The sequence below is a fragment of the Phalacrocorax aristotelis genome, chromosome 1, assembly GCF_949628215.1.
Source record: "Phalacrocorax aristotelis chromosome 1, bGulAri2.1, whole genome shotgun sequence".
NCBI lineage: Eukaryota > Metazoa > Chordata > Aves > Suliformes > Phalacrocoracidae > Phalacrocorax > Phalacrocorax aristotelis.
The window spans coordinates 203,322,826-203,467,004 of NC_134276.1; the positions used below are offsets into that span (position 1 = coordinate 203,322,826).

Genomic DNA, 144,179 nt, shown 5'->3' on the forward strand with positions numbered 1-144,179 from the left:
TGGCCTGTCCGATATTTCTAAGTTTTGGGCACCTTAAAGGATGGTGCCTATTAAGAGACCTGGCTCTGAGAATGAGACAAGTCTTTTTTCACAGTTTATATTGACTAACATGAGCAATCAGCTAAGGCATGCTAGGATCTCTGAGCTCAAATGGGTCTGTGCAGACAGCACAGCTTCCAAAGTCTGTGTGGATCTGCATGCTTCTCAGAATCATATCCCCTCCTTCTCCTGAGCACGTGTGTTTGAAAGATTCAAATCTTTCTTCTTGCCCTCTTTCTTGCCCTTTCAACACAGATGCAGAGAGAAGGGAGTACCATAACAGACCAAGAGGAAGGGCTGACTCCTTGCAGACCTTTTATCCACCTGCAGCTGTGTGTGTTGTTATGTATCTGGTGCAGGCAGCACTGTTCCCTGCTCAACATTGGTCCAGCTGGATGGCAAGACAGGAGGAAAGGAATGTGGAGGGAAGGCAGACCAGGTCAGGGAGACAGCAGTGTACTGGCTCTCCTGGGACTAAAAGGCATTGTATCCTGGCAGGGGCCATCCTGGAGAAATGCAACTAATCATGTCCTGGGCTCTAATGTGCCCAGTTGCCAAGTAGGTTTGGGTTTCTTAGCAACTGAGATTTTCAGTGTTTGATCACTGAAGTAAAAGCAGTGAACTTTGGGCAGTGGAGATGCTCTCAATGAAAGCCAGCAAGCAAGGGGAGTGCAGCATTGCAGGCTTCTGCCTCCCCTGGCAGCTCTCCCTTTGTGAGGGGAAGCTTTGGTACAGAGCTGGGCACATTCCTTTCTGCCATAAAATGGCACAACACCCCTAAATGATGGAGGGCAGTGTGGACCCAGTATTGACTGTATTGTAGTAAAACCAATCTGCATTCACAGAAAACAGTGGGCTTTGATTATGGCTACATTTTACAAGCAGTGAAAATCTTTCATGTCCTGTCAGTGTTTCAGTGCATCATGTGCAGAATTGATACAGAGCTCACTGAAGTTGCTTGAAAGCTGCTGCCCACTACAGAAGATGTTGGGGTCAGGTCCTACCGGATTCATACTATATTCTCCTGTGAAATGGTAACTTAATTAGAAGTGAAAAAGCAATAAGAACAATGTATCATAGCCTTTAAAGTACAGACTAAAATCACAAAATCACAGAGCAGCTGAGGCTGGCAGGGAGACCTCTGGAGGTTGTCTAAATTATGTATTTCAGGTCTGCCTGTTGCCTCTTGCCCTGTCACTGGCATTGCTGAACAGCCTGGCACCATCTCCAGGCTGAGCAGTCCCAGCTCTCTCAGCCCCTCCTTGTATGCCAGATGCCTCAAGCCCTTAATCAATGGTAGTGGCCCTAGGCTGGCCTCACTGTGGTATCACCATGTCTGTCTTGTACTGGGGAGCCCCACTACAAGTACTGGAGATCCTCCGTCCTGTCAGGTCCTGCTGAATGGCAGCACAGCCATCTAGTGTATCAACCACCTCTCCCAGTGCTGTATTTTCTGCAAACTTGCCGAGGGTGCACTCTGTCCCACCATCCAGGTCATTCACATAGATGCACCCTAGTACAGGGTGACCGCTGGGGTACATCAGTAGTCACTGGCCTCCATATTTTCATTATAGATAAGTACAGATTAACCCAGGCTGTTTTAAGGAGCAGGTAAGGATTTTGCCCCTGGAAGAGTTTAATTTCTGTTTGTAAATATATGGAAATGTAAGAAGCGTTCAAAATGCTTATGGAAGCACATATTTTACTGGAGACAGACTAATAAGTACTAGAATTTATTTTGAAATATCTATACTATAATATCTACTATTTTAAAATTACTACTCTTAGTAAAGCATTAAACAATATTTCATTTTAAACACAAGCAGCACTTCAGATTTTAACTTTTAAAATATGTAGATATTTTTAAATTACTCCGTTGTGTAAACAAATCCTTGCCTAAAAGTACAGTGTCTTGAAAAAATTCAACATAATTTAATTGATGGCTTTTATTTTCTCTTTTTGTCTCAGCTATTGGCATTCCTCAGTTTAGATGTCAACATTTCTATGCCTGGAAGCCGGAGAATAAAAATAGCTACACTCTTAAAAGGGTCAGTGCTGAGGGTGAAAGGTCCTGATCTTGCAAGTTCTTGCTCAAATGGAAACTCAATGGGACTGCTTGGGTGAGGAGGAATTACTCACCCAGCAGAAATCACAAAAGGAGGCTGAGCTCCTCTACTAAAATGGTAATAACTCAAACATGGAAAAGATTATTCACTCTCTGATGAAACAGGACAAGCAGGAGTCTGTGATTTTTATCTGAGGTTTAATAATCTGATATTTAAAAATCTGTGATTTTTTAAAGAGGTGACCACAGCTGAAACCCACTGGAAATCCATTTTGAAAACAGATGAGAACCTCCTGCTAAGTGGTTAGACTGCAGTGATGTCTTCACAATTGGTTTTTTTTTTAAAGTTTTTATATTTAATATAGATGAGCCACAGTGATTGCAGGCTGGTTTGGAAGCCAAGTATGTATTCATGTCAATATTAACAATGCCTTGGGCTAGAGAGAAAGCTTGACAAGATGTACTAATATAAATAAAAATCAGTGCATTTTTGGACTTACTTCATTCTGTGGCCTTAAAAAGAGTTTCCCTGGCACAGTAAGATGACCTTACCCTTGAAAAACAGTATTATATGGCAGAAAAATCTTTATTTCCTGACACAGTAGGACAGAAACCCACTTTCATTCCAAGCAATCCAGCTTGTACCTATGGAACCTAAAGAGAATGAACACATCATGACACCATAATACTGACTGTCTGATTCTTGAGATAAGGGTGAGTGCCTAATAGCTGTTTTCCAGACAAAGAGCACTCAGCTAAGAACCAGGGTATGTGTCAAGTAGGTTTTAAAGGGGAACATTACTCACAGCTCAACAGTGATTAAAGAATATTGAAATAGGCTGCAGAACTGAATCTCTTCTTTCACTATTTCAAGTGAAGAGGGAAAAAAATCTCCCAAACCCATAAATCTTCTCTTCTCTGGCCCTTTTCTACCTGGAGCACCACCTTCTTTGGTTCTGAGCAGCTCTATGCTGATCTTCAACTTAAGTTTGCTAGAAGAGGCAGCACTCCACTTCCAGGATTCAAGGACAGTCCAGTTGGTGTGATCAGATCCTGCATGAGAACTCTGCCACACCTGGCCCATTTCAAAACCTTCTGTAGCAAAAGACATTTACCACAGAGGAAGGTCCATAATTCTGAACCCTTGAACACATCACAGCTAATAAATGCAGTAAATGCAACTAGTAGTTCTCAGCCTGCAAAAGGGCATCTAAACTTTTGAATTGCTGGTCCCATTGCCCTTTGTTCCTTATATGACATTTCTGATTTTCCCTCTGAAAGATGATGAACCCATGAATAATTAACTAACTTGCTGACTCACTTCTTATCTGTTGTTCGTGGCAGATACTCCCTAGCTGTAGGTTGGAAATGAAAAAAAATTCTCCAGTGCAAAGCTTTTTGCTTAGCACATCTTAGTGGTTCCCTCATGGAGAAGTTAATGCGCAATACAAAAATCCTCTCCAGTATTTCAGTGCACTTGATTCTCCTTCTCCTCAATCTTTTCAACTGGAAAAAATAGTTCTTTGGATGTTTCTAGTATAGGTCCTTAGGAAATTCTATAGAGCCTTCCTGTTAGGTATGTAGAGACCTATTTTAGTCAATGACGATTCCCTTCCTTCTGGTTCTCTGAACATATTTGTCGTATTTGGAATAACAGAGCAACTACCTTCTCCAGCTCTCAGTGGTTTCCTCTGTTGTTCTAGGTCATGATCTTGTGAGTAGATGTGTGCTTATGGACCTTTGTGCCTGAACAGCGGTCACTGTTGGATGAAAGTCTGACATTTGATTTCTCAGAGGTGTTTTCAATGTAAGTCTACAACTGATTAGTTTTCTTGGGGGAAAGATCAGGGGTCCTGAAAAAATGGAAGTGTCATGTGTTTGTGTTAAAGTTTGTTCTTGGACCTTGCTGATGACTAAGTGTCATGGTTTAACCCCAGATAGCAAGTAAGCTCCACACAGCCACTCGCTCACTCCCCCCATGGTGGGATGGAGGAGAGAATCAGAAGGGTAAAGGTGAGAGAACTTGTGGGCTGAGACAAACACAGTTTAATAGGTAAACCAAAAGCTGTGCATGCAAGTAAAGCAAAACAAGGAATTCATTCACTCCTTCCCGTGGGCAGGCAGGTGTTCAGCCATCTCCAGGAAAGCAGGGCTCCATCATACATAACAGTTGCTTGGGAAATGCCATCACTCTGAACATGCCCCCTTTCCCTCTTCTTCCCTCAGCTTTATATGGCGAGCATGAAGTCATATGGTGTGGGATATCCCTTGGGTCAGTTGGGGTCAGCTGTCCCAGCCGCGTCCCCTCCCAGCCCCTTTTGCCTCCCCAGCCCACTCGCTGGTGGGGTGGGGTGAGAAGCAGAAAAGGCCTCAACTCTGTGTAAGCCCCGCTCAGCAGTAACAAAAACATCCCTGTGTTATCAACAGTTTCCAGCACAAATCCAAAACACAGCCCTATACTAGCTACTATGAAGAAAATTAACTCTACCCCAGCCAAAGCCAGCACACTAAGCTACTAAAAACTGGACCAGTCTGTCTAAGTTTATGAGGTCATAATCCATGAGAAGAGATTCCTAAAGAAGTTGTTTGGTTTTTTCCCCAGGAATAGCTCATTTTCTGAGCAAAGTAAACCCATGTATTACATTAAATAGGTTTTCCACAGTTCATTGTTTATTTGCAGGCCTGTTCTTTAAATGATAAGCCAATTCCCTCTCAAATACAGCTCCTTTCTCTGTGACCCACTCTGACAGCTGTGACAATCTGTTTGTCACAGAGCTTAGTACATACCAATTTATATATTAAAAGTAGCTGGAGGTGGAGCAGTCTCATTTGTGGGTTTAGGACCTTAAAACACAGGATGAAGATTCACCAGATTACTCCCTGTTTTTTGAAATTATTACATTACTTTTTAACTTTGCACTTCAGTGAGATCTCTTACAAGAGTGACTCTTACCTGGAAAAAAAATACTGCCCTGAAATGTCCTAATTATCCTCCATACAAGTATGTTACAAGTATGGTAACATGGCAGTGTGGGAGTACCTCAGGCTAAGGCCAGTAGTGGGCGGTTTGCCATCACAGGGCGAATTGTTTCTCGCTCGGTACCATATGCCTGATGGTGGCATGTGTCTTATCAGGAAGGACAAATTGCTATCCTTCATGTTTGGCAAGTTCCTGCTGGCATGCCAAAGGGGACTATATTTATTGGTACCATTTAGCCAACAACCTGGGAAAATTGTCGTGATGATGCGACTAGAGATTTACCAAGGCTGTTTTCCAAAAGCCGAAGAAGGTATAATTGAAGTGGGCTTTGAATTTCCAGCTCTGACTCTGGTTATTCCTATTTTCTCTGGGAACAGTACATCCTGCTCCCAAGCCCAGGCCTGTGGGGTTGCAGCTTGAACTACAGCTCATTTACTGTGATTTGGCATTGATAGGATTCCTACAAAGCTGGCTATTTTGACATACAACTTGGTACCCAAAATTTTGCTCTCCTTGTTCTGTTGAACCCTGGTTGCAGTTGCCTCCTTTCCTGCTACCCTGGTGACATGTGCTGACCTGGCTACCTAAGCATATATCCTCCCAGATGTGCTGAGAGCAGAGATCCAGAGAGCAGCAACTGTTCTTATCAAAACCCTCTTTGCCTGTCATCTGCAATGGGCACATGGCCTACATACAATTCAAAAAGCTCCAGAGATCATAGGCAATATGACCCTGACACTCACCCTGGGAATTTCACCTCCTCTGTTCTTTCCCCTTGTGAAACAGCAACATCAGAAACCTCCCAGAGAAGTGGAGCAATACCATGGGGTTATGTTATTTCTTATTTATCTTATTTCCACCCCAGACTGGGCACAGGGACATCCACTGTTCAACAAGAGCATCCGAGGTTACTTCTCCCAGAAGGCCATACCTACGGGAATGTCGGTCTTGGGTTATCGACTATTTGTATTTAAGGTACATTTTCAATTTATACTTAAGCTTTGCATATATAGCAGCGTTCGCAAGTGTGTGAAAGAAATTACCTCTTGGGGGAAAGAAAGGCAAATATCCCAATGTAAACATGATTTTATTGCCTTTATTTAGGCTGTGTGAAGGAATGGAAATCCATATGGGATGAGCTAAAACAGGCTTTTTGTTAACAAAACTTCTCAAACACACGCTCTGCTCAGAACAACTCCGCTCAAGGCACATGAAAAAAAGATTAAGGAGGACTCTATAATTTCCTTGTCCTCGCTTAAAAAATCCGTACGCCTATTTGCTTGTGTCTTGCCACACATTCTCATAAGCAAAGGAATTTTGGAAGTATTCTTTAAAACATTGTCAAAATGTACCATAATCCTTCACTTGGGCATTTAAATCTTCTCTTCCACCTGAGGTAAGTGTTGCTTTTGGTTCTTGTAGCTACAGCCAAAACATGAAAAATTGCTTGTGCTTGGATTGGCTGTATTGGAGTTTTCTATATTCTAAGCAGGAGGTACCCAGGACTTGCTCATATTGCATGCATTTTCTCTTCATTTGCTGTTTCAGTATTGCTGGCAGCATATTGCACAACTACGAGCAAGGATTTTCCTTTTCCCCTGTAAGTCCCTTCTGTGTGCATAAAAATTAGGTTGTTCTGCTGATTTAATTACTCTGAGGACAGATCATCTTACTAGGCTTCTTGTCGCAATACTGACATTTCTTGTGGAAGTTTTAATAGATTTGACACTTTTTATTATAGTACAATTTCTAGCTTGTCTTCCAGTGAACAAACGTTGATTAATAACTCTTGGCATTAGAAACAACTCACAGCTTTTGCTTATTTTCAGTAGTTCAGTAAACTGAGGGAAGGTCTTGACAACCTTAATTTGCTTTGATTAGTAGCTGATCGACTATTCTTGTATCTTTATCAGCTTCCTGCCCATTGGGCCAAGAATAATATGGAAAGCGGGTTGTGCATGTCTGAAACATCCATCCTGTACAGATCTGTTAAATCCCTCAGATGTTTGTTGTTGACTATTACTTGAATAAATTCACTGCAGATCCCTTAACTAGCAAACACTGCCACAGGGTGACTCATGGGTATAAACATTCTCCAAGTCATAAACCATCTCTAGTCCACTCATCTGCTAGGAAGGTATTTGCTTGCATCTTCCAGCAGAGCCCTTTTTCCATGAATAAAGTAGCATTAAGAAAAGTGCAAGCCACAAACCAGTTGTTGGAGGGTAGGCACTCAAGAGTAAGCTAATGCACACTCCTACTTTTACAGGAACAGTTCTGATGTTTTCCTTACAGATGACTTGGTCAACATTAAGGAAAAGATGCTTTTATTTGGGCAAAAGTCAAGAAACTAAGGTACAGCAAGGGTTTTTCAGCCCAGCTCTCAGCTTTCAGGGCCTTGCTGTCATTTGGACTGAAAGAAGACTCTAGCAAGAACTTGTCCTGTTGCATCTCGACTGCCAGCTGTCCCTTCTTTACAGGCCTTTTTAATCAAGAAAACCATTGAGCACAGATGAATTCCCGGGCTAGATCCTGCTGAAAAATGTTGAAGACTAGTGGCAGATAGCACCTTCCTTTTATTTCTTGCACTTACTCATACTCATTTCAACAAGTCAGTGTGTGTTAATGTTAGGTGTTGGTAAAAGTGCTAGAAAAGCTTTTTGCAGGTTGGTTTCTCAATCAGGCAGCCAGGGTGACGCCAATACAGCCCATGTGCAGGAGCTGGATTCTTCCACTGGGCTTGGTACTAACATCAGGCTTCCTACACTCACCCATTCTATGCCAAACAGTCACTGTAGCTTGGTATAAGGCTTTGTTTTAGATTTTAGGAAAAAGTACACAGCAAATTAACAAGAAACATCTTGCTCCCAGAAATTTGTAGAGAATAAATGGGATACATAGACATGAAAATATACTGAAGGTAAAGTTTCTTGCATTGTACACCTCTCCCCTCACAGCCTGGGAGCTTCGTAGGGCTCTGTCACAGCCTGATTTGCTGTATTGTCGGCTCCTATGTTGTTTGATTGAGTTTGAAAAATAAACATAGTAATCAACTATCAGCAGGTAATGGTTTCCTCTGAGTTAAGAAAGAGCAGCCGCCAACTCCTGCTGTGCTCTGTTGGGTGCATCAGGCATTGCCATCAAGCCTCTGGAGTTCCGGTCTGGTTCTGGTGTTTTGAATGAAGGGAACAGTCTCTAACCATTTCTGATCATTCTTGATGGGGAAGTGCATGGCCCATCTTTCCCTGTGTTTACTATTCTGAGAGGTCTCCCCAGTTTCAGAGCAATTGAGGTATTTTAGTTGTAATGACCAGGCACTCTGTTTCTGCAGTCCATACTCTAGAGTTAACTTTGTTTCTTCCTTCCAAAAGTCTTTGGTAGCGAAGAATACTTTGTTGTTCTGCAAGTTAACCAGATTTTCTAAATTCTCCTAAAGGACTGATTTTCCTAAAAGATTGTCTCATTGGTGTCATGTTATCTTCATTTCTAGTAGGCACTGAACAGTTTGGGGGAATTATCTGTTTGTGTTTCTCCAAATGTTGGGATTTTTTTCAGCCTTCTGTCATGGTATTTTTTTCTTATGGACCTCTGTATGTTTTCATGCCATACTTTCACATTTTTTAAATCATGCCCTTTGTGGATTTGTGAAATTTCTGAGATCTACAAAAATTTCCTTTCCCTGTTTGAACAGAAGCTTTGCTATATGGATGTTTGTGCCCTTGTCTGCACTCATGGAGCTTCTCCCTGTAACAGTGCTGTTCTTACTGGTGCCAGCAACTTGTCTTCTTCTAGTGGTGGTCAAATTTTTTCAAGGGTTGTGGTATCCTTTTTTTTGGAAGGTCTTGCTGTGAACTATGTGATATCTGCTGTATTAAACAGATCCTGGCAGGTTGTCCCCAGCTGTAGGATGGTTTCCGTGTCTTTTTGACAAACTGGTGCTTTTAATTGCTTTCCTGTGATTCAGTTTCATATTATATTCTCTTGATCTTGTAAATAACACTAATAGATATTTCTTGTGCTTTTTCTTTGATGCTGTTGTAAATGAGGATATTGCAATTATGATACTCTTCCGTATATCTTTTTTATTGGCCTATCTCTTGCGAAGACGATATACTAAAGGGTGCTCTCTGAAGTATTGCTTTATGAGCAGTGCTGAAAGTAGATAACTTGCTTCTCAGCAGGTCCAGTTGCTGATGCCACTAGCTAGATTGATCACAACTTTGGATAGGATGCATACATGACACCAGCTGGGATAACTAGGCTGTGGTGGCCCGTTTTTTGAGTCTTGGTCACCCTCGAGAAGGGCTGTGTTTCTGTTACTACTGCACTAACTGCATTAAGAAATTTCCACTTTTCCAGTCAAATGTGTTTTTATTCTCATGTGATAGTCCTGGTAACACCAGTACTTAAGGACTGTGAGGATAAGTTTTGCATTAACTAAAGACCACTCTGCATAGGTTGGGTTTTTTCCCAGCATTTATGTGGGTGGCTGTGTCATAAAAATACTCCACGGACAGATCTCTGCAGCTCATGTAAATCTTTATCGGGAAACATGAGGTAGAAGGAGATAATTTTCTTTTTCTTGGATGTTCATTGTTCTTTTTCCAGATGCAGTTTGTAGGCCCAGTATAGAAAAGGAATATGGGGCCCTGTAGGAAATAAGAGAGAGCAGGGAATGACTGGTGGTCGGCTTCTTGGATGGGTGATGGAGGGTTAGAGGAGACACCATTGGAGCAGCCATGGAGAGGCATGTATTTATGTGCGCATCCACAGCTGGCTTTTCAGAATAAGATGATTGTGCGTATACACGCGGACAGAGGAAGAACAGGGAGTTCAAAAAGTCAACACACTAAAAATATACTTCATCAGTTAGGAGTTTTTTTAATCTCCAATTTGGGATGAGGGTCTTGTGTTTCAGCCCCCTTGAAGACAAGCTGGTTCCTTTCTTCTGGTGCTAACCTTGTGAGAACAGTCCTCTTGCTCTTTTTTTAAATCCTAGTGCTATACATTGTTGTCTGTTTAGATGGCTTGTGGGAATACAGAACTCCAGAGGACAGGGTGAACTAAACAAGCTTTTATGTAAGGATAAATAAGGATTATTAAGCACACACTAATCTCTGAAGAGCTCATGTTAGCATTTACAGAAGAAAGCAGGGAGGAAATAAGAAAAGGAGCATAGTGGGAATAATTGAGACTTGAGGAAGAAGTCTTCCAAGAGGTGCATTCCTCAAATTCCTAAGAGGGACATGTACCTAACATTGAGTTAACAAACCACAGTTGTGCACAGCAGTTGCATGAATCCCGTGAATGGGGTGTTTCAGTAAGGTACCTTATCTGATGAGGTCTCAATTCTGCTGCTGGTGCTGGCTGTGCATTAGGAGCCCTCAAGGTGGTGAGCAGTGCCATTCCCTCCTCAGAAAAGCTCAGTGATGGGGACAGAATCTGTCATCAAATGGCTTTTGGTCTGGCCTTCAGTGCAATATGCTTACCCTTGCCTCAAAGCCACAGAGCACTTAAAGCCTGACTTCTACACCCGTTTTTGCCAGGGCTGCTGCCACTGAGTTCCCATTGCCCTGGGAAAGATGCAGCTGCACCCAACGACCACTTACTGCTGGTGTCAGTCTCCACGGGACCTTCAAGTCTCTGGTCTTGTAAGAAGCCACTCTTCGCCCTTGCTTCAGTGTGCTTTTGCAATGACAGATTCCCAAAGATGATCCTCTGAAAAATGAACATGTTTAGGTAATTAGCATCTCCCTAGAATGCAAAGTCTGCAGTGGCATGAAGAATAATTGCCTGCCTTTGCATGAGGCATCACCTTCACTCCAAAGGTCTCTGCCTAGAGTGTTTCAATTTCAGACTGCTTTAAAGTTACTGAGATCTCTGGGTATTTTTCTCTCCAGGCAGGCAGAATTACTGTTTTATAAGGTTTGGAAAATACATCATATTCTGTGGGAAAGAAGCAGGTTTGTAAAACAGAGATGCTGTCATGAACTTCATCAGAATGAAGGATAACATTGGCTGGAGCGAGAGCATTTCCTGAGGAGACCTGTTTATCTCACCGAGATTCTGTTGTGCAGAGCCATTTGACAGCTGAGCAGAAGAGCTGCCATCCTGCATCAGAGCCAGCGTCTGTGCAGACCAGTATCCTGGGACTGCTAGGGGCCAGCTCAAAACGCTTCAGAGAAAAATGCATTTCTATCATGACAGGAAGTAACTTCCCATGTGATGAATTTAATGCCAATCCCAGACACTTGCTGGTTGATTTGGGGAAGAAGCACAGGACTAATAATTTCTTTGACTTTTTTTTTTTTAATCTCAGGTAATTTAACAGTAAATATTCTGAGCAAAATTCAGCTCTAGCCATATCTTGAATCATTAATGAACTCTTTATCATGGAACTGCACTGTGGCAGCAGATTTATTGGGTTATTAAACAGCCATAGCCCTCATAGCCTTTTGCAGGATGTTAGTCTTGATAAAGGAGCTATATTCAAAGGCAAAGGAGGAGCTGGTACAAAGCCTGAGCTATAGTTTTTAAACTGTTTTGTACTATGGGCCATTAACATTTCTGTTTTCTTTCTCTTTCTCCTTTCAGGGAACTTGCCTGGTTGTTCTTCATTACATTAGATTTGACCTTTCTTTGTGTATCTACAGGTTATTATTTCCCATTTGTTTCTTTATGCACCTAATAAATGGATCGGTGGTAAACTCTGACCACAGACACCTCAGCTTTGAGAGAGTGACCAGCACTTGCAAACTGTGACTCTGAACACCAGAGAGAGTGCACCAAAGTGTGGGATGTGCTCGTACTCACTAGATATAGCACTTCTGCCATATACGGGTCTCTTTTGCTAGCTAAAATTAACTGGCATGTGTTTCTGGCACTGTGCTGCTGCTGTTTCCAAAGTGACAGCCTCTTTTGCATCCCCAGGAACTCACCTGAGGAATGGTACATCTGCTAAACACTGCCTGCTTGCTTTCCCCAGCCTGCAGAGGGCTCTTGCCCTGCCAAGTGCTGCCGTGCACCCTCTGAAATGACAAACCCGCATTCCCAGGGGTAGGAAGGGAAGAGTTTCTCCTGCCAAGTGCCCACTTGCTCACTATCAACAGGCAGGACACCAGCCTCTCTCTTGCTGGTGATCAAAGAGCAAGGAAAAGCCATATTCTTCTGACCGGCTGGGGTTAAACCACAACACCGTCTCCCTGAATCATACTAGAACCGGTCACCAATGCTTCTTTTCTCTAATGACATAATGATGTATGAACCTTGCATGGTTATAACCATGTCCTTTGTATCTTTGATTAGTCCTTCTTATTAATGCTGCAACTGCAGGCAAACTGCTTTCTTTTATCCAGCATGAATCTTCTTTTCTGTAAGCATGCCACAAAGTTTAAAAATGTATTAGAACTTCCTCTGGCCAATTCTGCTTCCAAAATGCAGAGTGGTGAGCATGGCAGGAACCTCTTCCTGCAGACTTCTGTCCAGGAGAACAGGTGATTCCTGGAGTGCTGTTTCCAACATATATTGAGAAAGTTGCAATTAGAAGATTCATGAAAGCACATCAGTGTTTTTCAGTGTTACTGGGATACTCCTGGGACCCTGCAGATGGTTTGGTATCCCAGGTTTTTAAAATTTCTTATTTTCAAGACTACTTTACACAAACTGCATTAGAAAATCATCAGCACAGAGTCTGTGGTCTATGTAATCTTCGGGACTACTCATATGGCTTTGCAGAACACTGGTAGTAGACAGTAAAAAAGCTTTCTAATGAAAAATACCCTGGAAGAGTTATAATTTCTATTGATACATTTCTCAAGTCAGTTGTTCATATTTTATTTCTGTATCATTGGTCACATTTTAGAGGAAATTCTGCTATGTGTTAAATAATGCTAAATATTCTAATGATAGATTAAACACCTCTAACATGTGCAACCTGGGTATTCAATGAAGATCTAAATATAATCACACTGTACACCTTAGCCCCCTTTCACCTTCTCCTCCTGTCCTGGAATATAATTAGGCTGGAGCCTTGGGGACACACTCACAGCTAACCAACATCTCAATGATCTTGCTGGAGCCAAAGTATATGTCAAGTCACAACTGACTCTGAGGCACTGACTCTGAGAATAGATTCAAATTTCCACTGCTAGGTGCAGTAGTAACATGAATTTAGACTACCAAGAAAATACAATACATCTTAAAGAAAAAGTAGCCCTTAAAAATAATTTTTAAAAAATAATAATCTCAAGGCTTATAGAGGACAAGGATCATAACTGGGACCTACTCAGAAAATTTAGTAATTTTCTCTTTCTGCATGCTGTTTTAGAGCCTGTGAAAAATGTGGTTAGTGACTAACTTACATTTCCTGTTTTATAGCCCTTATAAACCAGCTATTCTGAAGGGCTGGTGTGTTTATGCACTGGAAGACATTAAGCCCAACTCAGGAAACTGATTCCTGCTTGGACAGTGGTGGCTGTGCTAAAGCTCCAGCTTTCCAGGCCGTGGGTATGTAGCTGCCACTGCAGAAAGCAATGGCCGTATTACACGCTGGGATGGGCAGATGTGTGATCACGCCCACCTCCTCACCTGAAAAGCAATTCCACTCCACCTTGAAGTCGGGCTGCCTCAAACCACATCTCTGCATTGTTTTCCCCTTGTGTTAGGGCTTGCCAGAAAACAAAGTCATTTGTGGGTGCAGGTTTCCAGAGGCACATGAAAGCCAACAGATAATCAGCCATACGAATGCACAGCTATTTATAAATAAAGTGCTGGTACGCTGCCTAATAGCTTGTTCTGTAGGTAAAAAGGAGATTTGGCAGCTGCTTTTGATCTCCCAGAAGTCAGGCTGGCAAACACCCAAGGCCCAACACAGAGGGGGTGTTCAAAGGAAGACACAAGGCAGCTTAGCATTGCCCTGGCAGCCCAACCACAGGCTTCACAGGCAAGGAAAGCAATGAAGTAATCTGTTAATTAGCTCAGCACAGAGGTGTTTCAGATGTCTGTAACAAACACTGAATACAATTCAGTACAGCACATTGTAAACTGCTGATAAAAATCATCAGTCTAAGTTTAGTGCAGCACTAATCTGCTTCCTCCTCTGGGTGCAGATCTCTCGTAGACCTTTTTCTGCAAATGGAGGCTGCTTCAAGAGTGCCATCTCCCTTGAAGTTGTGATTAGCATTTATTTCCCCATGCTGGAGTTAAATTTAGCAGTAGATTTACTTACTTTTTAGAACTAGGAACTTATTAAAATCTTCAAATTTTTCTTTACAGAGCAAACCAGGAACGAATAAAGTGCTCTCAGAAAGTGGTAATATTCTATTCACATTTTACAATTAAAGTAATTGCAATTCTAATACTATAGACTATTACAATTTAAGATCTGACATCATACAGAGTTATTAATATGGGACTAAAACAATTCCTCTGAGTGGGACTTTGAATATAATTTCTTACTCAGATTACATAGTCTTTAAGTAACTGGATAAAAAATATTTACGTGTATTTTGGGCTAAGCTGCTTATTCATGTCTGATAATCAGATGATTAGAACATGTCAATTTATTTCAGATCTATAAAATACATATCTAAAAATATCCCTTTACAGACAATATTCACCATTGAGTTTAGATTTTAGTATGGTCTTAAGCCTATCTTGCTCAGAATGATTATGTAACAGAGCAACAAAATATTCTACATTTTAACTTGTTAGATTTCCTTAACTAGATTCTACCATATACATCAAAAATAGTTGTGCACAGTAACCAAATAAACATCTACATTTCAAGAACAGATTGGCTATACCTCATAGCTGAGACACCAATTACAGTACATTTATTAAAAATCCTGCAAGAATACACTCAGTAGTAACAGTGGTAGCAGTAGTTAAAATCTTAACAGTTCTGTGAAATGATCAAAGCAAATGATAACAGAATTGAAAAAATTCAGTTAATCATGTGTAAAGTAAAACCCATGTAACACTACAATGAAAGAAGAAATTACACGGGCTCAAGTGCAAAAAAGCAATATTGTAAGCCATCTTCTCTCTTTGGTAAAAATCAATTAGCAGGAAGTATACCATAATAATTCAAGTCAAAGACTAATTCGTGTTATATATTTTTTTCCTTTCCTACCATAGGCAGACTTGATGATTTGCAGGCATCCTACAGTAGAGGAGTTAAAATTCTAAATAACACTGCACATTTTTTTCCTCTTTGAAGCTTAAATACTGAAATTAAAGATAAGGATTTTTTTCTTTCATAAATAGCTTTTCAGTAGTATAGTCTCTTAAGGAATTTAAAAATAAATAGCAAAATATACACAATCTCAAAGATTACATTTAATTCCTTCTAGGTATATCCTGAAAATATATCACCAGAGAATAAATAACTTTGGGTTTCTCAAATATTTGGTAAAATGAGAATTACTCTTACACAAGGAGCTTCTCTGAGGAATTAGGAAGTACCATTACTTTTTCTACAATGCTTTTACTATACAGGTGGTATTTCAGTAGCTTTACAGTAATAACATAATCTGTCATATAATATGGACATTCCCCATTAAAACGTACAATAAAAAAAAATTTCAAAATTAAACCTTCAGAATTTCAGGTTCAAACCTGAGGAAATTCTAGGTAGCTGGGAAGGTCTCCTGGCTGGACAGTCAAGCTCATTTGTCTACGTCAGGAGGCTACAATAATAGTAAGGTAATTTCCTCTAGTGGTAGAGCCACAGTATTGTACTGACAATGTATTAAAAATCCCAAAAGGACAATGTGTTAAGGAAGGGACAAAATGGAAGGATGTGAGTGAATAACACTTGAGTGTAAGCCATCCTGAGAAAACAGTTAATTGCCTACAGGGATTTCAATATAACCATAGATTTTAAATATTCTTCTGCTTTTGAAGGGCTTGACCCTCATGAACAATTAAGGTAATGTCATAGGGGATTTCTATTTGAATTTGCAGGTTACCAACTTACTCAAGGTCCTCCTTCGTATTTATCTGAAATTATTGCTAAAGAAAAGAAAAATGCAGGCCACATCAGCAAAGCAACTAGTTAAAAGAATCCAGCAACTTGAAGTGTCATTAGACATTAAAAAAAGTCTTAACTTCAGGAAGATCTTCTGCAGGGGCAGTGCAAAAGTCCTTGCCTTTTTAGAAGATCTGTTTAAGCTGCCAGCAAAGTAAAGGCAATTTTGACTGCTCATTTATTCAGAATTCATAAATAACATGTAGATGCACTAATGTCCTATTCACTTCCACAGTTCATTTACATAAAATATTAAGCAGAATGCTTTTCTACTCCTTGTTTGATTCCAAGCACGAGATGTAAAAACCAGTTAAATTGCACAGTCCAGCCCTTATCTCTGCAAACCTCTATCTGATCAAGAAAATGCTTTTTGGCGTCTTCTTCACTCTTCCCTACTGTCAGTGCATCCCGGATATATTCAATATCCTCTTTGCTGGTTAATTGGGGCATTCCAGTCATTAGCATCATGGAGAACAGGATGATCAGCAGGTTTGTGTGATGTCGAAGAGCTAAATAAGCCTTCACACACACGTCCTACAAGACAGAAGAAGTTTTTGTTAATTGATGCAGTGAACTGAGAGGCGTGGTGTAGGAATTTCACAGGACTCTCATTAACCAACTCTATTCAATCACTCAAGTATGTCGGAGAGAGGAGACCCGACAGAGCTGTTCACCTGAGCAGAAACGTGAAGCGAACTTCTGTATGCGTTGCTCCATATTACTTCATTTATCACCACACCTTGGGGCAACAAGTACTGTGTTGGCGTACAAACTAAAGGCTCTTTTTACTAATATTATATTAATTACTAAAGCATAAAACCTTAGCCTCACCACCGTTTCAAATTAATTTTCCCTGTCATGTAATCTCTTTCTGTGGCTGTTAAAAGAGACAGCAATAATTCACTGTCGTCCTTTCCAATTGGTATGTTCCCATTTAAAGACCATGGCTGGCAAGTGCTACTGAATAAAGCAGCACCTCCAGGGGACTGTTCTTTATTCTATATATATGTCTATTAACTTTGCAGAGGTGACGGCTTATTTAATGGAGAAGATTTTTCAGGCTTGGTGTTCTGAGAAATTTTTCCACCTGACGGCTCTAGTTTTCAGGCACACTGCCTTGCTGTAGCACTTCTGTGTTTATGTACTGTCATGCTGGATTCCAGAGATTTTTTTTAATAGCTTTTTCACTTCCATATATGTCATTTGTGCCTAATAGCATAACCTTTAGGAGAACAAAATTTCTGCAGCTTGGAAAAACACTCAATGCTTTTTAAAAGAATATTTAATGCTAAGTGACTAATACATGAACTGAAATGATTATTTCTTATATTAAATTTATTACTCATTTACTTTTAGAAACAACATCTTCAGGAAGACAATGCAATGAAGAAATCAATCATATATTGGAAAGTTAAATTTGGCCTGCAATGCAGTAATGCAAAAAGATGAAAAATATTTCCAAGAAGGTTGTTGCTATTAAAACCAAAGCTGAAGCAATCTGAGTTTTTATCCAGTTAAATATTCAATTTAACCTTTCCACAAATGTATATGAATTTATTAGAGAATTCTTAAGAAAGCCAAATATTTTCATGTAAAGTTCCACCAAGTCTCATCAGCCCTCTAGAACACCATTTATTTTTGACAAGGTGGATGGTTTATTTCTTCCTTAGAAACAGTAAGAAATGCACAAATAATCTTAATGTGTATTGCTGTTCGCATCAGCAACACCAGGACAACCAACCAGACAGGTTAGGAAGACAGTAAAGAAGGAAGAGGATGTGTTGAGGAACTGCCTGTAGGGTTTCTTTTTTCCTATTGCACTCTATTTCCAGATAAATTCTGTCCTGAAATAAGATCATACTTACGAACTCTAATGTTAGTTTAGCTCTAGCGAAGCAGAACGTAAAGTGCAATGGTCAAAGCACAATTTACAACAGAAAGCACCATCATCTTATCACAGGGATTAGTTTCTCTCCATGACACCAGGGGAAAAAATAAAAAATAAAGAAATTCTACTTATGTATTATCAACTTCAAACAGGGAAATCTTGTCACAAGAGTTAGTGTGTGTTTTGTTCCCCCTGAAAAAGATGAAAGCTCTTTATAGTTATATCAAAGAAGGTTTTACATTTCTCTATGGATGATGCCTCTTACTACTGTGGGTGTCTGAGACAGAAAAACAGTTATGCAGTCAGGAACCTGGCATCACAGCATCCCAAAGGCAATCCTTCCAGGAATTCAAAAGATTTAAAAAAGCTGTATCTGCCTGTTACAGTTACTTATTCAGACAGGAACTGAATGGTGTTTTGAATTAACATCTGCCAGAAAAATAATTTTTACACTTCTGAGAAAGGCAGAGAGAACCAAAAATAACACATACATAGGTGTCAAAGATATGTAGAAGTTTACCAAGGGATTAAGAAGAAAGCTGCTAACTAATCTAAAGCCATAGGCAAAATGAGAGGAGCTGAGGAGAAACCAAAATCCTGTTGTCCAATAGGCAATAAAGAATAATTATTCTGAGAGCTTGAAACTGTCCTAAATATTAGTCTCCTAAAGGCCAGGCATTGTTTTAATATAAAGCGTCCAAGTTCTGTTATACAGGATATCCCTTCCCTGTGCAGTGTACTACAAATAAGTATTTTTCAATGATGAATTGTACACCCTTCTGCTTTCTGTCACCTTTATTTGACAAATACATGAGATTTTGTAAACAAAGGGTACAGAAGAATTTTATTAGTACTGAAAATACAGATCTCTGTATTATCAAGTCAGCCGAGTAATAAAAAATAATTAAATAAATTAAATATAATGAATAAAAATGCATTCAAAATTCAATGCAAAAGCTAGCAAAGACAAGTTTAGGCAAATAATAGGTAGGTGGACAAAGCTCAAAAGACTACAAAGATCTTAGATGAGGCTCTCCTAAGGGTTTCTACATGTAAGAAGTGAAAAAGTTGTGTGTACATAGGAGTAAGAGAGTTGCATGGGTTTCAGCCAAAGGCCAGAGAGGAAATGCCACCACATGAGACACTGACAGCAAGAGAAATCTGGACAGTACTGAGGCATCTGAAAAATTCATAGATGGAACACAAAAATACTTGCCTTTTCAGATTAAGTCATGCTTAAATACATTTTCGTGATTAGGACAAAAGACCATAAACCACTGCTTCCTACTAAGCATTTCTGTGATGTCATTAACAGCCTCTAGCCTCTAATTTTCATTAAACCATCATAAGGAAAGCAAACAAAAAGGGAAGCAAAATTTAGATTAAGAACTAATAGGAATGAGCTTTATTGCTAGCTCCAGAAAAGATGCCAGGCCACTGACAGGTTTAGAAGGTCACTAATAATGAACTATACTCTGTTGCAGTGAACTTCGGTCAAATTTATTTTCTTAATTAACTTCCTCTGACACCTGCAATATGAGCTATGGCTAACACATCTGTAGGAACTGTATCCAATAGGTGACAAAGAAATAAATTTTTTAAAAAAGTATATATTTTAAAATATTAAAAACATCAAAGCATGTAAAAACCAAAGGATTCCTTTAAAGTACAACCTACTTTAATGTAGCTGAAGTACAAATTAATGAGAGATGCTCTTAAAAATTAATGAAGGATAAATGCTGAGACTTTTCCGTTAATACAAGAATGAGTCAGCAGGCACATTGAATGAATCCCTCAACATTAGGAAACATGATGAAACCAGACAGTTGAAAAGTGAAGCTATAATTCTGTTTATTTTTGTACTCTGACCATACAATTAAAACATATATTTTTACCGCAAAACATGCAGATCTTGCTCTGTGTTACTATTTACTTGTATGGAAGTATTTTAACTTTTTTTTAATGGCGTTTGAGACAAAAAAGCCTTTTAATATACTACCAGGAGTTTATGAACAGTATCCAATGCAGCAGAACTGTACACGGACTTACATTTTTTTGGTCAGTATTATTTGTCTGTGCATGAATCACCCCACCTAAAATGACCAGGTCACATATCACGGTCATAGTTCACACAGGTAAAGCACATTAATCACCTTTCATCTGGTTAATGACACTAGCACTATCATGGCATTCCTGAACAGTCTGCATTAGTGGGATGGTAGCAGAATTTAGAAATTCGTAACAGAATTACAAAATATGTATTCAGGACTGTATTATGAAGGCATGGCTTACTGAAGAGAGGCTAAGACCAAAATCACCTCCTATTGCTTTTGGATTTGGGGCTGCTGAAGTAAAGGCCAGATATTCTCTAGAAAGCTGGATGATTCATATATACGAACACACTACCTCACGGTAGGTGCTAACAGCTTGCTAGTCTTCCAATTCTCCACAAGCACCCTTTCACATTTTCAACTATTTTCTGCTTCCAGAACAGAGGTCTTCTATGAAATGATATAACCTAGAGTGGCGTTTCGGCCCCACTATTGCACATGGCTTACAGCTGCAGCAACAGCATCTTTCCTGTACGCAGCACAGCTCACAGGCTTCTTTCTCTAAGAGCATGGGCTCAGCATTCCCCTCCCATAGCAAAACCCACCCTGCTCTTACATCTTCTGAGCTGCAAGCCCCTTCAAAGCAGCTGCACTGTGATAAAGCTAGTCATTGTGCAAATCAAAGACTCAAAAATTGCACCTGGTTCTTTATTTATTTTCAGAAATCTGGGCACAAGGATGACAATTGCGTCGTTATTTGCTGTACAGTCATGTGTATGTTCAAAGGGATATATTCACTATCTGACTATAAGAACCTTAATGAGGTACTCAGGTTAGAAAACCAGACTGCTACCAGCACAGAGACACTGTTTTTTCCACAGGCAATCCAGAACATCTAAGTTAGGCTTTTGCTTTGACTCATACTCTGGAGGAGACTTTTTCTTTTGATATTATAGGGAACCTGCTTTTTAAATCAGGCACTTACTTAAGGTCCCTAAAGATGAGAACAGGAATAACACTGCAGACATCCATTTACTTCTGCTCAGCCTCGCTCTCAGCCATTTCATTAAACATACTGAACAGTATTTTGCTTTGCTCCCTCCTTGCCCAGGTCCTACACAAGCTTGAAAAATCACAACTGTCTTGGAGGGGCTCAATTTCAAATAGAAGCTGCAATAGAATAGATTTTTAACACCACTCTCTTCTCCCAGAGCGTTAAGTCCATCCACTTCACAAAACCAGAATCTGTCATAGCTTAGGGTCACTGCAGATTTCCATTCAGATGCAGTAGTCTGAGCCCCAGAACACGAGGGCAGAATCGAGAGGGAATAACACTGGCAAAGCCAGCGGAGGAATATCTCGCACCTGCCCGTACTACACAGAAGGCTCTGCATAGTGCTACGAGTCTCCTCTGATTGCACAAATACTGAAGCCCCCTACAAAGTATTTTCAATCAAGACAAGAAACAAAGGACTGCCTATATGGACTACTGCTAAATGAAGCTTTTCAGTGTGGCTTTGTGAATGTCTGTATTCTAGTTCCCATAATCTTACAGATAATTTTTGCTCTTAATTGGGCCTAAAATATGCCAGAATTTTATGATGATTCAGTAAGTTTTATTAACATAATACCCAGGAGCCTAGACCTTTGAGAACTAAGGCACTAATGTTCATTTCAGAGGGTAAAAAACATTGCTTAATTGATTTGCAGCCAGATATTCACTCCTTACCTGAAATTTATGGAAATGGAGACTTGTCTTCTTTCCGGCAGTCCCCATGACAAACAGAAAATCTGGAGTCAGCACAAAAGGAACTCTTTCCTTATTAATTCCAAGGAAGCTTTTATAATTCCCAAGAATATGGCCAAAATCAATATGGAAAAGGTTGCCTTCAAAAAGAGAAGAAGTCACAATTAGGCTCCAATACAATAAACTGCCAAGAACACTTACTTGTATTCACAGTAACTCCAAACCCTCTCTTTTGGGGGGTATGTATGATCACTCTTTAGCTCAGCAGAAAAGACTGTTTTCTCTCTCTCTTTTTTTTTTTAATATATAATTTTATCCTCTTGGCAAAGTTACTTTTTATTTATCTTTGGCAGTTGTTAAAAACCTGACAGAACTGCTGTATTTTGTAAACATACACTCATGGCTTTTCAAAAATCAACCAAGGAAAGCTTGTGCCTCAGATCCATAACAATCAGCTCCCAGCACACCACTACATGGAAAAGGCTTCTGGATTATGTTCAAATACCCATGGGATTCTGGCACTACGCACCTCCTTGGCTGATGCCATTCACTGCATTACCAATTTCTAAACCACCCTGTACTGTGCAGAGTAAGTTTTCATTGTCACCCTTTGGATAACTTTGAGATTGTAGTAGGGTATCAGTTCCCAGAAAAGTGATGAAAAACTCCCCTTTTAAGGGTTGCTACACCTATAGGACTGGAGCGTGCTGCTGCTCTTCAGATTACTTTATTGCTTTTACTGGCAGACAAGATGTAAGGATAAAAGAGTATGGTTACTTAAAAACAGTGGTACATGTATAAAAAAAGATAAAACATCAAATTATGTAAGATGATACTAAACAGTGATCTGTAGGTGGAACATCCTTACATGTTCAAGCATTTCAGCCAGTTTCCAAGTCCTCCCAACCTACCAAATCTGACACTCTCTGCAGACCTCTCAGACTGACATCCTTCTGGGTTCTGTTGCTCAAGACAGCTCCTGTAAAAGACCCTAATGCAAACCTGCTCCTGACCACAACAGAATAACCCTTCTTTCTCTGTCCCCCTTTCTACTGACCTGTCCCTCATTTTCTGCCAATGGGCACTAACATTGCATTATATTATATATAATGTTGAAATGAAAGCATTTCTTTGTCTTCTTTTCCTCAAGGACATCTGGTGAACTTTATTTTAGTCTTCAATTAGCTCATTTCTGCCTTCAGGGTACTACATCTCTCTAACCTTCAACTGGTAAAACTTCAACTATAATATGATTAATATTAAATATACAGCCTTCTAAGCCCAAAAGTATCTTCTGTCTCTTAGCATTATGTAAAGACCAATTATGAAACAAGAGGATGATGAAAATGGAAGTGAATTTCTTACATCACATAAAACACCTCCATATGTACTGCTCGTTCTGGGGTTCTTTCTGGGGCTTCCATAGGCAAGTAAAATTAGGGATGAACCAATGCACAACTACAGAAATAATTCCCAAAGGTTGTCATACAAAAAAGTTGCGGTTCTTTCAGGAGGACTGCAACCATCCCACAGACTTCAGTAGCAAAACCAATACACTCCATCTACACTTATTTTCCTGGATTTTCAAATAGGTATATAAAGCAATTGTGTTCCCTGGAAGTGAAAATAGTCCAGTAACATCTGAATTCTAACACACAGTTCCACTGAACGCTGTCAGAACCACATCCACACTTCAGACAGGTGAACAGCTGTCTGATTTTTAAAGTTTTTTGGCATTTAGATCTTAGATCTGGACACTAAAAAAAATTAGTTTTACATTCCTCATGACTTAGTTCGTAACAAACTCGTCCTTGGAAAAGAATGGCATTATTAATGATAAGTATCTAGAGCCTGTATGAAGGCCAAAAGAGGTGACAATACATTTCAATGTCACAGGAGGACCTGAACTTGTAAGCAATGCTGACAGAACTGGACTGTGTCTCTTCATTAATTGTTAAATGCATTATTTATTAAAATGAAAAATAAACCTAGTGAAGTATAAACAGTCCCCACTTCTATGAAATTCTCAAAAAATAACTCACCTGTTTCCGTAATCATAATGTTGTCATTGTGCCTGTCTCCTATTCCAAGTACAAAGGTTGCCACGCAGTATCCAGCACAAGAATACACAAATCTTTCCACAGCTGCCTGAAACTAAAAATAAATCTTAGAGATGTTAAATGCTTCAATGTTAGAAACTAAATTAAGTCATTCTCAAAGTCATATGCCTTTCAGTTAACATGTATCTATCAACAGTTAGAGAAACTGTCTTATAAAATACACCGTTGCACAGCAGAGATTAAGATCACAGCCCTGCATTGCACTCGCTATACTGGGCCAGCAGGCTCTATCCCTCAGCACGAATAAAATAAGCGTATAGTTGTCCACACTTTCTGAGAAAAAAAGCTGGCACAAAGCTCTAGTAGGTCAGTGGATCTACGTAAGCTAAGGAGTTGTGAGTACCCAAACCTGCATTTAAATCCTCTAAAACCACACTGCCTTTCAGTGTTATTAGATGTCCTTTCAATCTGCTCCTCATGTATCATTTCTAAATACCACTGACAAAGGAGTCATTTCTAAAGCATCTTGTTTTCTCAGGAGCTCAGCTGCCAGCTGGATGCTAAAGGTTCTTTCACAGACACCCGCAGCTGAGTACAGGGAAAATGAACGGATTTTTCAAACTCACATAAGTAACACAAACAGACCATATGGGCTCTGTGCTCCTTTTGGCAGCGTGAAAAATTAGGCCAAAGAACTTCAGTGACAAGCAAGTCCTAACATAGTAATAGCTTTAGTAGGAAACAGAGGTGATCTAGCTAACAAAAGAGCTGTGGATTTCCAGGAAGCACAGGCGTATGCAGATGACAACAGCTTATTGTCCATGGAGATGTCTGCCAAAACATCTATGAACATAAATGAAATATTCACGGGAATTGCAAAAAAATCCTGCCCAAGCAAGAACAACAGAATGCAGGAGCCAACTCTGCCAAAGGAAGAGGAGTAGACCTTACTGAACCCATGCAATCACCCAAGAGTAACTGTAGTAACTAAAACATCAATTGCTTTAAGCTGCTCTGAATATTTTTCTCCTTCCTAACTGTGAATAACCATGGAATTGGAGTGCTTAACCTGGTCCAGGGCAGCTTCCAAACAGCAAAGGGACTTCTGATAACAGTCAAGTTCATGATACAGAGAGGGTTTTTTTGACCTAAAATTTTAACATGCATGTATCCACCACTGACAGTAATATTTCAGCAGCAGAGGAGAGATGGAAGTGGAATAAACTTCCTTCATTTGAAAGGTTTTAAAAATCACTTACCATTAGGGGTATAAAAGAACTACTTTCCATGGACCTAACTGGCCAGTTCCTGTAGCCTCAACACTGATTACTTTTATAATAAACAGAATAGGGATTTTGCATAATTCTCAGTTGTGCTTTAAAACCTTTTTAGAAACAGGGTCTAAAAATTACTCAAACTTATTCAAAGTACTGATGCAGCCAGTGGTTTCTGCAGGTATCTACTGTTTAGTTATACATTCTCTAGTTCAGTAATTTCATTACAAATACCCGCATTAACCATTTTAAGAACCCTATGCTTGCAGGAAAGCACAGTTCTAGCTTGTACACTGTATGTAAATTATATCAACCCAGTTAGTTATCTAAAGGAATTAGTGATAAATCAAGTTTAACACCATTTCTGATCTGTTCAGAGGGTACAGACCAGTTCAACCTTATGACTTGGGATTTTTTTTCCCCTCTGCAAACTGTAAGAGCTGTTCAAGTAAAACCACAACAAACTCGGAATTTAAAATATAAAATAAAAAAAACTGGACAGGCTGGATTGTTGGGCCGAGGCCAATTGTATGAGGTTCAACAAGGCTCAGTGCCGGGTCCTGCACTTGGGTCACAGCAACCCCATGCAATGCTACAGGCTTGGGGAAGACTAGCTGGAAAGCTGCCTGGAGGAGAAGGACCTGGAGGTGTTGTTCGACAGCCGGCTCAATGTGAGCCGGCAGTGTGCCCAGGTGGCCAAGAAGGCCAATGGCATCGTGGCTTGTATCAGGAATAGTGAGGCCAGCAGGAGCAGAGAAGTGATCGTGCCCCTGTACTCGGCACTGGTGAGGCCACACCTCGAGTCTGTGTTCAGTTTTGGGCCCCTCACTGCAAGAAGGACATTGAGGTGCTGGAGCATGTCCAGAGAAGGGCAATGAAGCTGGTGAAGGGCCTGGAGAACAAGTCTGATGAGGAGCAGCTGAGGGAACTGGGGTTGTTTAGTTTGGAGAAGAGGAGGCTGAGGGGAGACCTTATCGCTCTCTACAACTACCTGAAAGGAGGTTGTAGTGAGGTGGGTGTTGGTCTCTTCTCCCTAGTAACAAGCATTAGGCTGAGAGGAAACGGCCTCAAGCTGCGCCAGGGGAAGTTTAGGTTGGATATTAGGAAAAATTTCTTCACCGAAAGGGTTGTCAGGCATTGGAACAGGCTGCCCAGAGAATCAGCTGAGAAGGTATTTAAAAGACATGTAGTTGTGGCACTTAGGGACATGGTTTAGTGGTGGACTTGGCAGCAGTAGGTTAATAATTGGACTTGATGATTTTAAAGGTCTTTTCCAACCTTAACGATTCTATGATTCTGAATCAGTAGAGTACATTTGAAAATTCTACTTAAAAATTCAAAGAACACACCTTCTCTTCAATCATGCATCTTTCCTTGAGCCACTGGTTTAGTATTTCATCCTTAAATGCACCAGTGTTGCCAACTGTACTCTGTTGAATTTTGGCAATTGTTGTAGCATCTTTCACAATTTCAATCATTCCTGGAGAAAACAAGGATGAAATGAGAAGAAGTTATGAAATTTATCTCAAAGCATATTAAAAATATGCAAGGTTAAATGTAAAATTGTGTTTTTTAAATCAACTGCAGAACTTCATAGGTTGTAAGCAGAAATTTATTTTACAAGCAACAGTGGTTCTTGGTGATCCCCAGCTGAAACCAGCCAAAGCTTGTAACTAGCCTGGCATCCTTAAATCCTCCATGAGAATGTACAACCTTTTAGAATTGGAAGAATCACATGGTGAGTGGGGACCCTCTGCATAAGTCTTTTCCCAGGGAAAGGAACTACCTCTTGTCCTGATCCCCTGTAGAAGCCCAGGTACAGTTCACATTCCCACCAGCTTCTCTCCAACTTCACAAATTTGAGGAGCTGAAGAGAAGCTGCAGCGTTGCAGCAGCCTAGGGATGCAAGTGTTGCCAGAGCTGTGGCAGAGGAATGGAGCTGGCCCTCCTGCAGTAAATCCAATTTAAGCTTAAGTGTGCACATGCACAGAAAGGATTAGAAATACCAGCACACAGTGAGGTATAGCACTGGGATTGCTGGTGGAAGGCTCTAGCTGTTGGGGCCCAGAGGTTGGTCCCTAAACTGAACAGATCATCGCTAAGGCAAATCAGCACATCACAGCAATACGGTGCTGAAACAAGGACTTGTACTGTTTATATGAACATGGCATGCGATGAAGGGGAAGCTAGAGACAAGCAGAAACAGAGGCTGCAACACAACTCTGCACTGTAGCCAAGATGACCAAATGCAGTCTGCCCTCGTACTGGGCATGCCTGTATGGGGGAAGATCAGATTTTAGTTGAACTTACTTGATAATTAGAAATATTTTCTTTCTCTGGTTCAAGTTCTATGTAGAAGCCTGGCTTCAGCTCCAGCTCAAAGATAAGCAAGCAAACAAAAATAACCTTTTCTCCCCAAAGTGCTTCAAAACAGTTTCTGATTCGGTTTCAGTTTGACTTTCTCTCTGAAACAGATTAATTTCTATCTATTCACAGTTCTACCCTTTTGCAATTACTGACTTATGTGCAAGTTTTTCAGTAAGAGAGTAACAATGCAGTAATCTCTTCCTGCCTGTCCCTTCCACACTTGGCTCAATACCCCCTGGAGGTGGTACTTCTGTCTTAACAGTGGCCTGGTTTTGTTTGTAATAGAACTGTTGTGGAAATATGACCTCCAAAAGCCACCAGCAATACCACTAAATTAAAAATGTCTGCATTTTGGTCTGTGCTTGTCTTGCTGTTGTTTTCCTCCTGGGAACCGAGCTCCAGATTAGATTCCAGCTGTTGAAAAGGCTTCCCTGCCTGTGCTCACAAATCTCCCTCTACCGGCCAACAGGCCTTTGATTCCAGGGGAGCAGAGCTGTTGCAGGAGGCAGCTTCTGCTTCCCCTTGCATTTAAAACTTCTCCCAGCATAACTATGTTTATTAGCAGTGTGAAAAGTCCCCAGATTATAAAGCAGCTGCTAATGAAAACCCTTTACTTCTCATTCTCCACTGCACTACAAAAAGAGTGGTACAAAACCTACACAGAATGTTGTGCATCTTACTCTGCCCAAGTAAATACTTTAAAGGTATTGTGGTAACAAAAGTTACCACTGGAATAGTATAGGTCTACTAGCAAATCCTTCTAAATACAGCCATGCCTCTCAGTAGGTACGGTTAGTCCTAGAGAAGGCTTCAGTAACTGGGATAGAGGATCTCAGCTGGGCTGTATTCAACTGGGAGGAAGTGCAGCAGTAAATGCTCCATGCTATGTGTTTCTGGGGATCTGTGGTACTAAAGCAGGTGACTGTTATATAAAGGGCCAGCTTGAATGTCTTAAATTTGGCAGTGAGGCAGCATAGTAAGTAGTGATAATTGCCTCGCAGAGCTGGGAACATATGGCCATGTCAAAGGGAGAGAGAATAGGGTATTATCTTTTATCAGTGATACATAGAAGAGAAAGTTCCTCCTGCAGAGGTCTATTTGGCAGCAGCAGTGGAGAGGACGGACGTTTCCAAAACTGCACACTGCATTGAATGCAGATGTCTTCAATGGACTGAGAAAGCTCTACACAGGAGGGGATGCCAGCACCAGGTGTAAGACACCTGGCTGTTTCCCTGTGCCCAGGGTTTAATGGGGTACTGTCCTTGTGTCAATACACAGAAACTGACCCAAGCTCCATGGAAATGCTCAGAGGGAGGGAAGAAGCAGCTTGGAAGAAGACCACATATGAATACTGTGAAACAACATTTGCATGCCACTACTCTCTGGTTTTGTTCCAGACAAGCGTAAGCTCTACATCAGTGTGTCACACATTGGATATTACTAATTTAGGCTGCAGGTATTCTCAGCAAACTGAACAGGAGTTTTTATGTGACTAACCATGCCCCTACTCTGGTGCTGAAAGGATGCTAAATTCTTATGTCTCCCCCACGTGTATAGGAAAATAAACAATTATTTCCATGAGATAAAAGAACAGGGAGTCAATTAAGAATTCCTGAAAGAATAATGAAGTCTGTAACTTGAACATAAGAATGCTAGGATCACTGGCAGAATTCCTCCACCTTCCTCCATTATTTCAATACATTACATTGTCTTAGAATGATTTTAAACAAAATTAAATTAAATCCTAAAAATCTCTCCAAAAAATTAGGTTTATTATACCTAAAGGAGAGGAAAAAACCCAACCTCCTTATACTGACAGTTCATTAGTATTTTGATATATAATGTTCCCTTTCCTTTATTATTAGAATTCTATCAATACTATTTATTTTAGGAGACATTTATATTAGGGGAAAGGAAACTCTTTTGTGTCACACTACCAAGTATTTTATCATTGAGTTTGGGTCTTCTGCATTGCTACAATATCTTGAAGTCAGAAGAAAGCATCATAAAAACTTTATGTGGCAATGGATTTTAGAGAGGAAGTACATTACAGATATATATTGAAAAGAGTTCTTCATTTTACTGGGACTCAGTACATTATTGTTTGATCCATAATGCAAAATATATTGCTGAAAAAGAAAAGAAATAAAAAGCTGGAGATCATGGGAGACACATAGCAGTATTTATATTATCATTATTTTATCAATCCATGCAGTTACTACCATACTGCCAGCTACGCCAATGACAGAAGTTAACAAACTTGCTAATTTTACTCATGTTCAAGCTTTAAGTGAATGGCAGAGCTGTACTTGCTGATCTCTCTCACTGATGCACTGTTTATACCAGCCAAAGCATTTTTTTTCAGCACAGTAGCTTCATTTGGGCATCGCCAATTTTTCTACACTGAGGAGGCTTTCCTCCAGCTGATTGTTCAAGAACTGCTCAGCAAAATTGACTCTACAGTCAATTCTGTGTTATCTGGATACTAGGAAACTGCGCAATGTGGATGTGCTAGGGTACATAATACATACAAATCCAACCACAAAGAGACAGTTCAGAGCCATCAGGATGTATAAATTATACATCAGTTTGGCATTTCCAGATGTAATTGGACTCTTCCAGAGCTGATCAGGTTGCTCTACACACCATCACACAGTTCTCCAGACGCTTTGTAAACAACTACTTGATTTCTCCCACCACAAATTCTGGAAAATAGATCACCTGTGCTGCAGGAACTAATGCCCACTGAGAAATACTGCCTGAGTATACTGTTGAGAAATGCTCTTGCTTCTATGTAGTATAGGGTATGAAGCTTTAGGTCAGGAAAAACACATAAATGTTTTGTTATTTTAACTGTTTTCTCTATTTTATTCCTATCAACACATTAACACACATCTTGAATAAGTCATGCGCTTTCACCGCTTTTTCATACCCGATACTGCTATTAAAGAGAAACTTGCAGCAGGACCCAAACAGTTGGACTTGCACAGGAATGACAGTAAGTTAAGCTAGTGTGGCAGGTGAAGGATACCCATCAGAAGGGCAGAAACCATTGCTAAGAGGCAACTGAAGGCTGCTCACAGGAAGTGTAATAAACTGCTATTTATCACAGGCCCACAGTGCATACTAGAAAAGTTATCCTATACGCAACTTCTGTAACTACGGTATTTAGAATTTTTAATCACAGTAAGTGTGATCACATACCTATTTTGTTCCCTGTAGAAATACAACCATACGGTAACAAACAGAGATCCAAGGATTCTGCTTCCCAAATGGATTCCATAATTCGAAGAATCTAGTAAAAACAAATGTATACACTAATTTATTTCATATTATTTGGACAGTACTTATTACTCACACAAGTAACCCTGCCCAGACTTCTGAGACAGGGCTAAACTTACTCATCTATTTTACAGATTAAGTCGTAAATACAGAAAGTTTGCAGCCATTCGAGATTATCAGCTACAGAAACAGGGTTTATATTTCCTCATCTGTCCTGTGCCCAGGCAATCTCTACTGTTTTAGAAAGATTAACAAATATATTACATGATTTCTACATGAGCTGAGATTGAATACATTAGCACGCATGTCCATGTTTCCCATAAATATCTCCAAAAGTGCTAACAAACCAGTTTGTCATAACAATCACTGAGATATTCCTGGAGCAATGCTACCTACCAATCTCTTTTTAATTTTTAACTTCACCCATTGCATAAATAAATGATAAAAATGCTTCATCAGAAAAACAGGCCATCTTGCACTAAGTAAGATTCCTTCTCTAGAACACGAAAATGTGAAGTATGTATGGCACATGGCAGGAGAAAACAGGGTGACAGTATGTACTGGGTCTGGCTGGGACGAAGTTAATTTTCTTCAGAGCAGCTTGTATGGTGCCGTGGTTTAGGTTGGTGACCAAAGTAATGCTGGTGACACACTGATGTTCCAGCTATTGCTGAACAGCATTTGCAGAGCGTCAAGGCTGCCTCTGTTTCTCACTCTGCCTCACTGTGAATAGATCAGGGGTGCACGAGAGGTTGGGAGGGGACAGAACCAGGCAGATGACCCGAACCAACCAAGGAATATTCCATGCTGAATAACGTCATGTTCAGCAACAAAACAATGAGGAAGGGGGTTAGGGAGGTTAACCACCTTTTGCGCAGGAACTAGCTGAGCATTGGTCTACCCATGGGATGTGGTGAGTGACTGCCTTTGCGTCACTTGTTTTGTTTTCCTTCTTTCTTCTCCCACTTCTCCTTTGCTTATTAAACAATTTTTATCTCAACTCACAAGTTTTCTTGCTTTTACTCTTTCTTTCCTCTTTCCCCATACCACTAGGGTTAACCCACAACACAGTAACATTAAAAAGTTCTTCTGTCAGCCTTGCCATACACAGTTTAAAAAACAAGAGACAACCTCATGTTTCATATGGACAGAAAAACATTTCATATGGACAGTATACATACTTCGGAAAAGTAAATCAATTTTAAAGTATTTTAAAATATTCATGTTATTCATTTTATACATTTTAGCTATTGTACCTGTAAAATAAGCATGTCCTGACGGAGGTCATCTCCATGTTTGAAGATTATGCCTATGGTTTCATTTGATAGAGCTGTTGGATCTGCACATTTAAACTCAAGCCAAAGGGGCTTCTTCTTAGATGCCATTACTTTACATTTTTCTATCTGTGAAAGACACATTTATTGCTAGCCATTGTACTTCAACATCAACGCAACTAACCTTTTTACACACCAGCTACAGAGCAGTTTATCAACTCTCAATCAGTTGTATCACAAGAAACACACTGAAAGTACATGTAAGGAATGGTATTCAGCTGCCATATAAAGCCTCACTGAACCTGCACAACTTTTAACACTGTCCATGATAAAGGAGAAAGCATGTCTTGACTCTCTGAAAATTGATTTAGCTCGTAGATCTGCTTCAGACAGAAAAAAAACCCTTTTAACCCAAGAATAAGAGATTCTGACAAAAATAGCAAATAATGGACCCTAACAACAGCACTCCCCAGGTGCTTTGCAAAACCAGAACATAATCATTGTCCAGTGTAATTTATCACATCATCTGCCCTTGTGACATCTAGCAACTTCAGTTATTCCAGATTGCTTTATTCAATTCCATTAGCAAATAATTCAAATTCAAAATGGCATTTGTGAAACTAATTTAACATAAACATTCATAAAATAAGAAAATTAATTCCCTATTAGTTTTATTAAATTTTTAATCTTGAAAAATTCAGCCACTCAAACTACTGAAATTGCATTATTTCAAATGTTTTCTCAACTAATTATATCTAATACAACTGCAGTATGTAATACTTTCCATTCTGGAGTTCCTGGTTCATTGTTGAACATTACTATGTACAATAAAGCCAACTAAAATAATAAAAGCAATTGCACATTAATGTTTGAGAGCTGACAGAATCAATGACATCAGAGAAGAATATTTTGGAATATTCATGTTTCATAGATTGAGGTTCTGAGCTTGTAATTTAAAACAAAACAGTTTTTACCATCCTTATTTTTAAAAAGGAAAGAAGTTGTTAAATCTTTTAACTTACTAACAGTAAGTTTGTTATAAGTTTGTTATATCAAATATTTTTGATCATATAGTATCTACACTTGCAAATAGGAGAATGTAGGGGAATAGACAGGGATCGGCAACCGGAAGATCATGGGATGTGACGGAAAGGTAGACTCCTCCCCATAGGAGTGGCAGGAACAGGAAGCGCAAGAGCTATATAAGCGTGTGACGCAGCTAAATAAACGGACATTTTGTATCCATCATATTGATGTCTGTGCATCACTGTCCCCAGGGCGGGTAGAGCCCTGTGTCCCGGAGACATGCGGCCCAAGATAAGTTCTCCCACAGAAGCGTACAGCAACAGGAGATTTTTTTCAAAGAGGATTTGTAGAAACTCGGAATATACTTACCACTAGAGCTCCTGCTCTTAGCCCAGGATCATATGGAACTCTAAAACTTTCTGGAAGTTTGCTGTTCTGTAGTTTTTCAAGCTTTTGCCTCAGCTGTGCAATAACTGCATTTACAAGTAAGAAAATACAATCAAATCAAAAGGTGGGAGGCAAAAAAGTTACAGGTAATCAAACTAGTTAAGCATCATCATTTAGCTAAAAACCTCTTCTGTTTAGCCACTTTTTAAATCACTTTCCTCAAGGATCTCCTGATTTGAGGAATGGACTGTTGCACTACTAATTGTCAGGGCTGTTTCAGATACCTAAAGGTAAAGTCTTCAAGCACCTCAGAGCTCACGTGCCCTCTACACAGTGTTAGAAGCACTGCACAGTGTTTGGTGTTCTTCTGAGGACTCAGGAGATTACATTAAAATGTCACCTTTCACTTAAAAACAAAACAAACCACAGCATAACACACCAAAAAATATTTTGCCCTTATAACTGCCAAGGAAACATTGAACTATCTACCCCAAAGGCTCAGAAGGAGGAGGCATTTAAAAGCACCTCGGATTTTCCAGAATTATTTTTACCTACCCCATTGCTATTGCAGACAGACTCGTGGCTTTTGAATCCGTGGACTCAATTATATTGTAATCATAAGGACTCCAACTATAGAGATACAGAATTTCCTATCCTCCTAAAACTGGTTTCATACAGCAGCCTTGTTAATCTCACGTTCCAGTAACAAGCAAATTCGCTATGTATTTATATGAACAAGAATTTTAATTTTCTATATAAATTCCATCTTTTCTTTCATAAAACCTCAAGCTTCTGAATCTTCAGCTTACAACAGTATGCATTATACTACATACGATCGACTTTGTTCATCTCAGCTAGCAGGTGTTAGCAGCATAAGCAATACACTGGGTATTTTCATTAGGGCATCATTAGGGCAAAGACCTGAACACTGTTCTAAAGGAAACTGCAGCTACACAGCAGAGGCTGCATGTACATGTTCAAGTAATTTTGGAGATAAAACTTAAAGAGAAAAAAAATGTAATGAGAAAACTAGACATGGACCTGGATACTTAATATACAAAATCATAAAATCATACAATTGTAGAATGGTTTGGATTGGAAGGGACCTTTAAAGTCATCTAGTCCAACCCCCTGCAGTGATCAGGGACATCCCCAACTAGATCAGGTTGCTCAGAGCCCCGTCCAACCTGACCTTGAATGTCTCCAGGGATGGGGCATCTACCACCTCTCTGGGCAACCTGTGCCAGTGTTTCACCACCCTCATTTAAAAAATTTCTTCCTTATATCCAGTATAAATCTACCCTCCTTTAGTTTAAAACCATGACCCCTTGTTCTGTTGCTACAGGCCCTAGTATAAAATCTGTCACCATCTTTCTTATAAGCCCCTTTTAAGTATGGAAAGGCCGCAATAAGGTCTCCCCGCAGCCTTCTCTTCTCCATGCTGAACAACCCCAACTCTCTCAGCCTGTCCTCATAGGAGTGGTTGTTCCAGCCCTTGGATCATTTTTGTGGCCCTCCTCTGGACCCGCTCCAACAGATCCATGTCCTTCCTGTGCTAAGGGCTTCAGAGCTGGACGCAGCACTGCAGGTGGGGTCTCACCAGAGCGGAGTAGAGGGGCAGAATCACCTCCCTCAACCTGCTGGCCACACTTATGTGATGCAGCCCAAAAGTTCAAAAGTTGCTATGAAATTAAGAAAGTCAAGTCAAAAGAATTACCTGAGAACTCACAGAATACAAATGTTATACTTATCCTAAAGGCTTATAGAAAAAAATTACCTAGGAGTGCCATACGACCAATGTGGTATCTCCTCTGGTAAAAAATATATTAATCTGACAGCAAGATACAGAAGCTAATAAGTGGACTTTACAATTAGACAACTTTCAAAGAAAAAAAAAAACCAAAACAAAACCCTAGGTTGTAGTAACTTGGGTCATCAAACAGCTTTTTAAAATGTAACTACTGATTTCCTACACAAATCTAGCTTGATTTCACTAAGTCTCCTCATTGTAATGTAACGTAAATTGAAAGTTGTATGCCAACCAATTGAAGCTAGTAAAGATTAAGAATTACCTGATTTTAAAACGCAAGTGAAGATGCTTGCTAAAATAATTTCAAGTTTATCTGGCTTAAGAACAAAGTGCTATGTGTTTTAAGAGAAGAAACAGCTGCACAGACACATTCTTGGGAGATAAATCATCTAGTAGAGTGGTGATGAAAGCCGATAATTTTATGCAAGCTGGAATATGATAATCTTAAGAATTTATTTATTTATTATGACTATGTTCAAATATATGCAAAAAGATTACATGAAAAGTGAAAGAAACAGTTTGACAGCACGATTGCTATTGCACTAGTATTAACCTAACAGGAAGGAATTTATTCTTTAAAAAAGTCCACAAATACTGGAAGAAGAAAAATATATACAAGAATTAGATGAGGCTGCATGACAGAATGAAATGAAACGGTCTGAAACATTCAGACTGAAAATATAAACAACTATAACATTAGAAATGATGGGGCAAAAAAGAAGCAATAAACTAAAGAAGAAATTTTAGGATATACATTTTTAAAAGTGTAAGAAGTAGACGGTGCCTGCAGGAAAAATCATATCCTTGGTAATCTGAGAATAAGTTAAATTAGATATAGCATTAGTAGGACACTCAACAGTTTCAGGAAGCCTTATTCAGTGAAAATGTCAATTATATAAGTCATTTTTCAATGTTCTGCTGTACATTCCATACAAAGATTCTTTAACTTCAAAATCTGGTGGGTGTTAATGTGATTGCTTTCTCTTGAAACTTTTCTTCTTTGCCTACATATCCTTCAAAGATATTGTATTATGGAAACCACTGCTGTTACAGACATATACATCTGCAAGGCTGTAAGGTTTCTTTCCAAAACATGTGATTTTGACCAAATATATTTAGATTATAGAGCATTTAAAGATAGATTTTAGAAAGTTATTTAAAAAGAATATTTTATATGGGTGTTCAGTAAGTCCTCTAGTTCACATTAAGTGGTAATGTAACTGATATTACATGATATATCGAAGAATAAACGCATATTTCCTTCAAATGTCTTTTGAAACACCACCACAGTCACTTCTGCATAACCAGAGTGGAACAGCTTTCCGAACCAAGGACTTCCTGGCATGGAACACACCAGGCTGAACACACAGGAAGAGCTGGTCTCTCTATTGCTTTTAGAATTTGGATATTGTTGTATGTCTTCTCACACCTACTCCAACACCAAGCAACTAACAGGAATGATGACAAACAAGCTTTTAAGGAAGTCGGGGGGGCGATGGGGGCAAGGCAGGCAAAACCCAGAGGTAAACATGCATTGCATAACCCTACTGTGGCTTCCAAAGCAGTACTTACAGAAACAAGAAATAACAATACCACATCTGTGTCTCACAGGACTCCTATTCAGCACACTGCAAAGCCCCAAAGACACGCTCTGTATATTCACTCTGCTCCACCAGCTACTTCCACGGCTTAGCAGAGGCTGTACTGGACTCCTCCCTGGTCTTCTTGCCAAGAGTCTTTTAGTGCCTGCTTAGGGTAAGGCTGTGTTTCTTGGCAAGCATCACTTTTTCTCTTTATTTCCAGTTAATATTTGTGTCTTGTGTTGTTTTTCTTCAGTGCTGGCATTCAGCTGAGGGTTATGTACAAGAACTCAGCTGTTTCCCAGTTGCATGGTGTGATGTTCAAAAAGATAAGCCAAAGCATAGGAATGTACTGGGTGTCTGTAACATCAATATTCTTTCCCTTTTGGGGTGGAATGAGCAAATAAATATATTATTGGTTCAATCACTATCACCTTACACTGGCCTTTTAAAGGAAGTAATAATGGTGCCCTTTGACAGTAATTTGTCAATGAATTTTCCAAATAAACAGTACAATTTGCTGCCTAGATTTTCACACCCATACAAAAATAACGGTATTATTACAAAGAAAGAAATGCCTGTTAGCAAATACCTTGAGAAGTGACATCATACTTTTCTGCGGAAACTGATTTTATCTCCATTGTGACTTTATGCAGCAATTCAATTACTTGAACCTGCTTCATGAAATCATGTAGCATTGCTTTTCCACAGCCCCTAAGATAAGCTTCTAGGATGACCGCAAACCTCTGTTGATAATGCATGGACTGGGCAATCTCGCTTCTTAAGAACCAAAACAAGAAGTGACCAATTCTTTTGTTCTAGAGGTGAAAAACAAAAATACTACAATCAGCATGCATTTCTTGACAAAGGGTTTTAATAATTCCAGCAACTTTGGCACAATTTGGCTGTATTTTGAAATACTTACTCTCAAACCCCGTTTTAGCAGGAATCTGGCTAATGCACTGTCATGATATGGCTCAAACTTCACAGCCTGAGGAATACAAAACCAGAAGATGTTACTAACATACTTAAGATCCCACTGCACTTATACTTTACCGATGACATCTAGGGAGTGCATTGCTTCACAAGAAAACGTATAACAAAACAGGTTGTTTGAGGAAACAAAGTTGAAAAAAAACAAAGCAAGGCTTCTCTGTGTTTTATTCAAGAAGCACTTTTTATTTGCAACAGGTTATTTTCAGGTATACCATTAAAGCTACAAAGAAAGCAACGCAGGGAGTAGCTAACCAGTGAGACCGATCTGAGCTCATGAATGCATGTGAAAAAAGCAACATCATTCTCAGGCCGTAGCAAAAACCAGCAAGATCAGAAAACAGGCTGCAGTCTAACTGACACAAAAAAGGCTTGAAAAGATTACTGCCAAATGAAATGAGGCATTTGTAATCATTCTCTAATGAAAACTTTCAATAATAAAGCACTGTTTTTTGACAGCTTCCACCATTTTGGGACTGGGGATCAGGGTTCACTGTTGGGTTCCCCAGCTACCACGGGGTACAGGAGTAGCTGTTTCGGAGCACCTAATCTCAGGCATTCTGGCTTTAGGCCCTAAATGAACCACAAAATAGAATAGAGGCTCTGATGCACATCCTATATTACTGGAGTACAATTAAGAGGAAGACTTCACCAGAGTTTGTTTTTTAATGACTCTGTGAGCACAGTTATATTTTTTCTGTTCCAACAGCCACTTCCCTCCACCCAAGCCCACAGACATTTCCAAGCTACTGCCAAAAAAGGGTGGAAACAAAAAGTCAGCAACTTTTTTTAAGTGTCAGAATTGGAATTTTTTTTGCTCTTTTTCTGCCACCCCATCCCAATAACCAAATGAATTCGTCTACCACAAGACTATCACACTTCTATATTTCCCTGGCTGTGCCAGGGAACACATTCACTTCAAGTGATTTTTCCAGCAGCTTCTTTCCTGTTGCTTGAGGGACTCAAGTTTATAGGAGGTTTATGTTAAGATTAATGGGAAAAAAAAAGATACGCGTGTATATCCCATAGCAAGAAAAAAGAAATAAGAAGCATACAACCTCTGGAATAGAGTCACAAAATTGCTGTCGTGGGCTGAGGGGGTTGGTGAATGGCTTCAGGTTCTGGAAATAGAGAGCCAGGAAGTGGCACGTAGGGAGATTAAGGGAAAACAAAGAGATGTGCAGAGAGCCGGGTGCGTGTAGTACGCTCAGCTTTCAGAAGCACCAAAGTATGCAAACCTCTAGCGATAGTTATTCAACTGAATATAATGGCTTTTTCAAGATCACTGTGGCCTGCAGCTTGCAAAGAAACAACCAAGCCGTCAGTAGAGGTCTACTAAATTCATCAAACAAATCACAGGGGTTTATGAACTCTTAAAGGTACTGTGGCACACAGTTGTATTTTTATTATTGAAAAATCAACACTATTTCTGAAATTTAAATCATCTTGTGGATTTATTCAACAGGAAAGAAAAAATCAAGCTTTTTCAGTCAACCTTCTAGAATGGACCAACTTATAAAAATGCTATGAAGACTTGTTCTTTCCAGCTGCTGGCTAAGAGACAGACAAGAAAACCAAGCACCAGACTTGCCCTTCTACAGTATCATAATTCTGCAAGAACTGTCTTGACTGTCTCTGCAATGTTTTATTTCCCCAAGCAACACCATCTTATTTAGGAAAAATAATTACAATAAAGATTAATTTATTATGTAGAGAAGATAAATTATAATAAATTTATTTAAAAATATATAGATCCTTTTACTTTGTGTATGAGATTATGAGGTATGAGGGGTTTTTAATAAAAATTAATTTTCACCACAATAAGGCACCCAAAAGCAATACTTATTACATAAATTTAAATGGATTTGTTTACAGTTCCAAGAAAGCCTATTAAAAACCTCATTCTGGTATATACTTTGCTGAATGTTCTCAGTGCATATCCCTGAAAAACAATTTAAGAATGAAATGCAGCCAAACAACTGTCCATTAATTCAAAACAAAGCCTCCTTATATTAAGGTTTCAAATATATTTTAACATGAAAGAACACTAGAAAAATCTATTATAAGCATCCTTATTATGCTTATGTTTTGGAAATAATTAGTTTAAAAAGTCAATCCCATTTTTCTTTTTTCTTCACAAAGTCAAATGTCAACATTTGATTAGCAACAATAAAGCTAGCCATTAAAAAACGTCTGCTGGCAGAAGAAGAGCTTTACAGTCATTGGTGTTTGTTTTACAATGGATTTTGTTGTATTTTAACCATCCTATCCATGTTTTATAAACAGGACAGAGAACAACAGACCTTTATAGGAAGCTCAATAGGTTTATTTATGGCATGGCTGGCTTCTATTTGGGATAAACCTGGGGGGAAATAAAATGTTTGTTTGATTTCTAACTACTGGGAGGTAAAATGGGAATAACGGGTGCAGAGTGAAATAAGCCATAAAGCTTTCCTGAAGCCATGCATGTGAACAGTGAAGACTGTTTGCAGAAGAGGCACCTCGGATGTGTCCATCAGAGCAGATGAATGGCTGACATCCATTCTCTGAAAAATGTGGATTTTCAAATACGCTGTGGCACCAGTACTTTGCTGCAGGATGCTGGCGCCTATGCTCTGTCGTTAGCCAAGGAAGGAAAGACAAGGAAGCAGCAGAGAGGCAAAAGTTGGGATCTAGCATTTTTTCCTTTTTGGGGATGGCATTCTTTTAATGTCTTACTACATCTCTTACTAAAAATGACACAGTGAGATTAAGCTACTGTGGTTTTATGCTACAGTAATTAAAATTACTGTTAGAGAGATTTATCCTTTTAAAGTACAAATCTCCACATTTGTACTTCCTGAAAACAAATAGTTTCAAAAACAAATGGAAAAAACCCAGTATTTCCCCCATTCTCTCAGGCACTTTGATAGCAACCAATCACTATCCCAAACCCCTAATTTGGACACAAAAGTGAATAAAATTGCTGAGCCACATGTATACAGCAGAAGCTCACAAGCCAAGCATATATATAGCAGCAGCTACGTGGGAGGCCCAATGAGGTAACCGTAGCGACTCCTCTGGTTAATGCAGAAGTGCATAAATTCTGCCTGGGGAGCACAATCTTCAGACAAGCAAAGACAAGGCTAAGAAGGCCTTGTTTAAAGCACGACTGATGCACAGCAAAATCTGAAATACTAACTCCATTTTCCTGGGAACCTGGGCTCTCTCTGAGCCCACCGAAATTACAAGCCCCATCCTGCAGCTTCTCTGGCTGCAGCAGTTGGCTTTTTTTTTTCATTTTGAATGCCAGTTTTGTTCTCTGATTCTTTGAAAAAAGTATTTCCCGTGCTGCAGGGCGACAGCCCTTCTGCACGAACCAGAGCTGTGTCGGGTGTGGGAAGCCTGCGGAGTCACCTTGCTTCAGGGGACGTGTTTACCAAGAACAACAGTAGGGTTACACCTTTCATCAGCCATCAGACGTGACTTTGCCGCTGACAGGCCGCCCAGCTCCAGCACCGCGTTGCAAAAAAAGCAAACAAACCAACTTTCTTGTATAACTGATACAAACCTTCGCAATATTTTATCTGGCAGATCTGCACACAAAGTGCTCCAAATCAATAAAGTGGTGATTCATTGACAATGAAACACAGTTTTTCACCCAAATTCCCAAAATGAATTAATCTTATTATGGAGTCCTAGCAACCCTTAAATTTTTGGAAGCTTCTAGATAAATTTGGTCCCCTTAGCAGTATAAGACTTAAGTCACTGCAACACACTATGTGACTACACTGTTATTCTTGACCTAAAGCCCAACCCCAGGTTTTTCTTCAGGCATTGCCCACGTCAACATCTGCCTTTACTTTCTTTTTGTTTATTCTCTTTCTAAATTATTGGTAAAGCCAGTCAACAATTCTTCAGTGCTGTGTGATTCAGAGCCAATATGAACAGGATTAGAAACAGCACAGTTAGGATTTGCTCCCATCATAGCTGTGCTAGTGTTGACTTCTCCAGAAAAACATACTACTGTAAACGCAAGACGCAAATTGTAAGACACAAGGCAATGGTAATACAAAAATGACAACACAGGCAAAAGGCGAAACAGAGAGAGTGTGTTTTGACTTAATTTGGTTACTACCACTGCTTTGACTAAACACCGAAAACTTCAAAACCAGGGATTACTAACTAGATCCACGAAGATGGGAATGATGCAAATAATCCCGGAAGGCAGAGCTGAAGAATGCAAATACACCTTACCTGCACAAGCTGTAGAAGATAATGAAGAACATCATCATCTTCTAAACTTTCCAGTTTTTGAACTGCCATTGCTCGGACATTTTCATCTGAAAAGTTACAGTCCAGAAGTTGCAGTGTGAGTCCAACATCTAAAGTGCTTTGATCCCAAACCTCCTTTTTAGCTAGCAACTGGTATGTTTTGGCCACTATTTCTTGTTGTCCCCATTTCACAGAGCTAAGCAGCTTAGGGTATGCCTTGGGGTGCTTTATGCTTTCATATCTGAAGTGCCACAACAGTTCTTTGTCCTCAGGAGAAAGTGGATTAAGTGGGTCAGTTGCTATGATCTCTTCAAGCTGCTTGCGAAGCTGGTTGGGCATTTCAGCTCGAGTCCTATCCCCTTGGGGGTCTGATGTTATTCTGTGCTTGGGCAAGGCAATTGGGTGACAATATTTGTCCAGCACAATAGAGATAGCCATTGAGTTTTCTTTATCCGGGTTAGTTGCTGATGTGAGTTTGTCTGCATTGATACTTCCTTGTTCCTCCCCCTTGCCTGGAATTTTCCACATGTGGAGCACATACTCCCCACTTCGTAGCAAGAAACGGTGATCTATCAACAAAAGATTTACATAATAGAGAAGCTGAGTTTTGCATTTTGAATCAGAGTTGGGGGATTCATGTGACTGAAGGTTTGCCTTTGTGGACAGTCCCTGTGCTTTGCCACAATATATCTGAAGATTCAGGAGTGCTCCTTTAGGCAAATCCTTGATTTTGGTATCAAACTCCAACCAAATATTCCACAGAACCTCCTCAGTAAAAGGCTTCGATGAAGTCCTCCTCTGTGAAAGGAGCTGCTGCCCGTGTTGAATGTTAGCCTCCACAAACACTGTAAGATCAGTATTTCTTGGTAAAACGGGGATATCAATGCCAATTATTTTCACCCTAAATTTCCTATTACAATCCCACAAAGAGATAGTGAAGACTCTCTCATGATCTTTTCCATCTATTGTCAATTGTTCATGATACCCTGTAACTCCTGTACAGTCATCCACCAAGGGCCACTCTTCCTTCTGAACCTCATCCTCTTTCGGGTCAGGGGGATTGTCTAAGACAAGGTGAATTTCTTCCCCATTCTTAAGGCACTGCCTTATCCAGTGAAAATCTTTGATAGGTGTCTCTCCAGTAATGTACTCATCTCTGCCACAAATCCTGAGAACAAAATCCAGTTCACTGTGATCTTCAGGAATGTCCATCAAAGACTTTTTCTTTGCCATTTTTGTGAAAAAGCTGTGGAGAATCATATCTGGAGTGTCATCTATTGACACTTTAATTTTTTGGCTAGTTGTTCCTCTATGTATGATTATGAAAATGTTATTATTAGTGATCTTTTTAAATAAATATTCTGGGAGTGGCTTAGATGTAGTCCATGGGTGCATTGCATACAATTTAGGATCTCTACAGGCTACCTCTATCATTCGTGGAGTGACTAATCTGCGACGTGTAAATTCTAGTTCATCATCATGCACGTTGCTTACATCAGTAACATCATAACCAATTAAATCGTTAAGTTGCCGCTGAAATTCCTGAACTTCTTCTGATGGTTTTTGTTTCTGGACAACATAGATCTTGCCTACCTTTTTCTGTAACACTTTCCAGTACAGTATGCAGTCCAATGTTTGTAATACTTGATGTTTATCATAAATTTCATACCATTGCCCTTTCTTCTGATACTGCAGAATAAATTGATCTGGGCTGAATGCATGGTAGAAGTCTGTGGTTTGACTCATCTCTATTGCACGCATCCAAATCTGTGCTTTCATTTGCTCAACTGTACAGTTGCCAGCTATTTCGAGTACCATCATTTCCGGTACTTTAGTATGTTTATTGCTTGTAGGTAAAATGAACTCAATGGATATCAGTTCCATTGATGACAAATTACTTGATGTACAGTGAGGTTTCATTCTTCTTCTCCTTCGTTTGTTTTCCTCTCTCATAACAACAGGCTGTTCATAATCCCCCAAATCCATGCCAGAAGAAATCTAGCAAAACATACAAATACTTGGTTACTTTCGCAGTTACATTTCTCTTTACTCTTATTTTTTAACACTTCTTCATTAATATCACATGCCAGCCAGAATTCTGCTATGTATACACTTTTTATACTTCCCCTTCCCCTTAATTTCTGGTCATAAATACTTGATTTGCATAAGCCACCTCAGATGTAATCTATTCAATTCAATACCAAATATAAAAAGAAAAAAACCCTGCAACCCTCAATGATTAAATAATTAAAACAGAGCTTTTAAATAGCCTTCCCAGATTTCACTGACGATAAGCAGTCTGACTTTATATTTCCTCCATACTGATTTATTCTTCTATTTGATCAAGCTGCCTCATTAGTTTTGATGATGCTGGTATTAACGTAAATGGATTTTCATAGAAATCAAAAGACACGCTACTGTGTATGAGCAGAACGCAATCCCACCGAGCTCCAGGAATGACAGAAAGTAACAAAATAAGCCATTTTTTTGCAGACTGGACAGAGGTGAGCCTATTCCCATTTTCCTCTGCCTCTCTTTTTAGTGATGAGGAATAAGGACTTACACCAAAAAAAGCCCTTATGATTCAAGTGTCAGGGACTACTTCTGAAAACAGATTCTTAACGTACTTCTACATTCAAGCCTAGCACCCCTAGATGTGCTTCTTTTAAATAAATCAATTCACCAGAGTAATTACATCCACCCATTTTAAAAGTAAACACTTCCAGTATAAACTATTCGTTTGTTACAGGAGAAAAAATGCCCAACCTGATGCCAATTTATTATCCTGTACATCAAATCACACCTAAACCATGTGTAAAACAACTTGGAACACAAATAGCCTACCTTATCGCCTTTCTGTAAATAAAAAATATTGTGGTCACTGTTAATCTCCATTGAACAATATTAAAGTTCAAATTATTCACCGAGACCTTGGAAGAGGAAGGCAGCACTGACTGAGCACAGTCACACAACCTAAGTTACAGGAGCACACTGAACTTCTTTTCCAGACAACACTTTTTACATATAAAATCTTTCTCTAACTGCTGGAACAACTAAAACCAATGTAATGATGCCTCAGCAGAAAACAAAACAAGAAGATAAAAATATAAAAGGTTAAACTGAAACAACACAGCATGCTAACTAAAATTCTTTCTTCAAGTTCCGGAAAGCAACGACTGCAGACACACCACCTCTGTAACTGAAAAAGCACAAGGAAACATTACCTGCTTATAAAATAAAGGCTGAATTGCTGAAGACGACTCATTTGTTTAATTTATGAAGTTCCTATTTTTTAAAGGAAGATCATTCACACAAAAAATTTCTTTGTTTAAGCTGTTCTGCTTTTCTTGCTCACCCTCATATCCAGATGCAAAGGAAGTGCTGCACTTACCAGGAAGGAAGTTTTAACCAAGTTGATTATACATATGATTGCTCATTTAAAAAAAAGTCAGAATGCCTTTCCTGTTACAACAGTAAAAATACACTAACAGTACACCAATTTAATTTTAACACCAATTTAATTTTAACACACATGCATAGAAGACAAGCTTAAAGCCTTTTAAAAATAGCTCAGGATAATCTAGGCAATAGATCTAATTAATCCAAATAAAACATTTTAAAAACAATATATTTTGGAAAGTCTAACTACTTTATAAAAGAGTTAAATAAAAATACTAGATAAAAGACAATGAACTCTGCAATGTTTCCTGATTTTTGTTTTCATGGTGATAGCCCTTTGAGGACTCTCAACTTAAAATCATTACAGTTTTTTAAGCCAGCCTCTGTATCGGCATCCCACAGAGACAGTAACTGCCAAGAATCTTGCGTGGTAACCTTGCCCAGTAAAACTGCTGGGCAATCTTCCTCCTAGTATTTTTAACTCATCCATTTATGACTACAAACACACCGTGAAATCCACTAGAAATGATGACTTAAGATTTGGGAAGAATTTAAACCATGGACTTTTGACCCTAATTCTTGCGGTGAACTACAACCTGAAGAGCTGTTCCTTTACTAAAAAAAATCCCCACAGAAAAATATTTGGGAAAGCATGTACAAAACAGAAAGAAAAGACAGAAAAACCTCTAATCATATCCCTTTTCCTTATGACTTTTCCAGTCAAATACTGACCGTTTTGAAGAGCAATAAGCAGTACACATCCTACAGCAGTATATATCCTACAAAAATAATGACTCTTGAGAAAAAAACATAAAACAACTGCAAGGCCTTTCAGCAACAGTGAAGTGGCAGTGTCTTACTTTTTTTTTTAATGTATGCACACTTCCTATCTCGTAAGGCACCTTTCTTATTAAAAAGAGGGGGAAAAAAAGAAGCTTCCTCTGTACGGGCAAAACTGAGTGTCTTACCTGCCTCCAATGTGCCACTCTGAAATTAACACTTTGCCAAGGTTAAAAGAAGAAAATACCCTCCACCGTAGACACAGGTCTTCTTTCTCAGAGCATCATTTTGCCTGGCAGCTAATACTGATTTCTTTTTAGAGGTTATTTTTCTCAGGAAGTGAGTTTGGGGAAAACACACTCTGTCCTAGCTCCCTCTACCTTTTAGAGCCAGTATTTGAAATTTCTCAAGGAAGTGTGAAGTTGCCCTGAACATTTTGTCACTGCCATGAAATCTACCTGTCTCGGCCAAGACATCTCCAACACTCAGCCTCTGCACGTGCAGCCTGTCAGCATTCATCAACTACAGTCTCTGTGGCATCTCAGCATTACACACTCCTTTCCTCTCCGGTCCTCCTCTCATATGAAAAAAACACTCAGTTGCTGGAAAACTTGAGCACCTGTAACCTCAACAGCAGTGCCCAGGATGATGGAGGAGAAGGAAGCAGCCGGTTTCACATAAAAAGGAAAAGGAGCTGGAGGTGTAGGAAAAGAAAGGCAGCAATGCTAAAGGGGAAAATATGTTTTGCAAAACCTATGTTTTGAAACTCCATGACTTTGGAGAGCTTGACTTTGCAAGGCTATTGTAGAGTCTGTCTTTTGAAGTGTAATTTCTAAAATGTGTAATATAGTCGTATATTTTTCTTCATTTAAACATAAGCAACTAGCAGTAAGGGTTTTGCCACGCCAACAGGCTACATAGATTTTTTCCCCTCATTCTAAAAGTTGTTGTGATGGCCCTATTAAAGTAAGCCTGGACTTTTGGTTTCACTGGGTTTTGCCAGACCTAAGAAAGTATGCTGTTTTAAAATGTCCTCATTGTGCTGCCATGTGCTAGGCACTTAAAGATTAATTTTTGAACATATATACACACAAATATTCCATCTCCTGCTAAGCTATTCTAGCACTACTCCATTAATCAAGACCATCAACACAATCAAAGGCAGCATCTCCACCTCATGCAGTGGACAACTACCCTGTACACTGCTCAATGAATATAAATGCTTGACACTCTCATATACTCAAAAAGACAGGCAGAGCAATATCGTGGAAGGTTCAGATGTTCCCCTACAAACTGCATCAGATGTAGTGCAAAATGCATTACACTTTTGTAACTGCCCATACAAGACTGTCTCTTCTCCCACATTCATTTGGGCTGTGATCTGTCATATCTAGTCCAGTCCAGTCCAATCTCCATCTCCACTTCAGCTCTGACCCCTTTTCATCAGCTTCAGAAGCCAGTTCTTGGACCTATGACTGTCTCTAATCTGCCTCTGCTATGACAGACACAAAAGTGTCCCTATTCTTAGGCTGATACTAAATTGTATCTATTTTCTACTAATCCATGTGTAGGCATGGCAAAAACTTTGATGTTTATATGGGAAAATCATTTAAAGTAACTTCCTAAAACCTTGGTCATGCCTAAGAATTACTTACAGTATTGTCCTTTCTATGCACCTACTGCAACAACACCACAGAAATTTTTTTTTTAAATTGCTCTTTTTTATTTCTAATTCTAATGAGCCTCGTCAACCCTGATTTTCCCTGTATTAGGCGAACTGGTCCACAAATCCTGATGGGGTGCAATGGAGCAGGAGGAGGTGGTCCTGTAGAAGGTAACTAAGACAAGCAAACAGGCTCACCTTTGTCTCCAGTTGTGTTCCTATCTCATCACTCAGGTCCGCAAACTGATTATAACAAAAACAACAAAAATAATTGGTTAATTTTCAGCTGGATTAGTTCCCTGATCTGACTCACCACCTGCGCGAGTGGTAAGGCAGAGGAGGGAAAAGAAGGGAAGGGAATGGAGCCAGCGCAGTTTAGGCTTACTGAGACTGAAACGTAATTCACAGCAGGATTAGGAGATAAATTCATGAGTAAACTTGTTATATGATTTGAAAACACTGCATGAAAGAGGCCTTAAAAAGACAATGTGGTATTATCATTAACTACTTCATATATTCTGCTACAAAAAAGTTCAAGATATCTATCAAACTTCACTGCTTTGTTAGGACTGTGTTAAGAGTTTTATCAATTACTTATTCTTCCCCAGTTATTTTCATGCTTATTCTATATTAGCTCCTGCTTCTGGCTTAATCCACCATGTGAAAACCTTATTTTGAAATTATTCTTTTTCACTTTAGTGTGAACTTCCTCCCAGACAACATATCCTGCAAGAAAACAGGCACTCTCTATTGGAGTAAGAATTACCTTGTGCACACATTTTGCAAATATAATAATCATCTGTTTACATTCGCAGTTTCGTATAAAATTAACTTCAAAGATAAATTTTAAAAAAACACACAAAATGAACAAAGTTACCATGACATGACCCAAAGTTTTCCAAGCAGCATACTACATCTGCTTGCCAGCATTGTGCTGCACCAGGAGGCCGCCCTGCATTTGCTGGACAGGAGTACAATATACCTTCCCTACGTCTATAATGATCCAGCGCTGAACTATGCAGGCAAGATACAGCACTAACATGTTATGAATGAGCACAACAACAAAACCCACTCTGCTCAGTTCTTTTGTCAAATCCTCTAGCAACTACTGGCTCTCACTGGAATTAAATCAGCACAGGTTCCCATTAGCAAGTAAACTTCACAGACAATATAGTCACATTCTTCATCAAAAAGTATACTAATCAGTAGATAGAGCTCAGCATCTCAGTCAGGAGGTTGTTGAGTCAATGAGACTGCTATTGGGGTTGTAGTATTTTCAGGACCCTGCCCCTGCCCTCACTACAGACCTCTGCACATTTTGGTTTCTACACGAGGTATCTATTTGGGGGTCCTTCTGGAAGAAACAGTAACTTCTCTCTGGTTCAAAAAATTTAGGTAAGAATTTTGGCACATGTCTAGTTAACCGGAGTTATACCAGTGATGGGTGATCTACCTTCAAACCGACACTTCACGGGAGTCTGAAAACACAGAGGTGGCAGCTACGGCTCCTGCGGAGACACATTCGCTATTTGGAACCTGCCCATCATTTCAGCTCTTGCTGGGTTTTCAAATACTGATCGTTACTGGCGTGTGATCTCATCTACACCGACAACCAGCTCCCGAATGCCCTCCGCTGCTATTCCAGATGATTTGTGGTGGGGAAAGGTTTTATGCACCGGACAGACACAAGACATTATTATTTGCTGGATGAGGAAATAGAGTTATTGTTTAAAAGCTGTGTTGGAGCAGAGCTGGCTCATAGATCTTAAGACCAGAGGGAACTGCTGCCACCGCCCAGTGTGACCCTTCACTTTGCATTGTTTTATTCAACACACTAATAGTTTCCTCAGCAGGTTTTGCATCAGACCTGTGACTCCTGTTTGGGCCAGGACGCGAGCCGGGACCAAGGCCCCGAAGGAGTGGGCCGGGAGCGGGGGGCTCAGCCCTTGCCTCGGGGACGGCGGCGCGGACCCCGGGCAGTCACACACGGACTTGACTGCGGGAATGGGGCTCTGGGCGCAGCCCTTCGCCCGGGAGGCGCGACGCGGCGGGCCGGGGCGGCCTCCCACCGGCCGGGCCCCCAGGCCGCGCCCGTCGCCCCGAGATGGCGGCTAAAGCCGGAGCAGCGGTGGAGTCGTGGCCGCCGCATAAGGGCAAAGCTCGCCGCGCCCAGGCCAGAGCGGCGGGGCAGGCGGGCTGCGCCGCCCCGGCCCCGCGCCCCCGCCGCCACCTGCGGGCCCGGGCCTCGGGCAGGGCTGGGCAGCGCCGGCCGGGGACAGGGTCCGCCGGCGATCCCCGCCGGCCCCCGGGATGGAGCTACTCACCGCAGCGACGCGGCCCCGGCCCCGGCCCCGGCTCCGGACAGGTGTTTTCCTCAGCAGGAAGCGGAGCGGGCCGGGGGCCGGAGGGGAGGCTCCATGGCCGGCGGTAGGCAGCTCCGCCGCTGCCGCCAATCACGCGCCTGGCAAAGAGGGAACCGGCTGTGGGGCCTCCCCGCCCCGCTTGGCCGCCGCCGCCCGGCCCCGGGGTTCCTGGCCCCGGCCCCCCTGCGCCGCTGCCCACGGGCCCCTCCGCGGCCCGCCGAGACCGGTGCCGGTGCCGGGCCCTGGCCCCTCACCCCGAGCGAGGTAGGGTCCGAGGAAGGGGCCGGCGCTGGCCCGGGACGCGCCGCGGGGGTGCGGGGCGCTGTGCTCGGCCTTGCCGCCTGGAGGCAGCTGGCAGCCCGGCCGCCGTCCGGGACCCTCTGGCCCGGTACGGCCGCATCAGGCGGGGCGGGCATGTATCCACCCTTAGGGCAAAGCATCGCAGCCTTAGTGTGGCTCAGTCGCCAGCGCAGTGCACGCAGGACCTGTCCCGGTGTCAGCATAGGCAGCAGAACGTCTCTGGAGGTGTTCGTTGCCCAGGGGCCGAGGGCTGGCGGGCCCCTCAGCAGGCTGCTGCCGAGCAGGCACCACCGTGGCGGTGCAAGCAGCCAGGGCTGGGGCTGCTGACGGCCCAGCCAGCCCCATGCACCGAGGTGAGGACAAAGTTAGTTTGTCTACCCTGCCCTCAAAAACCCCCACTGATGGCAACCTGCTGTAGCGTGCAGTGGCCTTCCCCTCCTGAAAGATTTTAATGCTGTCTTACTAAATGTCTGTTCCCACACGTTTACCCTCTTTCTTGCCTTATTCCTGTTTTTTGCAGCTACTTTTTGTTCAAAGGTACTGTATTCTTGTTTTCCTACTATTTTCACATCTCCAGACTGGGCAGTCCTGTCTCTGCGTTTAGGTCATGTTCCTTGGACCTCCTGCAATTCCTGTAGCTTGCCTCTAGGCTTTTGCCAAATGGGCCACATTGTTTTTGGAAGGCACTGCTCAAGACTGGACATAGTAGTACTCCAGCTAAGGCCTTGCCAAGGCTGCCCGCAGCAGGAGGATTAATTCATCAGCCTTACAGTGCCAGGACTCCAAATGCAGCTCAGGCATAACCATTCACATCCAAGCCAAACAAACACACAACTCCCCATCACCACTCTTTCCCCACCTTGGCTGCTGGCTGTTTGGCCCTGAAAGGAGCTGAGTGTTTGTATCTCTGCAGCTCTGTTTTGGAACGAACAGCAAAACTCTTTCCATGATTATGCTGAGGCCTTTTTTGACCCTGATCTTGCAATGAGATTCACAGGTAAACCCTATACGGCACAGAGCCTGCACGCCCGCCCTGAAAGCCATGCTGACATCAGGTTACATCTTTAGGGAGTGCTTTCCAAGACCATAGGCTGCCACGAAGTCTATAAAACTGAATTTGATTTTTCTATATACACATTATTTAATTCCATAGAAAGAAAATATCAGAAGGAAATAACCAGTACATTACACATACAGATGCTGTTTTACAAAACTGGATAACTGTCACTATAACGGTTGGGTTCTTTTGACTTAAAAAATCATTTGCATGACAACATTAAGAATCATAATACCAGCCTGAAGCAGAAAGTAAATGAGAAACTATTATGTAAACATGGAGTTTCAAGATTAATATATGTTACACTGAACCGTGGCTATAAGAAATCATAACTCTGTACTGGCCTCGAGTTCCCCTTTTTCAAAGATGAAAGCAAAGTAAAAGCCTTTAACAACCTTCACGTGATGTGTGTGCAGCATATGGGAAACATGGTGAAGGCTCACTCACTTCATGCTTGGTTTTGCCTGATAAAACGGGTAATATCAGTCAAAGAAGTTCAGCTTTGCACAGCACATGTATTACTGAATGCTTTAAAAGAGATCAAAAAACCTTATCAAAATGGGAAGCCTTTTTTTGTTGTTGTTGGCTGGATCCCCAGATGGATCGTTCCAGGAACACAAGTGTAGCCAGTTTGGCGACTAATCCTCTTAAAATCCGTGGACTTTATTTGGAGATGAACAAACATACAGAGATTTGAGCAGCTGAATAAAGACGACTGTCATTTGTCAAAAAACAGTTATAGAGGGAATAATTTACAACCGGAGAAAATTACACATTTCACATTGACTTCAGCCAGAATTGTATAAACCATTTTTAAATAGCTATAAGTCAGCATAATGCTATTGGCAATGAAAGAATAAATTATTTTATGTATTATATTTGAGAAAAGGAGGTAGAGATGTAAACTGAAAATCTTTGTGTTTTCAAGATTTAGTAAGTCAATAAAATATTAAATTTTTCCCATTAATCTCCAGTTTCTCTATATATAGCACAATTTTTTTTTTATTGCCTTTTGTGGCAAATGAAGTAGTACAAACTCTCGTATTGCCAAGGATGCTCTCCTTATAGGTTGTATATTCACATTTTAACTTTATTTTATTCCTGTTGGTTTCCAAATGTGACTTAAACCCTTTCCCATAAATTATCTGGTGGTCCTTTTTTTTTTTTTTCAGTCAAGAACAGCCTGTACAATAAATTGAAATGCACATTTTACCGTATAAAAAAATCTGGAGCTTTAAAACAGTCGGGAATAGCGTAGCTTAATGAAGAAAGGTGAAGAACACAATTTGGTATTTAAATGAAGCTGATTTAATCAAAATTAGTCATGCAAAGAAGCAATCATTTTGCTAATATAATCTTGCAGGCTGCAGTCAAAATTCAATTATTTCCTTTATCTTTCAGCTGTAATAAAAATATGACAAGGAATTGTTGTCATGATCTTAGATGGGAGTTTTGGAGGTTGGAAAAATGTAAGATGGTATCTTTTGTGTCCTCCGCACAGTCAAACATCAGTTTTAATGTTGTTTCATGGAGAACTGCGATAAAGAGTAACAGCCACATTAAATGCTCAGCAACGACTTTATATACTGACATATGTTGGAACTGGATGGAAACGTTCTGTTGTCATTGACAGACTGGGTTCATTGCAATATAGGAAATAGTATCTAATAGTTTGAGGGGTTTTTTGTTTTCTATATTGCCAGCAGAGAAAAAAATTAAATGCATAAGCTTTGTTGATCTTGTACCAACAGAGCCAGAGCCTGCTTGCCTAATCCCAGCAACAGCTACATTCAGTTTTGTAATTGCTTCCTTATGTAAAGAAAATTGAAAAAAAACATTGTGGGATACATTGTGCCTCCTGATGGACTAGTAGGTAGCTTCTCCTTTCTTGCAGAGTTTATACGTTAGAATTTTCTAATTGGGTTGTAAGCACTTTATGATGCATTCAGTGCAGGATTTAAAATAAATTGATAGAATCCCTTTATTTTACAGCTCTGCTCTGAAAACTGATCATGTAAATATGCTATCAGTTGTGTTACATCATTGCAGTTGCTTTGTCCATATGCACGATCATATGGTAACTTTGATATTAGAAATAAGTTTTTCTTCTTGCTATAACTTGCCAACAAGCAGAGGAGTGAGCTGGATTTTAGTTTGGCTTTTGCATCATGTTCTAGGTATAGTGGCTGCTTGTGTAATGGATATAACTGATAGCTAAGCATTACCTGCAGATCTGTCCTCCATTCACAGGTTTATTTCATGGGAAAGGCAGCCCATCTCTTTTTATGCTGCTTCTGGGTCATTGCTTGGGGAAGCAGTAAAAGGCCCCGAGGGGGTGGAGAGGGCATCGAGAAGAGCAAATTAAGGCTGGGTTCTTGCTGCATCCCTCTGAAGGGATACCAGTGGGCAGTTAAATCCTCTGTAAGTTGTCTCCTACATGAGCTTGGGTTCCCAGGGAGAGGCGTCCAGAGGAATCTTTTAAGATCTGCTGGGCATGTAAGTAGCCTGGTGGCCTGATCCAGAATGATCTCTGTGAACCTCTGTAGGCAGAGCAGAGTCAGGAAAGCTTGAACAAGGAAAAGAGGAGCCTGTGTATCTCTAGCCTATTTTCCTCCAAGAAATACCCACTCTTTCCTTTTCTCCTCCTAGGTCAGTGCTCCTGGTGATCAAGATTCTGCAGAAAATCCCTCACTTCAAACATCTTAAGCTTTCAAAACAGGAAACAGCAGGTGCTCAGAAGCCTTATGAGATACGTCTGCTGAAGGCTTTGTCCCCCATTTTACTGACTAAGGCTCTTACACTTCAGAATAGGTATTTAAAGCACAGGGGTGGGAGTGCAAGCTGTTTCTTCCATATCACATATGTACATACATCAGCTGAGATGTACAACTCATGTAATACCTCTTACTGGCTTGAATACCTATTTTTGTCTGTTCATATGTGTATGAGTTTGTCAGAGAGAGATGTACTCCTTGTGGTAGCAGAGTGCATGTAAGCAGATCTTTAAGACCACCCGTTATTCATAAGGGGTGGGGAAACATCAGTTTTTGTGGCTGCAGTCAGAGGTGTAAGTATTAGGTGGTGATGCAATATTGCATCATCTTGTGGTGTTGGGACTTGGCAGAGGAAACAAAAGAGGTCAGTAGAAATTTAAAGAAAAGGAGTTCAGACTCCCTACAAGGCTTCTGGTCTAATAGCATTATATTAAGTACTCCTAAATATAAGATACGGATAGGTTTTCCTCAGTCTCTGAAGGTTTGTGACATCAAAAATAATTACTCTTTTGCTGCCCAGAGACTACATTACATAGACAAGTTCTCTCAACTATGTTGCTGTGTTATCTTCCTGTCCTGATATTTATTACTCTTAATCTTTGAAAATTTGCTCAGCTGTATGCTTATTTGTTGGGGCATCCTTCTGTCTGTGAGGAGGTAAATATATTTGCATTGCATAGGAGTTACGTAGGGGTCGATTTCTATCAGACAATTTCTGTATTTTTGTTGTCATAAATGAGTAATGTAAAATGTTTTCCCTTTAAACTACCTCATCCCCTCTCTCTGTATATTGAACTAACATATCCTTTACACACAAAAATGTTTCTTACCAGAGTTCCAGGCACCCTGTGGGCTAATTCAGCTGCTGTCATAATACTTGTAGTACTAAAAAGGCATTCAGGTAGGAATAGATTTTCTCCACAGAGTTTAGTTGAATACAGAATCAGATACAAAGAAAGCTTTTTCCCAGCCTGATCTTTTTCTGGAAACATACCCTTAACCTTCTCCAACAGCTTTAACAGGTAGTCTTAGGAAAGTGCCCAGAAGATCACCATGTCTGGGTGTTTTTTAGACTGAATGAGAGGATTTCATTCCAAAGTGCAGAATCCCTTGTATGGAGAGCCTGCAGGCAGGTCTCTTTCTTTCAGGAGGAGGCTGGGGATCCTGTCTGGGTGCTGGGGATCCTGCTGGGGGTGCTGGCGTTGCATCTGTGACAGCACTTCATACACAGGAGACGATACCTCATCGTAGTGGTAGCTTTGCTAAATAAACACCTATCCTCACACTGGAATATAGAGCAAATCAAAACCTGACAGCCAGCCAGTACAACCAAAATAAGTAAAAAGCCAGATTCACACCTGAAACTTTGTATACTTGTTTCTTAGAAATTAAAAGCTGAGAAATTCTGGGAACGAGTAGGACGGGAAGTGTCAACCCTTATACACGAAATGAGGACAGCATTATGCTGTGGATATTAGCATTTCATCACGTGGCAGTCTGGTCTGTATAGATGGTCCTCCATTGTCTATGTCTGCTGGGGATGGTTATAGACAAACATGCAAGCATTGCCCAGATAAAACAGCTGGTATTGCCAGACATCCCGTGTATTTTAGGATTCCCTGAGTTACCATCACAAATATTATATTACCTATAAAATGCATGTCCCCCTACTTTACTGCCTCCAGTGGAAAGCCAGGGCTGTCCAGCAAACTTCTGTGAAGCCTCTTTAGTCTTCTGTTTTGCAGCCTGAAGCCTGAGATGTTCAGCAAGGGAGGACATGGTACCTGAGCCCAGTTTGGGTGGAACTATCCTGGTCCTTCTTGGAAGGCAGTAACTGCTGCAAAGTGCTGGTCAGAGCCTGCTCTTCATAGGCTCGCTGTGCCCAGAAAGTATGCTCTGCCTTATTCTCTCTTGATTTGCAGTTCTGCACCCCAAAGCCCAAAAGGAATGTAGCAAAGCCTGTCTCTGCACCATGACTCAGCTGAGTCACGCCACCTCAGATATCAGCTAGATAGGTGTGATAGCAACTTTTTACTTATGTCTCTTATTTTTGCAGTTAAAATGGGCAGATGACCAGATCATGCTTTCCAGAGCATGTAGGGGACAGTGATCTCAAGTATGTTGGTTAGACTGATGTACCTCCAGGCTTCGATAGGCCAGCATGCCTGCATGCAGCTATGTGGCTGAAAACAGGCAGGGCATGGAGCTGGATCTCATTATAGTTGTTCCTCTCATTGTCTATCAGCTACTGAACAGATATAGCCCTCAATATTCATCTCTTGAACAATATTCAGAGTCTCTTTGATGTATTTCAGAAGCTATGGGAAGTCTTCCTAAATTCACATGATGAGGCAGACATGTAGGAGCCTTGTGTTTCATCCCAGCAGGGAGCAATTTTTCTTCCCTGGGAGGCTGATGTTCTTTCCCAGTATTTTTCTCATGTGTCTCCAATAACAAAACGCTTTGGCGGAGATGGTGTGATTTTCCTCCTTGAAGCGAGTGACCTAGTACTGGATAGACCAGATGCTGCAGTCTTTCCAAGGTACAACAGTACACCAGAAGCGTCTGGTAGGTTGACAAGAATAATGATACAGAGATGCGGAACACATGGGAGGATATTAGGAGGGTATTCCCTCTCTGGTCTCAGATGATCTAAAATACTCCAGATTGTCCTTGGACTTCCTGGATTCCATTACAGTGAAGAAAATACATGTGTGGAAGGTGAATCCCTGCTGTGCCCAGAGGAAGAGGACAGGAGGACCCTTTCTTTTAGGGAAGGCCATTTCATAAGGACTACCCTCCCTCCATGGAGGAATGAATTATACTAGGGATGTGTAACAAACCCAAATGAATGAGTGACTTTGAAGGCAGTGTTTTGAAAATCCTTCAAGAAGAGGCAATTACCCTGATGAACCACAGAAGGCTACCTAGCAGAGCTTGTTTCAGGCACAGAAGTTGCTGGTACTGGGATAGCAGGCACTGCAGCGCCTGCCCCAGAGGAGTGGCTGCAGATGTGGTGGGCAGCGAGTCCTTGGGAACGAGGATGGTGAGTACTGGGATCAGTGCTGTAGTGCTGGCCCTCAGGAAGGGTAACAACGCTGCATGGTCCCTTGGGCGTCGGCACCTGTGCAGCAGATAGGTCTTCTCAGCCTTTCATCCCATCAAAAAGTGAACCTCAGAAGAGTGTAATGACTCCTCTATCTTGACAGGCTGAGCATTGGAGGTGGCAACCACACTTTGGTTCATCTTTTTCCTTATTTTTACCTCTGTTTCCAGTCACTGGCATCGCAATACTTGTAGATGAAAGGGACCTTTGAAAAGGTGTTACTGGGAGTTTAGGAGTTGAGGGTTTGCATCCAGGAGGGTGCTAATGAGGGGAAGCCACCCAGAAGACCATGGCTTGAATGTGACATGCTCCATTCATGAGTTGCCTATGTTGAAAGCTCAGGAAAGAACAGTGTTGTCTGAGTTAACACTGTCACTTAGATAAATGGCAAGATACTCAGGGCAGCGTCCATCTGCTAAGAGTGAAGGCATGTCAAAAGCTGATTAATCTGAAATCCCAGATTTATCTTGCAAGATGCTCCAGTACCATTGAGGTGAGTACCATGAACTAACCTCACTGAAACTCATGGCAGATACAATGTATGGAGGCCAATGGACTATAACAAGCTATCCTTAATTAACAAAAACATTATTTAGGTAATGCATGGTAAATGCACAAGAAAAAATACATTATTTTAGGATTCCATGTAGTTAAGGGAAGTGCAGAGCAAAGAACACTGCGGGGTCCAAAAAGGATCTGATTTTGTGCATGCAGGGTGCACATGCAATGGTGGCAGTGTTTGTGTTGGCAGTCATTTCAGAGGGACTTGACATTACCCTGTTACCCAGCCTTAATTCCTTGAAAGGAGGAGTACAAAAAGCAAGGATTCTGTTTGCTAGTGATTGGTGAAAACTCCAGCTCTTTGAATCTGAGTTAGTCTGATAATCCCATTTAAACAAATTATGTATGTTGAAACACTGTGGATTTCTGAGATAAACAAATCCATCACAGGTCCTGCAGTCAGGGAGAAGGGAAGGTCTATGTTTGATGCACTTGGGGAGATACACGTGTAATTTCTGGCACTGTAACTTTCCAGGAAATGGAACACAAATCTAGATTTAGCCCATAGAAGAAGATTTAAATCAGCCTTTGGAGGTGTATATCTATCTGCGATGACTACATTAGCTGGCACGAACCTAGGCCTTTCAGCTGTGCTGTTGACTACAAACACTCTCTGTGATGTCACTGTGCATGAACTTTGGTACCTAACCTCTCTGACCTGCCGTCCCATCTGAAGACATGCTGCTCGTCCCCAATGTTCTGCCTAGACAATTTAGCAGATCACCATTCCTGGGCACACACCTTGTGTTCACCCGCTGGAGCGGGGCCCTGACCCTTCCCCAGGCATCAGCGCCCTGCTTCGATGCCATAATTAATGGCAACACTGGCCCGGCCAAGGGTTGCAAAACAAAGTCTCGCCTACCAACGTTTGGTCTCCAGAGGCGCCCTTTTCATTTTCCTGCTCGCTATGGCCGCCGCCGCCCGCCTGCGTCACCAGCCGCGGGTGTGACGTCACCACGCACCCGGCCCGCGCCGGCATTGCGTCATGCCGCCGGGACAGAGGCGACCCTGGTGCTGTGGTGACACCTGCTGGGCCAGCGGCAGCATCGCCTCGCTGCCAGGCTGCCGCCAGGAGGGGTGACAGCGCGCCCCTGCTGCCACGAGGAAGGTCCCTGCCTCGAGGAGCCGGAGCTCCGGGGGTGATGGGGCTGAGGGAAACAGGCTCGGGGAGAGCTGTACCTACTCTCCAGCAGTCTTAGACAGTGTGTACTCTTCCTTCTTATTTTTCATGTCCCGTAGCAATAAAACAGGAAGGCAAAGAATTGTTACGAGGAGACTTTGGAGCTTATGGATCTGGGTCTTCTTTACAATTCCAGTGTGACTGCAAGGAGGTCTTTGGCTTTCTGTCTCCACCTGTCTCTCATTCATCCATGGGATGTGGAGAGCAACGTCGCTCACCAGTTACCCACAGGGCTCTTGTAAGTTTTCATTCCTTAGTGTCTGAAGTAATTTAAAATCCTCAGGATATGGAAATGCAAAGTACTTGTGTGCTTGTGGTTGACAACTGGCAATATGATCTTAGCATATCTGTGTTGCAACTACATGTACCATCCAAAATGGGCCTCGGCAGAGCTTTCCCATCACACCAAGTCACCACTTAAACTGTGTCATGTAAGCACCTAAATCCAGTTCTGGACAAGACTTGACAGAGGGGGCAGAACAGGAAGGAGAGTGACTTCTCTTACTGACGACAGGCTCCGTGCAAGAGTTTGGTCTCTCAGCAGTGCCTGTGCCAGAGCTGCTTGTCAGCTGCCCACCGTGTTTTGAGCCAAGGCTGCACCAGATTTGAGGAGACAGCTCAGGTTAGAGAGCTCAGACTTGGACGTGGGGTCTCCAACACCTTTCCAACTCGCCTCTGCTAGGAGTTACAGCCGGCGATCACCAGCAAAACTCACTCACCCTGGAGCGCTGCACAGACCAGTGAGACTGCTGACATCTTAAGGCCGCTGTGGTATGGGTCTCTGTCACGTACAAGGTCAGTCTGAAATCAGCACTGCGGAACATGTGTTGCTTGCCAGCGTGGCTGCAGATGCTGGGGCTGGTTCAATCCTTCTGGCTGCTGTAATCTCCCAGCAACATGAATCTTCCTAAGTCCATTTTAGTTTCCATTTTTTCATCTTCCTGACTTAATTTTCTGCAAAATATTTCCCCACTGTAAGTGTATACCTAGGAGCATGAGCACTGCCTGTGCTTTTGTTGAACCCTTCCAGCAGCCCTGCACCCTCCCTTCTCTCAGCTGTACATTTGCTAGATTTGAGGAACTTACTTTATTTCTCCTGCTATCTGAAGCAGATAACCACCCCAAGCACAAAGGGGTGTGTGAGTGATATCAGAAATACTGAGCCTGTCATGTGTGATGCTGGACATCAACTCGAAGGTGTTAAAATCCTCCCCCACCCTGAGCCTAGCCTTTTTCATCAAACCATCTACTTTTGTACAGCCACCTTCTTGTCACAGCTTCTCAGGTAAAAATCTTTGAAAACTCTTAAATGAAAGCTACTGCCACTCCAGTTATTAGACACGGTGGGATATCTATGACAGAGTATTATCTGCCAGAACATCACCATGGAGGATGGTAAAATTCTGCGCCCTCACAGCACCAGTGAATCTGATGGGCAGCCGATAAGCCGGCTTCTATCCAAGCTCATAAGATAGTAATTATCCCTAACACAGGAAAGGAGAGTACAGGACAAAGTTATTATTAAACTCAGATGTAAAGATCCTAGTCAATATATTAGCAAAAGGGATACAGCACATATTATCAAGTTCAGTAGAAGGAGCCAAATGGTTATGAAACATAAATACTTTTCCAGTAACATGAGATGGGGCTCAAGTTATATTCAATTCAAAAAAGGAGAAAGAAATCATACCAGTAGAACTGCATGCTGACTTATGGGAAATTACATTTAAAAAAGGAGAAGTCACAGTTTCTGGAGAACAATATGAAGCTGAATGGTATGCAGCCAGCAGTATTAATTAGCTTCAATACCCAGCTTTTCTGGAGCAAATTGAATGTTTTAAGAAACCTCTAGCTTTAAGTTGAAAGATGGCAAATTTAAAAAGTTAGTCTTCCATTAGTAAGTTTTAAATATGGTTAGAATAATACCAAAAACTCAAGAAATCCTCCTTGGATTAAAAAGCTTTCCAGAAAATCTGTATAGGCAGGTAGAGGCATGCACTGACTCTTTGGAGCTGGTGGTTGCGTGGCCCTCCCTGCCTCCCTGTCCTCAGTTACTGGCCATGGGGGAGGGACTGTATTTGCTAAGTTGCAGGTGGGTCTTGGCCCTTCACTGGTTAGGAAGAAGCCCCAAATGCCAGCTCTAGTCAGGGCACAACAAACTTATTTCCAACAGCGAGAGCTGGAACTCACTGGGAGCCTCAGTTCAATGGACCTTTGGGAGATATGGCTCTTGGGCACTCACTTGGTGGGCTTAAGCTGAAGAAAAGCCTGCTGTAAAGTTTGTTTTCTCCCAGAGAAAAGAAAAAGAGAAGAAAGCAGAGAAGCTGCTTGTTTCCCCAGGAAAAGAAAATACCTGCCATTTGGCTTGTTTTGGTTGGAGCAGGTGTAGCTTGCTGACATGTTCAGCCAAGGGCTTTCCACATGGGCATGCTCCTGCGTTCAGTCTGTTCCCGCCAGACACGGGGGCAGCGCAGGCAGATGAGCTGTCCTGTGTGGGGGAACAGGTCTTACCATGCTCAGCCACTCTGCAATGATGGGAGAGCGTACAGCTGGGCCAAAGGCAGGATGGTTCTGCCTACAACACTAGTGAAGTCAGTGTCATTTGTATTGCTGCCACTTGCAGTGACCTCCAAAGTACCTATCAGGAGAAGGAAGAAATTTATGCACGGAGGTGAGGTTAAGGTATCAGTGATGTACAACAGGCAGCTAGGAGGTAAATGACTCACAGGGGCTGGGCAGGGATGGTCAGACAAACAGGGAATGGCTTATTCCCACAGCCTTGCGGTGATGAATGGTAAGAATTCAGGTGAGGACATTTTAGACTGCAGTGGAGGAATATAGTGCTGTGCATTGAAGAGGGCATATTCCCATTCCTTTTCAGTCAGTTGTCTTATTACGGTTTGTCTGATGTGTGTTTTATGATACTTTAAGATAGGTTGCTGTTTTATGGTTTGGATGCAATGCCTTGCATTTTTCGCAAGTGCTCATACAGCCACGTGTCACATAACTAAATCCATTTGTTAAGAAATTCAGTGTTCATAAAATAACCTTGATATTATTGGAATCTTTGCAGGCAGACATCTAGCCAGCTGCAAACAGCTAGCTACAAATGTGTACACTGAACTCAAAACTGGATTGCAGCTGTTTGGCATTAACTGAAGCACGGTATCCTCAAGGTGGCCTTAGTTTCAGAGCAACGCTTGGTGTAGGGAGGTTTACTGTGCACAATGGATGGCCCAGGACACATCTGCTTGTCCTGGCGCACAGGATGCCTGATTCCAGGATTTTCCAGTGTTTCCCGCAGGTAACTAGAGTGAATATCTGTACGGCACCTGGTCCTGGTTGGCCCCCATTCTGTCAAAAAATCTTTAGGGAAGTAACAGGCATCTCTTCAGGCTAGTATCTCTCTTATTCTCCATTTGCTTTTTGCTGATCCTGATGTCCATCTATCTTGGGTGAAGTGTGGTAACTGTCTCATTACTGGCCTTTAACATTTTTCCTGCTTGTAGTGGAGCCAGAAGAATTTCCTTGTGTCACCTCAGTACAGCTAATGCTTAGAAAATGGGAGAGTACATTGTACATGAGTGCCTGGAATAAGACAAGAATGCTATCCTGGGGCATGCACACTACCTGCCTTAGTCTATTTTAAGCACAAATACAGAGCATCTGAAACTAAAAAGCCACCTTTTTTTCTTTAATTGAAGAGTTACACATTTTCCATGGGCATTTCAGCATCTAACTTAGATGCCTAAAGTAAGTATGTGATTACATCCTTCACTTGCTGCATCAGGACATGACAAATTGGATATTTTTATCAGCCTTCTAGATTTCTATTTCCTCTTGTTAAACTACTTTGTTCAGCAGGTACCACCTTGTATTAACATATTCCCAGTTAAAACTGGTTATGGTAAGAATCTTCTCTTATTCTTTTTTCCCACCTTCTAATTATAGTTTTTGAGGCCTGCTTATGAGTTACAGCAATCATGACAGATGCCTTTTACCATTGTTTATTCATTTTAAAATTAATAAATGCGAAGTTTATAAACAAAAATCACAAGCTTCCTTGTAGGGTTTAGTTTTCACATGCTAGAGGGGAACACTGGGCCCCTGTCTCTGACATGCTTCCCACCCTCAAATTGCGTCCACCCTGTTGCAGTATCCTTCAGAACTATAATTTTATCTAGACCTGTAATGTTAATTAATATTTTCATTACCATCAGTACAGCAACTGCCACTTATGTACCTGGAGGAGGGTCAGCGTCTCCAGGCAATCCTCTGGGCTTAATCCTGGGGACATAACCAGGCTTCTCACTAGCACATCCAGACCAAGGCCTGATCCGGTGGTACGATTTCATTTAATAGTGTTTGGTAGGTTATTTTCATCCTTGAATTTGTCTAATTGTTCTTTGAATCGTGTAAGCTTTTAAAACCCATGGCATCTTGCAATTAGTTCCCCAGCTTAATTATGCACTGCATAGAAAAGTGTCTCTTTTGCTTGCCACCTGAGAATTTGATTTTATGCCTTGTAGGTCTTGTATTATGAGAAACAGCACATAACGATTCCCCATTTGTCTTTCCCATGCACTCATGATTTTCTCTCTCTGCCACAAACCTATTTTTCACAGGCTGAAAGTCCATGCACTCATTCCTTGAACAGAAACCATGCTTCTTCACCATGTCAGATTTCATCCTTGTAATTTTTCTAGGTCTGCTGTACCAAGCTATTGATAAGACCTGTACATTTTATTCGAAGGGGTGCACCATGGATATATAGTCGCATACTGATATTTTCTATTTTGGTTCCTGTCCTTTACTAATAATGCCTTTTCACTTAAATAGTGCTATCACCTGGACTCATTTGCCCCTTGGAGAGAGGAGGATGTTTGATCTGTAGCTTGCTAAGTTTCATGCTACTCAAAGATTTAGGAAGAGTTGTGACAATAGATGCTAGAGGAGATGTACCCTCAACATGCAGTCCAGCACTATGCCAAAGCCAATGAATTCAAACACAAGCACAGAAAGGATTTGCCCCTCACTGGCTGGCTATGATTAATCTTATTTCAGGAACTTTGCCTGCACTGTATGCAAATACATACTTAGCAAAGGGATGATAGTAGTGTGTACTGCTGCCTACCTGAAACTGCTGCCTACCTGAAACTACTGCCATGGTACTTTACAAGCGGTTGCCACTGCAGTGCAAGGAAGACCACAGCTGTTTAGAGGCATCACATCTTTTGTACAGTGTTTCTGAATCTAGGGAGAATGTTTTCACCAACAGCAACTACAGATGTCCCTTCCAAAATGAATGATTGAACCACACGTTTCTGGTTACCCCACTGCTTCACATCCAGTTTCACTCTTGATCTCCTCCTCTTTATAATGGCTTTGGCCCTGTGCTGTACACTGGGTACATTTAGGCCACGAGTTTGTGGTACTAGTAATGCTGTCTTCATAAAATCATGTTCTTCTGGACTATTGCCCTTAGGCTTTCTGTAGGTGTCCTTATAACACTCTATATTCTCCTTGCAATTCCTTTGAGAGTAATCTAAACCCCAGCTGCTGGTTTCCAGACTGTGTTCACTGCACAGAAGATGCACATTGTTCCCAGGCAGGTGATGTTATGAAAGGTAAAAATTCACACGGGTTAAGGGAAGCCTGAGCACAGCCATGGAGGAGAACTCTGTGGTCTCTTAGTTGCTCCAGAGCTGCAGCACTCCACTAGACTCCCTTTTTACACAGAGTCACATGGCAAGGACAAGGGGGAATGGACACAAGTTGCTTTTGGGGAGATTCTGACTGGACATGAGAGGGAAATTTTTCATAGCGAGGACAGTCAACCATTGGAATAATCTCCCCAGGGAAGTGGTTGACTCGGCCACGTTGGACACCTTCAAGAGTCGTCTGGACAGGGTGCTGGGCCATCTTGTCTAGACTGTGCTCTTCCTAGAAAGGTTGGACTAGATGATCCCTGAGGTCCCTTCCAACCTGGGATTCTGTGATTCTGTGTGATTCTGTGAAGTAATGCAGATGCTAGCCCAGCTGCTGGCCACCACTTGCCACCACCTGTGAAGAGAGGATCTTCTCTCCCTCAGCATCCAGCACAAACAAACAGAGGGAAATGGAAGCATGTACGAGTAGACTGGAGCTGTTTTCTTGCATCTTCACAAACCTTGCGTAGGGAAAGAGGGGCACCACCACAGCACTACACAATTTCCACCTTGCAGCTGAATTTGCAGCACTTGTGTTACCATTGCTGGCTGAACCTCCACCAATACCACCACCTAACTGTATCAAGTGGAAGGAGCCAAGAGGCACACTCTGATACAATGCAACTCACTCTTTGCCTCTAGACAAGTGGGAACGAATGACAAGGTTTGGTGACAAGTGAAAGAAAAATGAAAAAAAAAGGGAGAGAGAAGAAAATGAAAACAGACTGAGAGCAGGAGGAACTGCATGAAAAATAAACATTATAGAGGGAGGAAATGAAAGGTGAATGAGTTTTGTTTGTGCTAAAAAAGGAGGCAATAAGTGGAGGGAAGAGAGAAGCAGTAGCTGAGAAAGGTAGTGATACACATAAGAAAATAAGGCTTTCCTTGACAGCCCTAGGGGCATGGAAGAAAATTTGGGAATTGTGGGAACTATTTCTTCATGTGATGATTGTGGGTTATGCTGTATTAAGGTACTGGGTCCAGCAGTAGTCACAGACTCCTCGACTCTTCCCAAACATAATGGGAGATGAAATTTTGGAAGATGGTGGTGGCAGTGGTGGCAATTCTCACACTGTTGATGCTGGTGGTGGTGGCACCGAGGGCTGCAGCCATGGTGGTGGTGGTTCTTCTCCTCGTTTCTATCTTTCTTTACTTGGGTGTTAGGGGAGTAGAAAATACAAAGACAGCTACTAGCAGAGCTTCTTGTTCAGCAAGTGTGACTGGCCTACAGAGCAAACCAAAGTGGGTGAAGCCAGTTCTGTTCTACAGCTGGCCACTGTCACAGATGGACCTTCAGTCTATCCCAGTACACTGTTGTCAGTGCCCTCAGTGCCTCCTGTGGCTCCAAGGAGTTTAGCTGGCTGAGTTGGGCTCACCTTCTTCATTGGTAAGAGCTGTTGTGAAGGCAATGAAGAGAGAAAGCCTGCCCCTCCTTCCCTTGGGAGCTGCTTTTAAGTTAATTGTCGTGGTTCAGCCCCAGCCAGCAACTAAACAACACACAGCCGCTTGCTCACTCCCCCCACCCCTGGGGGGTGGAGGAGAGAGTCAGAAGGGCCAAAATAAGAAAACTCGTGGGATGATATAAGAACAGTTTAATAATCAAAATAAAATAGTAATGATAGTAATAATTATTATGATTATAATAATAATAATGATGATAATATAATAAAAAGGAAAAGGAAGGAAAAAAAAAAAAACAAACAAAAAACTACAAGCGATACAACAGCTCACCACCCGCCGACTGACGCTGCCGGTCCCCAACCTGCAATTGCTGCCAGCCCTGCCCAGCCAGCTCCTCCCAGTTAACATACTGGGCATGACGTTACATGATATGGAATATCCCTTCGGCCAGTTTGAATCCGCTCTTTTAGCTGTGCCCCCTCCCCTCCCGGCTTCTTGTGCACCCGGCAGAGCATGGGAAGCTGGAAAAGTTCTTGACTAGTACAAGCACTACCCAGCAACAACCAAAACATCTGTGTGTTATCAACATTGTTTTCATACTAAGTCCAAAGCACAGCACTATGCCAGCTGCAGTGAAGAAAATTAACTCTATCCCAGCTAAAAACATGACATTAATGCTTCTAAATTAATGCTGATTCTGCCTTGGACCTGATGACTTGACTCCCTGGCTTGGCCTCAGACCTCCTTCATCATGGCAGAACTCCTGGCTGATTGGTGGCCTGAGGCTGACTCTGATCACTGCCTCCAGACCTGCTCCTGATCCAGAATCAGCAACTCAACTTCTCAGTGCCTCATTGGTGAGGCAGTGCTCCTGCCTGCATCACTGTCACCCTCAGCTCCTGGCCTCCACACCTTCCCTGGTGGAGCAGCCTGCCTGTGCTGCCCCTGGCACTGTTCATGTCATCTTACAGAGCTCTACATTTCCAATGCAGAAACTGTTAGACATGGTGAAGTATATTTTCGTGTCAGTTAAGCTTGGGCAGGAAAGAGGGTTGTTTTTTATACTGAGGATATTTTAAAATATAAAATACATATAAAATATTTCAAATATATTTTATCTTGCTGCAGACCTCAGGATTTTCAGAGTAGTTATTTCGGTGATAATTCCAAAGTAAGCAACAGTTCAGGGTGAACAACATTTTTTTTAGGAGACCATGGCTCTTGTTTTTCTACCAGGGCATAATTAGTTAGCTCTACAAAATGCAGTCGTGCCAACAGGCTGTACTTAAGGAATCCTAAACTGTGTTGGCCATAGTTTGAGGCAACTGTGTTGAAAAGCTATAATGGGAGAGTTAGAAGTCAAACATGGATGTGCCAGATAACCAGTAGCTATAGTCTGTACTAGGAGCTGTATATCCAAATGGTTTCCCAGTGAAAACTCTTTTACCTAGTTTTTCTAGGTTCATTCATCTTCAATATCAGCACATGACATACTGCTGAAAATAATGCCTTTTTTACTGCCCATAACTAAATGGTGCATTTCTGGATCAGAACCTGGAGATGTTCTTCACAGTGGAAGTAACTAGGGATTTGAACACAAACATGAAGTGGCAAGTGACTTCTAGGAAAGCTAATGTACTGGAAAATAATCCATGAGCAGGGACTGGAGAAGCTGAACTGGTCTGAACCAAGTCTCTGCCTTGGTAAGATAGACTGTAGATTTATTTTTTTCCTCGAATTTCATGCAAATACATATTGTATCTGGCAAGCATTTTCATTTTCTTCATTATCAATAATTTTTACATCAGACCTGGAGTCTCAGCTTTTCAGTTTCCTCTGTTGTTTCTTTTCTGATCTGTTTTTCCTTTGCTATTGACATATATATGACATGCACATATAAAGAACTGTATATTTTCATATTCACTTTGTAATTAAATGTTTAATTCTATAACCATTGTGGGACAAAACAGGGCTTGTAGCAAGCAAAGCAAACCTGTATTGTAGCGTATTAGTCACTGGGAGGAAGGGTGCTTTTGGAAATAATGGCTCATTTTGGCAGGAAGCAAACGAGCAGGAATTTCAGTGAATCAGCTTTCAGTCAGGGAGGGACAATCAGGAAGAATCTGAATCAGGAAGAAACTAGAAAAAGAATGGAGAGTATGAGGAATATGGAAGGAAAAATTGTTCTGGTGCATGTAATATGTAATGTTGAGGGTAAGTGTAGTATTTCTCTGTCCATAATGGAAATAATGAATGGCTCAGGCCATAAACTGCAAATGCTAAGCAGTGAGCAGCTCCCTCCAGACAATGCATTGGGTCTTCAACTTTAGGCTCCTAGTGACAAAACATTGCTCAACATGCAGATGTAAGAGAAGCTAATAGCAAGTGAAAATTCTGGCTTAATTAGATGGCTTTAATTAAACCAGTGCTAACCCTTGTGTGGGGACTCTTACATATAAGTAACAATGGCTTATTGAGCTTAAATTTAATAGGAGCCAATATAAAAGAAACTTAAATATGCCACACATAAACTGGAGCAAGTGACCACACTAGGGCTTAGCATGGGTTTAACTGAATTAATAAAAGATTAACCACTACCGTTTCTTATTTGGAGGAGCCTTCCAAATGTAGCTGAGGAGGCTGGGGATCAATGTGGATGATTTGTTGACTCCGACAACTTTTTCACTTTATAATGACAGTTTGGGGCACTTGTATATTTTGGAAAATATTTAATGCAATTGCTGCATGATAGTGCTCATAATGTGTATGCCTCTGTGCGAATAAACACATTAAGTACTTCACTACATTTCTGAAAGGTAATTTAAAAATACTGTTAAATGAGCTACTCATCCACCTGGAGCCATTGCAGGTTCACCAAGGATGAACTTGCCTTGAATATTACTGTCTTTTAGGGAGAGACTTTATAATAATGCAGAACATATATAGGGTCAAAACCTCAGCTAGCATCAGTCACTGTATCTGTATTGAAATGAAGAGTATCTGAAGCTATGGAGTATCTTTTCTTTCATTTTAAAACATCGAGTCTAAAAGCCCCGTTCTCAAGATATTATCTATTTTTATTCTTTATAACAATGTTCTCAAAATTGGTCAAAACAATTAATGTGTTCAGATTATCCAGTTTAGATATTTATTTTGTGCTGACATGAATTCACAATAATTTTAAATGGATTATAAGCAATACTATCAACCAAGTGTTACCAAACTGCAAATTATTAGAATATTTTGGGAAATGGATATAAATCACAATTTGGGATTTTTGAAGCAGAATTTCTTTGCATAACATAAGAAATACATTCAAGGAATAGAAAGTGATACAACTAAAAGTAATATGGGCAGACCTCTATCAGGTTTTAAGTCGGAGCAGGATCTTAGTTTAGCGAAGAAACTCCTCGCTTAACTGAGCCGGCACCCCCTCTTCTCCCTAAGCCAGGTCTCCTGCCCAGCTTACAGTGCTGTACCCGAGGCCACTTAAATCCCCGCGCCCGTCTGCAGCGGGGCGGAGGTCCCTTAGCGGGGGAACTGAGAGTGTGGAGGTAAGCCTCCCAGGCTTTTGAAGCCATTGCCTAACTCAAAGAACAAAAGAGAGGTTCAAAGGAGGTGTTAATGCTAACTAACAGCCAACATCTACATAATAATTGAGTGCTTACAACATTCACTGAAACATAGAGATCAAGACCCTTTTCCACCTGAGGCTCACACTCCTCTGCCCTGTGAAAGTGCCAGAGGCGACCTGGAAAAGGACCGGCTTCTGTCACTTTCTGTTAAAACAAACACAGCGGGCAGAAAGGTTTGCAAGATTCAGGTGGACAAAGAGAACAATAAGAGGGAGCCTGACTAAGACGTGGTACAGTGACATTGTAAAGTTGCTGTAAGTATCCATTTAATAAAGCCACATCCATATGACATACAGAGCTGAGCTACTGTCAACTCCCTCACTCTAATTTGTTCAAAGCATTTTGGAGGGTAACTTTCTCTCCATGGACTTTATGCTGGATCACGTATCGTGTCTTCCCTAGGCCAGCATGAAACATAAATCTAATATGAACATTGCATTGTATCCTGCGGCCAGTTCAACAAAAAAAAGCAATTGTGTGCTCCCACTGTTCTGGAGTGAATTTGTACTGTCAGCTCATCTGGTAATGCACAAATCTGTTCGGGAGGAAAATGGAAGCACAGGCTGAAGTGTACCATGAAAAGAATTCTTGAACGGACATGTTCAGTAACACTTGGTATCAAGAAATAAGATTTAATTAGTCAGCTTATTAAATAATTGTTAGTAGGCTTTAAAAATTATCCGGTTTGAGAAAAGTGAATGAAATTCACATTTGTTTTAACAGTCTCAGCAGTAAAAATGGAGTGCCTTGGGAAACAGTATGATCAATATTATAGGATGACATGGTCTATGATGTGTAAAAACCATGTTCTCCAGCAACATATTTCCTATGTTGGCATCATATTCAGAAAGTAGTACTAGGCTGATCCATTATCTGATAATTTTACACCTTTGATAATATATAGTTTTGACTGAAAACATACCAGTTGTTCCTGTATCGGAAAGTCATGCAGATCACCTTTTTGTTTATAAATGAGGTTAATAATTTGAAGGATGTACAGTAGGAAACATATTTTAGAAAGTGGCTGAAGAAGTAGGAGGAGAATGTTCCAGCATAAATTATAGCATCAGAAAAGAGAAGGAAAAAAGAGAAAAAGGAAGGGAAAAAAAATCATAGACTCATAGAATCACTGAATGCCCTGAGTTGGAAGGGACTCACAAGGATCATCAAGTCCAACTCCTGTCCCTGCACAGGACAACCCCAAATTCACACCATATCTCTAAGGGCAATGTCCAAATGCTTCTTGTATAGCATCAGGCTTGGCGCCGTGACTGCCTCCCTGGGGAGCCTGTTCCAGTGCTCCACCACCCTCTGGGTGAAGAACCTTTTCCTAATACCCAACCTAAACCTCCCCTTGTACATCTTCCTGCCATTCCCTCAGGTCCTGTCATGGATCACCAGAGAGAAGAGATCAGCGGTTTGCGTTTTCTTAGTCAGTGGAATCATAGAATCACAGAACTGTGGAGGTTGGCAGGGAACTCTGGAGATCATCTACTCCAACCCAACTGTTCAAAGCAGGGTCAGCTACAGTAGGCTGCTCATGACCATGTCCAGTAGGGTTCTGAACATCTCCAAGGATGGAGACTCTACAACATCTCTGGGCAACCTGGTCAAATGCACAATCAGACTTACAGTAAAATCGATTTTTCTTAGGTTGCTGCACAGTCTGGCGACATCTTCTCACAGCTCCTTTATCTCGTGGCACAGATCCTCAACAAATGGCACATCTTCTGCAGGTTAAAAGGTCACCTCCTGCTGCCCCCACCCTGCAAGAGGCCCCAGACAGTCCATGCAGCCTGAGACCTGCAGAGCTGCATCCTTCTTCTGAAGCTCCATCTGGAAGTTGTCCTAGAAAAAAACAGGTGGGAATAGAAAGTGAAATAGGTACTCTGAAAGAATCTAATTTGTGGAAACATTTATTCTAGAATAAGAATGTTGGGGTTTTTGCCTTCTGGGATAGCATATTCTTTTCCAAAATCTGCATGCTCTATCTACCCTACTTCCCCCTATTTGATTTCTCACTTTACCAGCTGTCCTGGTTTCAGCTAGGATAGAGTTAAATTTCTTCGTAGTAGCTAGGATGGGGCTATGTTTTGGGTTTGTGCTGGAAACAGTGGTGATAATGCAGAGATGTTTTAGTTGTTGCTAAGCAGTGCTCACACTAGTCAAGGACTTTTTCAGCTTCCCATGTTGTGCCAGGTGCACAAGGAGCTTGGAGAAAACACAGCTGGGACAGCTGACCCAAACTGACCAAAGGGATATTCCATACCATATAATGTCATGCTCAGTATATATAGCTGGGGGGAAAAGAAAGATAGGGGGGACATTCATAGTGATGGCATTTGTCTTCCCAAGTCACCGTTACGTGTGATGGAGCCCTGCTTTCCTGGAGATGGCTGAACATCTGCCTGCCCATGGGAAGGAGTGAATGAATGCCTTGTTTTGTTTCGCTTGCATGTGTGGCTTTTGCTTTACCTATTAAACTGTCTTTATCTCGACTCATGAGTCTCCTCACTTTTACTCTTATTCTCTCCCCTATCCCACCAGGGGGGAGTGAGCGAGCAGCTGTGTGGGGCTTAGTCGCTGACTGGGGCTAAACCATGACACCAGCTTAATTGGTGAAGACAATACAGTGTGGCTACCACTGTGTCTCTCACTTTGGCACTGGCTTTCCAAAGATGGCACAGTGGTTAGAGTACTGCTTCCTTGTCTCTAGTAAAGTTAACATCAGGTGAACTACTTCGGGGAAGAAAAGACAGAAGATTTGGGAGCTTAATATACTGGTTAGTACATGGTTAGTTAAGCATGCAGCTTATGTGGATTGAAGGGAATAAGAGAAAAAAAAGATGAAATGAAATCAGGATTAGCAAGAAATGTTTTCACTTTGTATATATAAACTAAGGACTTATTAACATTTTTGACTAAGAGACCATTATCAACTCTCGAGACTTTAGTGACCACTAGTACAGCTATTATCAGCATTGGCTAATAACAGGGCGATGATGATCTAAGTGATGCACAGTTTGCATGGTTATGTGCATCACATACAGATTACATCATAGAATGTGGAAACAATGTTAAACAGCTTTGGCTGAAATATCTTCTAGCAGTGTTTTCTGTATCAAAAAGCAGGCTTCTTTGTGTATTTTTATTTTTACTATTGCTTCAGGGTTTTTTTTTAATGTACCTTGCTGGGTTTACCCTGGCTAGATGCTAGGTGTCCACCAAAGCAGCTCTGTCGCTCCCCTCCTCAGCTGGACATGGGAGAGAAATATAACGAAAGGCTTATGGGTTGAGATAATGTCAGGGAGAGATCATTCACCAATTACCGTCACAGGCAAAACAGACTCAACTTTGGAAATTAGTTTAATTTATTACCAGTCAGTCAAATAGGAGTAGGGTAATGAGAAATAAAACCAAATCTTAAAAACACCTTCCCCCCACTCCTCCCTTCTTTCTGGGCTCAACTTCACTCCCAATTTTCTCTACCTCCTCCCCCCGAGTAGCGCAGGGGGATGGGGAATGGGGGCTGTGGTCAGTTCATCACATGTTGTCTCTGCTTCTCCTTCCTCCTCAGGGGGAGGACTGCTTACACTCTTCCTCGGCTCCAGCGTGGGGTCTCTCCCATGGGAGACAGTCTTTCACAAACTTCTCCAACATGAGTCCTTCCCACAGGCTACAGTTCTTCACAAACTGCTCCAGGGTGGGTCCCTTCCACAGGGTGCTGTCCTTCAGGAACAGACTGCTCCAGTGTGGGTCCCCCACGGGGTCACAAGTCCTGCCAGCAAACCTGCTCCAGCATGGGCTCCTCTCTCCATGGGGCCACAGGTCCTGCCAGGAGCCTGCTCCTGTGTGGGCTTCCCACAGGGTCCCAGACTCCTTCAGGCACTCACCTGCTCCAGCGTGGGGTCCTCCACAGGCTGCAGGTGGTATCTGCTCCACCGTAACCTCCGTGGGATGCAGGGGACAGCCTGCCTCACCATGGTCTTCACCAGGGGCTGCTGGGGAATCTCTGCTCTGGTGCCTGGAGCACCTCCTCTCCCTCCTTCTTCACTGACCTTGGCGTCTGCAGAGTTGTTCCCCTCACATATTCTCACTCCTCTCTCCAGCTGCTGTTGCTCTTGCACAGCAGTTTTTTCCCCCCTTCTGAAATACATTATCCCAGAGGCGCTACCACATTCACTGATGGGCTCAGCCTTGGCCAGCAGCGGGTCTGTCTTAGAGCCGGCTGGTGTTGGCTCTATGGGACATGGGGGAAGATTCTGGCATCTTCTCACAGAAGCCACCCCTGTAACTCCCCCTGCTACCAAAACCTTGCCACAGAAACCTGATACGGTATCAAAGTCTTCTGCTAAAATATGTTTGAGTTTTTTTACCTCTTCAAAACATTGTCAATGAATGCTATTGAAATAAAAGGCTTATTTAAAAAAAATATCCTTTCTTCCCCTCTGCACATAGTCAGTCACCATTTTGAAAGAGGGTGTATTGAGGCTATGAATAAAGTGAAAAAAGAGCATGCAATAATCAGAGCTAGTGGAATACACTTTACCACAGGCTCCATCCTTGCTGTGCTTCTGCTCGAGTGTGGGTCCTGGTTGCTGATGGACTCTGTAACGTCTGCATTTCTTTATCTGCAAATGCTTCATTGTTTTTTAATTCTAGAATATGTTCTTCCAGCTGTTGTAAGCTGTTGCAACAGTAAAGCCCTGAGAAAGAAACAGTACATTTTATTGTTGTGGTTGTCCTCTTCTGTCTTCTAACAGGTCTGTAGAGTAGAACCAGCCATGATGGCCAGCTCCAGGGTCCATCTAGTCCAGTGTCCTGGTCTGTGTTAGAGGGCAGAAGAGGAAGGTTAGGAAAAGAGTGTGTTAGAACAGTGCAAACATGGAGGGTTACTTCCCCTGATGTATTCTTCCTTCCTCTCCTAGCACTTGCCTTACAGGCTTTCTGCACCTAAGGTGCTAGACTTGGTTTTCATGCACAACAGCCCTTGATGGATTTTTTTTTTCCTCTATTTGTGTCTAATCATTTCGTATGGTGTGCTCTGTAATGTCTGCAACCCCTCTCAATGAGCTCACCATGTTGTTCAGTACTGAGGTACATTTTTTCCATTTTGGGACCCACAACTTTGCTGGAAAATGAGTAATTATGGGTCATTCAAAAAAAGGTATGTCATTTTGGTCATTTAAAAAGTTTTGCTTTACAGCTTCCTGTGCTTTCCTGTCAGTCTTGGATTATGAAAACTAAGACATAATAATTTCTTATCTGTCTTCTTGGTACTATAACAGTTTTATAAACCTTTATTGTATCCTTCCTCAGCCATCTGTTTCTTTCAAGCTGAAGAGCCTTAGCCTATTTAATCTCTTTTCATAGAGAAGCTGTTCCATACTTCTGCTCATCCTAGTTGCCCTTCTTTTTATCACTACTATATCCTTTTAGAGATGGTATGACTAGAAACAGACAGTATTCAAGATCTGTGGAGGCACAGTGGAGTTGTATTCAGCAGAATGCTGTCTTCTGTGTTGCTTTCTCCCTTCCATAGCAATTCCTAATATCTTATTTCCCTTTTTGGCTGCCACTGTGATTCCTGTACACAGTGATTCCAGGATTTCTTTTTCCTAATAACTGATTGAGAGACAATTCTTGTAAATTATTTGCTTTTGTCTCTCTTTGAAAGTATTTTCAGGAATTTTGCCAATGCTTGTCTGGACACTTCTCAGACCCAGGAACCCAATGACTATTGTGTAACATCTGAAGTTTAGTTGTGAATGGATGTGGAGTCATGCTTGCACTGTCACGCAAACTTTCCTGAAAGTATGCTAAAGACATTTAGGAAGCAAACTAACCGAAGCAGGCTGCCAGTTAATACAGCAGAGGTAAAGATACTGGACAGTAAGACTGTCCTTGCTAATGTGGGCAGAAAAGCATGAGTATGCTGGAGTAAAAGCCCCAGCAGCAGAAGTGGTGTAATTTAATATCCAGGATTTTAGAGTTTATAAGCAGGACTCAAAACTCGATGTGATCTTATGTACAGACAACATTTTTAGCAGTTAAAATAATTAGCAGTTACCAGTGGTTTTTTGGTAGTAGGCAGGAATAATTTAAGACAATAAAGTGTCCCTGCAGTAATTTGCCAGTTGGTACTTTAACTCTCTTCACAAGTATTCTATGAAGAGAAGAAATTCTAACAAATAATTGGGAATAAAGATTACTGTTTTTTTTTTCTCTTCTCTGTTCCAATGTAGACATTCGCTGTATTTTTAGAATAATGATTGTTAGAAATTAAGATCTACAGAAAATTTAGTCATTGAGTCTATACACCTCAGTCAAGCAATTTTAATCTACTTCTTCATTTTATTCGTCTGTTAAAGAAAGGCAATATTTACTTACATAACTCAGGAGTGCCGTGAGTGATAATTAATGCTTATAAGCAGTAGTATGATTAAAATGAAGAGCTATGCAATTCCAAAGGATTATTAAATTTATTATCATCGTTATTACTGTACTGAGCTATTGTAAATTACGAAAGATAGCCAATTACTGCGGATTTTCTTGCGATGACTTTGTAAGGTATTAAAAGGAGAGTGTTACACTGCAGAAAACTCATAATGAAGTTGTATAACTGAGATTACATCCTATGCCTTAAAATGGTCTTGTGCATACTGGAAGCAAAAGTAAAAATAATTAATAAATGCTGATTAGCACAAAAAGGTACTAATTTGCCTTTTCACATGTAGCTACAGTGACTCATTTACTGCTTGCTGAAAATTCCCTATCTCTGTCTCAATGATTTTTGAGTCATATGCCAGAAATGTCTGTAATTTGAGGAAAAAGTTTATGTCCAATGATTATAAGCAACTGGGTTTCTGCAGTTTAATGAGGGCCCACTTGTCAGCCAAGTTGCTGAATCCGATTATGTGGGAGCTCCCGCCACTGCAAGTGTGAGCACAGGTCAGCTCCTGTGGTCAAGCAGGTGATGAGCCTTTCGCTAAGCAGCAGTCACCCCTTGGCTGCGACTGGGCACTCACACGCCACAGTGGGACTAACTGCAGCACGGCTGGATCAAGAGCCTAGCCCTAATGCTTCCAGCTCCGGGCTCTTATCCTCTGTATTATAAGATACCTCCCTCTGTTAAATCAATCTGTCTGCATGGCTGTGCTCTAAAGTACACTGTGAAATGAATCAGATTCAAAATGGCACTAACACCATCGTTTAGGGAAGTTTGGTTTTTTTTTTTAATGGGTGATTTATAATGTTGGGTTTAGGCCAAATATGGTGGTTGCAGCTCGAGACTGTCCCCATGAAGATTTAAAATAGCTTTGTTAATATCTACTTTAAATGGTTATTTGGATTAGTATTCCTGAGTTTTCTATGAACACGAGCTGAATTATGGTGTGAAGAAAATTAATTTATTTCCACTGGCAGTAAGGAATAATTTCTTATGCATAATTTTTGCCTCTTAATTGAGTGGCTTTCTAGACATTCCAATTTAGGTTCTTGATGAGTTGAGAATAAAAGATTTCCCTATTCTAAACTGAAAGATTAATTACAGAACAAAGACTGTCTATGAAGAGAAATGTTATTCCTTGCCCTTTACTGATGCTGACAGAAAGTAATTAGTTGGGAGTCTAGTCAAACCCCAAGCAGGTTTTGAAGGGAAGGTTAAACCACCTCTGTTCTTTGCTGATACCTTGCTGTTCTGGGTACTGGAAAGAGTTCTAGTTTAATTGAAACAATCCAGGAACCTAACAAGACACTCTCCCTGGGACAGCAATCTCTGAAGTATTGGAAAGCATGGTCTAGAGGGACATGGGATTTCACAACAAGCTGATTACTTTCACAGAGGGCTCAACCAGCATGAAGACTGAGTTTTTTCGAGTTCATTTGGGATATGCTTTGTTGGGATACGCTTTGTTGGGATATGTAGCCAATCCCAACAATGCTGTGAATATTTGTCAACAGGCTGACAGGAACCTCATGAAGTTCAACGAGGAGAAGTGCAAAGTCCTGCACTTGGGGAGGAAAAACCCGAGGCACCGTACATGCTAGGGGCCAACCAGCTGGAAAGCAGCTTTGCAGAAAAGGACTCAGGGTCTTGGTGGACACCAGGTTGAACACTAGCCAGCAACGTGCCCTTGCCACAAAGAAGGCGAACAGTGTCCTGAGATGCACTAGGCAAAGTACTGCCAGCAGCTTGAGGGAGGTGATCCTTCCACTTTATTCACTGTTGGTGAGGCCACAGCTGGAGTTCTAGGTCCAGTTCTGGGCTCCCCAGTACGAGAGAGACATGGATCTACTGGAGAGAATCCAACAAAGGGCCACAAAGATGATGAAGGGACTGGAGGGTCTCTCCTATGAGGGAAGGGAGGCTGAGGGAGCTGGCACTGTTCAACTTGGAGAGAAGGCTCAGGTGGATCTTATTAATGTATACAAATACCTGAAGGGAGGGCACAAAGAGGATGAAGCTGGGCTGTTCTCAGTGGTGCCCATTGACAGGACCGGAGGCAGCGGGCACAAACTGAAACACAGGAGGTTCCCTCTGAATATCAGGAAACACTTTTGCGCTGTGAGGGTGACAGAGCACTGGCACCGGTTGCCCATGAAGGTTGTGGAGTCTCCATCCCTGGGGATGTTCAAAAGCCATCTGGACTTGGTCCTGGGCAACCAGCTGTAGATGACCCTGCCTGAGCAGGGAGGTTGGATAAGATGATCTCCAGAGGTCCCTCCCAGCCTCAACTGTTCCGTAGTTCTGTGACTTATGATGTTGTTGAATGACTGGTCTACGTGTTGATTCTAAAAACCCCCTCTGCAACAGGACAGATGTATTTAATATTGTATGGTGGACTTCACCGTATCATGTCTGTTCACCTGCTTTTGTCACTTCACCCAGCCTTTGCTCTTTCTCTGGGGGAACTTGCCCATTGAGGCGTCCAAGCAAATCCTTACTTGAACAAATTGCACAGAAGAAACTATCTTTGCCCACCAGCCTCTGAAGAACCTCATCCTTTCAGCCAGGTTACAGTCGTTTAGGCCAGCTGGCACCCCACCATGGGGGAGCCTCGTGTCCTTCCCTGAGGGAAGGGGCCACCAACTGGGCCGCCCTACTGTAGGTGGGGGGAAAGGGAGCTCAGTAGCCTTCTGGAGCTCTCCATTGGTGTGCCATGGTCGCGCAGGTGACCCCGGGCATGCCCGCCCCGGGGCAGGGAGGCGGGCCCCTCACCACCCCCACCCCGGCCTCCTGCGGGGCGCCCAGCCACCCTCCCAATGGCCGTCTCCACCGCGCGGGGGGCGGGGCTTGGCCCGCCCGACGTGTTTCAAACGGGCCAACCGCCAGGCGCAGAGGGAGGGCGGGTCGGCGCGCAGTCCCCGCCTGGGAGTTTAAACCGCCATTTTGTGCCGGGCGGCAGGATATCGATCGTCGCTCCCTACCGGGCGTGCGGGCGGTGGGGTGTGGTGAGGCAGCGGGCGCCCGGCGGTGGCCGAGCTGCGGCCGGCGCCTCTCCTCTCCTCAGACCCGCTCGCGGCGCCTCTCCCCACCCCGTCCCTCTGCCTCCATGACCCGTTGTAGGAAGCAGGCGGCGCTGGAGAGAGGAGCTGGGACGATGAACCAAGAGGCAGAGAGCGCCGCGGCAGCGGCCGCCGGAGCCCGGGAGGTGGCGGGGGCAGCGGCAGCTGGCGGCGAAGCGGCGCCCGCCGCCTGGGGGCTGGAAGGGGAGACGGAGAAAGTTGTGTACTCGCGCTCGCAGATCTCCTTCGCCGGCACTAAGGCGCTGGGCGACGCCCTCAAGCTCTTCATGCCCAAGTCCACGGAGTTCATGAGCTCCGACTCGGAGCTGTGGAACTTCCTCTGCAGCCTCAAGCACGAGTTCTCCCCGGTCATCCTCCGCAGCAAGGACGTCTACGGATATGCCTCCTGCCGCGCCGTCGTGCCCGACCCGCCGCCGCCCTCGGCGGAGCGGCCACGCCGCCGCTCCGGTAAGCGGCGCCTCCTGGCCGCCGCCTCCAAGCGCCGAGCCGCGGCGGCGGGCGGCAGCGCCAAGCGGCGGAGACGGCGGCGGCGGCGCAGGAGGGGACGGGAGAGGCAACGGCAAGCGGCCGCGGCACCGGCTGCCGACGGCCCCAGCGGCGGGGGGGAGGCGGAGGAGTCGGCGGCGGCGGGGCCGCCGGGCGAGGAGGCGGACGGCGAGCGGGGCAGCCCGGAGGACGGGGCCGCCTGGGAGTCCTTTGGCGGCAAGTCCTTGGAGGAGATCTGGAAGGCGGCCACCCCCAGCCTCACCACCTTCCCCACCATCAGAGTGCGGGGCAGCGTCTGGAGCCGGCGGAGCCTGGCGGCGGTGCGGTGCCGGGCGCAGCGGGTCCTCGGCGTGGACCTGTCGCCCGTGGTGCGGGTGCGCCGCCTCCCCGTGGTGCCGTCCTGAGGCGGCGGCGGGTGCGGGAAGGCCGGCGCCTCACCTCCGCCGCGGTGCGGACAGAGAGACCAATATCAGTCACCTGTTTACATTGCTTTTGTCTGGATCGTGTTCTGCTGCTGCACTTTATGGCTCGGCCGGACCCCCAGCCGCACGGGGGGCGGCCTGCCGGGCCGCCGCGCAACCGGGGCCCCGGCCTCAGCCCCGGCCGGGCCGCGGCGCCGCCCGCCGCGTCCCGTTCTGTCCCGTCCCTGCAGGGTCGTGGGGGACCGTCCGGCAGGTATCACGCGTGGGGACCAAGTTCCACTTCCACTTTTTTTCTCTCCCATTGGGCTACCTCACTGGTCCAGAAATCCACCCAAGAAGTTGCTTTCCAAAGGAACTTATTTTCATGCTTGTAAAATAAAGCACCATCTGATTCTTGCTATCCCCCCTGCCCCCTTTCCGATGGATTATGTATGCTTTGTGGTGTTGCACTAGTATGTGCTCAGGGTATTTTGAATCCCAAGCATTCCCAAGTTTCAGTTTACTCTGATCAAGGATGCGTAAAGAATGGAGGTTCAGGACTTGTGGCTGTTCTTGATGGTGCAAAAACTTTTCTTTTAATTTCATGGGCTTAGTGATATATCAAGACGTATCGCGCAGTATAATTGTTACACTTTTGTATCTAAAGTCATTTTTAAAGTTTTCTAGTTGAACTAAGTATCTGTTTCTACTGAGCACCTAAAGATAGAATCATCCTGATATTTTATAACCCTGTTTACTTTAGGGACGCTCGTTCGGTTAACCTAAGTGAACTTAATAAAAGTCAAAGAACAAGTGGTGTTTCAGTTCAATGAAACTGCACAGGGATGTGTTCCTCAGTGAAGTATACTATCTAGGCGCTTAAAGTAAACAAGCTTAGAGTTTGTGAAGACTGTAGCTGCTCATCAAAGCAATGTATAGGTGTCTGAGGGTGAGCTGTAATACAGTGTTGGCGCTGACAGCCAAAAGTCAGTAGCTTGTGTGATGCAGATATCACACTGAAGTGCCTCTCTGCAAAAAGAGCAAGACTTGATACCTGATCACTTCATAACAAAATAGTGCTGGTTGTTATTCTGCGGTTTTGAGATGATTAATGATGGGTAATTGTATTTAACATAATTACCTGCACGTAATTATTTTTTATAAACCTCTCTTGTGTTTCACAGTAGACTCTGTTGTAAAGTTCACGATGTAGCTTGACTATTTTGACTGAAAAATACTCTGTTGTCATTCTATATGATAAGGAGTCTCTCTTTAAACTGATTTATCAAGGGCTTGCTTTAGGTCTTATGCGTTGCAGTTGGTGTGTGAGGAGCAAATGTGTGTGTGAGGGAGAAAGTGATTTTTAATTTTTTTTTTAAATGCTTGGTGGAGGAAAAAGAAATGCTTGGTAATAGACATTTTATGTCCCTAGTGTCCTGGCAAATGAGACTAACATACCCATTTCTGTGGTGGAATGAATGACTTCACAACTTTTTTTATAGAATGGTTTGGTGACTCTTAAAATTTCTTTTCTGATGGCTGTCGATTCCTGTCAACAGAGGCAATAAGATGGCTTGATGTGCAGAGGCTGCTTGTAAAAACTTGCTGTTGCTAACCTAAAGCAACCAGCTACTTCTAAAACCTGTTTATATTTTGTAGTTCTTTCTTAGCAAAGCTGCAAAGTTCTTATTCTTCCAAACGAACATGTAATCTATTCTATATCCATCAGGCTTTTGAAATTGTTTATATAACTATAGTCTGCCAGCTGACCACTGTGATAGTGCCACATCACGTTTCAGATGTGAATTAGGAAATGAAAGTTCAAGGGTGCATATTGTTGTGCTATTTGTCTGGCTGTAATACCTGTTTAAATGTAAAGGTGAAATTGTGTTGATTTAAATCTCAATAAGACAAGCTGCAGTGACCAAATGCCAAGGCTCCAAGTGTTTCAGTTCTGATGTTCCACTTCAGAAACAGCAAGTTAAGAGTATTACTAGTTCTTGAGAGTGTCTAGTTGATTTTGGTGCTCCTACTGTTGAGTTTTTTTAAGCATTCTTTGTGAAAGATCTGTGTAGAAAGATGATAAAATCTAAGCAGTTGTCTTGTGCAGATTCTTCACTTGTAAACAGGCACAGGGCAGGCTAGGTCAAATTTCGAGGGCAGAATTAAGGCTGCCAGAGGTGTAACATGGGAGAGACTGTATTAAATTTGTGCTGCCTTGTTTGGAGGCTTATCCCGAAATGTTCTGTGTGGGTACAAAATATAGTGAAGTAACTTTGGCTCTGTTGAGGGACTCTCGTTGTGTGGGCTGTATGTGTAAGGCTTGCTTATTTTTCTCTTGGTTGCACTTCAACTTCTTGGTTTTGAAGTGGCAGTTTTATTGGGGGTATAGTATACTTTGCTGATACCTATTAGCAAGTTGGATTGAAGTTTCACTGTAGTCTAAACTCCTCTGGTAGCTGCATTTTCAGGTTCTTAACTGAGCTATTTAAGTCTGTGAAGTCAGTTAAGGAAATATTTAGTCAGGTTTTCTGGTAAGTTAATGTGCTGAAGTAGCTCAGCAAAGGATCTGAGTACAGGATGGGGTGTGAAAGCTAACAGCTTACAGGGAAGCTAAGACAGCTAATTTCGTGATCATGCTCATGGCAGTGTGGCAATCTGGGACAGGATAATCTCTGGTCCAGATTCCACCCCCTCCCCACCCCAGCTTTTTACCTCTCAAAGCTGCAAGACCTGCCTACCTCTCTGTGATCATCTGAGGAAGCTAAGCAATCAGAAAGCTATTCAATTTTAGGTTTAGGCAGATTGATACCTGTTGGCTCTTGGTCGACTGTAGACCAGAGCTGAGGAAGGTTGGAAAGGGGTGTGCAGAACTTCTGCAATATTGAGTTAAATAATTTGAAGCATGGAAGCCTTAGGTTTTATTTTATTTAAAGGGCTAATAATGTTATTGTACTCTACCTATATGTACGCTGTTGGAGAAGTAATGGATTAGATGGACTTCTGGTCTGACTCTGTGTGGCTGCCAAGACCAGCACATTCCCCACCCCTTATTCCATACCGTTTACGTCATGCTCTGGTCCCACATTATCTGATACATCCTCATTAACTGCCGCCCTCCTTCCCATACTTTGATATAATACACATCATTCCCTTAGTGCATGGACCGCCCCTATAAAATGTCCACAAATGTCCACAAAATATCCACTGATTTATTTTAGTCCATGACTTTGGGCTCCATCTGTTCTGGTTGTCACTCAGAGCAGGAGAGGTGGTGTGTTGCATGGAGTTACGGGCACCAAAGTCAGCTCAGGTCGGGTCACTACTGCAATTGCACTGCTGCTTGTAAGGCTTGTCCTCCATTGGTATGGGTGGTTCCTGCTACAGTAATTCCTGTAACGTGCAACTCAAATCATGGGTTACAACAATTTAAAGGTATTTCCATTACAGTCTCCAGCCCTGGTCCCTTTGGATCAGACCATTGGGTTTAACATTGCAATGAACTCCTCCCCTTGCCACTGCTCCAGCTTGGACAGACTGCAGTCTCTTAGGGGTGTCCCTGCTCCAAGTGGAGCCTTATCTATGTGCCACAGTCTCTCCAGGGGTATACCTGCTGTGGCATAGACTTACCCACAGCCACAGTCACTTTGAGGTGCACCTGTTCCAGCATGGCCTTCTCCATGGGCCACAATGCCTTTGGAGAGAGACCTGATCCAATGTGGCCTTGCCCATGGCCACAGTCCCTCCAGGGTTGTACCTGCTCTGTCGTGGGCTTATCCATGGCCACATGCTTTGAGGAGCTCCAGCATGACTGTGCACAGCCCTAGATGCTTCAAGGTGTACCTTCTCCAGCTTATCTTTATCCTTGGGCCACCATCCCTTCAGAGGTATACCTGCTGCGGCATGGACAAGCACAGCCACAGATGCTTTGAGGTGTACCTGCCCTGACATGGACTTATTCATGGCCACAAATGCTTCAGGGTGTCCTGTTCCAGCGTGGACTCATCCACTGGTCACCGTTCCAGCCCGTCTAGTCCAACAATGCAGAAACAGCAGCGATGCCCTGGCCATCTGCCAGCTCAGGCACATGGCCGTTGCTGTTATCAAAATGCTTGCAGGCACAGCAGAGTCAGACAATCAGCAGTACAGCAAGCAGCAAAAGCAAAAAGCAGCCATTAATTGGTATTAGACTCCAATATACAGTAAGACAAGCAAGCCCCATGGCAAGCACAGGAGCCTGTCAATTTAACAGCTAAAGCGCAATAACTGCTATAAACTCACTCTAGCACATTCTAATTAAGCCTATGGTTGTCCTGAACCCTTTGAGCCCAATGTTGGGCACCAAAAAGGACTGTTGTGGTTTAACCCCAGCCAGCAGCTCAGCCCCACACAGCTGCTCGTTCACTCCACTGGGATGGTGGTGGGGAGAATCAGAAGGGTAAAAGTGAGAAAACTCATGGGTTGAGACAAAGGCAGTTTAATAGGTAAACCAAGAGCTATGCATGCAAGCAAAACAAGGAATTAATTCACTCCTTCCCACGGGCAGGCAGGTGTTCAGCCATCTCCAGGAAAGCTGGGCTCCATCACACGCAACGGTGACTTGGGAAGACAAATGCGATCACTCTGAATGTCCTCCCTTCCTTCTTCTTCCACCATCTTTATAGGCTGAGCAAGATGTCTTGTGGTGTGGGATATCCCTTGGGTCAGTTGGGGTCAGCTGTCCTAGCTGTGTCCCCTCTCAGCTCCTTGTGCACCCCCAGCCCACTTGCTGAAAAGGCCTTGACTCCAGACATTGCTCAGCAGTAACAAAAGCATCCCTGTGTTATCAACAGTTTCCAGCACAAATCCAAAACATTTTCTATGAAGAAAATTAACTCTATTGCAGCCAAAACCAGCACAGGTGTGATTTGCCTGATTTAACTGAGTGGTTTCAGCATCCTGTCAACAACGAGCTCTGTATATGCCCAAAGCTCATGCAAAGCATCATTGTATATATTTGCTGAAAGCAAGACTTGTGGTACTTCAATTTTGCTCTGAATGGGCAGGGGAAGTTTTGTGTATCTATATTTCCTTCCCTAACAGAAGCAGAGGGCAGAGGGAATCCAGTTGGTAGACTGCAGCTTTGATCCCGAATACTTTTTCATTTACTGCTTTTTCAACGAGGCAAAGTCCTGGGCTCTTCGTGCCATTTAGAACAGTTGACTTATGCTAATTTACAATGGATCGATGCTGTAGTTTGAGTCCAAGGTTTGCATGCACACGAAACCAGTAGTACTGAAAGCATCTCGATTTATTTTTGGCTCAATGGACTGAAACAAACATTTTCTGATTTATATGTATGAGTTGAAAACACTGATTTTAGATTGAACAGAATGTTTTGTTTGACTTGAAATGCTCTGATTTTGCTTATGTCTACAAATATAGGAAATCTGGAGGCAAAGGACTAGATTCACAAGAATCAATTGCCTAACAGAAATGAGGCAATTTATATCAAGCAGATCAGAAATCTTGGACTTCTAGAGACCCAAGTTCCAGTCCCCCCACTGTCTCACTTGGAGGAGGAACTTAGAAGTTCTGTGTCCTGAGGACTAGGTTATAACAGCTTGAACTATTTCATTCTGTATAATAAATATTCTCTAAGTTAGAGAAAATTCCCGGATATCAGGGTTTTTAGAGAACACCTTGGTTCTTCATCTGGTGTTTTAGGTGAGCATAGCTTCCTTAACTGAGGAAAGACTGAGGCAGACCCATTCCAGAGTATTCTTTGGTAGGGGATCTGCCCAGGCAGTGACTCCAAACGTGAGCTGCTCATGATGGTTTATTCCCAAACTATCATGAGGCATCCAATATGTATGGTAGTAGGACTATGTAGGACAATTTTGGAACACTTGTTATCCCTAATCAGGGCAAAGCCATTTTCCCATACTGTAAAAATAAAGCATATTTCCTCATGTTAGTGCCTAAATATCTTTATAGAATTACAAAAAAAATTTTTTAGTTCTGTTGTTGCTGCCATTTTCTTACGTAAAAAGACCTGAAAATATTTTCCAGGGTTGATATCAAGAATAGAGAGTCTCATTTCTCCATTTATTTACTGTGAAACTCCTCAGGAAGTTGCTAAGTAAGGCTTGACATTATAGGAGATGGAAGAAGTGAGCCTGCATTCACCCAGTTTATTTTTACTCAAACAGGTGTGCAAGATACCGAGCCAAACAGAAAATTATGTGGTTCCCTGTACTCTCCACTGGCCTTTAAGAAAGCTTCCATTCCAGTTCTCTTTCAGCCTCCTTATTTGACATTATAGAAGATGAGACTTGATAGTGTCGAAGTTAAAATACTGCCAACAAGAAAGGCCTATCCCTTGAACTGCTCTGATCATTCCGGGTTTTTTTCCCCCATTGCTACTTCAGGAATGCAGACAACCTGTACCTGCCCTTTTTTCCTAGGCTGGTTTTGAGGAGAGAGACCGAGTGAACGGTCTAGAGTAGATGAGAGGTGAAACCTTGCTCTGAAAGACAGTTCTTAATTTTTTTTGCATGTATCATGTGTGTAGCTGGCTGCTGCTTTCCACCTCCTCACAGTCTTCACTCTGTACTCTGCCTTCAGCCATCTCTAATTGCCTGTTACTTTGCTTGTGTAACTGAACAGCCTATTTATCAGCTTATGTTGCCCATGCCAAATCAACTTGCTATAGGATGATCTGTGAAGACGGAGAAGACAAATTCACAAATACATATACTTGTAATAAGCGTTATTCTAACCTCACATTTGGGCAGCAGTGGACCTTGCTCAAAATACCAGATACTGTTTCCAAATGGATGGTATTTCCTGGATGAGAGGTAGGAAACCAGACTGAAAGAACCTGGTGTGATGATTCCTTGTGATTGAGTCCGCATGATCCAAGATGCCTTTTCAAAGGCTTTTTGAAAAGGAAGGAAATTTTCTTTCCATCTCTCCATGAATCCATACACTTAAATTCTAAAATGAAGGTGCTATGTTATTATAGGGTGTTTTTTTTTTGTTTCCCAGTTGAGCAGTTGAAATAACAACCATTCACTTTGTACATCCCAGGATATTGTTTAAATCATTTATAACTGAACTTGTCCCTTGCTCCGTGTCCTGGTTTTGGCAGGGATAGAGTTGATTTTCTTCGTAGTAGCTAGCATGGGGCTGTTTTGGACTTGTGCTGGAGAGACTGGTGATAACACAAAGATGTTTCAGGTGTTGCTAATCAGTGCTCACGCTAGTCAAGGACTTTTTCAGCTTCCCGTGTTGTGCCAGGAGCACAAGGAGCTGGGAGGGGACACAGCTGGGACAGCTGACCCTAACTGACCCAAGGGATATCCTACACCATATGATGTCATGATCAGCATATAGAGCTGGGGAAAGAAGAAAGATGGGGGGGACATTCAGAGTGATGGCATTTGTCTTCCCAAGTCACCATTACGTGTGATGGAGCCCTGCTTTCCTGGAGATGGCTGAATGCCTGCCTGCCCATGGGAAGGAGTGAATGAATGCCTTGTTTTGCTTTGCCTGCGTGTGCATCTTTTGCTTTAGTTATTAAACTGTCATTATCTCAACCCATGAGTTTTCTCACTTTTACTGTTCTGATTCTCTCCCCTATCCCACCAGGGGGGAGTGAGCGAGCAGCTGTTTGGTGCTTAGTTGCTGGCTAAGGCTAAACCATGATACTCCATAAGATAACTGGTAATAATGAGCATTTACTTCTGAACTAACTGTTAAGTGTCGGATTGTGTAGGAAGCTGACACAACACATTTCACCCCCTTTAAGGATATGTGTCTGCTTAGCTACTGGGAGTTAGTGGCACAGACTGGAGCCAATAATGCAGGTTTTCTTGAAACAGCAGAAAGAGTGGTTTAGGTTATGGGCTGAGCTGCCCTTACCCTTCACTCTACCCAAGCTCCAATGTAAGGTTCCAAATATCAATGATTTTCTAATTGTGCAAAGTATAATTTTGTATAGCAAAGACTGAATTTTATAGATAATAGATTTAATAATTTATGAAAGCTTGTAATTAGTATTTGTGTATATATATATACACATACACATGCACTCACACCCCAAAGCAGTTCTCTAAGAGACTTGTTCTAGTTTTTATTTGTCCAATGCCATTGTATCCAATGTATATTCTAAAAATACCCCACCTTTCCCTGCTGTACAGGATCAGCAAAACTGTCCCAAGGCCACAACAATCCCTCCTGGAATCTACCTTGTGAACTCCCTAATGGTTATCCCATCCAGAAACCACTTTTCAGTAAGATTTCTGTGGACTTCTGCCTTTTGTTGAATCCACTAATATAAAAAGTTGTGGCATAATCTCCACTTAGCACCTGCACTCTTGGGATGGTGTGAGGGGAATTTACCTCTTCCAGAAGAATGGGTGTCTGCATTTTCTTTTGCTCTTCCAGTGACAGTTTGATAGAGGAAGTGGCTAGAGACAGAATATCTTAAAACCAGTCTTTAGTCTTAGCTGGAAGACTGAAGTGCTATTCCTGCTGCTGTTGAGTGGCCTTCAGCAGGAAGGGTCAAACAGCTCAGGCAGAAAATGCCTTCCACTTAAGTACTTTTTCCAGGAAGAAACACAGAGCACCTTTTCTTGTGAAGGCACAGAAATAGTGCTGTGCTGATTCTGAGTGGGCTTTGATGTGGCTGTAAATGTCAGGTGTGATTTTTTTCATATAAATTCTCAGTACTTTGTACCTTAGCTTATACTAAAGAATAGGCAGCTTTTCTTTTAATTCCTAGACTTTTTAAGGAACTCAAGTTTAAATCTTTAAGTTATTTTAAATTTTTAAAGTACTGCCCACACTATTTTTCTTCCCAAAGATGCATCCATTTCTCAGGCAGTTGTGTGTGCGGAACATAGAATAATTCAGGTTGGAAGGGACTTATAAAAGTTAACCTGGTCAACAGCATCCTCTACAAGCAAGAACAGATGAAAGATGTCTTGAAAAGTGGTCCTTTAAAGACATCCTAAGTACTCTTCTTAAAAAGACAGTGAAGAAATAGGGAGAGAATTAATCAGAAACAAGTATGGGAGAGAAATATCATGGGTTGAAATGCATAATGAAAATATAAGGTGCCAATCTTTGATACTGTAAAATCTGTACATTGTGACCATAGTGTCATTTGGAGCTTTTTATCTTCTCGTCTTGGATGTTTAAATTAATGCTGCCAAACGTCCCAATACTTATTTCGGGACAAGTGCGAAGAGGTAGAGGAGAAAATGGAGGAAATTTTTGTCAATTTTTATTTTTTGAAATAGTTCCATCTGCTTTACTGCCCTTTTTTCACATTTCAGCCTTTCACTGCAGCTCTATGTAATTTGACAAAATTCCTGAGTGCAATGAGTTGTGCTACAGAGAATATACCCTAGCTGCTCTTAAAACACATTAAGAATTTGAATACTGATTAGATCCATCAAATGTGCTCATTTATTAGCAGTAAATAATGATCCTTTGTGTAACAACTGTGCATAAATTACTTCCATCTGCACATAAATTTCACTTCATTGTCCAGTATCTAATGGAAGCTGTTTCATCCATCTTTCCACCAGACCAGGTGTCTTTAATAATCCCCTGCTGTTTGTATTCTTCTGAATTGGCTTAGCATTTTTGTCATTCTCTGTTTCCTCACATCCAGCTTCCTCTTCCATATTTCCAAAGTCTGTAAAAATCTACTTCCTACTAAAAAAAAAATAAAGTCATAACCACAGTGATCATGTCTTACTTGGAACAATTTGAATGAAACAAAACCTCAAGGATTTTGGAGAGCTGCCTGAAATGATCTTGAAAAGTTCGACTTCATGAAAAATGTCCTATTTAAAAGAAGAGGAAAGTACAAAGCAGCTAATTGTTTTTGCATGATTTATGTTGTTAACATTTTTATAAAAACATCTTTTATTTTTGCAAAAGTCTTCCATTAAACTAAATGTTTGGAAAGTTCAATTTTTGGGAAAAGAATAAAAGATAATGGAAGTGGAAGCTGCTTAGACCTTTTTTTTTTCATTATTTGAGTAACTTCTATGTTTATAAATGCAGACCAATGTATCTATGAGCACTGGGTCCTCGCTTCTTTTCACTGTTTTCTCCATAGCCTTTTTGAAAGTAGTGCCTAGTCCAGGGTTTTGTAGGTACCTACCTAAAGGAATCATTAGACAGATGAGCTGGACAGTTAGGCACTGGCTGGGCAAGAGAGTCCTTGTGTTAGGCACAGCTCTTGCATGCATGGTAAGATATTAGAATCACCGTGATCTCCCTGCTGATGCTTAGCATCCCCCCCCACCTCAAGGCACTTCTTCCCTGAAGGAAGGCAGTCTGAAACCTGGCTCTGAAAGGCTGTTGCCCTCCTACGTTGCATGCTGCATAGGATTTTCTCTTCAGCACAGAGTGTAAAATACCACCGTTTCAGAATTACACCTTTCCGTCTTGCCTCACTGGAATGCTGCATAATATCAGGAGCGCTAGACAAGGAAATAATATTTCATGTCAGCTGTGTTGCTAATTAACATGTAAATCTTTTTGCTCACTTTTCCCCATCACAAGATTGGTTTAAGAAAAAAAATGAAAATATTTATAAATTATATATATCCACCTGCAACTTTTGTGAGTCACTAAATTTCATGCTTTTCAAGATTTTCTTTGCCTCCAAGAAGAACAGAATCTCATTTTAATTTTGAATGATAAATAAGTTTTCTCAGTCTAGGAATGGGGACAGTAAGAAAAACATCAAATACCATGATCCTGGCAATAAAATCCCAAAGAGCTGGCAGTCGTAGGTCAGAGAAGACAAGGCTTGGGAGGGAGCCAGAGCCTGCTTGTGAACAGGAGCAGCAGGCTGGAGACAGCTGTCTGGAATCTGTCTGGGCAGCAGGCACCCCAGGAGATGAGAGAGTCATGCAGGGAAGCAGCTTTTTGCTGCTACGGGAGCCGTAACGTCAGAGCTTGTTTCCACTTAAAGGGGTTTCCTGTTAGAACTGCAACTGGCAAACCCTGCCCGTGAAGATGAAAGTTAGACAGCTTCCCACAATGGAGTTACATAAGCAGAAAGGGGTTGCTGCATGTACAAAAGCATCTGTATTTGCGGTTTTGTTAGCATGGTTATGGGGTTTGAGAATGGGTGTTTGGTGTTGTTTTTTTTTTTAATTGATGGAGAGCAAGGCTATAGGAAAGGGAGAGGACACAGGCAGCAATGTAGGGAGCCACAAATTGCATATCTCTAGGCACAATTTTGAACAATTGCAGCGAGGTCAGGGGAATTGCAGGTCATGGGGAATTGCAGGATTCCCTTTGTGTTAGGACCTGTGGGGAGGTGCAGATGACCTTTGATAGCAAAACAATCTTCTACTATTCCTATAAACTTGGGAGCACTTATGGACATTTATTGGAAAGCTGGTAGGTTTGCAAACCCTGGAGCACAGCCCATTCCTGACTCTAGGTTTCTTGTGCACAGACGTCCCATTAAACACAGCAACCATGATTTTAGGACTAGCTGGAACATGGATTTCTGGACTTGTTAAAGAGGTTCACTCATATTATCTGTCCACTTTCTTTTCATCTGGTTTAGACATAAATCATCTGGGCTGTGCTTAGGAAGACCCAAGTTTCAAGATGTCTTCTGGTAGACCCCTTTAATTCATTCCAGCTCATGTCAGTCTGTCTAGACTAGATGAAGGAAAGCCTGGATCCATTTGATAGCATAATGCAAGTGTTTAAGCTTTCACCACTCCAGGCAGACCTGGAGTTCAGCATTCACAAAAACAGTGTGGGTGGTAGATGGTGCTGAGCTTGAGCACAAACTCAGACCCAGGACTGATGAATAGCATAGCCAGAGAAAGGCTGGTTGATCATGGAGATCACAATGACATCTGAGGATGTGACAGGTTTGACAGTATGTTGCGCCCTCTTACTCACTGGTGCCTGCTGTACGTGCCAGTGCAAACTGTAGAGTCAGGCCCAAAGGCAATGAGTGCTGCTCAAGAGCGCTACCCAGCAACAGCCAAAACATCTGTGTGTTATCTCAACATTTTTTTTCCATACTAAGTTCAAAGCACAGCACTATGCCAGCTAGAGTGAAGAAAATTAACTCTATCCCAGCTAAAACCATGACACCTACTTAGGTGGAAAGCAGCATGTGAATGTGGTTACTAATACCATAGCTGAGTGTGAGTATTGTGAGTGAAGAACTGCTTTTCCTCCACCCATCTGATGATCTACCCATGTTCTAACCAGCCGCTTACTCATTTTTACTATCTTCCCTGATACCTGTCAGAAGGATCTACATCATCCAACTCAGGCACAGATATGTAAATGGTTAGTATCTCCTCCAGGAGGTCTTGAAAAACATCAGCCTCCCTTCCCTAACTTTGCAGAGAACATGGGCATTTGCTTTCAGAAGTTCACTAACATTTAGGCATGAATTAAGTGCCTAAGGCTGTGTCTGTGCAAATGTTTCTGTTCAAAGCTGTTTTGAAGTGAACTCTGTGATTACCCCCACATACTGTGTGTGGATTTGGTATGCAAAATAGTTCTGGTGCCTGTGAACTAGCTTCTTTTAAGAGGAGACTTAATCAGAAGCTTAACCCCAATTGCAACACCAAATGTGCTCCAACCACTTATGAAGATACTAGGATCTGAACCAATGAGCAGGCTGCACAACCGCAAAGTCCTCCAGCATGTACTGAACATACACAAGCTACTAGAAGTGTCCTGAAACCACTTAATACTTCTGCAACATCCTGAATGTGTCTCCTGCTGCACAAAGGACCTGCTGCATTTTCAGATTTCCTTGCAACTGCCAGCCCTCAACTCTTTGTGACTCTTCTGTTCCTTGTCAATCACCTACCTCACCTTTCTTGGAAACTTTGACCTTCTTTACACTGACTTCTGTTGTCTTCCCCAGTCTTTGCGATTCTCCTCTATTATTTTCCCTTTCCTAATGTTGTCTTCTGCAATGGTAAGATCCATGTCATATGCATCGCAGAAATCCAGTGAGTGTGCAACTGGAGGTCATAAGAAACTGATGCAAGCCATTAACTGTATTTTGAGAGGGATCAGAGTGTATCCAGCAGCAACATAATCCAGTGGCAGTTCCAGTAAGCTGGTAACTGCTGAATGGTGGTGCCTCATTAAATTGGGAAGATGATGGCCTTGCTCTTGAAGATCCAGACAATGCCTGATGTTAGCATGGCCAATGTGCCTCTAAGGCAGACATTCGAATCAGTCTTTGGGTGGGAGCAGGCTGCCCAGCCTGCTCAGCACCAGGAGGAGAGTTTGGAGAGGACACTTCTGGCACTGCTTTGGGGCCCCTGGACTCCAACAGAGAGCCATGCAAGTACACATCATGGGACATGTCTTCAGCCCTCTTCCATACCCCAGCTGGAATCCGGTGATCAGCTTCCAGCCCCAGGTGTACTATGTGTGACCAGCTCAGGGATATACATCTGTGTCTAACCCCTGGAGTCACCCCTTTCCAGTTTCTGTGGGGTGACCCCATCGCTCATAAAATAACTCCTTCCTCCAGCTCTGTGTATCAGAGCATGTCTTCTGGATGTGTGAATAACTGAGCTCTTGGTACAAGTTTAGATCAAGCAAAGTAAATCCCACAGCTTCAACTAAAAGGAATCTCAAATTGTGCAAGGGTGTATTAACAGATCCTGTGTAGCTATGGGACCCAGCAGACCACAGAACTGTGAAAACGAAGACAAAGTAGTTCAAGGGAAGCTACTGAGTGACAGGGAAGAGAAACCTGGCTGTACCCTCTGGCTTGCCTTGTTTATAAGGACTGAAATATTTCCTGAGCATACAGCTGCTCTTTGGCACAGGTGCCTGGGAAGAGGTTTTATAAAAATGGGTTTGGATTTGGACCTGGGGGATCAGGTCTCCCAGGGACGCAACAGGCAGGAGCCATCTCATGGGCGAGTCCCCAGGCTGGAGAAGTGGAGGGGCACCTGCCTGCAGGCTGACGTCTTGCACTGCTGGGAAGGATGTTCCTGAATTTTCCAGTCCCTGCTATGTTGGCTTTGCTGGAGTGACCACACCTCCATTCCTTCACCTGTCCACTGTTGCTTTTTCAGCCTACTCTTCCCTCCTTCACACTTCCCCTTTCTGGTGAGGTGGGGCCCAAAACAGGGGATGGGATGGAGCCCAAAATGGGGGAGGAGGTGATAAATGCAAATTGTCTCTAGAAAGTGGCTGAAGACAGGAACTTTCCCTTTGCCTTTACAAATCCCACAGAGCTGATACCAGGGCTGTGGCTGTGTCCCAGACAGAATATACGGCCCCATAAAACTGCTCACCAGCTCTCACTACTATCAAAAACCACTGGCAAGTTAAAACACCTTGTTACTAGTGGCAACCATTTTCTGCTGGTCTAACTTTTGTCCTTTCAAAGAGTGGGAGGGGATAAAGTAGCATTTCTTGTTTGCTTAGGAAGCTCCAGTGTCCTTTACATTCCTGCACAGGTCAGTCCCTCCTCTGCTGCTTTTGCAAATCAGAGTCATGGCCAGTGATTTATCAGCTTGGCTGCCTCTGGTGCAGAGGGTTTTCCAGATATCTGCCATAACCCAGTGTTTCCCCATGCTGGTACCTGTAAGCACAGCAGAACCCACAGCCTGTCCAAGTGCGAGGCGTGAGCTCCATCTCTCCTGCCTTCTGTTAACCAGCCACTCAGCCATCCTTATTTTCCCTTGGCAGAATTACTTTGTCTAGCTCAGAGATAAAAATAACTCACTGTTTTCTAGGGACAGCTCCTAGAGAGATGTTCTCAAGAGAAAAGCACTGAGGAGCAGAACAAATAATGAAGAGTCGGTTTACTCTGTGATAAACTGACTACCTTTGAATATACCTAGCTGGTCTGAGAATAAAATTGTCAGAAATAAAAAGTAACAATTTCTGGTTTTCCACTCTGTCTGTTGTTGTTGTTGTTGTTGTTGTTGTTGTTCTGCCTCTTGCAGAGTAGGCAAATGTTTCCTGAGGACTTGTACCCCACAGGGCTTGCATCCATAAAGCACTGGGTGTAGTGCATCTAGTGAGAAAGTTTTGGCCAGTTTATAGGTCACAGACCAGGAAGATCAAAACCCACAATCTAACGTGATGTGGGAAGAGTTGGAAGGCTGCATTATGAGGCGATTATATTGCTCATGTGTGGCTTCCCAGGGACTTTTTAGTTCTTGCTTCCCATAGTCAGCTGCTACAAGAAAACCAGAGCCCTGTTGCTTAGGCATAGTTTCTAATAATTCAAAGGATTTAAAGATAGATGATGGTATACCTTGGGTTTCTGAGCATTGCTGGAGAGCCTTATAACTAAAGGAGGACTTAAAACATCGAAGTGACATAACTCCCATTTCAGGTTGATATGTGTTAAAACCAAGTGTGAAAACTGAGGCCTACTGACAGATCAACATTTTAAAGCTTGAGCTTACAACATTAATGGGAGCTATGAGTACACCAAGTTTAGCTGTCAAACTTTTACACTCATATATGAACATTTTGGTCTCTGCAAACTGACCTTTTCCCATTTCAGTGATGTGCAGAAGGTGTGAAGCCTTGCTACAGAAATCCTGGGACATCTAGAGGCAGCCAGGTGAGGTGCTCAGATGTTTGCCTGGCCCCTTCCCCACTGCCATGTGCCTCTGCTGCCTGCCCCTAACGGAGGGATGCTGGTTGCAGTGTGCTCAAAGGGTTTTTCCCTCTGAACTCAGCCAAATCTGCTCTCACCCTAAAGCTGGCAAGATGACATGAGGCACCCCACAGCATGGGTGTGCAGCTATATAGGACACGTTGTATCATAATATGGAGTAGGCTTAAATGTTTTTCATCTTTGCTGACCTCACAGCATCAGCTGAAGTTATGGCATCTAGTTTCAAGATTGGAAGCAAAATTATTGAAATGCAACTCTAAGTTCCAAACCTGCATATCCTTAACAACCAGGGACATTTTTAGTGGCTTGATCTCTTTCACCTGGGACCCTTTCTTGTGTCCTGGCTGGAGGCTGCGGTTCAAGCATTGCTCTGTTTGCCACATAGCTCCCTCAGAACTGAGTTTAAGGTTGGACTAATGGGTTGGTGCTCAGCACCCCTGTCCCCTCCCCAGGTCCTTCTGTGATGGTGGCTGCTCCAAAGCCTATCTCTGTTGAAACTGCCCATTCCAGGCCCCTTTGGTTTTACCTTAAATCAAATCCCTTGCTTATTACCCAAAACCAACATGTTTATACTGGGGTGGCCACGCACCCCCAGAGAAATAGATTTTCCTCCTATCTCACAGACTTTTTCTGGGCTGTTGTTTTGTCTGGGATTTTAGAAACAGCAATTTGGTACATATTTCCTTCTTGTCTGTCCCTCTCAGAATATCGTCATGGGAATCTCCTGCTGCCACCCTGCCAGACAGCGGTGACAGGGTGCAGAATACAACACAGACAGCATGTCCCATGTCCTATTCCTTTTCTTCTAAAATCCTGTCCCTTAATGTATACCAATTTTGCCCTTTTCAATTTCATTCTGTGCAAATGCAGTTTTGATGAGCCCCATCACCATAGGTTCAGAAAGAGAAAAGCAAACACAGCCTGTGGGGTTCTCCTTTTTCTTGGTTTGGCACTTGTGTGCATATGTCTCCTGAGTTCTTCAGTTGCCACACTCCTGCCAGCCAAGACAGCAGTGGTATTTGTTCAAGAGATTTTCTGGGTGTTACCACACTCCTTAAGATTGTTCTTCAAAAGATGTATCACTGCATCATTCATTGCTTTTGCATCCTCCTTAGCTGTTGATCTCTAGTTATCCAGCTTTCTACATGCTTACGTTGTGCTCTTTTTATGCTTTTTCCTTTTCCACACTGATGAATTTAGGGGCTCAGAGTGTGATGCATTGCCTCAGCAAGGATGCATGAGTTGTTCACCTGATCTGAGTGCTCATCACATCTCTCTGAGCTAAACATGGGGAAGCCACTGTGGTCACCACATAAGCTCTGAGGCTTGGGGGCATTGCAAGGATGGAGAGGAAGGGTTCATGGCTACAACAGTGCTTTCCCATAATTTATTACTGAAAGACTTAACTACACATCTCAGCCAGTTTAAACAAAATAGAGATGTGATGGATTTATGCACTGGTGACATCAAATAGTGCAATTGTTCTTTTCTGTCTCAATTCCCAGTCCTTGTCCATCCCCATGGTCTGACCCCTGCTGCCTGCTGATGCACATCATCTCCCTCTGTCCAAGGCCAAATTCCTCAGCACCGGCAATAAGGTGTCCTTGGTCACTGGCCCTCCCCTATGCAATGGCTTACTGGGAAGCCATTACTAGATATGACAGAGATCTGTCAGATCTCTGTCAGAATAGATCTGCCCTTCAGGAATATGGTTTTGGATGCGATAACCTGGAACAAAGGGAAAAAAAATCCACAGGAAAAGAACCACAACAGTATAATACCTACCAGCACTCTGGGTGGTGAAAGGCATGCTCCAGTGATGATAAACCTATGAGACAGTATTGTATTTGGCATTCAGACACTTGCGTGACCTGCGTTTCGGGAATCCCTTAGCAAGATGAGGAAAGAGTTTCCACTCTCAAAGGAAAAAATGGCAGAAACTGGGAGTGAGAACCCACCTTGTGTAATTTATGGTGTGTCCATGTTTATATCCTCCATAGATCTTGGAGAAAAAGGAGCCAGTCATTGCTCTCCCACTCACCTTTAAGCCATAGTGTTCCTTTTCTGCAGACTCGAAGTTCCAGAAAAATATGATTTATCTTCAGAATTTATGTTTGGTTTTGTTGGTGGGAGAATTCTTCTGTTTTCTTAACTTCAGGCAAAATTAATTACTGTGTAGTGGGAGGCTTGGACACGAGGTTGAACAAGAATGAATTGTTTTTGTGAACGAACGAGTACAAAACCCAGCACCTTTTAGTCAATATTTGTTCATGAAGTTTTCACAGTCTTTTGCTACAGTTGAAACACCAATAGTCCACATTGCTTAAAAGTATTTTATATGAGCTTATAGAGATTTTATTTTGTAAGTATACAATCATCTCAAATCTAACCATGTATCTTCTTCCATTTGCTATTTTGATATTTTAATTGTAAAACATTCGAAATTGGATAAAAGCCCATTCTAAAAATTTTTAACATTCTGTTTGAAAAGGTAGCAATTTTTCATATATGCAAAGCCTAAAAATCTTCAATTTATATTTCACATATCAGCGCACAAACAAAACACATTGCAGAACCTTTACTATGTGCAAAATGTTTTGTCTCAAATAGCTGGCAATGAATAGCGATATATATGTGTGTGTGTGTGTGTGTGTATATATAAATACAGATTTGATGTGTGGTGACTGTAGCACCTCCTTAATCAAATATCATTTATTTACAAGTCATGGTGCATGTACTTTCTGAAAACAACTTACTGTTTTAATAAATTAATGTTACAAATAGGGAAAACCCCCAAGTTTTGGATTTTTTATGCATTTGACAAGATGTTTTACATTGCCATTTTCACTCTTTCTTCTCTATTCTAAAGTAGTGAATAAATCTCTTCTTTTCTTATATAATCACAGAAACATTCTTACATAGAGAAATGAGGTTGAAAAATTCCCGAAGTTTACAAGGAATCCGGAAGGCAGACACAGGACTTGTAAACATGCTGAACTGACTTCAAAAGCTGATAAATTTCAACTTGCATGTGTCTGTTGAAATCCATGTATAACCTTGCTATGGCAACAGCATTGCTGGGGAGAATTAACGTAGAGATAGACTTGGTATTACTTTAGGTCTTGTTTCAGACTGCTCAAACAACAATAGCAACAGAATGGAAGTGCCCTTTGTGCCAAGAACAATAAAGTGGATGCACAGAGTCTGAGAATTCTTGGCAACAAATACCTCACACAAATTGGGCTCTAATATGAAGTATTTTTAGATTTGAATTCCTTTCATTGGATGTGTAAAGGATAAGACTCCTTGGAGCAAGTCCTCAGCAGTCTTTTTCCCTTTCTGGAATAGAGTGCAGTTCTTGGAAGTAGGGTCTGCATTTCATTCCACGAGAAATTCTTGTTCATTTTAGTAAATTTTTTTTTTGTTTAATTTCAGCACAGAAACTCAACACTCAAATTGACAAACTCAAAAATGTGGTGAGGGATTGGTAAAAGAAGACTTGGGTTTCCTTGAGGTCTCCAGGGGAACTCCAGTTATCCAAGGATATCATGATGTTAAGTGTTTTTGATGAACCACAGAGCACCTTCAATGAGCAGGTTTGTGCGGGTGGTCATCATGTTGCTACCTCTGATAATACCATATTACATGTCAATTTTTTTTTTCACATTGTAGCACCGAAAGTTCTATTATTATGTAAGACTAAATTTTTATTAAAAGAGGGGGGAAATGTGCATGCATAACCCCTACAACTGTGGAGCATGTGATTCCAACTTCTTAAAAAATGAAGGCAACTCTGATGTTTATTTGTTTTAAATTCTTATGGTTAGATAAAGCACAAGATTTTCAAGATCTGGGTGGGGTTCTTCTTTTTTGCATGGCATATTGTTCTTCTTAAGAAAACTGTCTAATTCTAGAGACAATTACCACAAAGTAAGAGCTGGACTCAACCATGCTTTCACAAGGATTTAATTGTCTTTGTTTTCTAATTCTTATCTTAACCACAACATAGCCATGGTTCCTGGGTAAGAAGGATGACGGTTTTCATTCTGTTCTGCGCAGGACTCTGTTCTTCTCCCACTGAAATCAGTGATGAAAATCCCTCTGAATTCAGTGGAAGCAGGTTTGAAACAGCAGATTGTAACAAAGGCAGTATTGTTCGGCATTGCAGGGGTCTGGGATGCTGGTGATGTCTTTCGTCTTTGTGCTCACTTCCTCTGGCTCATTAGAGCTGTGGCTTTTGGTTTTTTCAGCTCCGGGGCATATATTTGCTATTGGGTGTCAGCGATGTTTTGTGGGCTTTGGTGCTTACTGCACTGCAAGGCAGATGTTCCAGCAATCCTTTCAAATGCAACGTCTCTTGCAAGGGAGTGTGGTCTCTGCTCCTTTTTTAAATGCACAAAATCTAAGATTGGGTTTGCATTTCATTCTAGATTAGATTTGCATGATTTGTTGATTATTTTTGCCTGTTTTTTTTTCTTAGCCAGAAATAAAAGGTAACTTAAACCCCAAGAGTCTGCCTTAATTACCTGCATTACTCTCATCTTTCTTGATGTGTCGATCATCAGTGTGTTTCCTCCACGCAGGATGTCAGCAGGCTTGATTTCCTATGCAGAAGTCGTAGTAAAATAGCATAAAGAGAGGCTGGGAAACTGAGAATTATGGGAGATATCGAGACCTCAGACTTGTAAGAGGGCCCTGGAGGAGCACTGATCTGTCATTCCAGAGACCAGACGAAGGCACTAACACCCTGGTTAAGTAGGTGCAAGCAAGTCCCACAGAGTATTCAGGCAACTGCAGTGGAGAGAGAGGACAGTCAGTGTGAAGGGGATAGTAGGTATTTTTTGTAAGCATATGCTTAAGTTTTCAAAATATATTTTTTTAATATGTAATGATACTGATTTTGCAGGCTAAACTATTAAAATTAATTACTGCCTATTTTGATTCTTTATAATTACTGTAAAGGTTAGAGAGATATATTTGTTCCAAATTAGATTTTATTCGCATGCTGGAGTACGTGTTTAGATTAATTCTACCTGAAGTGGATGAACTATTTTGGTTTTATGAAGCAATCTAGTCAAATTTCCCAACTGGGCATTTTAAAAAGAGGAATCTGAAACATCAAATGTGCTAGTTATCCCCTGATGAAGAGATCGTTCCCCTGCAGGGAAATCTGCATTTATTGTTGTTCATTCCACATTTCAAAAGCACTTCAGCTATAAATTGCAAAGATATAGTTCAAATACATTTTTAGTTACTACTAGCATTTCTGAGGCTTTCAGATGTGGCAGCTAGTTTGTTGAAGTGTTGTCATATCTGGGTGCATCTACTACTAGTGGAAGGCAAAAAAAGGTCTCCCTTTTTTGGTATTTCCAGGTTATAAATTAATTTCTAGATTTCATTCCCAATTTCTCCTGTCTTCTCCTTGCAAAACTGTATGGCATCTAGGGAGGTCTTGTCCCCAGCTTCCCCCAGAGCCTTTTGGGAGCCGCGGCTGTGGACTGTGCTGGCTTTCTCTCCCTGATGGGTCCAGATGCTGTGGCTGTGCAAGACCAGCCCTTCCTTTGCACTCTGAGCTGTGGTCCCCACAGATGCAGGATGAGGCTGGAGCATCGCCACAGCTTGGGAAGGAGCCCTTCCTGAAGTGTTACAGGTACTGCTGCCCATGCCCTGCCCCTTCTGCAGCACGTCTAACTCTGGTATCCAAGGTCAACAACAACCACACTCTCCTTTTGAGCTGCCAGTGTTACAGAGCCTGCATATTGTATCCTGCCTTGGGAGAGTTGGAGGAAGCAGTGTGAAACCTGTGTTTATAGAAGGATGTGAGATATAAACTAACACTCCCTTTCTGATATCTGAAGATTTATCTCTCAGTAAAATTCCTCAAGGGAAAGCTACAAAAATTCAACATCAATGTTAATTAAGAACCCATAAACTCCATTTATCTGAATTTACATATGGAAGAGAAGGTGATAAGATAAAAGAGAGGTTTAACTATACATCTCTCCAAATATAAACATAGTTTTCCCTGTGTTTATGCTATTCTGTCAAATGCATTGTAATACAGAAAAGGGACGCTTGGACCCTCGAGCACAGCTCTGTGCCAGGGCTGAGTACTTTGGCAAGTGCAGTAGCTGCAGCGTACATGGTGATGGGGACTGCTCTGCAGATGAGGGAAGGAGCTACGATCACGACATGGAAAGCAAGTCCAGGGCAGGATTTTGAGTGGGAAGAGCTGTGGTCAAAGATGGGAGATGAGCAGCCGGGGAGGAGGATGTACAGCTATTCTGAATGAGAAGGAAACACTGCTGAGCAACAAGGATGAGTAAACAGGATAATTACCAGGAATTTACAGAAGTATTACTGCAATCATGGGATGGCCTTTGTTTGAGCAGAGAGAGGGTGGTGGAGGAGCCAGAAATAAGCTCCACGTTAAGAGCTGTAGTGATGGAGAATTTACTGGAGTTTTAACAGCTGTGGAGAAAGGGGGAAGGAGGGAAAACATGAATTCAGTTTTGAGATATCAGGAGTCCTTGCAGGAGAAGACAGCAAGGAAAAATGTGGGTCTGGCTACTCACTCACAGTTGCTGGTGCAGATGTGATAGTTGTAACTGGCGAAAAACATTTAGATAAGCAGGTATAAAAGGAATGTGGGATAGCACCTCCATCAAAGATAACCCTGAAGTAGAAGATGAAAAAACAGAAAGAAAATCTCAATGAGCAAAGGATACACCTGGCTGTCGAAGGTGAGGGAGAAGTAGGGAAAAATGAAAAAGCAACTCTTGTTCTCAAGAAAGAGGTGGAGGGACTGCTTTGATGCCCCAGAGAGGGAGAAGCTGGTAAGAGGAAGAAAATGAAATCAAAATACTGAAGCAGAAGCCTTGAGGTTTTGAGAAGCCTGGATATGAGGGGGAGGAGGGAAAGCAAGCAAGCAAAGGAGGTGGAGCTGGGCAGGCAGCTAAAGCCTCCTAGGCTCACAGAGAGAAGGAAAAAACTGGTTAGTGAGAGGCTGAGAGGAAGGGCAAGGGGGACGTGGGGACACAAGCTACAGAATTGCAGCTGGAGTGGTGGATTGCACTGGGGACAGAGCAGGGGAGCAAGTTTGGTAAAGCATCCTCACACAAAGCCTTTTCCCTTTGTGTCTGCACATGCCCTTTTCTATCAATTTGATGAAATTAAGCAGTTGATCTTGTTATCCAGGTGATGAATAGGTGCTGATGCTTAGTTTGTTTTTTTTTTTGGTTTTTTTTTTTTTTTTTGTGATGAAAGAACAGGAACAGAAACAAAATTCTCTGCATCTGATGAGAAGAAAAATATCTGATTTCAGGACATCGTAAGGAATGCTGGAGGAACAAACTGGCAAGTTCTTCCTCTTGCTGCCATTGCAGGAGCTGGAGCCTTGCTGTCCCCTGCAGGAGAGCACAGACCACATGCTGAGGAGCCACATTTTGCTCCTGCCAAGAGCAATTTGACCCCACTGATCTCTGGTGACTCCCTAAGCTCTGGGCTGGCAAGTCCTCTGCACAAAGTCCCACCAGCGGGGACTTGTGTATGGCACCTGCCTGGGCTGTTCTCCTTTCTGGAAGGAGATAGGCAGGTTTGCACCCACTGGCTGCCCAGTTCAGGCTGTGGTTGTTAATTAAATTCCTCCACTATTCAAAAGTGGACATTGTGGGCTGGTGTTCGGCGGTAGCTCTTACTCCCTGTAGGCAGCCAAAGCTAGTCCACAGAAGAGTTGCTGGGACCAAAGACAAGTGAGAAGAAAGAGAATGACTTTGTGGCCTGAGCCTGGTGTGATGTTTGAAGACCAGGGAAACAGGTTACATTCATTTTAGATGGGCTGATATTTTTTAAGGCAACATAATTACTTGGGATGATCTAACATAAGCAGCCACCCTTAGAGAGGCACAGGACTCCCTCACAGCTTTCACGCCGAGTTCAGTGCACACTGGGAGGTGGCTGGAGTGGTACAGTTAGCAACATATGGAGGAGATGAAACAATGCCTAGGTGCACACTTGGTTGGTGGGGCTTGGTGTGTGCCACTGAGAAACTCTTGTTAGCAAGGACCGCAGGTTCATTTGCTGAGCTCGTGGTGCTCTGGGCCAGCAAATATACATGCTGGTGTCTAAACGTGATGCTCAGAAAAGAAAAAATTAAAGATCCTAGATTTTGCTTTGTGCCCTGCCCTCCTCGCTGCTCTGAAGCTGTAGAGCCCCTTGCACAGACAGCGAGCGGGCTGTCTGTCTGCTGGAGGAAGCAGGAGTCACTCAACTGCGTGGCTGTTTGCATCCAGCAATAAATAGGTGCTGGGTTCCAATCTGCAAAGAGCGCAACAGCAGCCCTGCTTGCCAAAGCAGGTCCCAGACAGTGCCGGGGACCTCACACCATCCCTGCAAGCCCCAGCCACATTCCCCAAGGCAGCTGTTGCTCTTCAAGCATGGTGCATTTCTTGGGTTGCTCTGGACAGGTTTATGTAAACCTGCCAAGCATCTCCCCGTATGTGTGGGCCATGTGTACCTGGCCCTGGCTTTTGCTGTTCCTCTCCAGCCATGGCAAGGGGTGTTTGCTTGATGCTTCCCCAAATCCACCACACGCTTCCCCTTATCCCAGCTGCAAACTACACACTCAGGGCTAAGACTGAGGAGGCACGAGATCGTGGCCAGTTTTTCCATTTGGTGGTACAACAGTTTGACCTCCCTGGCTCTCAGCACCATCCCTGTTCAGCAGAGCTCAGTGCTACCTCTTCCACTGTGACCACTGCCCTGACCGATGCCAAGCCTGTACTCAACAGGACTCAGCCAGCGCTGGCTAAGAGCTTGGCATGCTCTTACTGCTGAAATGAGGTCTGTTTAATACTTGTCTGCACTCAATGGGTAAATATTATGAGGAACCTGTGAAAAAATCTCCCAAAAGCCACTTTACACAGATGTTACCATGAATAGATTATTGTCCATTTATGGCTGAGGGAGAGACATTGTAATTTATATAGCTCTAGGATTTCTGTGGCACTGGGAGTAGCCAGCAAAAATCTATTAATAACAAAGAGGACAGAGTTAGGATCTCTGTAACAGGAGAAAGAAGGATGGAAGGGTGACTTTAGATTACTCAAACAAAAGAGTTTTATCTGTTTGCTCAAAGGCAGACGGCCTTAAGAAAAAAAAATATTGCTATGTAAACAGGTGATAAATAATCATTTATAATGAGACAATTTAAACAGGTGATATTAATTACTTCTTCATCGAAGTACAAATAACATTTAATGCTGTTTTGACAACAATCTCATTAAAGGTCAGCGTCCCTTTTAATTAGTCCTTGGATATGCTGCTTTAGACTTTCCTTTACCCGCTCTGCATGCTGCATGACCTCCTCCCAACAGCTTTATCTTGGGGGATTTTGTACAACTGAAACTCAGAAATGCTGCCAACATTTAAAAGAATCACAGCAGAAGAAAGCCCAGAGATTTTCTGATAACCTTAAAAGCAATGGGGATGTAGGCTCACTCCAGACATCAAACCTGAAGTGGTGTTAGATCCAAAGGAAGCTCTTGGCTCAACCTTTGATCATTGATTTGCATGGTAAATCCAGGATGTTAATGTTGTTGTGATGGATGCACTTAACCCCTTAACTAAACTAGCAGTAGTTTGGTACAGGCTCCAAAGTAGGTAAAGGCTTGAGCCATAGCCAGGCCAAGAACTGCTCTAGTTTCAATCTGTTTTCTAAAAATCCACAAAGGAATAGAGTGACACATTGAGCATCGATGCATATGAGCTTGGAACACTGATCCTGTGATTAACACATGAATAGTGGGTGGCTTTTCCAAGACTCGTTTATCAAGGAACAAAGAAAGTTGTGGGTACAAGGAGTCTCATACATACCTTTGCCATTGCATGTAATTTGACTACAAGCCAACCACTTTATTCCATAAATATGACAGCCTAAGTGAGCCTTCTCTGAACTCTCCCTGCTAGGCAGTGTGGCTGCATGGTGATCTCTCCATGAGCTGGGACCCCTCTCAGGGTTGCTCCTAGAGGCAGAGAGACCTTTTACTAATGGTAGATCTTTGGTAATTAATTCTAGCAAACTGAATTAACACTAATGAAACATTACTAATCCATGTAGCTATTAAATATTAGTTACTATTAACTTTGAATAGGTAATTCCATTAGACATAAACTGTTCAGGTCTGAGACTAAGATTGGATCTAGCTGCACGTAAGCCCCATTAGGAGTTTAGAGAGCAAGGAGGCCCACTCTGAACCTTGTGACTCAATGGGAGGGTTTTCCTTACCCTTTTTGTCTCTGGTCTCTGTGTGAATCATTCTAACTTGATTCTAACTCAATTTTCCTTTGTATGTTTCTTCTATGCAGTAATTAATGTAGTAAACCTTGCCATCAAACTTACTGAGCTTTAGTAAACCACATCACACATGGCTTTGGTTGTGCGTTTGGAGGGCTGAGGATGCAGGGGACTGGCCAGGATGGAGCTGACACAGCAGAAGGCCCTGGGCTCTGAAGAATCTCAACTGCTCAGGGGGTTATGAAAGCAGCAACCATTTGGGTTTGTTCTTTATACTTACTAAAGCCTCATTTTATGAACAGCTGTGGCCTGGGACCGCATACACAACTAAAAATAACTTGAAGTTAATGTAAGCCAAAGTCACCCCACCTGGCGGCTGCAAATAGTTATCTCCTGTTCCTTCTGTCTGTTCGTCTGTCCCTCCCTCCCTCCTTCCTTCCCACCTGCCTCCCCCAGCTCAGTTTAACTAGAGCACAGGTGTCTTCTTGAACACCAACACTGGAAAGACAAAGCAACCACTCTTCTCTTAAACCAAGATCCAATCCAAATCCTTGATCACTTGTGCTGATTTGCTTGTGAATCAGAGCAGGGTGATGCTAATGCTCTGCAGGTGCTTCCCTTCCAAACCTCAGCAGTCCCAGAGGGAGCCAGTGAGATAGGGCATAGGGGATGGCTGCCCCACCAGAACTGCAGAGGAGCAGATCCTCACAGTGCCTGTAAACAGACCTGGCAGAGGGAGGAGGCAGCACTACCCTGGCTGAAGCCAAATATAACCATGAGTAATGTCAGCTCAGCTTACAACATAGTAGGAAGTCCCATCCTGGGGTCTATTACCTTTCCTCTACTCCTTTCAGCTTCTCTTGGTCTTTCAGCAGTTACCAGCTGAGACCTTTCCATCACGGTTGAAGGGAGATAAGCAGATGTAGGCACTTAAATGGTTTTATTTAGCTAGACCTTTGAATGTAAAACAGATCTGATTCATGTTCCTTTGAAAGAATGTCTTAAAAGACAACAATTTCTTTTGGCATAGCCATGCTGATCTAAATCTAACTTGAAGGCAGAATGGGGCAGAGCTGCTCAGCCAAGTCCTGCCTTTGGAAGCAATCACCAACTGTGGACATTATCTAGAGGTGGGACTGGGTGCAAGGGAGCAACAATCTGTTTCTCAGCTTTTCCAGCAACCCCTATGCCCCTACATGGGGGGCAGAGGTGGCCTCTTCTGCTTCTCCAGCCCAGTCTGGCAACGGGCGCCTCACTGATGGACATGGGTTTGACCCTCAGGGACTGCCACCACATTTCCTGGGAGAATGCACTTGTCCCCAGCCACTGAAAGGAGCAGAACCACCTTCTCTGGGCTCCTTTTTAACCAGAAGGGACATGGGAGAAGGACCCCAGGAGGACTGAAGTGAGACACCTCCATGGCAGGTGACATTTGGGGGCCACCTTGTGCCAAGAATTTCCAAACACCCCCCTCTCCTTGACTTTGTGCTTGGCAGGTAGGCTGCTTGCACTGCCAGTTGAAGCATCTCACTTCAGGAAGGGCTTGCATTGTCCTTTGGGGTCAGGACCCTGGTCCTGGACTGCCCAGCACATCAGTGTTTCTGTCTGTATTGACTGCAGCCTTCCCAGCTGGGAAATGGCTTCGTTACCTACTGCCTCCCCACGGAGCCCTAAAATCACTCATTAGGTTTCAGAAATGGGCCAGGGTGAAGAACCACTCAGAACTGGTCAGAAACATTGTGGGGCAGCAGGAGGGTGCCAGATGAGTGAAGATGGCAGAGGAGAGGGGTGTTGTCAGGGGGAGCTGCAGAGAAAATAAAAGTTTGGGCAAGCCAAAGGGAAAGAGATCCTCTTTGCTGTGCAACTGATGGAGAAGAAACCAGAGAGGTGGAAAGAAGGAAGCTCTGAAACTGAAAGATGTAATTACTTACAGTTCTTTAGCTGATCTTCAAACCATGTTCATGCCCAGCACAATTTTTCAAACAGGTAGCCAGCCCTCTTGTGAATCCAGATGAATTACATCTGTACTCCCTGTGTTCATACTTCCATAAAATACACAACTGATTTCATACAGCATGAGGTGCTATTTTAAGTTCATGGCTGCCTGCTACATAGAGAGACTCTTGGTTTCTGTTGCTTTTCGCCTGAGTGTGACTAGATTTGTCAAACACAGCAGTCACCATCATCACTCTTAGTGTGTCTTTTGAAAGTTTATTTTGCTCTCAACTTGCTTTGATTTGATTCTTGGTGGCTCAAGAACTCATGACTATACAAAGGAAATTATTAGTATTTCAGTTAGGGGTTCATTAGCAAACAACAGCTCTGGAGGAGACAAGTCACTGTGCAAGTTTCAAATATTCTGTACACACCAGATCTTTACCCACCTTTCCTCTACTGTTACTTTTATAAACTGCCCCTCATTTTATTAATTCACATAATTTTCTTGCTGAGCACAGATTGGAACAAAGGGTTCAATATTATTTAATGGGATTTTTTTGCTTTTGTCTTCACTGAGGCTTTCAGCTGTGATCTGAATACTACCACAGTTAACAATGATGACTAAGATAAATGCTGAAGCCTGAACAGACAAAGAATAAGTTGCAGAATAAATAGAAAAGGAGGTGTTTTCAAATCTTCTGGACTTGCAATTCATCCTAAAGTTGTTAGGAGCCAGCAGAAGCAACGGCAGAGCCAGTAGTCATTGTCTCTGGGCACTCAGGATGGATGGTGAAGTTTCAGAGGACTGGAAAAGATACACATACACATTTAAATACCTTCAGAAAGGGGGGAAAGAAGCTCTCACGGAATTATAGACCAGTCTGCCAAGCTTCAGTTCTCAGAAAAATACTGGGAAAAATAAGAACATTAAAAAAAAAAAAAAGGGCAATAGCCAGCTCATATCTGTCAAAAACATACAATGTCAGATCCGCCTATTTCTGAAAAACAGCAAGCAACCTTGTTGATAGGTCAAAAGCAATTACCTTCACATTTCCTGTAGCAATTGTCCACAGATCCATTCAAACTGAACAGGCACCACATCTCATGGTCACAGTCTTTTCTAGCCTGATCATCATCAAGCGCATGCCCTGCCTCCGTCCTGTCATATATATGACACGTCCATAGGTAATGTATATTCTGGTTATTGCCCATGTGCCCTCAGATCCCCTTGCACATCCAGATGGAGCTCTTTTTATGACTGAAGCCTTCTTTGATCTACCCTTAGATCTTCAACTTGGATGTTAGCTTGACTTACCCCTTTCATTCATTCTCCCCCCTTTGGCACATTTCTCCCTGGGAAAGGGGAGGCATTTTTATTTAATCTTTGATATTCAGACCCTTGGAGCTGCTGAAACTCCAGTCTGCCCTGAGCCCTGGTGCATATGGACGCAGTCTGTTTTCTGAAGTTCCCTTTGAAGTCCAGACTCAGTGACCACACCCAGAGCAGGAGGCTGTATGAGCATCCTCTGGGATGCGTGGTTCAGACATAACAACCCATTTGCTACAGGTAAACCTCCAACACCGTCAAGGGTTAAACAACCCTGGGATTCAAAACCAGTATGTAGCAGAAAACTCTGGAAAAGAAAGTCAGGAGAAATTTATCCTCATTAAAATTTTCTGTGTCTTAAGCTTTGCATTTCCAGCCCAGTCGATATCAGCACCAAAGATGATATCTATACTAGTGAACTAAATAGGGTCTCGGTACAGGCTTGAGCATTTGCATGCAACCATCCCAGCTGTTTAACTGCTGGCATACTGCCTGGCATGATTTTGGCCTGTGCCATTTGGCAGTCCTCAGACAATTCCCCAGGCTCAGTCTGAAACTGTTCCCTATAGGAAGTATGGGTGGGAATGAAGGAGTTTAGCCCAATGAATGTGAATTGTGCCACACCATCCGTCCTTAAGGCAAAAGAACAAGTCCTGGCCCAGTTTTATTTACCAGTACTAGCAAAGAGACTGCCATTTAGGATGGTACAGGGACTTGCCCATCAGCCAAATGGTAACTGGATGAAAGGTTTTGAGTTTACCTCTGGCACAGTACAACCCTGCTCCAGATTTCCTGGCCCAAATGGCTGCTAGTGAAGCTCATCATCAGTATTCCAGCTCTCAGAGATGCTCACAGAGCCAAAAACATTGGCTCAAGGAACCAAGCTAAAGCTTAAGGACAAGTAACACCCTACAGCATTAAAACACAGGGAATGCAGGCAAAATAGAACCTAATGGATACCACGTTCCCTGTGCCCCTTGCCAATGTCAACTAAAATAGCTGCTTGGGTTCAGCAGGGCCATTGTGGAACTCTCCAACTCCTCAGATCTCTTGGAGAACAGACAGAAAACTAAAGACAGTCTAGTGCCTTGACTTCACAGGTGTAAATCAGAATGGGATTCTGGTCAGGACTTGTCTTCCCTGAGCTGTCATGGACAGTCGTACTCTACAGCTCACCTGGGATCCAGTTCAAGTATGGGTCTGCCTGTCTCTTGCTGGCACGTATTATTTGGCTCTGCAAATAATACTGCACTATGCCAATTTCTCAGGAATATATCCCCTCTGTATAACAGGGTCTAGTCTTCCGTAACCACAAATTTATTGGCATGTCATGCCAGTCTTCTTCACATTTCTCCCTGTCATGATTTATTCTTCCTTCTCTGTTAGGGTGGGGGTTCTTACTTGGAATACCTGCAGGCCCAGAGCCTTTGGCTGCCTTAGGAAAGGTCTAGCCTACAAATTTCAGTGTTTTAGCCCCCAGAGCAGCAAGGAAGGTCTCTTGATGCTGCCATGTCCAAATGTTGACCAGTCTTATGATACTCTGGATGAAGAAGCTGAGGATTCTCAGCCTCCTCTATTGTGCAGAGAAGACATGTATTTTGGGGCTGTGCATGACACACCAGATTTTCCTCCCAGTGCTATAACAACCAGATACTGAATACACTGCCAATTACGTCAGCCTGTTCTGCCCAGAGTTTCAGCAATAACCATACTCAGTTTTCCAAGATACTCAAGGATCACCTGTTTCCCTGGACTTCTACAGCAAATTAACCTGAGCCTTCTAATGAATACTTTTTCCTGGACACCTGTGAATTACCTCCACCTCTCTTCAACCCCCAACACCCTGAAAGGTAAAGGCAGCTGTAATTGTGGTCAGCATAATCTTTTGGATGCAGTTTTGATGCCAGGACATAAAGATGCTCTTGGTGAGGGATCATCTTCTCTGCGGAGAGAACCTATAAACTATTTAAACCATATTCCGTAGCAGGAAGACCTATTTTTTGATTCATCTGAGTCAGAACATAATTTTTTGCCTGGTAGTTTGAATAGGTCTGGTTCACCTTGGTAGGAATTTATTCGGCTCATCTGAGCTGAACTGCCTGGACTGAAGGACACAAAGTTGCCCATTAGTTTGACTAAAGCCTAATCTGACAACTTGGAGCCCCTTTAAGAGCCTCACAGAGCCCTGTGTCCTTTCAGAGCATTAAAAATGACTTTTCCTTGGGCAACAGTGTGCTGAGATCCCTGCCTACTTGAAGCAATCTGAAACAAACAGCCATGCAGTTGTGAATACCTGAGGCACTCTCTGTGGTCACCAGGGTAAGAGCTGACAACTGAGTGATCTTTTCAGAACATGTTGATCCATGTATAAATTCACTTTCTTTTCTCGTTTTCCTCCTCACAGCAGTCTAGTACACATCTCCATGAACTCAGACCGAAACAGCCTGTAGGTATATGTATGCATGCTAGCCTTTATCTTGGCTTGGATTGAAGTACCCCAGTAGATACTGCTAATACTGATAAAGTTCCCAGTCTCAAGAGCTTACAGAGTACATCCATCCAGAGATTGGATATACATATGTACAATATTCTTAGAGAAACAACCTACCAGTGACTTTGGCAAGGCTTTGGTTTTGCTCCACAAAATACTTTCATGAGCAAGCTAAGAAAATATGGACTAAATAAGTGGCAAATCTGCTGGAAAAACTGTGCTTAAAGGGTAGTTATCAGGGGTTCATGGTCAGACTTGAACGTCTTATTGAATATGAATAGCTTCCCTATAGATCAATTTCAGGCCAAGCAGAAGCCAATGTATCCATTAATGGTCCTGACACAGGAACAGACAATGCTCTCACTGGTGTTGTGGATGATCAGAACTGGGGGAGGAGAAAAATGCAAACACTTTGAAAGTCAGGATTAGAATTTAAAAGCTCCCAACCAGTTACAGCAAGAGCCTAAAATAAATCGCCAATAACCCCTGAAGGATAATGGCGAAGTACGATATACAGGTGGTAATAGGCAACTACACCAATACAAATTGGGTAATTGCCTGAGGAGCAGCTCTGCAGAGATGGAGCTGCTGCTTAAAGATTAATATGAGTCATAGGCTTGGTGCTGCTGTGGAAGATGGCAGATGCCACACTCAGATATAGGAAGAGGAGTCGTAAGTAAGATGCGGTCAATTTAGTCATAGGTAAGATACAGCCAGTATTTCTTCCTTCACTTTATTCATCCCTTCATGACTTCTGAAATTTTGTCCATTTTCAAGTACCAGACTTCACAACTCCAACTGGACTGTGCCCTGCGGAAGACAGGGAGAAGTGTTTTGCCTGGAGTTGAAAAAACTGGCCTTGGAGGAAGGAAAAGATTTTGGTTTGGTTTGTCTAGAGAAGATAGGGCTGAAGGGGGAAAAAGTATGATAATGCTCTTCAGGTTATGATAAAAGATTGCTACACAGAGAAGGGGGCCAAACTAACTGTGTGTACAGCGTGCCCTTGTGTAGGGCAGCAAGTAATGCAGAGAGACATTAGGACAAACTTAAGCGTAAGTAAGCTCTGGAACAGATGGCTTGGGAGACCTATTTAGATATAATCAGTCCTGTGTGGGGTTATGAGATGGGACAAGATGTTCTTTCTACTTCCTGCCACTCCCATCATATATGATTCCACAGTCTTGTGATTCCTTTTTAATTCAGTACCATATCAATGTCACTACATGCTCTCCCTGATTCATTAACCTATTTACTTCTTCTCCAGCATTTCTTCTGCTGGTATCATCCCTCTCTTTCCTCCCCTGCTCTCTGATGGCCTTATCTCAGTGTCTTTGTTGTCCTCCTCTTCCCCTGAAAGGCAGCCTCATTCATACAATGTTAGGGGAATAGACAGGGATCGGCGACCGGAAGATCACGGGATGTGACGGAAAGATAGACTCGTCCCCATAGGAGTGGCAGGAACAGGAAGCGCAAGAGCTATATAAGCGTGTGATGCAGCTAAATAAACGGACATTTTGTATCCATCATATTGATGTCTGTGCATCACTGTCCCCAGGGTGGGTAGAGCCCTGTGTCCCGGAGACATGCGGCCCAAGATAAGTTCTCCCATAGAAGCGTACAGCAACAATATAACTACTTTTTCTCACAACACCACCTTGTAAACAGCAATTTTCTTCAGATACACATTGAAAGTAGGTGTTTTTACCCTCAGATGTTTAAGCACACAAAGGTGAATCATTGTTCTTTGTTCCTTCTTCTTCTTCACATTCGCAGAAGGGTGATGGGTTTTGCCCTCCCAGTGGCATGCAGTTTTCTCTCACACCCATTGGCCAAATCTCTGCATTAAGGATTTAAACAAAAGTGTGGTTTGCAAGCTTAGAAACAAAGGGAAGAGTAAGAAAAAAGCTATTACAAGCTGAGAGTTTTACAGATGCCTATTTTCATCCTGTGTTAGACATTTAAACAAGAGACTTAAGTGGCAAGCCTACTTGGCTCCATGCACAGTCAACTGAGAGAGAGAGAGGGAGAGGGAGAGGGAGAGGGAGAGAGGAACCAATGAACATGCTTAGCTAAAGAAAGAGGACAGAAAATCCTTAAGGAGAGTGGTAACTGCAGTAGGTAATATTGTCCTGGGATGGTGGGAAAATGTTTACAGCAACTGAGCTTCTTCAGTGTGACACAGGGCTGTAATACGCTCCAGGGACCTTGTTTTGAGAACTCTGTTTTGGTTGTTCTTGATTGGGTTAGTGTTTAATTTTTGCAGGTCTTGTCCTGTTAAAAAATTCATTTTATCTGAGGAAAAGAAAAACTTGGTGAAGCTGTGGGCAAATCCTGCTTTTTTGCTGAGCTGGAAGTGACAGAAAATAAAAGCCTAGCTAAGCTGTGCTGGGGAGTGGTGCTTTGACTCATCTCTGCTTCCTGTAAATCCTTATCTTCTCTCCTTGGTTTGACCCTTAGCTGTAACTTCCAGTGATCTGGGTTGGTTGGAGTGCTCCTTCCTGCCTGGCTCAGGGGACTGGATGATTACCTAAGGGATTCAAAACAGGAGTCCCATTGACTCAGCTCTCAACTTTGTGTCAGGCTCGTTGTTCAGTCCCTCCAAGAAAGTGGGTGCTTGTTCATCTGCCTTGCATGTCCTGTCTGAACTAGGAGAGCCCTCCAATCATCATCCAGGAGCAAAGAAATAACTTCCCAGCTCTCTGAGACATGTTTCTAGCAATTTACCATTGTCCTTTTCTGTTTCATAAATCTTGTCTTCATTTACAAGCCCTTCCTCATGACCAGTGCTTCTTATCATCTGTTGTCTAGTCTGGAAGACATCCACCATCCACCATCCACCATCCTGTTGTCACATCTTCCAGCAAACACTTTTGAGTGTCAGCCCATGGCCCGCACTGCTGGGGGAGCTCACCAGTGCCACCTCCATGAGTCCCTCGAGAAGCCATTCTTTGCTAACAGCCACATCAGGCTGAGCCCACTGCCTTAGGTGTGCAGCACTGCTTGTCCTTGTACTCCTCCATTAGTCAATACTTGCTGTTGTCTGTGGTGCTATATTTAAACGGTGAACTACTTGGAGCACACCCTGTCCTTTCCATTTGTGATTGCACAGAGGCTCATATAATGGGGTGTTGCTTCATGACTTGTGCTGTTAGGCACTGACGCAAAGCAAATAAATAATAATAATGCTAATAAGAGCTTTTCCTTACTTCCTGCTTTTGTCTTTAATTTCTTTGTTTCTTTTATCTTCACTTTTATAGCTATGCTTATTTCATTTAAAGAAAAGAATCATTTAAATACATCTTGGTTTTATCATCCCAGAGAATGTTCACTTCTTAGTCTGAAGTTAAAAATCCTGAACAACTAACCAAGCAACATGGAGGTTGGCTTTAATCAAATAATTTTTCTTAGCGGGCACTGCTACTATTTGGAAAAATAATCAATTTCTGTGTCAGCAGAAGCCTGTGCATTCTATTGAAGCTGATCCTTAATTAATTTGATTTTCTGTTTAGTTTGATCAGTACCTCAAAGAACAGCTCTTTTGTATTAAAAAAATAAAGTAGCTTACACCTTTCATTTTGATCACTTTAAGAACTGCTACTGAATAATTTATTTTTGTTCCTAGAATACATCCTCCTTTCCCACAGATGCATCACAAAGCATGGCATGGAAAACATAGGACATTTACAGCTGCAGCTGGGTAAATTGCTATTTTTCTGTCTTTACTGTGAATAGCAAACTTGTCCCTAAATGTTGTTTTAATTTTTCCCAAATTATTTGTATACCTAAGGAAAATGTGCCAAGTAGTTTTGGCTAAATGCTGGATCCTGAAGCTTGTCAGAAAGAAGATATCCACATTCTATGCAATACTCTATGGTCAGTGATATCCAGGCAGTAGAAGGCTCATATGTAAACCCCATCTCTGCATGTGGGACCTGAACCCTGCTTCCCCATAAAGTGCTCTGAGCAGCAGCCTGAGGGGTATTCATGGAAAAGGTTTGACCATGAAGTTCTTCGGAAGTCCTACTCAAGATGGGATATTGCAACATCCTCTACTAATTTTACTGTTGTTCTGCTTCAGGGATAGATAAAACAGACCCAGATACTCTATCTAGATATGCATTGTTAATAAAATTCAAATTTTTGTGTGCTCTTTTTTCCTAGCAAAGACCGTTTCTAAAAGCTTGTACGTAGGTAAGCAAGAGAAAAGACATAAAGTTTAGGGTATAAAGTACCAGATTGTCATTAAACCATAGGAAATTTCAGCTTCTGATGTACTTGAGCAGCAGCCTGAAGGAAAAGAAGACAAAGGACAGGACTGGATTTTTAGTATGAGCAACTTGGTCCCCATTTGTGTGCTCACTGCATCCTAGAGAATTAATGATTCTGTAAATAAGCCACTGAAATGGTATGAGTTATCTACATATTCCATTTATTTTATAATAGCTGTTAATCTTACATAGCCTGATTTGATAAATCAGGTCTTGATTTTTGTGTGCTTAATTTAAGCTGTAATTAACTATGCATTATACATGTAAATTGCAATGCAGAAGTCGCTAGAAGTAAATGAGGGTGGGGCTACAGTCCAAAATCAAGTGTACAAAGCTATTGCTGAATTCCTGCCTGAGTGGGAAAAAGGCACCAGTTGGTGTTGAAGAAAGAGAATAGCTACTCTATTACAAGTCAGCCCATGCCAGTGGGTTGCCAGGTACACTGTGAGGAGGAAAGGGAAGTAGTAACCTAGTAATCGCATCCATCAAAGCCTCCTGCCCAGCGCGTCCCTTCTGGGCAAGTTCTGCTGTGATAAAGTTTGGCTGCTTTCATGACTCAAAGTGCAGAGGAGAGACCCGAGAAGCTGGAGGAGGGATGCAAATGTAAATGTTCCCTTTTAGAGAGGCTATGGTGTTTCAAGGACTAGCTATCATGTTAGTGAAAGAAACAGATATCTGAAAGGTGAAGTGCAAGTACACGCTGAACTCAGGCTGACAAAATTTGGCAGATTGACCGTTGGTTCAGACCCATGATTTAACTCTGAAGCTGAGTAGAACTGGCCATCTAAATAATGGCTTCTGTGTGCTGAAGTTCAGTGACAAACCAGATCTATAATGAAAACAGAAACGTTTAATTACAATGGGTCCAATGCCTTAACACCAACTTACACTCTTGTTCCATTATCATGTTAAGCCAGCCCAAATCCTGCTGCAGATCAAGTCGTGCTCCCCCTGGCTCCCAGACACATGCCACCTCTTCTCCTCCCCTTCTGCCAGCACATACACTTGTGTGGCCAGGCAACAAACTGGGTTGAAACAAGCCCTCTGTCCTCCAGAAAGTATTGCCTCCAAACCCCCACAAGACTGCCTTTGTGGTGAGCCACCAATAGCAAAACCTGGGGTGAGGTGGCTGCAGCCTGCTCTCACTCTCTCCTGTTAGGGACGTTAACTCCTCACCTCAGTGTTGAAAGTGGTCAGAAAGATAAAAGTGTCCCAAAACATTCTAAGTTTTATGGGAAGGATTTAAAAAAATTGGCAAGTCCAAACCTCTGTACTAAAGCAATTAAGTTGTCTTTGTTCTTTGCCTGAGATACATTTTTTCCTACGCTGTTGTTAAAAACTTCAGTGAAGGATGTGCTTTTGGATTCAAGATAAAACAAGAGAAAATGCCTCTCTTCTATCTTCCTGCCACCATCTGTTCCTTTTTCCTTCCTTTTGTCTTTCCTTTCCATATGTACTTACTGGGTACCTTCATTTAGTTGTGAAAGAGATTTGAGACTTGTGTTCTCCAATAATTGCTTATGGTCTTCAATGTAGCTATAGAAAACCATATATTAATATGCCTTAGGCTTAGGAGGTGAAGGGACACATGCCTCAGCATGCACACACCTTTAGCAAGTATTTATTTTTGAAAATAGACATGTAAACAGCCATGCTGGAACTTGCAAAACTTCTCGGTGTAATTATTACTGCCCTATGACTGTATCCCTGTATGATGAACAATTTTAACATAGTTCAATGCAAATATTTGATAAGTTAAGAAAAAGATCTCCTCTTTGTTGGAAATGGACTCTATTGGATTACAGTACTAAGAGATCTCAATTCCTTGATACTTTTAAGGAATAAAATTTTTATGTTGCTAAAACCCATCTAAAGATTATTCAGCTTAAGCAGTTAGGGTAACCTTACCTAAGCCTTGTCTTAAATGCAGTACAAACCAGTGCATAACTTGCAATAAACAAGTATTTTAAATACTGTTTCTGTGAGGGGAGATCACAAAATGTACTATCACAGCTGGTGATGTGTGGTGAATTTCTTGGCACACTCAATGCAAAGCAAAAAACTGGCTGAATGGACTGTACCTGAAAATCTTTTCTAGTAAGCACGTGGTTATGCTGGCAGTGAGATGTCCAAAGCAACCATTGGCAGGTTCACAGGCTTGTAATCTGTAAAGTAGTGAAAACTGATCATGACAGCAAACTCCAAGCTGCCTATGGTAGACAGCACGAGTATAGCAATTGTCTTGACAATGTGGGGAGACCATTTGTCTTGTTTCTATACAAAGAAAACTTCAGCGTACAAGGGTCCTCTAAAGCAATCTATCCCTCACATGTGCTGGGACATGAGGCAGAGGTCATTTGCCCCTAACTAATCCTATCATAGAGCAATATATTTAATTTGAGCCATCTGCTAATGTTCAAAGTCACTTCTTCAGTCCTTCACATCCTGTAGTCATTCCTCAAGTCAACATCTCCTCTGGCCCTTGGGTGACCAAGTCTGTCGTTCAGTATTGTCAGGATATGGCCAAAATATTCTACCTTCTTATCTCTGCTTTTGGTCAGCTATTGGTAACTGTATACACCTCAATTGCCATTGTTCTTAACCTCAGAATTTTATTATGAATATCTGATACAGATCTCCAACTGAAAGTTGTTTAAACAGTGCTTGATAAACCTATTGCTTCTCCCTGATCCACAGTTTAGTGAAGATGTTCTTTGTGTTAGACATCCTTATTCTCACCAGCAGTCCTTCCCTTGCCCATCTGAGCCCTGCATTACAGATAGAGTCACAGGGGCTGCGAGATATACTGCCTGGGTAAATAAATGTGACAACAATGCTTGCAGTTCCTCCTTCAAGAACAGCGGTGCCAAGTAAGGTCATATTTATTTTCATAGCCTTTGTTTTTTGGCCTGTTGATTATAAGACCCTATTGTTTTGCTGTTCTGACTAAGCTGTTTGTCTTTTGTTGTCTCTCATCTGCTGATGAATAGATATCCCCAGCAAACCAAGACTGCCAAACACCCCTGGGACTCCCGTCTCCATGCCAAATATTTGTAACACAGCAGTACGAGACGTTGCAGGGAGAAGATGTACCTTTGCCTGTGATGACAGTGCCATCAAAGCAATCATTTAATAACTGGTGTACCAAAAAAGATTTTGGAAAACATAAATGATTCTACAATGTAATCTGTAAATTTTCTGTGTCTTGCTATAGCAGCATCATTGTCAAATGCTTTCCTACAATCACTGGGTGTAAGTGTACTAGTTGCCATTAATTTATTAGTTCATTAGTATTACGTAGTGTGAAGGTATAGTCAACGAATGAAGAAGTAGGAAGAAAACCAGCTACTTCTACTTAGTGGCACTGTGGCTTCTCTTCAGAATAAGTGTACAAAGCCCCTTTTTGGACAGGAGCATTATTTACCTCCAGTTTTTTCAATCACTTAAATTTTTCTTAGGCAATCCTGTCATGGTGCACTTTCTCCTTTCCTCTGAGGTGAATTTTAGATCCTGTTCTCTGCTGTAGTGTAATTCTTCATATCACTTGCCTTGAGTGGAAGTGCACTTATTTTCCTAGTCAAAAATAGCTCTGTAGTTTGCTGTTGGAAGCTCTCAGTTCACATTAGATAATCTGTGTGAATATCCAGCTCTTTTATCTTACTTTACCAGATTCAGTCTTCTTTCAGTTGGGAGTCTATTTAGTGCACAATAGAAGTAGTCCATGATCCACATTGACATGGCCTGTTGTTTTTTTGTGCTTGCAGTGATTCACTGTTCTTTCCTTCCTCTGGAAAGTCCTGACACATTCTCAGCCATTTCAGTGAATGTGCTTCTGATGGGTCTCTAGGTCTAGTCTACGTGATTGGAAAGGGATTCCAAGTCCTTCCAGATGGAAAGCTCATTTGAAGCAGAAGAATTTGGCAACCATCCCATGATGCTTCCTATTACAAGACTGAGCCATTGACTTTGGGTGATGACTTCTAATCAGAAAAGCAATCATTTCAATAGCCTATGTGACCATATCATTAAATCCGTCACTACTCTACAAATCCTGCAGTTAGGAGTGAAGAGATTAATCTTGCTCTAAATGTGAAACACTTGCAATGTATAAAATACTGCTATTCTTGTGCTTCCAGAGAGCCACATGGATGACTCTTGATCAGAGATCATTAATTTTTTTTTTGTGCTTCTGCAAACAGCCGTCAGAAGTACTGATCTGTTTTACATGTAAAATATGAACTCAGGGACTCTGCTCAAATAACATAGCTTATGCAATTTTATACCTTTGTGAATAAAATAAGTGATATTACTGTGATGAACATTTGTAAATCACCAAGTATGGAATGGTAACCTTCATTTTACTACCATTAAAACACTACAACCTATCTGAGCAGTTTTAATAGGTATTAAACTATAAGGGCTATGAAACTATTGATAATGCTGAAGAACAACTGTTTCCGTGGACGCTTTTGGAAGACTAATAATGCCAAACAAGTGGAAAAGCTTGGATAGGCAGGAAAGCTCTCTACATAACTGATCTTTGCCTGTCACAGGGAAATGGTGGCTTTCTTCTTTGTGTGATTAGTTCATGAGTTTTTTACTTATAACCAGAACCATTTTTGTCATTGTCAGCCACAGATGCTGGTTCTTAAGCTAGCACCTGCCCTTTGCAGAAAACCTCCATGCAAGAACTGAGGTTCTTGGCAAAACACCATCAAGAAAATTACCATACTGATCCCAGCTAGTGAAAGTCAAAGTTGGCTTGAAAGCCTCTTGGAGAACGTCGTGGAGAGCAGTGCCCTTGCAACAGGCTCCTGGAAAACAGTAACACCATGCCACTCTTTACAAAGAGTATGCGCCTACTCCTAAACTCTTGAATAGCTGCAAATTCAGAAAGACCATAGTAAGCATTGACTTTTCAGCACTAAGACACAGAATGTGGAAGCTCTGAAGCTCCTCCATTTGTTATGTGCTGTGACCCAACAGGACAACAGCTGCTGCCAGTAAATCCAAATGCTGTCATCAAAGCTGCTGCTCAGGAGCACAGAAGTATGAGTTAATAGATCCTATCAAAGTGAAGCACATAAATAACTTCATCAAAATGCATCAGTGTGTCAGATATAGCTTTGCTTTCAGTTCTAAAGATAAACAAAGGGTTCATTGTCACTAAATCACAAAAGGTTTCTGGACTTGAGGCTATTTTTTGCTGAGTTCCTTAGGAATTAGAGAATAGCTGGCAATTTCATTTACAAATATTTGCATTCCTAGTCAGTCAGTGGAAGTGTGGAAGGCTGGAAAAGTGATGACTATTCTGCATCTGGGGAGAAGACAAATAAGCTCTAAAGCTATAATCCCTTGTTAGAAAACCTTCTCTTGGAGTGATATGCAGAGCTGGAAACCTCTATTAAAAGGTGTGTTTGGGATCCGGCCCCCACTTCTGGGACCAGAATCTAGCACAGTCCACCTAGAAACTGGCTGCCAAAGGTAGCAGCCATGCTGATTGACTGCTCTGGGTGCTCTGGGGGAGTGACTGCTGTGTTGAGCGGTCCTATTCATTTCCTCATCATTCAAAAGCTCAGCAACAGCAATCTGCATGCCTTGCTTGGCAGTCATCCCAGTAGCACAAGAGCACTCTGCGATAGACTCTTTGAGTTTCTAGGCTAGTATGACTACTTCTTAGACCTTATAACAGCAACATTTCATGCTATCTTCCACAGTTTATGGATACAATGGCACTGTGAGTGAAATATTAGGCATAGTCTCTTCAAGGGCAAAGATGATCAGGGATTTTGAGCTCTCCTTCTTTAAGATATATGGATGCCCCCCTCCCCCCCCAGGAAAAATGGATTTTGAACCTCTGCACTCAGATAGATCCCGTTCTTGCATGTGGAATTCCAGGAGCAATGACAGATTAGAAACTCATGCCAAAGCCATTGAAGCATTTAATAGAGTCTGAGGAAGCCAGTGTCAATCTTTTCTTTGTCCAGAATTACTTTAGCAGAAGTATGCAGGCTCTTCACATTCTCTGCATGGTTCACGTGAAGCGAAATCTCATCTAAGTGTGGTAATCTCAGGGAATTAAATTACATTTAACCTAAATTGTTAACAGTTGTTGATTCTCCACGTTATAATTATATTCGCTACAAACGGCATCAAGTCAACAGCATGGAGGAGACGTCAGTGGGGTGACTGTGAAATGACAGGCAGCCGCACCAATCCTTGGCCCCTCTGCACAGCTTGTGTGTGCTTGCAGCTCCAGGCTGGGAGGGCTCAGGGGAGGAGGGGGGATCTGCACATATATCCAGAAATTGCTGCAGTGGATGGCTTGGCTTGGCTCTCACTGCTATTTAAAGGCACATGAACTGCATGTTAGATTGAGCATTAGTATTTGCCTGGCTGTCCAACACACAGCTGATTTGATTGCACCATACGGCAGTCCCGTTGGGGAATTGAGGACAAAATGCAGGCAGAGCCCATAAGCACAGGAGTTATAAAACATTAGGGGCTGAGTCCTGCTTCTCATCTTCAGATGATAGTTTCATTAGCACAACTCCCCAGACCAGAACAGTATTAGCAAATTAAGATAATGGCTTGCCACTGTGCTTTGAGTTGCCAGGAAGCGGTTGGTTTCTTCCACAAAGTGCCAGCTCAAGTAAATCTCTGAACTTTTAGTGCATGATAAGAAGGAGCATTTGCAAACAGAGGATTTGCCTCTTGCCTAACCTAAACACTCAGCTTGGGTGCACATTGCTAGCAGTTATCCCAGGTGTGCAGGAGGTGGCTGTAAAGCCTCAGGTCACCTGAATATTTACAGTGAACTCACTCTAGGAAAATAAGACAATGGATTTTGCTAAGTCCAAAAATTGCCGTCTAAAATACCACTTAGCTCACAAGCAAATTATTACCAAGAAGGTTCTAAAACACAAGTGAGTGAGAAAGGAAGCACAACACAAAGAAACTGAAGTGGTGTATATAGTAGCAAATTAAATGTGCTGGGGGCCATTCCTTGGCACTGAGGCCAGCTGGCAAGGAGCAGCCTGCATCCATAGCATTAAATTGTCTTATTCTCCCAAACAGGGTGGCCACATGGAAACTGGTGCTGGGAACAGTCCCTGGCCCATGGTGCTCCTAAACTCTACTCAGAAACTGTGCAGGAGAGAACTACTTGGCACAGGTCAAAAGGTGCCAAGACTCATGCTAAAAACTTCATGGTACAGAGGTTGGGGAGTGCTGAGGGATGTTTCTGGTGCTGTTAAATTTAGTGGTATTGGTGCAGCCTGAAAATTTGAAACTCTGCTACGGACAAGAAGAAAAAAATCTCAAAAAGAATGAGAGCAGCTCCACCCTTTTATGCTCCTAGTTGGGAGCATGAGACCATGTAAGACATGTACTTTGCCCTGAAAGTCTTGCTGGGAGGAGGCTCAGCCCTCATGCCGTGGGTGAGCGCACACCTCCTCTGTTGCGCAGCCGTGCATAGTTTTGCCAAAAAGAAGCTATCTGGTTTTTAATTTTTTTTTTTAAATATAGCTTTTCCTATGACTTTGGTGGGTTTGTAAAGCTTTGTTTTGCTGTAATTGGAATGTCCCTTGATGTTTTGCACTCTGCAACTGCTGATACGTACTTTCACCTCTCAGCCATTTCTAACACTGTTTTCTGTCTCTGAATTTCATTTTCATGACAAAAGATAAACATGGTCACTGAAAAAGACAGCCATGATATTTGTTGTGACTGGAAGACATCAGTACTCAGTTATTTAAAAAAAACAAATAAAAATAATCCCAGGAAAGAGGACTCCTAGCTTCTAATGGCAGACTCATTTGTAAATCAGAACAAGGCAGAGCAGCCTGGCCAGGCTGGCTGTGGAGCTGGGGCTGTGGTTTCCTAACGCAATGTGTTCAGTGGCAATGCTGGTTTCAATTATTCTCACAATCACTCATTCCTATCACAAAACTGACATTTCTTGGCAGGATTTTTTTTTAAATCAGGTCCCTAATCCAGTTCAAAATACAGTCCTACAAATGATGGTGCTGTCACAACTGAATGGGCTGAAGACCAACAGACAGGAGATGGAGATTGGGAGGCAGGGGAGTACTAAATACTGAGTTTGCATTGAGTTCATAGCTGCTTTCTCTTGCTAATGCCTACTGCTTTTTGCTTTCTGCTCTGCATATGACTGAAAGCATAATCTGAGGAGGCAGTGAGCTCAGGATTTCATGGCTGTCCATTGCTTGTTTTCTTTGTACCCACCTTCCTTCTCAGACTTCACTGATGGTTTGTGCAGGCAGTCCCATTCTCCTATACAGCTTTGGCAAAGTGGTGCTTAAGGTTTCCTCTTTTCAAGAAGGAATCCCTCAGAAGGCAGGATGCATTTTCACAGCAAATGTTGCTTACTCTTGCCTGTATAAAGACTGGTAAATACGGCCAATGCAACCACCCCTTTGAGAGCAAGTCCCTGTTCCAGCAGGACTTCCATGATCACTCACTTAACACTTCTTTTTCTGCATCTACCTTCACTAAAAAGATTAACTGCTTTCCGATGTTTAATGCAGTTAACAGAGTGTCAAAATAGGAAGAACTCAGACTAGAAGAGAAGGAACAGATTAAGGAGTACTCCTTCAATTAGGTGTTCTGCTTGGTGTTGGATCTAATGAAAATCATCCTAGAGTACTTAGGGATATGGCTGAAGCAATCACAGAGACGTTTGCAGCTAAAACCAGCTCTCAGGCATCTGTGGTTGAATTATTCAGTTTAGAGATTATCTGTGCCACAGATGCAGAGATAGCTAGGTCTGACATGGCTCATTAGCGCAAGCACCACATGAATAAATTGTTGCAGATTCTAGGGTCAGATTGGGTCTGGAAACAGTCCAATAATTTCCACTCAGGACAAAGCCAAGGCCTTCTCTCAGAAAGGCTGGTTGGACATGAGCTGACTGTGTACACCTCTACCTGTATCATATTCCCTGCTGAGCTCCAGGAGAATCATCTTAGGCACACTGTGAGGAAAGTGGTACGGGTAATTTCAAGCCTACTTGTTATGTCCATCTAAAAAGCCCCATCTAAAATTAGTCCAAAATAAGTCCAACTGGATCCAAGCTAAGTCTGTAAAAAGACCTTGGACATTCTCTGCATTGTGTTCCCACAGACCTGCATGGTTCCCTGTATCCATCACTCAGAGTATCTCAGCTCTCCTGGGGCTCCAGCAAGGAGCTGATGGTATCTTGGAGGATTTGTGAAGCTGCAGAAGACTGGAAAAGAGGCAAATATGAAAAGATAGGAAATGAAGAGCTGGTATGGGTCAGATCAAAGTCATTAAAAGGCTGAATAAAAAAGCTGCCTGTTGGATTGCACTGGGGAGAAGAAACTCTGGTGTGAAGCAGCATCCCAGAGGAGCTAGCCAAGAGTAAGTCATATCAAAACAACCTAATTTCTTTCTATGACTTATTCCAGCCCTGTCTGTGTCTGCGGCTTTTCCTTCTCCTGTTTTCTGGTGTTTTCCTTTTCCCAAGGACGTGGGTGATGTTGCCAGCCCCAGTGCTGGGGAGGTCCTCATTGCAGCCCTGCTCTGAGGAAATGTGGTGGCTTGATGGCGCAAGTCCTGCCTGGCACTGACAGGTCCATGCTTTCGCAGCAGCCTTTTCTGATGAGCCTTTCCCAAATAAAGAGTCATCTAACTGCTTCTTCTTGACTGAGTAAATGTCAGATGTTACTCGAAGCATCAAAAGGTTTTTACCAAATCACAACGTTTGAGAAGACAGAAGTGTTTAAATAAGATATCTAAGCAACCCTGCATCTTTTATCTAATTACACTACAATAAAAAAGAAAATTAAATACCCTCCTTAAAGCATCTTTAAGTAGCAGTTTAATTCTGAACTAGATTTATGCAGACATTAGAGTTCCTCTATTACAACTGCACTCCACTTGTGCACTAAGTAATTATATGGTATCTGGTTGGGAAAGGTTGTGCAGGTATTGTAAACATGTGCTTCCATACCCTGAGATATTTTGATATGTGTTTAGAATAAGAAAATCTGCAACTCCAGACACTGTCTGGAAGAATCCACTTAAAAGTAGTAGGGATGTAATAAGAGATGCAGTTATCTTTCTGCAAAAAACACTGAGAAAGATCAAGCACTAATATGCTGCCCCACGCACTTTTCAAACCACATAATTTCTATGTGTCATATCCAAGAAACTTCATTGTCTTATTCACCAATACTGAACAATGATCACTTCAGTATTTTCCAGTCCTTCAACTGATAAACACCTTATGTGTCACATACCTGGAGGGGGGCTGAATTACACCCGTGACTCAGATTTTTGTCTTACTATAATTATACACCTACAGCGGAAGCAGAAGTTTCATGACTTTGTCACCGCAGATAATGGCTGTGTCCATGTGCTGACAGTGGTGTGAGTTATCCATCCACCCATCTCCTGGCTATCAGAGAAAGATCGACGTGACTAATTTCTGCGGTACCAAGTCACAGAAGCAAGGAAACAGTTCCTTCTTGTTTCTTTCCTCTTTGAATTTTGCTCTGTCTGAATAGGAAGATCTGAGACAATCAATCCCACAATCACATTTTAAGGCAGATTAAATGACTCAGTTGCAGGATCTCACCTCACTGCAGATGCCAATAGCACAGACATCTGTGTCATCTAAGATCTCTTTTAGTCAATGGAGGGAAATAAGCACTTGTAGGGCCCAACTCATCTTGGCTAGGTTAAATAGCAGCATCAGCACTGGGTGAGTCATGTTATAAAAGTGCCTGTTTTCCTGCTGACTCTGGAGACAGCCTTGCACAACATGCTCCGGCACCAGTGGCAGATAACCTGCAGTGATGGGTGATGAATTCTGCCCTGGGTGAGTAAGAAATAAATGCACATGCTTTTAGAGATCTGACAAAATAACCTGCTGTGTCATCCAGACGTAGTCTCCCACCCCTCTCTACCTGACTTATTGCTCTTCCTTTTATTATATTCTTGCTGCATAGACAGTATTTGGGCAGATCCTGTGGATTAATTGGTATAGGGAGGTACTGCATGACAAATACAGGACAAAATGAGGTTCTTTCATGCCCACAATACTTCTCTCAGTAGAGAGAAAGTGCCCTAGACAGCCTTTCCCGCCCCTCCTCCCCCAGATCAACCCAGGCTTCTAGACTAAAATTTTGTCAGAATTTGTACTTGAGTCAGAATAAGCTGGACATCCTTCAGCCTCAGGTCATCTTGGAAAGGCTCTCTGGAGGTGTTGGAGTGGTATAGCTGTGCCAGTCCTCCCGTACTGGGGCTGTTCCCATTACAGTGTGCAATGGGAAAATCCCAGGACTGCCAAGGACATAAAAGCCTGGCACTCCCTGTGAACATGGGACACCCATTCTTCAGATGACAGAGTCTGCTGTCTCCTATGGTGGCAGGAGATAGCACAGGGATGTGGCACGACCTTTGGAAACTGTCCTGTGAACTAACTGGAGGCTGGTTTGACTTTTCGCTTTGCTGTGTTTTCCACTTTGGTGCAGCAGCCCGGCACTGCAGGCAGTGCACCTGGGAGCCCTCGCGTTGAGCTGGGTGCCCACCAGCGCTGATTTGGTCTTTTAAAAAAATAATTGCTAATTTGCCAACCTATGGGTTTACAGACCGAGTTTCAAAAAAGGCAGCATAATATGTTCTTTTCAGGATTTGAAATGTTCCTTTGGATGGTTTCCCAGGGGCTTTTAAATTTATTTATTTTGATTTATACATCCAGTAAAAAGGATCATATCTAATCCCAGCTCTAATGACATTGGCTACTTTTTAAGTACAACTGTAGCATTAAACACTTTTGCTAAACATTCCTTCTGGGGAGGAAGAGAGAGAAAAAGAAGGGCCTAGCACAACAAAAAAATCCATAACATTTTAACAACGAATTTTTATCGAATCACATATAAGGCCTTTCAGGATTATAGTGAATTTCAGTGAAAAAAGATTTCAAGAAGGATTAAGGCAATTTAAATACAGTTATGAAAAGTGCAGCCTGGATAGGTAGGCAAAAAAGAGAGAATAAAAGTCCTATGGAGTTCATAACAACTTTGTTGTGATGCCTTGGACAAAACCAAATAAGAAGTGTATTCACTGAGGAACATGCAAAAAACCTCACCTGATGTAATTCCTGAAACGGACCACCCTGAGTGTGGTGAACCCGACGGACACTGCCATGCAGAGCAGAACAGCCAGATTCACACTCAGTGACCACCATTTCTGAAATGCACCAATTTATGGCTGTGCTGGTTCTGAGCAAGAGGGTATCAGAAGGGTGTTATGTTATGCACAGCTACTCTTACATCTTAGTTAACTGTGATTAATTTTCTTAAGTGCCATTTTATAAACATATTTTATGCAGGTTTCCTTCATCCTAGGTTATTAAAAGCCCCATCCAGAACAAGATGCTCCATAACCCAACTCTCTCCCCATTGTTATCCACCTTCATGGTCTGAAAGAAAACCTTTTTTCTTGTCTTCCTCACTGTGTGACACGGTCCTGGAGGATAAGATATCCAGAAACTGGATATCTTCCCAATGATAATGAAAACTCCCAGCTCCAGCTGGCACCTGGGGCCAGGGATGCCCTCCTCCCTGCTCCTGGCTCCACTACACCTTGCCAAGAGCCACAGCTCTGCCTGCTAACAACACACTTCCCAATAGCATCAAAAGAGCATTGCACAACACGCTAAGACTCACAGAATGTTTTGGCTGGCTGAGGCTGTGCGTGAGAAGTACCGAGGTGTTGGGCGAGAGCAAAGCAGCGCATGAGGCCCCCAAATCCATTTTGGCCCCCAAATATTTCTGGCCCCTGAAATCATGCCCTGCAGGGCCCCATCCTGACAGAAAAGTCAGGAGCTTGTGCATGGGATTTTTCAGGATTATTTCCATTAGTTTTAATGAGCAGGCATAACTGCAGCATAGATTTTGAAGTAGGAACCTGGAAAGTTTTGACAAGCTCTATCAAAACTTTTGCAGTTCATCTCAAGGACTAGCTTTACAACTAATGTCATTCTCTAGTTTATAGTTGTAATCCTGGAGCAAGAGCTGATGATTGTTAATTTTATGCTTGCTTTCTTTCTGCTTACCCATTATGTCAGCATATTTCATTTATGCCAGGCTTTCCAGAATCAATCTTAATTTTAATGTATAGTCCCCTATTGCTCTTTTTTTTTTCAGTAAACAGCTGAAGATTTAGTGTTGGCTTCTAACACACTGAATCCATTTATGATAGTTTACATAATCAGATATTCAGTGCACTGTAAATCTGTCTTAAAATGCTTTCATTGCTCCAGGACTAAAGTGGTTAACTTTCCGAGCTGTTTTTCATCATCTGTGTACATTTCACCATTTTAAGGAACAGTTAAGATGCTATTTTGGTAGGGCTTTAGCACCTTCCGTGTGTCATTGATTTTTTTTTCCCCAGTGGGGAATTTCTACAAATGAATGTTGTATTTCAGAAGAAGAACTGCTTCAGTCATAAATATCTTCTAAGCTACTAAATGTCAAACTTTCTTGTGGTGATAGGGTAATTCATCTCCTGAATATAGTGGTTGACTTTTGCAATTAAACAAAGTGATGAAATTTTACAGGGAAGAATGAGCAAAACTAGCTGAAATGTTAACATGAAGATGGGCAGTGAACTTATGAAGCAGCTCTGATGGGAAGTAGGAACGTGCTCCCAGAGGCTGCCCGTGGATATTTCTCCTGTGTACGGCATCCTGCTTTTAAGGCCTGAGGAGCATCAGGGCTAACAAGAGCAGGACAGACACAATCCCAAGTGTACGAAACCACAACCAGGGCTCTGAAATCGTTCCTTCCCCAGTGGAGGACTAGGCTTCTTTAAGCACAGCAGTTAGCTCTGATGTATCCTTTGGCAGCAGGACACAAAAGCAACACGAAAGCCAAATAGAAGGGCCTGGCAGCCACTGGAGGAGGCACCAGGAAACCTGCCTGAGTTAGCCAGGGATGTGTTGCTTCAGTGACATGGGTTTTAGAAGGCTTCACTGAGTTATTGCTCAATATACACATGAGCCATCTCCCCATGAAGGAACTTGAGGGTGAAGCCTCTAAGCAGCTGCCAGCCAGGCTGGAGCATAGAGTCACAGCTGGGTCTTGCTGTCATTCGCAAGGGTGGGTTTGACCAAAAGCTGTTACTTTTTTGAAGCCTGATATGTCTTCCTGTCCAGCATGAGGACAGCTCTACAGAAGTGCAACTCATTTCACAAGCTCAGTTGCTAAATTGATTGTATTAAATCAGAGAAATTTTCTCATGAGGAAACACACTGACTTTGGTTCATACCTTCTCATATAAAGTAGACTCTATGCCAAGCATTTTGAACTTGGTTTATAACTGTGCACACTAGGGTGTTATTAAGTCTTTTTAGAAGCTGAAATGGTGTGAGAGTAGAGAAAATTGCATTTGGATGTAGCTTGTAAGTGTGGACAGATGTCAAATATGAAGTGTCTGAGTTCAAGGCTGGCAGAAAATAGCTTTGCAATGCCACAGTTGGCTTTGGTTGTTCCCTGTGATAACATTCCTTTGCAAAATTAAGGGTAAATGAGCAAACGAGGGTTTAACTGGAGCAAATCCAATATAATTCAACTGCAGTTGAGTAAGTATGACTTTGTTTACCTTATACCGATGGACAGGATTTAATCAAAACAGTCAAATAAATGACTGTTTTAAAACATTTGGTCCCGGCAAACCCCTAGATATTAGGAGATTTATTTTAGACATATAGAGTTGTCTAAATGAGGAGGAAGCTGAGAAAAGGAGTACGTGGCGTGGAAGGAATAGGACAGAAGAAGGAGCTAGAAGAAGCCAAGTCTAAAGTGAAGGCTTGGGGGAAATAAGTCAAAGTATTCATACCCCTAGAATACCAAACAAGAAGAAAACAGAACCTGGAGCCTCCCCTTGCCCCAAGGCAGGCAGGTAAGCTGTAAAGGGTTCAGCATGGCCCATGTGGATAGCAAACACTGTGGATGGATGCTGTCCTGCCAACTTGATACTGACTGTATGGTAATATTTCCGGGACTTCAGAGAGCGTTTTTTCTTTTAAAACTTAGAAACTTAGAAAATAAACACAGGTTAGAAATACTGTTACCAGAACGTTATTACATTTATGAAATTAAATACTCCAGAGTTTGGAAGTACTAGAAAGCAGCATGTTTGTGCTCTGTTTGTTGGTGGCACATTCTCTGTTGGGTAGCCTTTAATCACGTACAGTTCCTCATAGGACTCATACCAGTAGCTCAGGCTCCACTGTGCTGGGCTTACTTCAGAATTTGACCTTGCAGACACCTGATGTCTGGTTGGACACCCCATAATTCTGGGCTGTGGCACTCTCTGCTGAGCTCAGCAGTGCTGGCAGGTAGGAAAATTATCCAGGAAGTTCCTGGTGAATTTATGGTGCCTTCAGGGCTGGATGGCCCCTGAGCTGTTGAGTGCTAGATTGCTCCATTATAGATGCAAATTCTGCCTCGACCCTTGCGTAGCTTCTTGTACTGGTGTTCTGGACTTTTCCCCTAGAACTAAAAACAAACAAACAAACAAACACATTGCTTAATTGACAGCATATGATCCTTATCAACTGGGTGGAGCAAAAACATGAGCAAATGAGAGGGTCAGCGCTCAGCAGTCCCTGTGCTGCCCTCTGTTTACATATGTTAAGCCATAGCTTTGCCCTTGTACAACAACATCCGAATTTCTCTCTTGTGTTGGTTCAAGCTGAATGCAACTTTGTTTGCTATCTGTGGAACATGAGTTGTGCAAAGGCGTAGCCGTGCATGCTGCGGTAAGGGTGCTGCCGGTAGGTGGGGTCCAAGTGGAAATTTTGATTGCTCACTCTGCACTGTTTGCTGAGTTTTTAGCCATCTGCTCTCACAAGCAAAATGTATGTCATGTGAGGTGGTCTCTTGAGGACTTTTCAATGTTTGGGGTATAATAGCTGGAGAAGACCGTCTGCTTGCAGAATAATTACTTATTCCAGAAGGAAGATCAGAGGAACTGAGATCTTTTTTACTATCTGTTCATATCAGGAGTGTTTCTAACCAGATATGGACCTGAGCTAGACTCCCAAATGCTCATACACCTGAACTTCACAGTAACCTAAATCCGGCTGCATGGTCAGGGACCAGGTCCACAGGGCTGAATAGTCAAGTTCCTTGAATCCAGGAAGAAGAGAAATGGGCTGGGATAAAAGCATGTGTGTGTGCAAGAGAGAAAGAATCATTGATGGAAGTGGAAACTGTGTTGCACAGCTCTGGGTTCGTCTCTGTTTCCAGCTCCAGCATACATAGAAAGGCTGTTCCAAGCTTTCCAAATCAGGCAGACACAGTTAGTGTATTCATGAATCTGAATCAAGTTACTGTGTGCTGAGTGCTTCAGCTGAACATTAGCAGAGTCAGGCTCCTTCTGCAGAGTACTTTGATATGAGGGGACTGGCTGTCTTGGGGATCTCTAATAAGCTGTATTTACTGTGAAGCTGCTGGTTGCTATCTCATGTGCACAGATTTGTAATGGAGCTGTTGCAAGAGCAACTGTGGGATTTGCATTTTTGCACATGGGGAAAGGTGGAGTGCACATTGCGATGCAAGGCTAACCTTGAAAATCAGCTGGAAGGAAGGAATGTGGGAAGGAATTAGCTCTAAAGAGAGAAATGTGGATCTTTATATGGGAAGTACCATCACTTATTGCCTATTGGGCATCAAATGTATTCCTGATACTGCATAAACGTAGAAGGCTCTCTGGTACGATGATCACAAAACGAAGGCACCCCAGACCTTCTATCTGAAGTACCTGAAAGGACTGAGGTTGCAGCTGCACAGGATGTTGAGCCACTTGGGCAGCTTGCAGCCTAGAAAGGGGAGCCTGAGCCATGCATTGGGGCCCCCAGGTTAAATGATCATCCCCAAACACACGGGCAAGGAGTCAGTGCTGAGCCAGGGATGTGCTGCAGGCAGACTGGGTTTGGAGCTCTTTCCCTCCATGTGTATGCTGTACCTATTAAAGAGAGTCTGTTATACTTTAAAAAAAAGGTGTAAATGGGATGTCCTCCATGCGCACACTATTAAATTTTCCGATCAGATAACATAGGGGTCAGCAATAGACTCCCTACTTCTCTAAGATATCCAAGACTTCGATCAGTTACTATTGGGCTATAAATTTTAAGGTAGGCTGCTGAGGTAGAGTCAGGATTGGCAAACCAGCCCTCAGAGCCAGTCAAAAATGCATCTAACAAAAAACTCATGGCATGGATTTAAAAAGAATAAGATAAAACACAGCCAGTGTGACAGTGTTTGTGCTCTTTCTGTTTCCTGAGCCTTCAGGGTTCAGGTTTTCTCCCTAGCCAGGAGATTCTGAAATTTAACATTTAAAATGAAAGTGGAGGTGCTCCTGTAATTTTTCTGACACTTTTAAATGCATGTACAAATGTGATTTCTTAATTAACTATGAATCTGAGTGGTTTGTTGAAGATGTCTCAGTAGAAAGTTTTTGCAGTGATTTATAAATAAATTGCAAATCTCTTCAAATCCATAACTGTCTATCACAACTGATGAGCACTGCAAATATCTTCCAAGATATTGTTAACCCCTTAGAGCTGTTTGAACCCTGAGTTGTTATATCATTGGAGTTGTATGGGGAACTTCACATTAAAGTTTATACTCACCACTTGAACTTGGCAAACTGGGATTTAAGAGAAAGAGCAAATATTGTGAAACTGTGATAAAATCTATAGAACTGGCAAAAGCATACTTGCACAGACAGCGGGAAGCCAAGTGTGAGGCACCCTACACACTACTATGGGTTGTTCTTGAACATGAATGGCAAGATGAAAACACTGGTTGGCTGTCTCAAATGCCAGCTGTGCCCTCGAGTTTGTCTCTCATCGCTTCCCTTCCTACCTCTGAGATCCCCCAAATATGCTGAATAATCTGTGGGCATCACTCCTTCTAGCACTGGCAGGAAAATTGGGAGGCAGTGAGACGGCTTCATGGTACCCAGCTCCTCCATATGTAGGTTGTGCCTGGGGCAGCCCAGTGCAAGCCCTACGCATCCCCTGCCAGAAGGACCAGTTATGCAGTTATCAGAGCTGTGTCACCATTTCTTTGAATTTTTAAATTACTGTTACTATAAAGGGCAAAAACATTGTCGTAACTACTCTTGGATTTTTGACTGACACGAAGACTGTGAGAAGGGTGGGTGTACCTGGTGTCCTGCCCCAGTGCCCCTTGGCAGAGATCCTGCTTGTCGCTTCTTTCAGGATGGATATTTGGAAGATAACTATCTCTTAGTTTCATCTAATCTGGATAATGTCACGCCTCTGACACCATAGCCACCCACAGAAACCGTGAGCAATTAGCTGGATTCATGTCCCGATACGTGTGCTGTGCCTATAGCAGGAGAGTTCTCTTATAGCCTTAACTAGAAGTGGGTGAAAATCTGGGTGATAGTCCAGCAGCGACAGTGGGAAATATGAAGAAGGGGTACAGTGTGGGTCGATCCCTGCCCTTGAGCCTGTTATGGCCCCAGACAGAGCTGGGACGTGAGCATCTGTCCTGCAGGAACATTGTTTCAGGAGCTCTTACATAGCTTACGCTGGTCACACATCCTTGTGCAATATGGGACACTCCAGTCTGTCCCTTTGAAGACAGACCCTGAAATGTATTGCTGTGTATGCAAGAAGCCTGACGCAAATGTTTCAAGAATGGACTTACAGAAACAAATTGCACCTCATAACAAGGATATTTCTTACAGATATATTCCTTGATTAATGTTATTTGGACATGTGGTAATAAAGTGAAAATGTCAGCATAGTCTCCTTCTACCTCATTCTTAAGACTTTTGATAGTAAAATAATGCAACATTTCGAGAGAATCCTGCTGCGTCTGCTGGCTAATCCTTGGCCTTGAGTGTGCTGCAAAACACATTACAGTGTGTCTGAATAATGAGAATTACTGCTGGCAGTACAAGGAGGAGCTCAGTGTCAAGGACAACATCAAGTTTTATCATGCTCCCATGTAGCCTGTTGAAGATAACAAAAAGAGACTATTACAACCAGAAATTTTTGTGCATCTTTAGTGTTTAAAATAACAATCTCAAAAATGATCCTGAAGGCTTATGGATGGCAAAGACCTTTGCATACAGTAAATATTTTAACAGCTCATTTTCCAAATTTATTCCTGGCAGACAATACTTACATTTTTTTTTCCCTAAGTTTGTTTTGAACGCAGGCTGTATTTATTTTGGGAAGAGAACTGCATGATGATGCTTCTCCATTCCTGAGACTACAGTCTAATGAAGCTGATGAAACACTTCAATGTTAACAGTAGAGGCACTCTTTGTTCATCCTTTTGTTCATCTCTGGTGTGAGGCTGAGCAGTGTAGTCTTTCCCTTAAGCTTTCCAGGTAGCAACCAACATGTGAAGTTCCTGATTTCTCAAGTTGAGCCCACAGCCTTCCCTTGTATCTGCTGTAGGAGGGATGTGGTATCACCCCTAGCTCTGCACAACTCAGAAAGCACACAATGGCAGGAGGAGGAAAAGCAAGATCTTTGCAGTGCCGGAGCATAAGGCAGTTCTTCCATGAGGCATATGTGGTTTCGTGGTTCAGGAAAATTCTCAGGACCCAGCTTTCCATCCACTGGACTTTTTCCTGAAAACCAGAAAGTCATACTCAGAATTGCTTTGAGAAAAGGAGCTGAAGGCTTAATATTAGAGTGAAAAATGCATTTCCAGTTGGATTTTACACATTTATGCATAAAGCCATGTTGTGTATTAATACACCCAAAGTGGTGGTACAAGCTTGTTTTGCAGAGATGACAAAGCAAGGCTGAAGTAAGACCTTGCTGAAGGCAACAGCGCAAATCCCATGGGCCTTGAGGGAATTGGGGTTTTCTTTAGGAAAGAAGGTGGGTGAAGTTCTCAGTTGTTTTTCTAGTGCAGCACAGCTCCTGTTGGGCTAATCCCAGAGCCAGCACCACATCACTTGCAAAGACATCCCTGCCTGAGGGAAAACTCCTACCCTGGCCTACCTCCTCCATTCTCCCTTCTCTGGGGATGGTTTCAGGGATGCTGCCCAAAGTGGGAACCCAGAGGCGGATGGAGAGAGAGGGGCAGGGAGAAACTCACAGCACCTCTGCCTTTCCTACCTGCAAAGCTGGGGTGTCTCAGCTCGCCTCACCCCTCCAGGTATGTGTGGGAGTAGTGGGGAGTCTTGGCAATCACACCATGTCTGGCTGGCAAGGCAGGGGTCCCCCTGTCCCCCAGGCTGTCAGGGGGCAGGGGAGAGACCAGGATCCCAGGCAATGCCACAGGGCAAATGGAGGAAGAGCATTTATGTAGGTCATGGGGGTTTATAATTAATTGCTGGAGGACAGGAGACTATGCGTGGAGGGTGAAGGGCACAAATAAATTAATTTGAGTAACAGGGCTTTGAAGAGATGCTGGATGTGCCATGTTATCAAGCAATCGGCAAGAGCAAAAGTGAGCCTGTGGCTTCACCTTCACCAGCAATGCTGAGAAAAGCAGCAGCATGACCACTGCCACTTTCTCTCCATTTGCTGCTCCTATGTCTTCTCCTTGTGTTAGAGCCACTGCTCTGTATGCGGTGAGTCAGATGAGAGGACTAGACTTCTGGGGAAATAACACAGCGACAGTTTTTTTCAAAAAAATCAGGGGGTATTTTTCAGCCAGATCAACCATCTGAACAGGTTTGCTTAAAGCTGTGCTAGCAGGGCACAAGCGATTGCACAGGGGCAGGATGAAGGAAGGGAAGGTAAGGAGCTAGGCTGAGCCTGCAATGCATGTACAGAGGAAACCCTGGGGTGCCACAGCCACAGATTGAAAGCCAGATCCTTCTGGAAACTAATGCTTCTCTCACGCACATGCGAACAAAGTCCAAAACTGACCTTCAGACAAAATCTTTATCTTCTTAGATTTTGAATCATGATTCTTGAACTTTTGAGATTGGCAATGATGCAGTTTGTATGCATTCCACCCATAGCTTTCCATATGTTTTTCTTCCTTTAGTTAAATGACAGTTCTTGCAACGGGACAATATCTGCAAAGCTGAGTAAGGAATGAGGAAATTCACAGTAAATCAACGATGAGTGAACAAAAGGCAGCAAATTAACTGCAAGTGAATGAAAGTCAGGGAGGACAGGTTAGGAAACAGGAACAAGGTGACTCATTGCAGGGCAGATCTTGCCCTGAGGGTGATGGGGTCCATCCCCACCACAATTTTATTGCTGTTGGCAAAATTATTCCAAGCCCTATTTCACCCTCGTGTGGTGTGCTGGTCCAGCATGCTGCAGCAGGAAGCACTCACTGGCACACCAGCCCCAGGGATATTTCCCCTGCTGTCCCAAGGCTTGTCTTGTTAGCATTACCTGGAAGTTCAGGACTAAGGCTACAGCTCTGTCTCCCTATTTCCTTTGTGCTATGTGTCCTCTGCCTATTGCACATGCGGATCCTAGCCCACGCCCCAGATTCAGCATTTACAGCTTGGAAATTCCCCGCAAATTTCCCTGACAGGGATGCAATGTTGACTGACCATACACTTTGATAACCAAGATATAAGTTTCCATTGTCTGCTGGGTTTTTTTCAAATCTGTACGATTTTAAATGTTCCTTCTGTCCATAGGGAGTGCTGGCCCATTGCATTAAATGGGGTCTGTGACTGCACCCTAGGCCTGGTGCTGGCCTGCAGCCACTGGAAACAGAAATGTTGGCGGGGGACACACGACACAACCAGACAGCTGTACTCAGCACATCAACACAAGGGTGCGCAAACACATACCAAAGCATGTGCATGGAGCTGAGATTGGGGAGACGCCCCCTCCCTTCTTTTCTCAGGGCTCCTCAGCACCTGTGTACTGCCCTGAGAATGTCGGAGGTGGATTGGGGAGCAGAGGGGATGAGCAGGGAGAAGCTCTGGGATGGGGGAAGGAAAGACACGGGGCAAGGACCGGGGCTGGGGCAAGGGCCAGGAAGGGAAAGCGTGGCTTGGGGGCTGGCGGGGGAAGAAAGTGGTTTGGGGAAGAACCAAGAAGCCCATGGAGGGAGACTGGAGGCTGCAATGTTGATGTAGGGTAGGTGAGAAAGTCTGGTGGGTTGGTGGTAGTTTGAGGGGTGCGAGTGGTGGAAGGGGCTCCTTGTGCCCCGCTGTGTTAAACAACGAGGTCCTGGCCTCACATCCAGCTGCAGGGTGTTTTCAATGCATCACACTGCTTTTTCTTCACTGGGAGTTGCCACTGCAAATGTTGCAAGGCCCCTTGGCACATGCTCTGCAAATAGAAAACCGTCTGGTCCCTGCCCGAGTCCCAAGCTTCTTATCTGCAGGCAGAAGGCAGAGGACAGGAAGAGACTCTGCCAGAGGTTGAGGTGATGTGATTGCAGCCATCAGCCCTGCATCATGTGGCTGTGGGATGCCTGCCCCAGGCAGAGGCCGAACACACAGTGAAGGCAGCGGTGGGGCTACCACATGGTGGTGACCAAGTTCCAGGTGCAAAGTTCCAGGCACAGCACAGGGCTGACCTCTGCTGTTACCTCCTGACACCAATCCCTGACCCTTTGGCTGATTTCTGGACCCAGTCCCGTGTTTTGTGTGTCTTGCAGGAATTGGCAGGTTTTGAAACAGCAGGTTCCTCACTTGGATGGGTGATGAGATGATAAGGATGACAACTGTGCTGGAGGGAGGGTTTTAACACACCCTCCCAGTACCTCCCAGTGCTGCATTAGTTACAAAGGTCATGTCTATTAGCAGACAGAGCTGTAGTGTGTGGCAAGCTGGTCACGTGTTACCAGCTTCTTGTTTCTACCCAGTAATTCATGCTAAAAGGGAAGTAATTTAGTGTCAAACAATTTCTCTGTGACCTGGAGGTCTCAAGGCAGGGGAGAATGCTGCTTCTATCTGCTGGTTAACAGAAGTGGGGAGTGGAGGGGTAAAATTATTGAAAGACTTTACTTATATAAATTATTCAGTTAAATTACCCAAGGGGGCACGAGAACAAGAAGTGAGGCAAGAAGCACTCAGGAAAATGCTGCTTCTACTGCCTTTGCATCTACAAGGAGAGAGCACTGGCAGACCCTGCCCCATGTATGCTTTCTAACAAGACCTCCTCAAATGACAGGCTGGGCATCTGCATGCAAGCCAGAATTGCCTGAGGAGTGGAAATGAAATGAGAAAACTCAGTTCCTGCTATGGAGCATGTCCATGGTGCAAAGCCTTGTGTCGATGCTTGAGGAAGAGTTGGCAGCAGTCAGCACCGCTGCAGGAAGAGGTTACCTCCCTGGTGCTGGTACAACTGTTAGTGCTGCTGTGTGGTAAATGAGATCAGAGAATTGAGCTGGCTGGAAAATAACTTTTTTTCTTTTTTCTTTTTTCCCCTTTCAGCTGGGTGAATTTTCAGCCGGGTGAATTTTCAGCCAGATCAATTTCCCAGGCCAGTTCATGATGCAGCTGCATGTTGGCTTGTGATGGCATGACATGAAGACAGCACAAAAATAGACCAAAGGCACAGATGGGAGAGCCTCCTTTCAAAGTGCTCACCCAACTACAGCCTCTATGAGCTCTGAAGATCCTCCTTCCTAACTGTTAACAAAAGCTCTGTTAGGCAGTGTCCTCAGCAATCACGAGGCTTTGCACTGGGGTAGGTCTGCTCTTCTTCCCAACATCCGTCTTCGCATGCTGGCTTGCCCTCCCCACCGAACATGTGCAAAAGGAGCAGACAAACAGGAAGGATGGATACTGAAAAGCTGGGTGAGACCCATCACTGCAACCTCCTCCTGCCAAAACACATCCTTGAATAGTGGGGATTGAGGTATGGTCCATGTGGAGATGCTCAGCTTTGCAAAGTGGGTATCTGAGCACAATGCGTGGGAGCAAACACGATACAAAGGTACAACAGAGAAGTCAAACTGCAGTGCTGGAGCCAAATTACTGCAAACTAGTTTTTCTTTCTTTTATCTTAGTAATGAAAAGAAGAAACAACCAGAGCTGCTGAGGGCTAGTAGCATCAGGCTGAATAACAGGGCCGGGTGGGCTGAATGGGGCAGATGTCTGTAAAGCTCTTCATGAGGATGCTGTGCATCCGTCTGTGTGCTGTCCTAGGTACACTGGAAGATAACTGAGAAATCCTAATAAATTGTGTGAGAAATGACATTACTCTTCCTTGGGTCTGAGAGGCTGATTTCCTCCCAGGAAATACATTTTACGGGAATCTTTTTGAGCCCTAAGCTGAAGGGCATTTTTCAGCAAGCCACTTCCTTTGTGCATTTCCCAGTGCACAGCTGACGTGAACAGACATTGCACGTCACAGCCTGGAACAATTTCTAGCCTCGGTGCAGGTCAGCGGCTATGCCATGTCTGGGGAGCAATTTGGCATGTTTCTAGTTTAACCCAGTAAATCAGATCAGCTTCTTAAAATGATTTTGTTGCCAGCACTCCAAGAAAAACAGTCTACTTCAGCTGCAAGAATAAAAGACTCCTCTCAAAATACTGACCATAATGTGAGCATTTGTTGAGAAGCTACACGTGGGAGTTGTAAACCAAACAAACCAAGATCAGTCCTAGAGAAAAACACACCCACAGAACAGGAAAGGCTAATTTCAAGGTCATTACCAGAACTGATTGTTGTCTGTATGAGAAGGAATCGTGATATTTAGGAATGTCCATTGGAATGTGAAGCATTCTTCAGTTCTGGGAAGAAACATATTTATTTTGCTGATTGAGGCATTAATCAGTGCTTTGAGTAACTAATGAATAGTGGTTTCTTCCATTTAAAAGGAACACTTGGAGGCCATATTTCTTAAACCCACATACCCTTAAGGAAAATTGAAATTACTGGCCTTTTGGGGGGCTTTGCACCTTGCCTTGAGGCCATGACTCTGTAACTTCTCACTACTGGATTATATCACATCTGGAGCCAAGTAGAGGCAACACTGCTTATTTCAAAGTGTCTAGTAAAAAAAGGAAAAAAATAACTGCTATGGGCAATACCTACAGGGTAGTTGTTATTTAGGATCGTGCAGAATCTGCAAATGCATACCTATACATTCCAAATTAACTTGGATCCAATCAGGACTGAAACCTTTTGGATCTGGCAGATAGATAGCAAACACAGATAAATTGCCAGTTCTGCCTGTACAGACTCACCTGTGCTGTGTATCCTCTTATCTGGGAGATATTATTTGACCGTGAAGCTCCTCACTTGCCTGCTTGCCTTTGTGTCTCCAGGGCTTGATCTGCTGGAGTCAGTGGAAGCTTTGCTCCTGATTACAGCAGGGCATGTCTGGGCTCAGCCTGAGCGTTGATGGAGTCAAAACTGCAGCTTTTCTTCTGCCTCCTTATCTACACCTTTGGAGTGCAGTTTAACTGTGCTAGTTTCACCCAAACCCCTGACTTCACCTCCTGCTTTGCTGCATGCTGCCACCTTTGCTCCCTTTGGAATCCCCCTCTTTACTTGAGTCCTATTTTATCTATTCTTGCTCCAGGTAAGAACAGCTGTACTGGTTTAGCCCATGTAACCCATCCATCATGCCAATGGTGGCCATAAGCAGACTCCTAGGAAAAATTAAGAACAGAACTAATGTATCAATCATTTCTCTCTTAACACTACTGCATCTTCCAGCTATTTTCAGCTGAAAGGATTTTCTGAATCTGCTGTGGTTTGTCTGTGGCATGGACCCCTCCAAATACTTGGGAGAGTAACCTCCTTGCTGTCATCGTGTGCTTTGGGAAGGATCTCTTTGGCAGGTCCACTGCCTGCTGCATGACAAACTTCTTCCTTTTGTTTGCTTTGAACTTGGCTCCTACCAGCTTCAATAGCTGGTCCCTCATTCTTGTCCTGGAGACACAATCAACACTTGATCCCTATCCACTCTCTCTGTATTATTAATGATTTCATAGCTTTCTCTGTACAATGTTCCCCATCTGTTCTATTCCAGCTTGAGACACCCCATGGTCCTGCACTGTTCCTTGTGCAGAAATTGGATGGCACCTTTGCTTGTCCTGTTACTCTTCTCTGAACCTTTTCCAGCTCTTCTCTATCCTTTTTGAGAGTCCAGAACTTCACAGAGTATTCAGGTGGGTGAAAGGTGAATTTATACAACAGCACAGTCATGTTGGGTTTTCCTTTCCTAATAATCCCTAACATTTATTTGTTCCTTGACTGTTACTGAGCAGTCATTTGGTATTTTCAAGAAAGTGTGTACAGTAGCTCTACCAAGGCCTCCTTCCTGAGGATCAGTGGTGAGCACAGAGACCATGTTTTATATGAGAAGCTGAAGCTGCTTCCTCCTAAACGTCTTCATTGCTTTACATCTGCCTAGACTGAATTTCATTTGCCATTATATGGGATGGTTGCTCTATCTCATAAGGTCCTCTTTGAGTTCTTCCCCATCTGCCCTCATATTCACTACCAATAACTCTGTATTATCATTAAAGCTTGCCACCTCCCTGCTTACCTCCTCTTGCAGCTCTCTGCTCTGGCTTTCCTCTGCTGCTAACCTCTCTGCCCTTTCCTTGCTTTCCCCACTCCGAGGACTCACAGTATCCTTCAGATTTGTTCACTTGGACACATCATCCTTCACATCTGTTATCTGCAGCCTACACCATTTAGAAAACCGATACTCTTTCTTCATAGTTTCTGACACTACCAGCACTCTACTTTGCCAAATGGTTCTAATTGTGGCAAACAGACTTGTACCAAACCTTTGGCGTCTGGAGGGAGGCTGTCCCTGCTGCATAGCCTGTTGTGAGAGCCACTGGAGGGAGAAGGGACAGGACAGGGTGCCTCTGCCAGGCAACTGAGTTAACATTTAGGAATTTTTGAAATTACTCATTATGTCATTTTTATTTTTTGAAGGTTTTAGAAAATAAAGCTGTGGGTTTTGTTAACAGGAAAATGAGGATTTGTTATCCTTTTTTGACCCTAGTGGTTAGCCAAAGTTTGGATTGTTTCAGTTCTGTGTCAAGATTGTTTCAAAACCTAGCTGTTTATTTTCAAAGGACAGGCACTGCCTTTTTGCTTAACATCAGGAAACACTTTGCTCGCAGCTCCAAGCTCCTTTCAGCTAGTGGTTCATGCAGTTTGTACTACCAGGCAATACCCGGCAATGCATTTTGCCGGCATAGCTCAGCTCCCTCAGAAGACTTGCATCATGTGCCTGTGTTTTGGATGGTGGCTCCTATTGTTCCGGATAGTTGATTCCAATAAAAGAGGTTAATTGTTCCCTTTTGCTTAACAGTAATGAATAGGGCTGCAATACTTTCCGTTTCCAACAAGCTTTAACATGATCCATGATGGAAGGAACTTCATAAGGGGCCAGTGGTCTTCCAGTGGTGTTGATTTTTCAAGGAGGAGCAAAGTCAGTATGAAAACTCTACTTCTCTTCACTACTTTCTTTCACTGGTAAAGCACAGTTGATCATGAAGTGTCTTCATCCTATAGACATCGCAACTCTGTGGAAGCCCTGGCAAAGTCAAGCCTTTCAGTAGCACTAATACGGAATTCCACCGATGGAAGCAATTTTAACTAGGTTCAAGACTTTTAGAGGTTAACCTGCTGGTTAGGCTTCCCAGCTGAAGAGTAGAAAGCAGTTCATTGTACCTTTTCTTGTTTTCAGGGATTTGTAAATAGGCTGTCTCTAATGAAAAGGTTATGGAGGCAAGGAGTTAATTTGGAAACTAGGGTTGTCTTCAACGACATTCAGAAATTGCCACATCTTTTT

General features: G+C 42.6%; 2 protein-coding genes and 1 long non-coding RNA gene across 7 annotated transcripts; 2 read left to right on the forward strand and 1 right to left on the reverse strand.

Annotated features, from left to right (window-relative positions):
* Positions 1-6,166: 6,166 nt before the first annotated feature.
* Positions 6,167-50,674, reverse strand: PIK3CG (phosphatidylinositol-4,5-bisphosphate 3-kinase catalytic subunit gamma). Of its 5 annotated transcripts, none has more exons than XM_075081375.1 (12): positions 48,147-50,233; positions 42,089-44,104; positions 37,785-37,850; positions 37,452-37,677; positions 33,452-33,555; positions 32,039-32,185; positions 30,705-30,795; positions 26,483-26,613; positions 23,842-23,953; positions 21,782-21,939; positions 10,694-10,802; positions 6,167-9,733 (listed from the first exon to the last, which is right to left on the reverse strand). In XM_075081375.1, exons 2-12 carry the CDS (start codon positions 44,090-44,092, stop codon positions 9,675-9,677), a joined length of 3,207 nt encoding a protein of 1,068 aa, XP_074937476.1. In that variant the 5' UTR covers positions 44,093-44,104; positions 48,147-50,233; the 3' UTR covers positions 6,167-9,674. The 5 variants fall into 5 exon arrangements, with proteins under 5 accessions (XP_074937476.1, XP_074937472.1, XP_074937473.1 ...); XM_075081371.1 differs by lacking the exons at positions 6,167-9,733; positions 10,694-10,802 and adding exons at positions 14,380-16,647; positions 50,273-50,674 and having other exon boundaries at positions 48,147-48,191; XM_075081372.1 differs by lacking the exons at positions 6,167-9,733; positions 10,694-10,802; positions 48,147-50,233 and adding exons at positions 14,380-16,647; positions 50,273-50,674.
* A 9,354-nt stretch (positions 50,675-60,028) lies between these two features.
* Positions 60,029-120,794, forward strand: LOC142056743 (uncharacterized). Its single transcript, XR_012660428.1, has 4 exons — positions 60,029-60,084; positions 99,545-99,705; positions 115,782-115,856; positions 120,192-120,794. It is a non-coding gene; the product is annotated as an uncharacterized LOC142056743 (long non-coding RNA).
* On the forward strand, positions 79,406-82,549 carry CCDC71L (coiled-coil domain containing 71 like). Its single transcript, XM_075081377.1, has one exon. It carries the CDS (start codon positions 79,588-79,590, stop codon positions 80,449-80,451), a length of 864 nt encoding a protein of 287 aa, XP_074937478.1. The 5' UTR covers positions 79,406-79,587; the 3' UTR covers positions 80,452-82,549.
* Positions 120,795-144,179: the final 23,385 nt, after the last annotated feature.

Bases quoted from the DNA above. Each gene is read 5' to 3' on its own strand.
- CCDC71L (XM_075081377.1), top strand. From the start codon at position 79,588: ATGACCCGTTGTAGGAAGCAGGCGGCGCTGGAGAGAGGAGCTGGGACG.
- PIK3CG (XM_075081372.1), bottom strand. From the start codon at position 44,092: ATGGATTTGGGGGATTATGAACAGCCTGTTGTTATGAGAGAGGAAAAC. The intron at 37,851-42,088 runs GTAAGGTGTATT...TGTATTCCTCAG, and splicing joins ATCTTCTACAGCTTGTGCAG to GCTGTGAAGTTTGAGCCATA. The intron at 23,954-26,482 runs GTGTGTTCTTTG...ATTTATTTTTAG, and splicing joins GATGCATGATTGAAGAGAAG to TTTCAGGCAGCTGTGGAAAG.